Below are 144,179 nucleotides of genomic sequence, written 5' to 3'. Positions count from 1 at the left end.
ATTTGGCACTGATATTCAGCTGATGTCCTGAGAGAGCCAGGATACTGAAACAAGAGTTGTGTGTATGCATATATGTGATGGGGGCAGGGACAGTGAATTAGGACAGAGAGAAAACATCTGACTTTTCCTGCTGGGTGGTAAGAAGCAGCCTTGAGAAGCCACAAGGCTTCAAGCTGTTATTATGAGGAAACAGTTGTTGCTTTAAAGCAGGGGTCCTCAAACTTTTAAAACAGGGGGCCGGTTCACTGCCCTCAGACACTGTCGGGGGCCGGACTATAGTTTGGAAAAAAATGAACGAATTCCTATGCACACTGCACATATTTTATTTGTAGTAGTGCACAAAAAACAGGAAAGAGAATGCAGTATTTAAAATGAAGAACAATTGTAATCAACAAAAACAAATAATATTTCAATGTGAACTATGGGCCTGCTTTTGGCTAATGAGATGGTTGATGTTAGGTTCCATATTTGTCACTGCTAGTCGTAGCAAGTGATGCAAGTGTTCATCAGTTAGTCTGGATCTGACTGGAGATTTCAGATGTTTCATTCGGGAAAAAGTCTGCTCACAGACATAGGTGCTGCCAAAGATGATTGCAATTTTGAGTGCATGGTTCCTGAGATTATGATATGTCTCTGAGGGGAGAGATGCATAGAAATTAGTAAGGCTGCTTGATTTGAATGCATCTTTCAGCGAGTCACAAGTCTGTAGTTCGGCCAATTCCATTTGGTAAATCGGATCAACAGTTTCAAGGTCAACAGAAAATGGGTTCCGGAAAAGATGTATGTCCTGTTCATGGAGACGAAGCTCTTTAAATCTTCCCACTGGTGCTGGCTTGCTTGTCCTGCCTGGGAGCTGGAGGGAGGGAGGGAGAGACGGGGGAGCCGCCCACTTCGCTGATGCCACCGCCCCCCTCCTCAGCCCGGCCGCGCAGTCCGGAAAGGGTGGCCAGAAGGGACTGAAGGAACTTTGCCACACCGGGGCTCTGGCGATTTGCCCGAGTTGGCTGGACCTCCAGAGGCTGCCGACTGAGCTTGCCCGGCAGAAGAGATGCCCGCGCCTCTCGCCCGCCGCGCATCGCAGAGGAGGAGGAGGAGGACGGGGCGGCGGGGCAGTTTGTAGCCGAGAGGCGCCCCCTGGGGGGGGCAGGTCGAGGACGAGGCGCTGGTTCGAGCCCAGTCCCGGCGGGTGCTTGGGGGCTGCGGAGGCCGGCGCGCGGATTAAGTGGCAGGAAGTCAACTGCGGCTGCTTGGTTTCCCCCCCAACCCCCCGGCGGGGGGGAGGCGGGGGAGTTCTGTAAATACCGGCGGGCCGGATTGAGGACCCTGGGGGGCCATATCCGGCCTGCGGGCCGTAGTTTGAGGACCCCTGCTTGAAAGTCTTGTGCTCTCTGTTTGGGTCTACTTGATCCCCTGCCCCCCGCTTATCTTATTTATATTATTAATTCTCCTGGGTGTGCCTTGGAATGTGCGTCCCAGCACCCAGCTGATTGGCTGGGCAGTGAATGCACCTGATTGGCTGAGGTGCACCCAGGAGGATTGGTCTCTGCGGCGACAGGCCTGGTCATGGAGGCCAGAGGCGGTGGCAGGCCTGGCCCGCCCATGGAGGCAAGGCCCAGGAGGGGGGAAAGAAAGGGGGGCAGAAGTGGTGGTAGGGAGGAGAGGTGGCTGGGCCCAGAAGCGAAGACTGGGGCAGAAGGGCGGGGGAGAGGTAACCACTGGCCCCAAAGAGTGCACAGATGCTCTGTGCGGGGTCGGCTAGTATGTTATAATACAAACTCAGCAAGATTCTCACCACTCCACCCTGTTAAATCTGCCCCTGGAATGTCCTTTTTCTTGGGCGAGTGGGGCACACAAAATACAGCTTTGTTTCATAGTAGTGAATGTCACTGTGGGGTTGTTGCAACAAGATTGATAGAGGATTTTGTTACAACACTGAATTTGGCACTTGTTACTATCCACCCATAATTGTAGTTTGACTTAACCTTTCTGGATCTGCTTCCTTTTTGTGAAGATGCGTCATATCTCATGGGAAGTATTACTGATTTCTTTATGATAATTAATAATTAAAGGTATGTATTATTAGGATGCAAAAGCAACTGAAATTGTACAACATACATGCATTCATTGTGTATGCACTAGAAAATAAAAATGTATGTCTAAATATTTAGCTGCACAATTCCTTTGAATTCATAAGTTGTCGTCTCTTTTCATGTGAACAGATGTCAGTTGCTCAAGGCAACTTATTTTTTAAATTCACATGGGATGTCTAACAAATCCCACATTAACAGGAAGGAACTAATGTGTTTATTGTGCTGTAATGAAACAGTATATTATCCTGTTTATATATATATATATTATAGCCTCCCTGTGGCTGGGATACAAATGACCAAACAGTGTTCTACATATGCACTAGGGCTTTTCAGGCACCCCATTCCCATCACAGACTCTCAGATCCACTGAAAAGCAGCTGTTGAAAATCAGAGTATCTTAAGAAAAGACATTCAATGGAACTGAAGCCAGAAGGGAAACTTGGGGACTCCTCTGTGCATGTAGGAAAGGCCTGGTTGTATTTTCTAAGCTAATATGAAGGAAAACCACTACTTAATAAAAGTGGAATTTGCCTTTCAATGAAATAATCAGAACTAGATGGGCCAGGCACAGAGCGATTGGGCCTCTAGTTTTCCCCGCCCGCTGCCGCTACTGCTGCTGCCGCCAATTTCTTTCCCAGTGCACCCACCCGCCGCCACCACTTTCTTGACTGCCTGCCACTGCCGTTTTCTCCTCCCTCCTGCCACCACCATTGCCATTTAGATGGGATGTAAACATGAATGCATATCAAAAATCCCAAGCCTGGATCCTGCAGAACTGCTGTTTATATATATTGTGGGAATTTAAGAGAGATGGGAACCTGAAAACTTTGTACATCTGCTTTGGAAGGAATAAAAATAGCCTTTCCACTGCTACAACACCCAAACGTATTGGATTTAACTGCAGAACTATACAGCACTGATGAATAATGGGGCATTATTACCACTGAACCATCCAAGAGCCATGTCTCTTGTAAACAAATACAGTGGTCCCTCGACTTACGAACTACTCGACATAAGTATTTTTTGAGTTACAAACGGCAGTTTTAGATCCGGTTTTAGATGCGTTTTTTTCGACTTACAAATTTTTAGATGGGGTTTCCTCGACTTACGAATTTTACATGCGGTTTCCTTGACTTGCCTGCCTGTTTACTGCCTGTTTATTCTTGAAAAGAAATGTTCCTGTGCAGTTTGCAAGCCTTACTGGGGGTCTGGGTCTTTTTTCTAGGCTCCGGAACGCATTAATCCGTTCCCAATGCATTCCTATGGGAAACCGCTTTTCGACTTACGAACTTTTCGACTTACAAATGTGCATTCGGAACGGATTAATTTCGTAAGTAGAGGGACCACTGTAATATCAAATCCAAGAAGGAGCTCAAAGAAATCAGAATCTGACCATTTATTATTCCAGTCCACGAAGTTCCAGTACATATACTTAATTGCATCCTGAGAATTTACATTATGTGTTAATGAAGAAACCTTTGGTAGTTGTAACAAGGTTGGCTAGATGTAAAAGCCTCTTGTTGCTGAGGGGTCAAAGAACCCTCAGAAGAAGGATCTTTAGGATCTTAGGATATTAATCTAATCCTTTGAGATAGGAGAACAAGAATCAGTCCCCAGTGCTTTAGGTCCAATTCCTTTAATATTTCTAAGGGGCTTATACAAAGGATATCCCTTCCTTGATCTAACAGTCCTAACCTTTGTAAAGGATAGCTCATACCTGAGACTTTTCGATTTAGATTTGTTTCTCAGCTGAAGATGGACCAGAAAAACAAACTAAGAGGCTTACAAGAAAAACTCCCTGCTTCCACCAATAAATCATATTTCATTCCAACCAATATCTAGGCTGCCAAATCTTTAAATATTCTAGCTCAATGCTCCCCCTACTACACATGAATTTTGGTAACATATACAGCAAAAGAATGGTACAGATTGTTCAACATATCAACAAGCTCTCTTTTAAATTTAGAATTGTTTTTAACATCCCCCCCCATAGTCTTGTACAATCCAGTTATGGGTGGTTAGGGTATAAGGGGTATAAGATATACAGGAGAGATTAGGAACCTGTTTAACTTCCTTTCCTCCCAAGGAATTTCCATTTTTAGAAAAATTGGTTCTGTTTGTCAGATTAATAATGTCCTTATCTAAGTGACTAGGAATTGGTAGTCTGCTATTTCATTAATAATTCAGATTACTTTTTGCCCCAGTCTTAATCCCTTGGTCACCCACATCATAAGTGAAAAAAGTTTCCCCTTTGGTATCCACATCTCCAGGATGTTCCATTTGTGTGTGTGTGTGTGTGTGTGTGTGTATGTACACACAAACACACACACACACACACACACACACACACACACACACACATATACCCGTCGCTAAACCCATGCGTGGCGGCTTCCTGCATGCGAGGCAGGAAACAAAATGGAGGCAGGAGGACAAAACAGCAGTGGCAGTGGCAGGGGTGTGGGCAGAGGGGCGGGCAGGAGAAAACTGCAGTGGTGGTGGCAAGTGGTCAGGAGGAGAAAACAGCAAAGGCGGTGGCAGGCAGAGGAAGAAAACCATGGCTATCCGTTTCCAGGGCAGCCCTGTTGCTAGCAATGCTTTCCTGCTGGCTCTTAGGAGCCCCCACCTTTGTGTTTGTGTCTTGCTTGGAGATCTCATTCTGACATGCTCAGAACCCTCACAGCATTGTGAGCTCTCCATTTAGGGCACATGGGGACATGTCACTTAGCGACAGTGGGCCAGTCACCCCTAGATTTGGCTCCTAACAAGCAAATTGGAAAGGGGAGCAGATGCACACCCTCCCTATGCTGGGATACCCTAAGTAGACTCCAGAAGTTAACCAAAAGCTGGTTAACTCTCTGCCAAGGCCAATTAACTCAGCAGGAAGCACATACATAAGGCTTGCAGAGGTAAATCTCCCCCCACCCTACACAAAAGAGGTTGAGTCAGCGATAAAGACCTAAGAGATGTACCCATTAAAAGTACTGATTGGATTATGGGACTTTCCATCCATGCAGATTTCTTCTCCTCACGTCTATGCACTGCATTCTGTTTTCATGACAAAAGCCTTGGCATACCTTGGCAATTCCCACGTTGTTACATGCAGGAAGAGTGATCAGCAACAATGGAGCCCTTGCCGGTTCCACCCAACACACCAATCCAACAAAAAACATCAATTGGAATGTGCCCCCAGGATATGTTTTTTGGTATAAGAAATCCCAATTTCATGATCCAATGTGCTCTTTGCGTAAACACAACCCTGGAGTCACCAGCTGCTGTCTGGGTGATTTACTGTCCACAGGCCACACCAGACTGTGTTCAGTACTTCATGCTACCCCCACGATTGGCTTTCTTGCCCAGCCTGGTCTTTCCAGTCTTCCTCACTAACCTAGGAAACTGGTTCCACAGAGGAAGCACCCTCATGGATTCATCTCTATCAACTAACCTCTCCAACCTTCTTGCGCCCACCTTTGCCCAAGCTGTCCTGGAAGAACAAGATCCCTTGGTGGTTCCAGGAGCCTTGAGATCCTTTCATCCAGGAAATGATGATATGAGCATTTGCCCCTCACTGGGCCAAATTCTATCGCTATTCCCGTTTCTTAAATCCAACTGCCTCCCTCTCTTAAAAAAAAACCTCTTTCTCTTGCCCGCCTGGGAATGTATACAATTAGAACTTTGAGCTAAAATGCCTCATTGCAGTTAAACATATTTTTAATAGTAATATTGCTTTAACCACACATTTCTTTCTGCTGTATCCCTCCCTGAAATAAATACTTTCTTTTGATTTTGAAACTTAAATCTTGTCTCAGTCCAGTCATTTCCTGAGTCCAAAATTTTGCACAAATTAAATCTGACATGAAACTGTCCTTTCTGAGCTAATTTCCCCCCATAAGCCCAAACACAGATTTAAGGGTGTTCGCCAATCACCCTGGGGCAGTTTCATTAACATCCCAGTTTGGGTTCAGCTACAAGTGTGCAGTGCAGGGATCCACATAGATCCCAGCACTGGCCACCTGCCAAACCACACTTTGAAGCGTGGCTGTTAGCTAAGGTTAAGAGCGCATGTATGCCCTTAACCCCAGTGCCAGGATCATGTGTTTGCTCAGGCTACTTGCAGCCCAAGCGGACACAGAGACAGGTGCCTAGAGTGCCCATCTCATGGGGGTATCCCCCAATGCACTGTGCTCGTTGTGTGGTATATTGTGGGATATCCAGAGGCTGAGATGCATCATCCCAGCTTCCGGAGATCTGCACTGCTTACAGCAGCGTAGATCGTGTGGGCTCATGGCTTGCGTGCCAAAGACAAGCTGAGCTATCCTCTGGTGGAGGGGGAGGTAGATTGAACCCTGCCTTCCCCCCTACCCATCCTCCCTGACTTGGTATTGTTCATGAGAACGACCTTTATATCTTGTATGATAAGAGACGTCAGACACAGTAGATCTAAGTTAGCCTTGGATAATTTAAGGGCACATTGAAAACTGTATAAAAATCTTTTGAAACAGAAGAGCCCATAGAATTACCCAGAGATGGAAAAAACTTGGTTCATGAATTTGTCAGAAGGATGAAAATAAATTTTCAGAAATTGTTAACAGGGGTGTGGGATTATATAGATTAGCCCTGAACAAACCTATTCCAGCTCAAGTGTGTCAGGACCATTTTTCTAGGATCTTTTTTGTAGCACCTGAGGGAGGAGTATCAGATTTTAATGTTGGTATTCTCCAGAGCCTCCCAGATTGGCTCCCTGTCAAGAATCAGAAATCAAAAGCTTAATTTCCAAGCTTAAATCAGATAAAGCCCTAGGGGCTATGTTATGAGGCCCGCAGGAGGTGTGTTAGCTACTACCCTCCATGACTAGGTTTTGTCTTGAGTGGGGGAAATTAACATCAAATGGTGCAGACACAGGAACAATAATTAAAATACCTCAAGAGCTGTGCAAAATAAGAAGCTGCAATGTGGACACACAGGAAAGGGGTATGAAAGGGGATGGAGACGTGACTTTGGAAACAAGAGTTGTTTTATTGAGGGGTAAGAAGGGTACAGGAAATGAAAAAAAATTGGTTAGGCACATAACCAAGTTACTGTACTCAGAAGAGGGATAGAAGCTTAAGGGTGGAAAAAAGAGAGAAAGGCAATACTTTATATCCCAGAAATAACAGCTCAAGCTACTAGACAGCTAACAAAATTTGAAATACTGGTTTTGGAAGCCCCAGGTGCTCTTAAGGGTGTGGTTTCAAAGTTATACAATTTGATTATAAACTACACATTCAATCCACTGCCTAGCCTTAAAGCGTCTTGGGAAAATAACTTCCAACAGGAAACCAAAGATCAGGAGTGGAATAATATATGGAAATGGAAGCCAGTTGTTTCCCTTTCAGCCCAAATCAAGGAGAACTTGCTTAAAGTTTTCCATAGATGGAATCTGACTCCAGCAGAAATAGCATATATCCAAAAAGACTGCTCTCAGTTTTTCTGGAGTGACTGCAGGAACAGGCAAGCCGCTCGCCGCTTGAATGTGTGGCATGGCTTGTTTGCCCCAGCCCCCTTCCCACAAGGAGCACAGAACACCAGGTGAGCGCTTCCCATTGGCTCACGGGGCAGGGCGAGGGCAAGAAGCGAGGGACCATGCAGGTGCCTGCTCAGTCTGGCTCTTTAAGGCACCATGAGCGGACATGCGTGAGGTGAGCTCCGAGGCCAGCCACGAACACGTGGCTGGGCTTCAGGACCTTGAGCTGCGCTGCGGGCTGTTTTGAGGTGGGAGTTGGGCTATTAAGCCCACCTGCCTGTGCGAGGGGCCGCCGCCAGGAGGGAAGGTTCCGGTGAGGTGGACAAGCTATTAAGCTGCCCGCTACCCCCAGTGTGGCTGCAGCGGCGGTGCAACACAGGCCCTCAACAGGCACAGCTCGGCACAATGCGGCCCCTCTCAGCGGGCCATGGGGGGGGGGCTTTCCTGGACGGGCAGCCAAGGAGTGGCAAGAGGTGGCACGGGACGTCTGGAGCAGCCAGCCGGGTGTTAACTGGGCCCAGGTTTGGTTTGAAGGGGGGTTTGCGTCCCCATTCAGCCATGGACTCGCTAGGTGGCTCTGGGCTGGTCAGTTTGCAGGCGTCAAGAAGTCATCCGCCGCCCTGTCGCCCCCCACTTTTCTTGCCATTTGCACTCTTTGCTTGAGCTGGCGAACAGCATGCAGCGCGGGGCTGCTCTGAGCTGGACGAGGTGCGTTTCTCTCTCCCCTCCCTGCTTGAAGGTTCGCTTGTGCGGAGTGATTTTCACCTCCTCAAGGGAGGCGCTCGCCCTCCTTGCTGGGGATTGGGCTTCTGTCCATTGTTCCCCTACCAACAACGAGCCCATAGGGGCTTCTGCGATGGGGACACACTCCAGGAGTGACCAAGCGAGAGGGGTAGAGGAGGTGGTGGAGAATTGAGGAGGCCTTAAGAGGGAAAAGGAAAAAATTGGAGGAACTCTCTCCTTTTGCCGCCGCTTCTGAGGGGCTGGTCACTTCCCTCTCAGCCTGGTCTACTTCACAGGGCACCTGGTCTTTCTCTCTGCACCATGTGTGCAGAGGTGCAGGCAGCATCTCCCTGCATCCAGCTAGCTGGATAGATTAGAGATCCTATCTCTCCACTTTCCTATCTAGTGAGGAGTTCTCCAATAAGGACTCCTTATATTGATTTGAAACTATGAACTGGCTCCAAGTTTGTTTCGTTCTTGGCAGAGCACGCATGCCTGGGCAGAATCCACTGTGTTGTGCCTCAGTGCACTCTGCGGTAATAGAAGGGTATCTCTTACTAGAGAGACTTCCCAACAGGAGCGGGAAATACAAGTGAAGGTAAAAAATATTGAGCTACATGAACTACAAAGAGCCAGTGTGGTGCAGGGGTTAGAGTGCTGGACTAGGTCTGGGGAGACCCGAGTTCAAATCTCCTTCAGCCATGATACTTGCTGGGTGACTCTGGGCCAGTCACTTCTCTCTCAACCTTCACAGGGTTGTTGTGAAGGGAAACTTAAGCATGCAGTACACCGCTCTGGGCTCCTTGGAGGAAGAGCAGCATATAAAATGTAGATAATAATAGTAATAATAATAATGAATTTGTTAATTGGGGCAGGTAATTCATTAGCAGGCATTTATTACTGCAGCGGTGAGCATTCATGAATGCAGTGGGTGGCATAGTTTGATTTGGGAAGCATTTATGGATTCTTTGATTGCAAAACTTTATTGAGCCCTTTGTTAACTCATAAGGATGGCTCTGGCGCATGCGTCATCTCGCAATATACAGGAAGGAAGTCCCTATTGAAATTATAACCAGGGGTGTTCATAGGTTTTTCTTAGTTTTGCCAAGTCCTATGGGCTGTCCCAGTATATGGCAGGTTCAAAATTGTAAGCTAGAAACCTTGGCCACTCTGGAGGCAACCAGAGCCAGTCTATGCAGACAATAGTTGGCTGGTGGGCCTGACACATCAGGGTGCAGATTCCATGCTCTGGACTCACAGTATAGGGCAGCTTTGAAATTGTAAGCTGGGAACCTGGGTCACTCTGGAAGGCAACCAGAGTCAGTCTACACAGACAATAATGGGCTGGAGGGCCTGACTCATCAGGGGGCAGGTTCCATGCTCTGGACTCACAACTGGGGTTAGTATTAATGAGGGAGGGCAGGGCCGTGACTGGCAGCCAACTCACTGGGGGTTTGTTAATGGTTAACCTGGTATTAATGGTATTAGTATTAATGAGATAGGGCAGCTAGCTCACTGGGGTATGTTAATGGTTAGCCCGGTATTAACACTGGGGCAACAAGGGAGAGCACACACTCTAGTGAAAAAGCAGTTGCAGCCATCTGTAATATGCAAGGGGGTTCCTGTATAGCTAAATTCTAAGCATTTATTGGTGAGATCCAACAGGGTTTGGAAAGGCCTAATCCTAGTCTAGAGAACTGCACAGTGGTAGCCAGCAGAGCTCTAAGGCTGAGCACACACTGCAATTGCAGAGCTGTTGGCAGAGTCTACTTGTTGCAGCCATTGGGGAATTTAGTGGTGAAGTACACCTGAAGTGGGAAAGGTCTAATCCTAATCCAGGGGCCCCCTACTCACAATCTCTTCACTTGATGCTCCTGCAGTGTGCTATGAACAACGTAGCAGGAACCTGAACTGGGACATTGGATCAGAGTAGGGGTGAAATGGATGAGCCCCAGCAGCGACTAGGAAGCTGTTCACCAGGAAAACTGAGGGGAGCGGTGTCATCTCTGTGGCGTATCCGGTGGGGCAAGTATCCTCTGGGTTTCTGTCGTTAGGTGCCCACACCTCTGTGGGCAGGTGTCCCCTTGGAGTTTGGTGCCAGGGTCTCGCACCTCCGCGGACTTCCCCCATGTCCCTGCGGTTGGGTATGGGGGCTTTGGGGTAGCTTACACCTAGTAGGTGGGTGAATGCAGTTCTCCGCTGGCCACATAGTGGTTTTGTTGGTATATAACCACGCCACCTGGTCAGAGACCCCCTAGGCTGGTTTGGCATGGCATAGGGCCTGGCCTCTCAAGAACCAAGTGGCACAAAGTACTTTTCTTTGGTGTCTGAGGTGAGATTTGGAAGGCCCAAATGGACTTTGGGGGTCAGCCCTCCCTTTCAAGAAGAGACCATTGCAGGCACTGGACAGGGAAGAGGGAAGGTTGCTAGAGGCCTCCCCTTACCTTTTCATCATGTGGGTAGGTAATAAGGGGGTCCGGTAAGTTCAATTGTTCTTGATTAGACAACTATACTCAGAAACATCTTTGAGAGTTAGGGTTGGAGTGAGGGGTACTTTGACTGAGGAAATCAAAACTAATAGGGATGTAAAAGAGGGTTTTCTGGCCCGCTTCCTTTTTAACTTTTATAAAAATATTCCATCGGATATACTTTCCCCATCTCTCCCCCACCATCCAACAATAGGTGAGAAGAAACTTGTGGCCTTATTGTAAACAAATAGGGTTATTATGTCAACAACACTTATTGGAATGAGGAGGGTCCTAAAAAGGTTGGGAAGAATCTGTAAGATAGAGAAACTATCTATAAATTATTAAAAAAACCCAAAGGTAATGATTTTTGCAAGAAAACTAACAAGACATGTATAGAGATTAGATGGACATATTCTAGAAGAAGTTAAGAGCTTTAAATATCTGGAGATCTTGTTTCATGAAACATCTGCCTGGAAATATCATATTGAGGCAGTAAAACTAAATGCTATTAGAACCTCCCAAACTATTTTAAAATTTCAGAGTACAGGAGGAGGACATTTGGTCCCCCCAGCTATAAAAGCTTTGGGGGCAAATAGAGGTATGCCTAGGTAATTTTGGAGCCTGGACGTAAAGGCCTTTGGAGGCCCCCCTTCCCCTGCAAATTAAGCATCATCATGCTTGGCCAGGTAACCATACCACCCGGGACAGACTAAAGAGGATTTGGGGGGCCCCAGGGGCTATGGAGGCCCTGGACTTCAGCCCGGATGTCCAGGGGTACGAGCGCCTCTGGGGGCAAAGACAATTTTGGGAAGAGGTTTTCACAAAGAACAGTGCTGTGGTACTTATCGCCAACTTATTTTATTGAGTATCTCACCTCCTGGAAGAACAAGAAAAACATAACTGTTGGCAAAAAAGACTCTGTCCTGCCATTTTGCTATTGCTCTTCCCCTTGGTTTGTGGTTTGTTCTGTCCCCAGACTGACTGTAGGAACTTCCACCTGGGTTTGTGTGATATGAGGGAGGAGCTTGCAGCCATTGTAGCTATAAAGCAAGGGGTGATGGTAGGCTGCTGTGCGGGCTGCTGGGGGTGAGGCAGGATTGGCTGTTGCTAACAATAACTTCTTCTGCCAAACATAGTTTAGACTGATATAGATATGTGCTTTGGTTTACTTGGAGATGGGAAGACAGGTGGTATTTATTGGTTCTGGGGCAGCTATTCCAGTGGTGGTGGGGAGCAGAAGAAGATGCAGAGTTGGCAAGGTAGCAAGCCAAGGTAGCAAACTGGGGAAGGGAAACCAGAAACCTAATAGCTGTTACCCCTTCGAGCTCTCCTGCCAGCTCTTTGACCTTGGGGAGCAGTACTACTTTGTTTCCAAAACCTTTTAGCATCTACACTAAACTGCTGGGAAAGATCATCAGAAGATTTGGTATAAGGCGTTATCAATATGCTGATGACACCCAAATCTTTTTCTCCATGTCAGCTTCATCAGGAAATTGTTTAACTTCCCTAAATACCTGTCTGGAGTTGGTAATGGCCTGGATGAGGGAGAACAAATGGAAGTTGAATCCAAACAAGATGGAAGTACATATTGTGAGAGGTCGGGACTTAGGAAATGGTTTAGATCTGTCTATTCTGGATGAGATTATGTTCCCCCAGATGGAGCAAGTCTAGGAGTACTTCTGGACCCAAACCTCTCCCTAGTATCTCAGATTGAGGCAGTGGCCAGGAGTCCAGCTATGTCCATTTCTGGACATAGAACCTTAAAACAGTGGCACATATGCTGGTTACATCCAGGCTTGACATCCAATGTACTTTATGTTGGGCTGACTTTGTACGTATTCTGAAAACTGCAATTGGTATAGAATGTGGCAGCCAGGTTGGTCTCTGGGGCTACTCAAAGAGATCATATTACTCCTATCCTAAAAGAACTACTGCCTGCCAATAAGTTCCCAGTCCAAATACAAAGTGCTGACTATTACCAACAAAGCCCTGAATGGATTGGTTCCAGGGTATTTAAAAAAGCACCTTCTTCATTAACCCTGCTGCCTATTAAGATCATCAGGGAGGTCTGGTTGTGGCTGCCACGAGCACATTTGATGGTGACTCAAAATAAAATATAATATAGAATAATAGTTACACAGATAACTTATGGAGCAGAATTCTGGGGAATTGGTAATGTAGACACATTGGAACTGGTTCAAAATAAATTCATCAGAACCTTACTAAAACATCCTCCAGGAACTGCTCCCACCATGCTGAGTAGATTTGATTTCCGTTACAGCAAGGATACAGAAAGCTTATTAAATTTTTGGTTCAAACTTTTGATTATGGGCAATAACCAAATCATGACCAGAGCTACTTGGGTTAACTCTCCTCTACCCAGGTAGCTCAGGTCATTTCTGGCAGCAGGAACCATCCCAAGCCAGAAGCTCCATCCCTGGGTAGCCCAGATTGGCTACCCAGGTTAAAAGAGAGGTACGTGGAGAATAAACACCTTCCTACCTCACTTTCTGGTCGTGTGCACTACCGCTTCCAGCACTGCTCCTGGGTGGGTGGGTGGCAGCCATATTTTTCAAATAGTCAGTGGGGAAGAGGGGCCAGGCAAAGCGAAGCTGCTGCAATGCTGAGAGCATGGGTTATTTGATATAGAAGATTCTCGGTGAGTGCCAGTTCCAGAGTGTGCAGTTCTAGGGTTTCTGGCTCATGCTTCAGCCTGGCATTAGGGCTTGAAGCGAGGCCTGGGGTCAGTTCTTCCAGCCTGACTGCTCCTCGCTCCTTCGGGTTGGACTCTGTACTACAATTCAGGATGGAGGTCATAACGCCAGAAGTGGACACCTGATATTACCCATGGCACTGTCACTGCTTTTTTTTTTTTTAAGCTGCAAAATAGTTCATTATTTAGGCTGCCTGCATAATCTCTGAAAGATCAGTATAAAGTGATTGTTTTCATTCAGAATGTAGGCGACAAAGTGGCAAATGCGGTTCAATGTTGGCAAGTGTAAAGGGAAGAACTTCAAGTATAAGCTGATGGGATCTGAGCTGTCGGTGACTGACCAGGAGAGGGATCTTGGGGTTGTGGTGAACAGCTTGTTGAAAGTATCGACTCAATGTGCGGCAGCTGTGAAAAAAGCCAATTCCATGCTAGGTGTCATTAGGAAGGGAACTGAGAATAAAACTGCTAATATTATAATGCCCTTATACAAAATGATGGTGCAGCCACACCTGGAGTACTGCGTACAATTCTGGTCACCACATCTAAAAAAGAACATTGTAGAACTGGAAAAGGTGTACAAGATGGCAACCAAGATGATTAGGGGCCTAGAGCACCTTTCTTATGAGGCAAGGCTACAACACCTGGGGCTTTTTAGCTTAGAAAAAAGACGACTGCGGGGAAACATGATAGAGGTCTACAAAATCATGCATGGTGTGGAGAAAGTGGATCGAGATAAATTCTTCTCCCTCTCACATAACACTAGAACCAAGGGTCACCCCATGAAAATGATTGCCAGGAAATCTAGGACCAACAAACGGAAATACTTTTTCACACAACGCATAATCAACTTGTGGAATTCTCTGCCTCAAGATGTGGTGACAGCCAACAACCATGATGGCTTTAAGAGGGGTTTGGATAACTTCATGGTCTATCATTGGCTACTAGTTGGGCTAGTAGACCACCTCCAGCCTCAGGGGCAGGATGCCTCTGAGTACCAGTTGCAGGGGAGTAACAGCAGGAGAGAGGGCATGCCCTCAACTCCTACCTGTGGCTTCCAGTGGCATCTGGTGGGCCACTGTGTGCAACAGGATGCTGGACTAGATGGGCTTTGGGCCTGATCCAGCAAGGCTGTTCTTATGTTCTTATGTAGGGCAACACCTGATAAATGACCAACTTAAGCATTAATTACAACACCTACCTTCTATAGGTAGTAGCTCTGTATTGCAAGTTTTAAGGGGAAACCTCACCTGAATCAGGCAGAAACTTAAATATTTATACTTCCACTCCATATGAGTCAGTCCATAACATTAAAAACACACATGCTCTTTTGAATGCCTGTATTCACATGTTTCAGTATAAGATCAAAAAAGGTGTTACACTGATTAAAAATACTGCATCAAAGCCACAGAGTTACTGAGCTCCTGCTTGTGACTGTGGTTAAATCTGCATCATGATTAAGAAGATTATTAAGATTGAGAAATTGGCTACTGCACAAGCCTGTTCAAATCGTTAATCTGTACCAGCATGAGTGATGCATGCTTACATAAATACAACATCGGAGTTCAAACCTGTAAATACCAAAATGTGCATACTTTGAGCAGCACCATTCTTTAAATAAGACTGTATTATTTATTTATTTTATTATAATATATCATTCCATCACAATTGCTGTTTAAGACAGCTTGCAAAAGTTAAAAAGCAATAATCCACAGTCCTTAAATCAATCTTCAGCTATATCTCTAATGCACTTCTAATATGTTTAAATTATGCCCTGATCCACCTGGTGATATATATATATATATAATAATCCCAGTTCAAGCACATCTTCTGTTTGAAATGTAAATCAGTAAAACGTAAATAAATACTACAATTAACTAGCCAGAGGAGAGAAGAGGAAAGACACCATCTAGCCTTGGCAGACCCCAGAGTGCGAGGCTGGGGTCCTTTCCTGGCTGCTTCCTCTTCTTACCCCTGCTAACTGGGCAAAGAGGCACCTTTTACCGTGGTGATTCTCTTTATTTAGCAGGGGGAGAGTAACTGGCCCTATCCCACCCCAGGCACAGTACTTCCAGTGACTGTTGCTGGTGTGTGTCTTATGTTTCGTTTTAGAATGTGAGCCCTTTGGGGACAGGGAGCCATCTTATTTGTTTGTTATTTCTCTTTGTAAACCACCCTGAGCCATTTTTGGAAGGGCGGTATAGAAATCGAATTATTATTATTATTATTAATTCTGCTCCCTACTTCATTTGCCATCTGCTTCCCCCCAAGACTGTCTGTGCTGGTGAGTCCTCGCAGGACTGGAGCAAAAGGCGACTGGGCAGTTTTTGTTCCTGAATTCCACCTGCGGTAGCTGCTGCCCAGGACTATATAGGCATGCTATGTAGGCACAAAGTCCCACTTTGGAGGACTATGAAGGCGAGGGCTGGATCTTCTCTTCAGTTATCAAATTAGAGAGGAGTTACTCAACAATGGGGCTTCTGCTTAGTTAGTTTAGCTGTTTTTAGAATTGGGTTGAAATTACTGTAATGTGTTTGGGTTCATCTGGAGATGGGGAGTGCCTTTGAATGTGGGGCAGCTATCCCAGTGATGGTGGGGGATAGAAGGAGTAACATTGTTAGGTCAGCAGGCCATTCCAGGGGAAGGGTGATCAGAAATTTAATTACTGTCCCCCCTTCTGGCTGTCCTGCCAGCTCTCTGATCTCAGGGAGCACTGCCAACAACCCACATAGCCTTATCCTGCTCCTCTGCAATGCCAGGTCGGTCCAAAATAAACCTGAACTCATCCATGATTTGATTATGGACGAATGGGCTGACCTGGTGTGTATCACTGAGATTTGGTTGGGAGGGGTTAGTGGCTCAATTTGGGCCCAGCTTCTCCCTCCAGGATATTCTGTAGAGGAGCAGGTGAGGGGACGTGGGCAGGGAGGTGGAGTGGCTGTAGTCTAAAAGGATAACATCTCCCTTACCAGGGTCCCTGTTAGGGTATCAGACCATATTGAATGTATGTACCTAAATTTGGGGACCAGGGATAGACTGGGATTTCTGTTGGTGTACCGATGGCCCTGCTGCCCCCCCCAAAATCCCTTATTGAGCTCACAGACTTGGTTGCGGAGCTCGCGTTGGAGTCTCACAGACTTCTGGTGCTGGGGGACTTCCATGTCCGTTCCAGGAGCAATTTGTCTGGGGCAGCTCAGGAATTCATAGTGGCCATGACAACTATAGGCCTATCCCAAGCAATCTCTGGATTGATGCATATTGCAGGTCACACACTTGATTTGGTCTTTTACTCTGATCAGGGTGGTCTTCCATGGGTGGGGACTCCTGTAACCTCCCCATTGTCATGGACAGACCACCACCGGGTTAAGGTTAGACTTACGACCGCTTCCCACCTGCGCAGGGGCAAGGGGCCTATTAGAATGGTCCACCTGAAGAGGTTATTGGATCCAGTAGGGTTCCAAGAAGCCTCAGAGGGATTTAATGTTGGCTCTGCCGGTGATCCTGTTGATGCCCTGGTTGAGAATTGGAACAACTTGCTCACCAGGGCAGTAGACACGATTGCTCCTAAGCGTCCCCTCCAACCCACTTCAAAATTGGTCCCTTGGTATAGAGAATAACATGGAGGCTGAAGCGGCAAGGTAGGTGAATGGAGCACAAATGGAGAAAGACTCGACTTGAATCTGACAGATTATGACATAGAGCGCATTTAAAGATCTATGCTCAGGCAATACATGCAGCAAAGAGGAGGTTCTTTTCTGCCCGTATTGCCTCTGCGAGTTCATATCTAGTGGAGTTGTTCAGGGTTATGAGGGGACTAGTATCTGCCCCTCCTCGCCTGAATCAGAATTTGGAGTCATCAGTGACCCGCTGTGAGGTGTTTAAAGAATTTTTCGCAGATCAAATCTCTCAAATTCGGGCCAACTTAGATCGAGACTCCATAATTAATTCAAATGTCTGAACTGAAGGTGTCCAACAGTTCCTCTTATGTGATTCAACTGGATCAAGGACATGGTTGTAGGAGATTTGGTGGAAATTATAAATGCCTCTCTGAGGGAGGACAGGATGCCTCCTTGTCTCAAGGAGGCAATTATTAGACCTCTTTTAAAGAAACTTGCATTAGATCCCTGAGTTGAGCAACTATAGGCTTGTCTCCAACCTCCCGTGGCTGGGCAAGGTAATTGAGAGGGTGGTGGCCTCTCAGCTTCAGACAGTCTTGGAGGAAACTGATTATCTAGACCCATTTCAAACTGGTTTTTGGGCAGGCTATAGGGTGGAGACTGCCTTGGTCGGCCTGATGGATGATCTCTAATTGGGAATTGACAGAGGAAGTGTGACTCTGTTGGTACTTTTGGATCTCTCAGCGGCTTTCAATACTATCATCCATAGTATCCTTCTGGGACATCTGAGGGTGGTGGGGGTGGGAGGCACTGTTTTACAGTGGTTCCACTCCTACCTCCCAGATAGATTCCAGATGGCGTCAATTGGAGATTGTTGCTCTTCAAAACCTGAGCTTAAATATGGTGTCCCTCAGGGCTCCATATTGTTTCCAATGTTGTTTAACATCTACATAAAACCGCTGGCAGAAATCATTAGGGGATTTGGAGCAGGGTGTTATCAGTATGCTGATGACACCCCAATCTACTTCTCCATGCCAATTTCTTCAGGAGATGGCATATTCTCCCTGAGTGCCTGCTTGGGAGGTGTAATGGGCTGGATGAGGGATAATAAGCTGAGGTTGAATCCAGATAAGACAGAGGTACTTATTGTGCAGGGTCAGAACTCCAGACATGATTTTGACCTGTTCTAGATGGGGTCACTCTTCCACAAAAGGAACTGCTTCGCACTTTGGGAATACTTCTGGATCCACACCTCTCACTGGTTTCTCAGGTTGAGGCAGTCGCCAGAGGTGCTTTCTATCACCTTTGGTTGATATGCCAACTGCGTCCATTTCTGGAGATCAATGACCTCAAAGCAGTGGTACATATGTTGGTAACCTCCAGACTTCTGTAATGTGTGCTATGTGGGGCTGCCTTTGTATGTAGTCCAGAAACTTCAGTTGGTTCAGAATGCAGCAGCCAGGCTGGTCTCTGGGTCATCTCGGAGAGACCACATTACACCCCTGCTGCTGGAGTTATACTGGCTGCCTATAGGTTTCCAGGCAAAATACAAAGTGCTAGTTATCACCCATAAAGCCCTAAATGGCTTGGACCATGGGTATTTGAGAGAACATTTCCTTCATTATGAGTCCCACTGTCAATTGTGGTCATCTGTGGAGGTCCATCTCCAGTTGCCACCAGTTCGTATGGAGGCCACACGGAGATGGGCACCTCCCCATCTCTGACAATTTTTTAAAAAATATCTTTAAACCCATCTTTTTACTCAGGCTTTTTCAGCCTCTGGATATTTTATAGGTTTTAATTTTGTGACTGATTTCTAAATTGTTAGTTCTTATTTGATTATGTGTTTTATATGTGTTTTTAACTGTTTTATATCATTGTGAACTGCCCAGAGATGTGAATTTGGGGCGGTATACAAGTGTGATGAATGAATGAATAAACTAACTAACTTTAGGTTATTTTATTAACTTGAAATAGGGATTTCCCCTAAATTTCAGAATTTAGTGTACTGTCAACTGGTACAGTATCTATAGAAAAAAGAATCAGTGCTCTAGCTCTCATAGTTTTCCTTTAAAAGTACTTTAAAGATAGCTGGGAAATGCAATCCTGGAAAGACTGAAAAAGAACCCCCACCATTGGTTTGATGTGATTATGATATCACTTACTGGTTCTTTTCTGGGGTAAATATACTGCAGTTTATTCTATGGCCCACAGGCACATTGATTTTACACACACACACACACACACACACACACACACACACACACACACACACACAGGCTAACATGATAGGAAAATTACTTGGAGTACTCCCATTGAAATTAAAAGGACAATTTAGGCATTGCAAATTCAGGTGATGTGATCATATCACTGGATCTGGTTCTGTCAGTGCTAATCATTGGTGTGGAGGCAGAGGAGAACAAACTGAGCTCTGTTTCTTCATGAAGATGTTAATAAGCTCTTTCAAAATCATTCTTTATGAATAGGTGGGTGCAGATAAAAGATGCACGCACAGCTGGATCAGGGCCATAATGGTTAAAAATCCTCCCTATTAAAATATGTTCTAATGTTTTCATGGTTCATTATTTAGATGGTGTGCCTTGTAGATATGTAAACGTTTAATTTCATATGCTCAAAATAAAATATCCAATGAACTAATTAAAACTGGCACATCTAAGCTCATAATTGGAGTTTGCATTGAATTGAATGCCTTCAAATAATTTTACTCAATCACCCAGACATACATTTCTGGACTGAACAACACATGAGTAAAGTCAATTTATATATCAGTTAAAACAATGTAATGGTGGCACTAGCATAATAGAACCATATGGTTGTTTGATTTTACTTTTTAAAATTTTAATTGAATAATTAACCCTCATCCAGAATCATATTTTTTTACACACAAGTAGAACTTCCTGCTCCCAAGTACTCCCAACGGTTATATTGGATGCCCCCCCACAACTTTTTCAGGCCACAGAACCCATAATAATTTAACATTCCACTCCAGGGAAGTTCAGCAGAGACCCCCACATCCCAACCATGGCGCCAATTCACTGAGAATGTGAGTCATTAGCAAAGAAAAAACTGAGCATTTCAAACCCCACACTAATGAGGATCCATACTTCAGCATCTCAGTTCTCAGCATTTCAGCTGAAAGAACACACTGTGACTGAGATAAAGGCAATCTGGGAACTGGTGAAGTGCATTCTACAGGCCAGACACCCACAATCATTACTTTCCTTTTCTCTCTCTCTTTTGCTTGGTTTCTTGTCAGCTGTCCTGGGCACACATTTCCTGGGTACACACAATACCATTGTCTTCTGCCCATCCAAGCCAAACACAGATGACAGCACTTCCCTTTGTGAATGCGGTTACATCTCTGGGGGTATGTCTGGTTTGTTGTGTCTCTTGGTGCTTACACAGGTCAACCCCTTGCTCAGGAGAGCTTCTGCCAGCTGAACACTGGAGGAAAAAGTTATCCACTACCACAATCCTCTGAGGGCAGTTTAGATTAACACTGCCCTGAACACACGAGAACATCAGGTCCGTGGCAAAAATGCACCTGCTCTGATGTCACTGGTGGATGTGCCGATGTGTATTTGGATTCCTCCCTCAGGGCTCACAATGGTGCTCTCCCCACCGCCCCGCACTCGCCTCTCAATCCCTCTCTCTCTCTCTCTCTCTCCGATTGCAGGGGAGGGAGTTGCTTCATTCACTGCCTCCTCCTACTGGATGAAACTTCTCTTGATCTGGCCTCTCACCGGAGGACACAGACCCCACCTCAGCACTGTGAATTGGGCAAGTAATGGACTGATTGTAAACCACCCTTTGTCATTTCTGCTTGTCATGTCATGTAATCCATTATCTCGGTACCTTCAGTGGTAGCTGAGTGAGGTTCAGGAGAATGCTCAATGCACACATTCCACCTCTACATCTTCCTGCTCTCTCCACTTGGAACAAAGCTCCAACACCCCCCATTCTGCGCTATATGGGAGAAATGGGGAAAGACCAGAGATGTACTGCCGCTGGTTGAACCACTGATACCAGGCTTACTGAAACTGACGTGTTGTGGTTGCTGCTGTTGTGATCCTTCTGGTTTTGTTCGGCTGGCTAAAATCCCTGCTTCAGGGTCAGGTGCTGCTGAATGCTTTACTTGTGCCAAACACTAGGTCTGACCTTGTGGGAGGGGCTGGTTTCATCTGCCCTAACTTGGGAGCACAGAACTACACAGTGCCTCAGATTAGTTCTGAGACACTATCATCATCTGGAGAAACAAAACTGAAATCTCAAAAGAGAAACAGAGTGTTCTCTCCCATCCCAAATGGCTTTACAGGGGCATGGAATAGAAACTACCCCACCATAGAATGCCCATTCATTTCTGGGATGTTATTTCTCTCAGTTGACTTATAATGGGAGTAGGATAGAAACCACTGTACCATAGGAAGACCCTTAATTTCTGGGATGGGTTTTCTGCCATTTGACTTAACATCGGAATGGGATAGAAACCACCCCACCATAGGAAGCCCATTCATTTTGGGGTAGTTTTTTTGCTCTGTGTCTTATTTTTTTTTATAAATTACACAAATATCATAATTGTTGAGGGGCCTACTTGTGGATATATCATGTGCCAGACTCCAGGTAAGAGTTTGACAACAAAAGCATAACTGAGAGTGCAGTGGTTGTTTTGTTTACACAGCTTTACACAGCTGGGGGTGTAAATCTAACCCAAAATTCAGGTGAAGGTTAAAGGGGCATGGGAGTGCCCTTTTAGAAAAGGTGAGTTGCAAAAAAAGCTTTTGCTATTATAAGCCTCAAAATTGTATTGCTTATAATTATGACATTTATTGAGTTGATACTTGAAACTTGGCAAGTGTGATCTGCTAGACAAGGTCCATAATTTGTCTAACTTCAAAGCAATCTGATAAAAATTCCCACAAGTACAGCAAGTTAAAAAATGCTGGAAATTGAAACAGTGCAATTTCTACTATATTGTTGTATATACTACAGTATATCACAATGATGATTGTAAAACTCTACTATAATGCAGAACTTCCTACAATGGTATATAAAATCCCATTCACTGTATTGTATTATATAGTGTCCATTAGACTCAACACTAAATGTGACATTGGAGAGGCTATTGGATTGCAGCTGCTGTAAAGATAAATTCCCTTTTCACAAACCACAGAAATTAGATAATTTTTAAAAACTGCCAGTTTAAGACCTGAATTAAGGCTATCTCGTTTTGGCTCAAGCTCCACAAAGCCCAGGAAACTGGAACCTAAGACTGATGCCAGGGGAGTAACTACTATTAGGCAAGGGGAGGTGGCTGCCTGGGGCCCCCCACGCCTCGAGGCCCCCCAGAGTCAAGTCACATGACTATATATTGTGAAGTGTGTGTGTTTGTATCAGCAAGGGGCCCATTTTAAAATTTTGTCTCTGGGCCCACTCCAGCCTGACTGATGCCTTAAAGAATGTGCCACATGATCCACTAATGATTTTGTGCCATGTTACAAATCATGCTCACTTACACTTTGCCTTTGATGCATGTGTAATGTGGGGTGTCTTCTTTGCCTCCTTTGTGCACAGTGCACAACTGCCCCCTTGTGTGCTCTGACATGAAGCCAGAGAGATATAGCCATGTGCTTTATCACCTACAGTATGTAATTATCTCTGTAACACTCGCATTACTAAGTATATGGTCAGGAGGAGAAGACAGTCTTTTTTTGACTTATGCCATCTCTTAAATCATAACATCCACTGACTCTGGGCTTAGTTCTGTAGGACTAAAAGAGTTATCAGTGGCTATGTCTGCACCTCTCTGTCACAGCCACATCGCTGCCAAATTTGCAGTCCTATGCCAATTGAATTATTCTAGTGTTGTGGATACATCGTTGTAGCATTCCATCAGTCTATCAGCAACATTGATATCCCTGAGATGCACCTGCAGAAGGGTCTAGTGGTGTGCGTGGAACCAGCGCCTGCTGGTTCAAAGGGGTGTGTGTGTGGGGGGGTGATCTCTTTGAAGATGGGGGAGGGTGCACTTACCCCTCCTGCAGCATCCCCCCCCCCCGGCACTGCCTTTTAAAACTGTCTGGTGTAGTGACAGTGTACCTCCTTGCCACCCTGGTGCCTCCTTGGACTGGAAGTGACCAGAAGATGTGCGCACGGTACATCAGCAATTTCTGGTCACATCCAGTCTGAGGAGGCACTGGGGCAGCAAGGAGGTATGTGCCACCCTACCAGCCCATTTTAAAAGGAAGCGTCAGCAAGGGAAATGCAGCGGGAAATGCACCCCATCCTTAAAGAGATCCCCCCCCACCTTTGAACCAGTCAAACCTCCGGTCTTTCAAACTGGTTCCGTGCACTTCCCTAGAAGAGACTTCTGTCAAATCCTATGTTACTCTGACCATGGGGCTTGTTTTTGTTTGGAGCACAGACAAACAAATCCAACAACTTAAAAGCATCACATCTTATCCCATCTGTTTGCAGCATTTCCTGAAGATCATAATATTATGCCTTTGATCAATCCTAGTTAGTGAAGTGTCCCCAAGATGTTCTGCCTACAGTTCAACAGAGATGAAATCCAGAATCCTGCGGAGGTCCAGTTGCAGATGCCACTGGCTCTGTTAGTGGCAACTCAAAACTGGACCTTTTCTAGAGTTGCCCCAGAAGTTTGGAATCTATCCCCCAAAGTTCCCTAAATAACCAGTATCCACATGACTGGCTCACATTGGACCCATAAAACAAAAAATCACCTGGTGTGAGCATGATCTAGCCACAATTAATTACTTGCCCAGAAAACACGAGATAATACTTACGATCAACTACTATTTAAAATACTGAAAGAAGAAATCCTTGGCTCTAAGAAGGGTGGAGTAGAGAGCAGTGCCGCCTACACAGGTAGCCAGAAGGAAGTCTGGCAGGTCCTGTCTTAGGGAGAGGTCCAAAGAAATAATATTTTGGTTTCAATAAACTATGAAACTATTTCATATAATAATAATTATTATTATTACGTTTATATCCCACTCTTCCTCCAAGGAGCCCAGAGTACTACATACTTGAGTTTCTCTTTCACAACAACCCTGTGAAGTAGGTTAGGCTGAGAGAGAAGTGACTGGCCCAGAGTCTCCCAGCTAGTTTCATGGCTGAATGGGGATTTGAACTCGGGTCTCCCCGGTCCTAGTCCAGCACTCTAACCACTACACCACGCTGGCTCTCCATAATGTACAGCACAAATGGTTTTTGTTCATTTGTTTGTTGTCTAAAATGTGCACACCTGAAAGTGGATGCAGATGTCAACTCCTGGGAGCATATATCTGGATGAATGTGGACAATGGTGTAGCTGTGAATGCCTTGTCAGATTTCAGTGTGGAAGAGAAGAGATTTGGAAGGATGAGGGGGACAAAGTTCAGTAAAGTCCAATGGCCCAGTTCTCGGAAACATTCAGAATTAAATGGCAAAAATTCAGTCCACTTTAAGGGCATTTGTTATTGCCGTGTCTATTATGGAGGTGTCCAGCTAATCCTCTTATATAGTTGGATCAGATCCATTTCAGTTTGTGACTCCTGAGGACGTGGACAAGCGGCTTGGAGCGACATAGACATGGACTTGACCCTTGCCCTACATGGCTTATACACTCTGGCAAGGAAGTTATTGGAGAAGATCTTATTGGTATTATGTGCCTTCTTCTTGATCAACCAGAGAGGCCTCCATCCAGGCCTCCCTGAAGCCTGAACCCAAGTGCCGGCAGGCAGGCGGCAAGGAAGGAAGGAGGGAGGCAGGGTGGCCAGTGCTGGCTGCCCTTGCCCACCACAGCTCTGCCCAGCTTTTGACTCCTCAGGCTTAGTCATGGAGGTAGGAGGTGATTTCCTTTTTGTGGTTATTTCCCCCCTACTTGGGTATTTAGGGATTGCTTACCATAGGGCTTTAATATAAGGTGGGGGGTGGGTGGGTAGGGCAGTGAAATGACTCTGAATATTTAATTCAGAGATTGAGGAATTTGCTGGTTTTAAATTTTGTTTTTTAGTTATAAATTATTTTTTTTAAAGTAGTTCCACCCTGATATGGAAGAATCTGCCCTTTGCCTTAATAAAAAAACAACAACCCCATTTCAGCCACATCCTTTAGATCCCAGCCTGGAATGACTGGCTTTGGTTTTGAGCAGACAGATGTGGGAGAAATGTGTATATTTAATTTGAAGTGGGTTAGACAAATTGTTGGTTTTTAATATTATTTTAAATTAAAACACAATCAAAAAAGTCCTATAAGTGGATTGTTTCATGACAAAAAATTACAAAGTCCTTTAGGTTTCAGTGAAATGTACTTCCAGTTAAATTCCAGCCTGAGGCTGCAATTCTCTACACATTTACCTAGAAGCAAACTGTACTGAATTTGTTAGGATTTATGATAAAACAGACATAGGATCACATTGCATGGTTGAAAGTCTCCTTTGTTAATCAGCAGTGAGGGGCCCATTTTAAAATCTCGTCTCCAGGACCACTCCAACCTTGCTACGCCCCTGTGCTAAGGCCATGCAAAATGGTCTGTTTCAGCTGGTGTCTCCTCCCCACACCCTGTAACTGGTGTCTTTCTGATATTAGGCCAATTTGGATGAGACAGCACCAGCACATGTGAGCAAGGTGTTTTGCCACGAATATACCCACCATGATGTTGGTGGAGAACATCCCAACATGCTCTTAGTGCATCCTTTATCATGAGAGGGCTGTTCATCTGAATTGCCCATCTACATAAGCTACAAGTACATATTTAAAAGGTTATCAGGAGCACATGTAGAGGGGTGATTCAGATTAACAGTCCCCTCACGTGATCAAGGGATGCACTGAAAGTGCATCAGAACATCCTTCACTGATTTCACACCAGGTACATTTTTGGCACAACCTCGAGTACAATATAGAAGCAGAAATGTTGGAGATGCACTGACTTTTAGCACCAGCAATACTATTGACCATTGGGGGTAGAGACAGTCAGGAAGGGCATTCCCTCTCAGTCCATGTTTTCTCTACTCTGATTTCCCTTTGTTAAACTGATAGTCTAAGGTTTCATTCTCTCACCTGGAGAGAGAGAGACTTCCTTCTTCTCCCTTCCCTCTTCCTGTATGTAGCTAGCAGCAAGGCATATAGGCCTTATCTGTCTCCCTGATGGATTTCCTAAATAAACTGTTTTATTTAGAACTTGAACTCCATGTCTCCAGACAATATTAACTAGCAGTGCTCTCCTTACCTGTGCACTTCTCTGCAGGTAGATAAACAAATCTCCCCTCCAACAGTATTTTGCTACTCTTTCAGTTATTAACCAGTCTTGATCAGAAAGAAGCAAAGAGACATAAAACTCATCAAATCTACCAGGAAATTTGGCAATAATAGGGGTAATAACATGACAATGTCACAATAATAAGAGTAATTTGAAAGTATTGGGGATACTAACTCAACAGCACTTGAATCACAAGGACAGTGTAGCACCTTGTCACTCACCATTCTCTGGCGGCTGCTGTCTCCCCAACATGGAGGTGAAGCAGACAAATGAGGTGCTGTTGGGGAGACACCAGCAGCCAGAGAGGACCAGCTGGGAGTTATTCACACATGGCTTTATGCCTCAGGGTATCCAAAGAGCGGATGTACTTTGCAGCTGATTTGAGGCTGTTTAATTCAGGGGATTAGATGGACAGTTCACATAGCCATGGGCTCCTCCCTGCACTCCCTGCAATCTTTCTCCTTTGTTTGTTCCTACTGCGGTTTTTTCCTCCAACCAATCACATACCAGAGGAGGTGGCAGGAGACCTTTCCCTTCTCCTTTTGGGGGGAGTCAGTTTGACAGTCGGTGTATGCTTAGAACAGCATACAGCATACAGCAGCAGCAATGCCTGCTGGGTTTTGCAGCTGGGGGAACTGAGGCTGCATTGCAAGGGGCGTGAGAAAAGGCCTGGACTCCAGGTTAGCAGAGGCACAGTTCCCTCCTCCCTCCGAAAGCATTTGAGGAGTCCCCCCTAACTCTCCCCATGCCAAACCTAACCACCGCATCTTCAATCCGCAAACCATCTTTCTCCCCGCTCCCCCCCACCCCGCAAGTGTATTTCAGTTTCAGTGAGGAGTTGCTCCTCAGGCTCTTCCCTATGAGCCACCACATCCGTGCAGAGGCTTCCCAGCTGACTCGTCAGTTTTTGAGGGTCATGAACCCACCGGGAAGGGAAGGGAAGGGCTGGCAACAGGAGGGTGGGGGCAGGAATGAGGAGAAAGCCAATGGCAGGCGCAGAGAAGGGGGCAGGAGGCGGCGAGACGAAGAGCAGCCAAGCAGCTCCCGATCGCTTACCAGTCTGAAACCCTGCAAGTCAGCTGGAAGGGGCCAACTGACAGGAGTGAGCTAGCGTGGTGTAGTGGTTAGAGTGCTGGACTAGGACCGGGGAGACCCAAGTTCAAATCCCCATTCAGCCATGATACTAGCTGGGTGACTCTGGGCCAGTCACTTCTCTCTCAGCCTAACCTACTTCACAGGGTTGTTGTGAGGAGAAACCCAAGTATGTAGTACACTGCTCTGGGCTCCTTGGAGGAAGAGCAGGATATAAATGTATAAATACATAAATTAATTAAATTAACTGTTTCCCTCAGTGGCTGTGTGTGGGGAGGCAGTAGTGGTGGTGTGGGACTGCTCCAAGGACTTAGGGAAGAGAAGGCTCTGGGCGAATGGCCTGAAGGCACTTCCAAGCGCCTCCCTGCCACATCAGGCACACCCATCCCGTGGAGGAAGCCTAGCCGGGAGCAGCTCCAGCCCACCCACCCCTGCCAGCAGCCCCCCACTGGAGTTGGCAGGAGTGTTTGCTGCACAGGGCAGGGGTCCGGGTTGGTCACTTTTTCTTCCACTTGTTCCATGCCCCGCTTTCCCCTTTGAAATGGCCCCTGAGCGCAAGCCAGCTGCTCTGAAAGACAGCCCGAGAGCCATCAACCTGTGAAGCCAGACTAGTTGGATTTCTAAGGGGCTGAGGCTGCAGTCCTGGGCACACTGAGGAAGCATGGGCAGGATTGCACTGCACACACAGCAGGGTGAAGGCGAACTAGAAGACCTAGCTGACAGGGGGTGGATCCCAAAGGTCAGGAGCCCACTTCGGGTCAGATGGCGGTGGGTTTGACAAACTCTGAATTACTGGCAATGGCCACTCCACAGATCAATGGAGAAGCCCCATGGCCTTCCAGAGAGCTAGGTTAAAAAGAAGAAGAAAAAGCTGCCACAAATAGAGGATTTTTTTTACCCCAGACATAATTTGGGCCAAGCTACAATGTGCAGTAATTCTTAACAGTAATTGGAGGGGAAAGCAGAGTTGGGTGTGTACCCAACTCTGTACCTTGATAGTCCGCAGGGACTTTGGGTTAAAACTTGCTGATATGTGGACTCACAGCCTCCATTCCAGAGGGGATGCAACCCCTGCTAACTGGGCAAAGAGGCACCTTTTAACGTGGTGATTCTCTTTATTTAGCAGGGGGAGAGTAACTGGCCCTATCCACCCTCAGCACAGTACCTCCAATGACTGTTGCTGGTGTATATCTTATGTTTCTTTTTAGATTGTGAGCCCTCTGGGGACAGGGATCCATCTTATTTATTTGTTATTTCTCTGTGTAAACCGCCCTGAGCCATTTTTGGAAGGGCAGTATAGAAATCGAATGAATAAAAATATAAATAAATAAACAAGCAAACAAACAAATAAATGCCATGTGTGTAAAAGCCCCTGGACAAGCAAGGCAAATGGCTGTTGCTGTATCTGTAATGCAGCAGTGGCAAGAGAACCAGGGGGCAAAGGTGAATGCAGCTGTTACAGCAGCAGCGAGCAACAGACTGGCCAGCAGGTGGGCTCTGGTAAAAGCGGGTGGGGCTACCAAGGCAAATCAGCCAGTCCAGGGCCCCCTTCCAGTTAATTCTACTGGGGTTAAAAGAATGGGGCCTGGGACAGTCACCCTGCTTGCCATGCCCTAAGGACAGCCCTGTGTGCCTTCACAGTCTGCACTGCTCTGGAGAATTCTGGAAAATGAAATCCAGCCTCCAAATATCCCTTAATATATTTGAGGAGCGCAATGCATTGAGGGATTTCCCCTCAAGCTGGGCGCTCTAGGCACCTGGCTCTGTGTCTGCTTGGCAGGGCTGTCCTTAGAGAGCCCTGGCAGGGTGCGGGGCCCGAGGCAAATCAGCCAGTGCGGGGGTGGGGGAGGAAAGCAGGGCCCGAGGCAGTCGCCTTGCTTGCCATGCCCTAAGGACAGCCCTGCTGCTCGGGTTGCAGCCCGAGCAGACACATGACCCTGGGACCCATTAAAAAAACAAAAACTTGGGCTACCTGGAGAAGACCCAATCCTGGTGCTTCACGTAAGCAGCCCTATCCAGGTAAGGCTGCCCAAGCCTGGTTAGGGCTGACGTGTGAATAGCCTCAATACATTACACAGCCCACACATACATCTGCTACGTTTCTGTCATCTGTAAGACTCCATAAGGCTATGCACATGACCGGAAGGTGGAGAGGGTGGGTGGGCCGTGGGAAGGCTGTGCAGAACTTACCTTGCCCCCAGACAATCCTTCCATATTGTTGGGAAGTGCAGGCTGCGCTCCCACACAATCGGATGTCTGGAGGCTGGGACAATGTGTCCCTCCCGACCTCCATGTATCCCACAGTGAACTGCGCAATGAGCAGTGGGGGGATACCCCTGTGTGACAGGAAGAGTTGCCAACTGTCCCGCCCTGTGTGGGATGTCCTGACTTATGGAAAACGCTCATCCCAATAAGGACTCATTTTCGCCTGCTTTTTGACTTCCTTTAACCTTGTTGTTGTTTTGACTTTTTCTTTCTTTTACTTTTAGAGCTGCCACTGTGCAGCAGCAGCTGAGCAGGACAGCAGTGAGATCTCTCCCGCCTCCTAATTAAACTATGTTAAGTCTGTCAGGGCAGGGGTTTGGAGCACATGCTAGTGACAGGCAAAACTAGAGAAGACGGCGCCGGCAAAGACTCCCTTACCCGACCCGCCTTCCTCCAAAATGAAGCCGATCTGGCTGCAGCCGGATAGGCTTCATTTGGGAGGAAGGCGGTTCGGGTAAGGGAGTCTTTCACCAGCGCCGCCTTCTAGCTAGTTTTGCCTGTCACCAGCACACATGCCCGGCCCCTGAGCCCCCGACAAACAGACTTAACATAGTTTAATTGGGAGGCGGGAGAGCAGGGGAGAGCAGCTACCCACCCACCCCCCGGTGGCGGCGGTAAGTAACCACCACCAGGTAAGCATGCCCAGCAGCAGCTGCCACCTAGGGCCAAGACAACCCCAAGGTGGCTCCGAGGTGGCCCTAGGTGCCCCCCAGTCCCCTCCGCAGCATTCCAATTTCAGCCAACACAATGTTGGCAACCCTAGCAACAGGCAATCTAGGCACCCATCTCTGTGCAAGCAGCCCAAGTGGTCACATGACCTCAGAACCAGGGTTAAGAGTGTGCACCACCTCTTAAAAGTGGTGATTGTCTTTATTTAACAGGGAGAGAGCAACTGGCCCTATCATCCCCAGCATAGCATCCTCCAGTGGCTGTAGCTGGAGGCTGTCTTTGGGTGTGTGTGGGGGGGTGGAGGTTGTGAGCACTTTGGGGACAGGGAGCCATCTTTATTTTATTCATTTATATTTATGTAAACCTTTTAGGATCGACTGTCAACGGTAACAGTAAACAGCAGTCAAGAAATACGCTGCAGACTAGCACTTGGTAGGATAGCAATGAAGGCCTTGGAAAGGATGTTTAGATGCTGTGACATGTCTACACCTACAAAGACTAGAATCGTTTGGACAATGATTTTTCCCATAACACTCTATGGGTGTGAAAGCTGGACTTTGAAGAAGCAAGATGGGAAAAGTATTGATGCTTTTGAACTTTGGTGCTGGAGAAGACTTTTGAGGATACCATGGACAGCCAGGAAAACAAATAAATGGATCATAGAACAAATCAATCCAGAATTTTCACTTGAGGCACAAATGACCAGGCTCAAACTATCATACTTTGGATACATTATGTGAAGATCCAGCTCCCTTGAGAAGTCCATAATGCTGGGGAAAGTGGAAGGCAAGAGAAGAAGAGGACGGCCAGCAGCAAGGTGGATGGACTCTATTACAACAGCAATGAATGCACCACTGAGAGACCTTAAAGGTCAAATTGAAGACAGATCATCCTGGAGAGAATCTATCTATGTGGTCGCTAAGAGTCCACACCGACTTGAGGGCACTTAATCAATCAAACTGCTTTGGGAACTTTTGTTGAAAAGCAATATATAAATATTCATCATCTTTGTCATCCATCCATCCATATCTTCTGTTTTCTCATTCTTCATATAAAAAATATAATTGACTTGCTGAATCAGAATGAGGTCCATTGATTGTTTTATTGTGGCTGCTTCCTTTTGTGCTTTTGTTCTGTTTTTGTTCTTTGTCTTTTTAAAATAAATGAAGTTAATTTTTTTCTGAGTTTTTGTTATTGATGAGAGAGAGACCTTGGGAACCTCGTTGGCAGCATACAAATTATAAGATTTAAAATTATGAGATTATGAGATTTTTAAAAAAATTAATGACATGAAATTTTTCCCATAATACATCTCTCGGGACTTATTTTCTGTTTGCTTACTTTCAGGGCTACAGTCTTAATTGTTACAGTAGAAATCTTTCCCAAGAGGTCTGTAACAGCCTGCTCCAAATCGTGTTACTTTGTTCCATGGGGCTGTGTGCACGTGCCAAGGAAGTGCACATAGGGCTGCAGCCTTTCCAGTCTGATCTAAAAACGTCGATTCCAAAATAAATCTCATTTTGTTCAGTAGCGCTTACTCCCAAGTAGGTTTGTCCTACTGTGGGCAGAGTGCAAAGGCGTGCGCTTCACGCCAAGTTTCGGGGAGTGCTGTGTGGCGGTGTGGGTGCATATTCACAGCCACATGACATCAGTCGCGAACTATGTTGATGTCTGTCTTGTCGTCGTGCGTATAGGGTTGCCAACTTCTGAACGGCCCCCTGCAGCTGTGCCTTTTAACAGCAGCCTGATCTGCAACAATGGGCAGGTGAGAAGACCTTCGCGCCACGGAGAGCTTCACGCACTGATTCCTGCAGATCAAGCCGGCGTGAAAGGCGCAAGATCGGAGGCGGGTTTTTTGTCCCAGGTCAGTTGACAACCGCCGGGTGGGCCTACCAGGCATTTGCTGGTCTCTGAGCCTGCAAGAATTTGCCCGTGATTTGTCCTCGCTGTAAGTGGCGTGGCGGTATGTGCTGCTTGTGCTGCTGTGGCCTGTGTACGTGTCGCTGCTTGGAGGTCCCTTCCCTCCCTCTCTCTCTCTCTCTCTGCCTCTGCAGAAACCGTCTGTTTCCCCGCAGGCTCCCCGCCCCGCTTTCCCTTCTTCGTTACCCAATAGCAACTGGCCATTGCGGGAGGTGTGTATGGGCGTGTGTTATGTACGTGTGTACAACGCAACCTCATTTCCGGTACCTGTCACCCAGCGACCTCCCCGGGTGAGTTGTGCGAGGCAACGAGACGGACTCCTCGCTTGTCGTCCCGTGTCCCCCGCCCAGCCCCCCGCTCTCCCGCTCGGGCAAGCCGTGGCCTGCCGTGCGCGCGCACGCGCGCGCCCAGCCCTACCTAACGAGGAGCACGCAGGGCTCTGGCCGTGCTAACCCCGGCACTCCACGGCACCCGCGCCGCGGATGGATTCCTGCTTGGCTGGGCTGACTTCGATGGTCGGTCCAGTGGATGGGGATCTGCTTCGCTCTGAAGGCATTGCAGAGCGAGCGCCAGGCGGAGATTCGAGCCTTACTCGGCAAGTGGGCCAATAGGAGCCTTCGTCCCTTCTGTGGCAACGGCCAGCGAGGCAGGCTTGCTAGCTAGCTTGCTTGCTTGCTTCAGGGCAGGGTGCGCGCGCGCTCACCTCCTCCGCGCGTCAAGACCAGGTGCGTGCGTGACCTTCCTTTCCCACTTTACGCAATAGGATGAAGGAATAGAAAAGGGGTAAGATCAGATGGTCTACACAGTTGCAGAAAGGGTGGGAGTGTTGCTATCTTAGTTTTTGCCTGAGTGGAGCTTCTGTGCTTTTAGCAACCTATGAAAGAGAAGTCTCAACAGGTATTGCTTTAAGGTTGCTTTAGGAGCTGCACCTGTTGAATGGCTAGCTAAATTAGTGCGAGTGCTTCTTTTGCTGGTCTCTCCGGGTCTGTGAGATCTTTTCCTACTTCATACATATTTTAAGGTTTGAGGGAACAGAAAAGAATGGGATGGCTGGTTTGTAGGAAGTGGGGGTTGCCACACACACCCCTCTTGACATGGCTGCTGTGCTTTTAACAGCCTGTTAAAGAGAAATTCGACACATGAAGCTTCCCCTTATTATTACATCTCTAGGAAGGAAAGCCGGGCACCAGCTGATTTTATTTATTTATTTATTTATTTTGCTTGTTGATCTGTGATAGAAGTATATGTTCCTTTGTTGCCCAAGAGTGTTGGTGAATGACCTTGCTTCCCACTACTAATCCTCTGGGGATGGGGGAGGGTTTAGTACTTATTTGTTGAACCAGAGAGATAAGAGCGGGGGTTGCTGTGTATGATGAGTGTTGTTTATGCTTTTCCCTAGCAGGGGTCCTGCCCCTTGTATCCAAGGAGCAATTCAACTGGTGAAGTTTCCCTTCATTGCTTTGTCTGCAGGATGGGGGGGGGGGCGGGGGGGGCACAGCATCTGTTGAATTCCTGCATGTCAAGAGTTTTAGAGAGCACCAGAAGCTTTGCCAGAAAGAAGTGGCACCCTGGTTTGTTCATGGGAGTTCTTGCTTGGTTTAGTCCTCCTTTCCAACTGAAATGAAACCTAAACATATACATAGTTGTGTATCTTTCCTTGTTGTTGTTGCCATTCTCTTTCTCCTTCCCCTTTTCTGTAGATTATAAACACTTTGGGGTCAGTAATCATCCTGTTTGTGATGCCATGTTCTCTGATGGGACCATACAAATAATAATAGTTTGAGGAAGAAAGGTCTTATAAAAACACTTTTGTTAAAGAATACATTCTCTTGGCACTGCTTAGTGTTCACATGTATTGTTTGTTTGATTTATAAACATGTGCTGAAAGTCGTCTTATTCAGAATTTGTTATCCCTTAGCTACTTTTAATTACATCCTTCGCCTAATCATCAGCATAATTTGGTAGTAAAGAGTAGATTACTCCCACAGCCTCTCTGGGTTCTCAGTCATGTTTATGGAAATTAAGAGCCTATGTAGTGTAGTGATTAGAGAGTTGGACTTTGGTTGCAGAAGTTGGCATTCAAATGCCCAGTCAGTCAATGAACTCACTGGGTGACTCGTCAGTCTGTCTTTGCCCATCTCACAGGGTGGTTATGAGGTCTGAGTGTGGTGGCACACATCTGTGTGCTCATTGTAGGAAGAATGGGATATATGTTAATAAAACAGACAGATCATATCTATCTATCTATCTAATCAACTGAGATTGGATGTAAGCATTTGAATTACTCATAAAGATGAGCTAATGCAAACCAGTTTGCCCCATTTCAAGTAGCGATGGTTATTAACTGCAGATTAAGATTATCACACCCTAGATGGCTGTCTCATATTTTATAGCCAAAGTCTGGGTGAGTCTTGCATGACAAAAGGAAAAGACAAAACAACCAACCCGCCCCCCCCATCAGTAAATTCTGGAGAAAAGGAACTTAAATTAACTAGAACAAGCTAATTCATGCCAATACGAAGAACAGAGGTAAAGGAAAATCTTTAACAGGCTGAAGGTGGGTTGTGTTATGGCAACTTCTTTCTATTTTATATGAGTGTTGTATTTCCTAGTTATAGATGTGAGTCATGTACACCTTGCAGAAGCTGGTATGGAGGCTTTTGTTGTCATTGACAAACTGAGTTGCGGTTTTCTTCTTAAGGTACTCCTTAGTGGCAGGAAAGTTGTGTCCCCTTGTGTTGGAACGTTCCCATATTCACAGAACAGGAGGCTTTGCTGCTAAAGTTGGGGTTTATTTCTGTGGTTTGACAAGAAAAACATGTTTTCTCTAACCTGTAGCTAGTTATCTAATTCTCTCCCCTTGCTCCCCGCCTCAACCATTCTTGGTATAGTCGGGGCCAGACTGGGGGCACTGAGAGGGCACCAGAATGTATGTGGGGAGGGTGCCAGGTTTAGAGCAGAATAAGTAATTAAGGGTGGGAGTTGGGGCACAGGGGCGCCATGCGGGTAGGGCGCACCGGGAATATGCCCTGTTGCCCAGTCCGAGCCTGGGTATAGTCCTAAAAGTATCTAGGGACATTGGAAGGACATGAAAGTAATAGTAAGTAATATCTTTCCTGCCAAATGGCAAGATTTAAGGATTATTTTTTGAGTTATCAGTATGCTGACTACTCCCTCCCCCCATACATTTTCAATTCACAGCTGCAATTAGGTCATCTTGATTGTAGTAGCTCTGCATTACAGGTATAAATGGATATGTTGTTGTGAAATTTTGTCTTACAAAATAACGCATTTAGTCCTTGTCAGATTGTATGCTCTTGTACGCAGCTTCCAGTTGCAACTTGATTTTCAGAGGTGGTTCTCTTCTGGGACTTGGTCTAAACTGGTAATCTGATGCACAGAAGTTTGTCCCTTCAAGTCTCTCAGCCAGCCTAATCTAGTACCTCACAGGATTGCTGTGATAGGGGGAAGAGTGTATTTTGCCCAGAGCTTCTTGTAGGAAGGGTGGGATATAAAAGTAACACAAATGTGCACAAATATTTGTATAGATGTCAGCACTGCTTCTAGTTAGTAACTTCACTCAGTCAGTGGCTTATTATAATATTATAATAGCAAAATATGTACTGTATTCTGAGTCTGATATTGACCTTGGTCTCTGTTTTCCATGATCCAAGTGCAGGGCATACCTACTTTCTTCTCCCCCTCCCCCGCCAATCTGCCCCACTTTCCATATTGGGAAAGAGTGGCATACTTACAGGGGATGTGGGAGAAGGTCCTTTGCCAAGCAACTGGTGCTGTGCCTTGAATCTCATTTGCTGTAGGGATATGGAATTGAGGATTTGCAGCAAGTTACAACTGAGTACCTTAAGCTCACTTGCTTTGCCTCTAAATATTAACTGTTCATCACCCTCTTACCCCTTTCCCTTCAAATAATTTGAGTTTCCAAGTTCTGTATTGGAAAGGTTATAGCTGTGAAGCAGTAACTGCATTCTGCTTTTGATTTCACAGTGTAATTATTAATAGTGTCACCACCAGCACTCTGAATAATCAGTAGCCCTAAGATGGTTGGAGGGGTCTGTGTGTGTCGGGATATTGATGTAATTCCAGATAGAAAACTTTCCCTCAAAGTTACAAGAGGAGAGCTGGTCTTGTGGTAGCAAGCATTACTTGTCCCCTTAACTAAGCAGGGTCCACCCTGTGTTACATATGAATGGGAGACTAGAAGTGTGAGCACTGTATGATATTCCCCTCATGGGATGGAGCTGCTCAAGGAAGAGCAGAAGGTTTCAAGTTCCCTCCCTGGCTTCTCCAAGATAGGGCTGCACCCTTGGAGAAGCCGCTGCCAGTTTGTGAAGACAATACTGAGCTAGATAAACCAATGGTCTGACTCAGTATATGTCAGCTTCCTATGTTCCTACTGCCTATTACTTAATAGCTTAATTAAAGTTACTTAGTTATTAATTAATGTATTTTTATTTACCTGCTGAGATTCAAATCCTGCATGGGGGGGGGATTAATTGCAGAGAGGCAAAACTCTCCAGTTTTGTTTAATTTCTAAAGTAAATGTTTCATATCTATTTACATTAAAATGAATTCCAAGTACATACCTATACTCTATTACTAATTAAAGGTCCTGCATCTTACAGTTTTTGTCCTTAAGCTCAAGCTTCCAATTGTTTTTCCCTTTTGGGATGGGTGTGTAAGGGAGTTGATTTAATCAGGTAAATATTTACTTTAACATAGTCTTTTGTGAGCAGGGTGTGTTTGCATCTTAAAATGAACACTTTAATGTACTGAAATAAAATGCCTCTCTTGGAGGTGTCACAGATACTAAAAAGACACATTACAACACCCGTTTGTTTGCAACTAGAAATATGGCACATAATTATTAATTATGACAGGCAGCGTGGTGTGGTGGTTAGTGCTGGACTAGGACTGGGGAGACCCGAGTTCAAATCCCCATTCTGCCATGCTACTTGCTGGGTGACTCTGGGCCAGTCACTTCTCTCTCAGCCTAACCTAGAAGGAAGAGCGGAATATAAATGTTAATTTTGTTAAAAAAAAAAAATCTTTTTGACCATGTTTACATGAGACTACTTTTGGACTTGTAGAATGTACAGGAATTTTCATAAAGAAGGTTTTGAGAAGTAAAAAAAGTACAATAGGCATTCCGCATTATCTATGTTAATGTCCTCTGTATTGAATTATTTAGGACAAATACCCAGAGCCGCTCTTACCCCTGGACTTCCGGGCCGAAGTCCAGGGCCTCCACACTCCCTGGGGGGCCTCCAAATCCTCCTTAGTCTGTCCTGGGTGGCACTGGCCTGCCACTGTGCGGGTTGGCTGAGCGTGACCTATGCTTTAGAGGCAGAGAGGGGAGTGGGGAAAGAAATATGTGGGATGGGAGTATGTTAAGTTGTGTGTTGAAATGTTTCTGCTAATGCATATTTGCATCAATATACATGCTTTATATTCTTATATTCTTGCTAGTTAAGTTGCTGTTTGGGCCCTCAAGATCCCACATGTTAAAAGTTCTGCCTCTGCCAGAGTGTGTGTGTGGCCTCCAAAGTGGGGGGGGGGGGCTGGGGGGGATCCAAAGGCCTTCAGGTCCAGGCTCCAAAATTACTAGGTGCACCTTTGCAAATAATTATAAACAAATAATAAATAATCCCCCGACACCCCGCCCCAGCTTCTGGAAGTATTGAACAAAAAAAGCATAGTTTTATTAAATGAAAATAATATGTGTTAACTTTGTGGGCATGACTTTGTTAAAAAAGCATATAACTGCTGTGGTTCTGTAGATGTCTGAAACTGATATGCTTTGCTGTAACTGGGAAGGATAGTACTGGGAAGGATAGTGGGAGAAGCAGAGCAACCCGAGTAATTCATGGAATAAGTGGCTAGGATTCTCAAAATTTGAGGTATTTCAGGTGATTAAAGCACCTATTTTGGGGAGACACCTGTAAAGATGATTTTGGGATGCATTTTGCAGGATTTCAGCTTTTAAAATGAAGTTCAGTTGTTGTTTTTAACCCACTCGTCGGGTTAACTGTTCCGCTCTTCCCCATGTTTGTTCCTATGAACACTTTTGTTAAGGTACCATTATATACCCACAGCTCTCAAACTGTTTGGAACCAAGCTGCTAGCTCAGCTCCTCTATGGTGCCCAACTGGGCCCCTTCCCCAACTTCAGTACTGGAACTTGTGCAATCTAAATTCCTGTGGCCACCTTGCGCTTGGAGACAGGCCTGATCAAGGTGGAGACTAGGGTGTGGGTGGCCATGCTTTGCTGCTGGCTTAGACTCTTTGTGCCCAGTTGGTCTTGCCCCTCTAACCCTACATGATGATTACCAATCTAGTTGGACTCAGTCAATTGAAACAAAAATAGCCACCCTGGGTGTCTCTCTCCTTTGACATTATTTAGCATGGGCCATGCCCAGGCAAAAGCCAACATCAAGCAGCGTATCATAGACATTGAGCACCAAACTGAACTCAGCAGGGTCCCGAACTTTCGTATCAGTGATGGGCTTAGATTCTCTGCCTCTCCAGTGGCATACTTACAATTGGAGGTTCCAAAACACTGGAGGGCGTTTACTTTGGCTCGCTGTCATGACCTCCCCTGAGCTGTGCTAGATGGCCATTACAGAAGGACTCCATTTGCAGAACGACCTTTCCCCCGTGGCTCAGGGCAGATTGAAACTACTGAGCATGTCCTCCTCCACTGTTTGTTTTACAGAGACATTCACACCTACCTCATCCTTCCATTGCTGTGCAAGTATCTGGGAGGCTCAAGCCAATTTTACATCTCTATCCTGTTTTCTAATTTTAAGCCTGCTGTCACACATAGTGTTGCCAGGTTCTGTGTGGCAGTGACCAGCATGTGCCGGCGGATGGTAGGCAGTGGGTCCTATCAGCCTTAATCTGACCACTAGTGACTCAGAGTGGGCTCTACAGTTCACTCATTCAGTATTGTTTGCCCTAGACTCTTCTCTTCCCATCCCCTATAGCTTTAAAGCCTGACTGTTATCTAGTTCTATTGCCTATGCTTTCATGCATCTGTCTCTTTGTCTTCTAACCTTTTTACATTTATTTCTATGCCCCACCATCTTTTAATGTCCTTTTATGCCTTTTGTGCTTTTATATGACTCCTTAGGCTTTTTATGCCCTTAGGCTTTTTATGACTTTTTAATGCACTTTAATTTCTATTATCCATATGCACCTTTACCATATGTAATCTCTCCTTATACTTTATGCTGGTCTATGACCGTCATAATAAAGATTGATTGATTGCTGCCATCTTCCCTCTGCCTCCCTGAGCCTGCATTTAGGTATTTGACAGCAGCCTAAGCAGAAATTCAGTAGGCGGAACTTACTTCATCACGTTATCTTCATGCCAAGAAAGGTTCTGTTTGCTTAATTTCTATGAGCTAGGCTGCTGTTAAGGCACAGGAGCTGGACCAGGGAAAAGGTGACACAAAACTTTTGCAGCAATCTTTCTCCCCAGAATCTCTTATATGAGAGCCCGTAGGAAGAAAAAACAGTGAGCAGTTGACTCCTATATTTAAATATTGAGGGCATTTAGCATGTTAAATGGGAAGAAAGAATTGCAGTATAAGTAAATGACGTCTTAATACACTACTTGATACTATCAACTTTGAAGGCTACTTAAAGGGGTAAATATCTAGTTTAAAACCTCTGTAATATCAATATGAATGTTCAGCACTTTGCACCAATATTTGGCACCAAGTTGATAAACTCATACAGCAACCTTGTACAAATGAATTAAAATGGACTTGACTGTAGGTATCTAGTATCTGCTTGCACTGATTTAATTAGGACAAGCAATTTACTTACTGATTAGATTTTAATCTACCTAGGTTGGGTGCTAATCAACATGGTTGATTAAAGACTGTAGTAGCATCAGCAGATTTGCAGAAGTTTTTATGAAACTAAAATTTGCTAGAATTTTGAGAGCCCTCTCTTCAAGCTTTCTCCTCTGACATTTCTTCTTCTTTTTTAAAGTGAAAATATCAGCAGTCCAGAACTCATGGTGAATCCAACAGTAACAACTGAATGTGCCTATACAATGGAAGGGAAATGTATTATGGATACATATCTCACTTTCATCTCACTTCCAAGAGTTGATCAGAAATGGTAAGTAAATATTTGTTTTGGATAATTATGCAATCCACTCTGGAATATGTCTTTTAAACACTACTAAAGGAAACTGCCAAGGACAAACTTGTTTGGAAACCTTGAATGAGGTGCATAAGCTGGGGAAAGTAAGTGTGTGTGTGTGTGTGTGTGTGTGTGTGTGTGTGTGTGTGTGTGTGATCCCTCCCATTAATCTGTTTTAGGACTGGAGCATATGAGCTCAAGAATTTAATTATTATTTTTAACCTATTATTAACACAGGTAACTGTATATGTAGAGTACAGTTATAATGATGATAAAGTCTGCCCCCTTGTTGGGCCCTAAATCTTGTTTGAGGAGTTAGTGTATCTTCCTGGAACTTAAAACCTGCATATTGTGTAAACCGTTTTTCACTGAAAAGCAAGTTTTTTGGACAAGGTCTCTAAACATGTACAGAGAGTCTCTTTCTATTGCTTACACATCAGTGTCTCAATGCTTCTTTAAAGAACTCTATGTCAAAAGGCTTATCTTTGCATATTTAACTAAATTTTAAATTTATCATGGGATGGAGGAGACAGAAAGATGTAGTCAGCTCTGCAATATCGTGCATATGGTGCCCCCCCCTTTTTGCACAGAGGAAACGTTTATAAACTTACGTAGTCAATTCATGGAGAGAGAATTTTATTCAGGTTAAAGAGAAACTGGCCCTATCCATCCGCAGGACAGCAACCTTCCAGTGGCTGTTTGTGATCGTGAGCCCTTTGAGCACAAGGAGGCGGCTTATTTATTTATATCTATGTAAACAGCTTTGTGAACTTTTGTTGGAAAGCGGTATATAAATATCTGTTAGATTAGCACTGGCCTCTGTGGGTTTTGTGTGTAGCTTGTCTCTTCTGAATTATCTCAATCCTTTTGTCTGATAAACACATTTTGTAGTGTTCCTACTCTTTGTCTGAGGCACTTTGTGGTCTAAATTAAGCCATACAGTCTATGGAGGTGGCTGGATAGGGAATTTACTAGATGGCCTTTTTGGTTCCTTCTCACCCTGGACACTGCAGGGTTTGAAAACTGGCATTGCCCAGCTCAGGAAATGACTGGACCCTGTGATATTTCACTAGTCTTGAATTCAGGGTGAACATAACTGCCTTTACAGGATTTTCTTCTCTATTGGGGTTGAAACTAATGTTCAGCCTTAATGAAAAATTGGCACATTTATTTCACCAAAGCCTTTGATTAGCTGTAAGTTTGGGTTTTATTGTTTGTTTCAAAAACTTTATAACTATTTTAATTTGGTTTTAATTGTGGCTGTATTGTTTGCATTGTAATATGCCACGAGACATTGGTATGTGGGGGTACAGAAATGTAATAAATTAAAAAGTATGTATGCTTCTAAATTTTCTTTAGATCCTTTATCTATGAACAGCAGCCTATTCAGTGAATAGTGTATCACAAAATAGTTTTACAGTATCTATGTTACATTGATGTGGCTAACATAGATGTCGTCTTTATGCAATTTATCATCCTGTGGAGTAAAGTGTTCCTATGTCTTATAATAGACAAAGAAGTCTGACTGTTACTGTTCTGAGGCCTGAAAACTGGAGCTGTGATTGACCCAAAGATACCTATTGAAATAATCTCTCTATATATTTCTCCTGGGTGTGCCAGGGAAAATGCGTTCCAGCAGCCCAGCTGATTGGCTGGGCTGCGGAGGCGCCAGATTGGCTGGCACACCCAGGAGGAGGAGAATTGGCTGCTGCGAGCCATGGCCGCTGGTGGGCCCGGCCCGGCGACGGGTGGCGGTCGCGGGCCTGGCCCGGCCGCAGCAAAGTGGTGGCGGGCCCGGCCGAGGTGGTGAGGCAGCAGGTGGCCAGCCCTGATACTAGGACAGAAGGTGGGGGGAGAGGGGGCTGGCCTGCTGCTGGCCGCAAAGACTGGCAAGCGGTGGCAGTGGGCACGGCAGGCTGTGGAGGCGGCACTTGGTGTGGCGGGCCTGCTGGCGGGACAGGCCATGGAGGCGGCTCTTGGCCAGGCGCGCCGGCCAGGCCAGGAGGAGCCCGTGGGAGACTGGGGTAGGAGGGAACCAGGCGGTGGGATTTTCCTGTCCACCGCCCAGGAGGAGGAGCGGTGGTGGCGGCCGGGTAAGTAGAACTTTTTAAAATGTGGGGGGAGGGGGCATGGGGAGGGCAAGAGGGGCAGGGGGAGGGCAAGAGCGAGGGGGGGAGGGGGCAGGGGAGGGGGAAGGGTGAGGGAGGGGGGGCAGGGGGAGGGAGGGGCAGGGGGAGGGGATGGGGAGGGAGGGGGCAGGGAGAGGGGAGGTGAGGGAGTGGGACAGGGGGAGAGCAAGAGGCAGTGGGGCAGGGGGAGTGGGAGTGGGAGGGCAAGAGGGAGGGGGCAGGGGGAGGGCAGGAGAGACTGGGGCAGGAGGGTGCGAGTGAGGGGAGGGTGAGAGAGAGGGGTGGGAGGGAGGGGAAGAGAGGCAAGAGTGTGGGGCAGGAGGGAGGGAGAAGTGGGGCAGGAGAGAGGAGAGAACAGCCAGCCCCAAAGAACGCACAGATGCTCTGTGCGGGTTGGCTAGTATTTATTTATTTAGCATATTTGTATACTGTCCACTACTGAAGTCCCTAGGCTATGTACAACATTAAAACAACAACAAAAATTAAAACCTATAAAAGTGTCTTCAAATTGAGGAAGAACCAATACTTGCAAGCAGCAGCCAGGACTCCCCCAGATACCTGAAGTGGAAAATTAAAATGGTTCTCTACCCCAATTTGTGAAGTATCTTGTGTTCCAAGAAACATCCTCTTTAAAACAAAAAACCCTTCCAACTGAGACCCTTGGCCCCACTAAATATGCTGAAATTGTGCTTAAAACAACATTGGATATGAGCAGGGGCACACCTAAGTGATTTTGGAGCCTGGACTTAAAGGCCTTTGGAGGTCTCGCTACAAGTTAAGCACCATCACCTAAAAGCCCCTGGAGTGCCCCCCCCCGGTGGTTCATCATCACCTCACACTCACAAACACACACACCTGTGATACATGCATTATTTTTAAGCATGTGAATTCTTGATGGCACAAATAGCAACTGAACTCACAAGAATGTAAGAATCCTGCCATCCCAACCTGTGAGCATCTCCCAAACTATTTCTATTTGTGGTGGGGTGAGAGGGAAGGGAAAATGAAAGTGGATAAAGAATTTAAGAGAAAGAGATAAAGAAGGAAGGATAAGAGAGAAAGAGCCTTGCAAAAAATGGATCAGATTATTTTCTTTCTCAAACCACTGTTGAGGACTGAGACATATTTCTCTATTCCTATTTATTTGATGGAGAAGGGGTTTGGCTTGAACAGAAGCAGGGAATGAGTACAAGCTGCTGCCACCCCCCACACAAACACACCCAGAAAACAGTTGAAGCAAGAAACAGATCCCTCTTTGAGACCCATCAGACTCTCTCACACCTGACTCCCCCAGCCATTCCAAGACCCCAATCTCCAGTATAACAGGAGAACTCAGTACTGCACAGCATCACCTATTCCCATAGTCCTTCCCTCTAGTCTCTTGATGTCAGGGGCATAACTACCATTAGGCAAGGGAAGGCGGCTGCCTGGGGGCCCCCACGCCTCGAGGGGCCCCCCAGAGGCAAGTCACATATGAAGTGAGTGTGTGTGTATCAGCAAGGGGCCCATTTTAAAATTTTGTCTCTGGGCCCCCTCCAGCCTCGTTACGCCCCTGCTTGATGTGCAGGGTGTATTGTCTGCAGTAATATTCTGCACATGCTCAAGAGCACTTCTATGGATACTTGCTTCATAAATTTCAAGGCTGGGCTCTGGCGCTGCAACCACATTCTCAGGGACACTTCATGGATCCCGTGGCTGAACCAGTTCTGCTGCCCAAACTGGTGAACTGGTTTTGCACTTGCACAGAGGGTGCAATTGGATGTAACCCAAATGCCAGTTAACATTAGCTCCCACCACGCAGGGAAGCTCAATTTGCAGGCTGTTTAAGCTGATGCAATGTTAGGGAAGCCACGGAATTTGAAGCAACAAAATAAAATACACTACAATTGGGAGGACAGGGTGCAGGACTAAGGCTCTCTGAATGTTTCCTTAAGCTGGGCAGGTGTGCACTCAGTCAGTCCCTTGGATGGGAGACCAGTGGGTGGGGGAAAGGCCCCTCTCGCCAAAATAAAGAAGCCATAGTCAAAAGGGTAACCCAACAATAATAGACCACAGGAGGAGTAGGAGCAAATGTGTACATTTTTATATAGAGCACGCGCACGCGCACACGCACACACTAGCACTGTCACTGCAAAAAGATGATGTTGAAACCTAGCCCTCAAACAGCACAATACAAAGGCTCCTAAGACTGGACCAAGGTGGGAAATGGATCACAATCAAATCACTTCCCCCACCCTGCCAAACCAGCCTTCCCCCCCCCCCACAAGACCCCAACCCACAGGCAGTCACACAGGCAGCCAAACCAGCACTCTCTCACCACCCACCCAAAATGCCAAACCAGCCCCCTCTCCCCCCACCCATCCAAGACCTCAACCCACTGGCAGCTACACAGCATAATAGAAAATGAGACAGCAGTAGACAGTTATTGGTTTAATGACTGTCTCAGCTGGTGGTTGGGCTCAGGGCTGTTGTGGTTGCTCACTGGTGGCTGCTGCTGCCGCCCAGTGTCTAGTGGGCAGCTGCTGTGGTGGAGAGCAGAGTGTCTGCCTGCTCCTGATACCCCTTCCTGAGCTCTCTACACTCTCACTCATCACCTCGTCAGCATCGCTGCTGCTGCTCCCTCCCTCTTCCTAGTGTGTGCAGCAGTGTTCCTTGGCTGCACGGGGCATGTAGACGGAGGGAGGGGCTGAGGCGTGCCCCTAAGCAGCAGCCAGGATCTCCGCCACACTGAGGCGGCCCCTGCCCCTCACTCTGGTTTCGGCATGGCGGAGTGGAGGACAGACACACAGGCCGCTAGCAGCAGCGTGGCCCCTTCCCATTCCCCACTGAGGCCCCTGCCCGGCCACACACTACTGCGGTGGCGCCCTGCACAGATGGCCACCGCCGGCACGCACAGTTGCTGGGGACTGGGTTGACTGCCACCATCATGGAGGGGAGTGTTCAGAGGCCCCCACAAGCAGCAGAGGACTGGGCCAGATCCCCGTGGCCTGGTCCTAAGAGCACCTCTGGCTATGATTTTGTTAATATGGGGATAGACAAGATCACTGAACTTTTAAACAACATTGTATCTGAGTGAAAATGGAATAAAAGCATTCCCGTTCAAATGTAGCATAAGAAAAAAGAAACCATCCAGTATCCCTTCTTGAGAGTGAGTACTGGGGCCTATAGCTGCCTGAGCACTCTACTTTTGTTTCTTGGGTAGGAAAGCATAGTGCCTTACTACAGCATCTGTGCTGCATTTCCCACTGGGGACAACCACTATTTTCCCCATGTGAACAGAAATGCAGTAGATCCTGGTGTGGGTTGTTCCTACCCTCTCCCTGCTGACTGAGCAAAGAGGCACCTTTTTAATGTGGTGATTCTCTTTATTGAGCAGGGGGAGAGAAACTGGCCCTATCTATCCCCAGCACAGCATCCCTCCAGTGGCTGATACTAGTGACTATCTTTTGTTTCTTTTTTAGTTTGTGAGCCTTTTGGGGACAGGGAGCTTATATACAAGTGGTATATAAATATTCGTAGTAGTAGCTGTTGATTATGAAGAATCAACTTTTGGCAGCATCCAGACTAAATTAGTCAAACTCCATCCTATAGAACTTAAAGGGACTTGAGTACTAAGTTGCCTCACTAATTTCAGTGGTGCTTAGTCATGACTAACTGTTCTGGATGCTGTTTTTACTGCAAATTTTCAACATGATTTCATGGTGTCCAAAACATATACATAAATATTAATAAGGAAGAGTCACTCATTTTACTCATTAAAATTAAAATCATTAAGTGATTTTACTTAATGTGATTTCTTACTTAATGTTATGCTAACCATCTAGGAATGTAAATGCACTGACAGAAAAACTAATAAAGCACACGCCAGTAAAAAGACACAGCACCATTTTTCTCCCCCAACCAAGAAGAGTTTGTTCTTATTCAGTCTCTTCCATAAACAGATGTTGATTCGACTGTAGCTTTTTAACTTGTACATAATTGTGGTCTGTTTGTATTTTGTAATGAATCATGCAAGAGACTGCAGATGGTATGAAGGCTGCAGCTGTGCAGATGCAGGAAGAGCTGGGAAAAGGTTGGAGTACCAGGGAGAACGGGAGTGCATTGGCATTCCTATGCAGGATAAGGAGCTCAGAGAAAGGGGAAGAATGAAGTGCTGCTGTGTACAGCCTAATAGACACTCTGCTGGATCTTTTAGATAGTAGGGCAGTTTCTAGAATGGAAAGATTTGCAATGCAAATTAACTGGTCAAACAAAATAAGAATCTTCATAGTGCACCAAGAATTCATTATGTGTTATGCTGACCAATTAGGGGATTATTCTCCCAGCATAAATGAACATCTGAATATAGAAAGATAACATGAGCATGTCATGCAGGTCTCTGGTATATCTAGAAACTATGGCCACAGTCCAAAGAAGTGAGATGCTCATGTAAGGAAGAACCTCCTGTGTAGCTGGAACTTCATCTGCTGTTCCTGCTGCAACAGTTCCTCTTGCCAAAGAGACAAGCTGCTTTAAAAACAGTGGCTTCTCTGTTCAGCAGTGAGAACTTCTGTGGTAGAGGCCACAAGCAGAGCTCTGGCTGTGCATCAACTCTTCTTACCCTTGCTTGTATTTTGCTTTGAGTTACAACTTGTATGTGCAACCGGCTGTCAGAAATTAACAGTTTTTGTTGGGGAAACAAGTTTGCACAATCTACCCTTAATAATAATAAACTTTACTGTAATTTTGGGTAGGAATGCTGCAGCGGATACATTTTTAAAAGTTGTTTAAAGGAGCCTGTAGTGTTTGCCCTAGATGCAGCATTTATTCGCAGATGGAGGTGAAGGAGGCTGCCCAGGAAGGGGAGGCGATGGCCATGATTCGGCAAGGCTGGGCTCAGCAGTCCATTTTTAAGGTGGACTCAGCAGTCTGTTTTAAGGTGGCGCCACAGGCCATGGAGGAGGAGTGGTGGAAGAGCAGCAAGCTGTGGGAAGAGGAAGAGGTGGCGGCGGCAGCAGCAGCAGCAGCAAACGAGCCAGCTTGGCTTTCCTCACTGAGAAGGAGGTGTGGCGGCAGCACAGCAGGGCCCTCCAACCAATGAGAGGCTCCATGTTGCGGAGAGGGCCTCGAAGCAACAGAGTTCTTCCCCTCCCCTTTTCTTGGCTGTATTTAATTGGTTTGGCTGCAGCATTTATGGCAATGCAGCATTTCCGATGGGTTTTTGAAAAAATTCAGTCTTTCCCCCTCAGTGTGTCGTTTACACCGATGCGGCACTTCTGCGCAAAATTACGGTGTTTGTTAGCCACCCCATAAATTGTTCTCTGGGTGGCTTACAATGCAACATTTAAACATGAGAGAAAACACACAATGTGTTTCCAACTCAGGTTTGAGAACAACATTTCCTAAAGCTTTATAGTAAGGCTGATCATATGGTTTATAATGCTGAGCAACTGAGCATACTCTTAGGTGGAACCCAGTCTCCTGTTCAGAGATTGAAAAACTTATTCAGAAATTTAGTAATGGCAAAGCCCCTGGTAGTGATAACATTTCTATTGAGGCTATCAGAGTGAATCTTGATTGGTGGGTCCCCGTTTTAGCCTTGCTCTTTACCTATATAGATACTACTGCTAACATACCCAGCGATTGGGGCCTTGCTATAATAATTCCTCTTTATAAAAAAGGTAGGCGTGAGGACCCAGCCAACTATTGTCCCATCAGCTTACTTAATGTTATTAGTAAAATTTATGTGTGGCATCTTTTGATAAAACTTCTAGACTGGATCGAGGCAAATAACATTTTAGCTATCAAGCAGGCAGGCTTTCGGGAGGGTCGTTCCACCACAGAACATGCTTTTACCCTTCAATTTCTGGCAGAGAAGTATTCTAGGTTCCCAGGTTCAGCAATATGTAGTATTCATTGATCTTAAAGCTGCATTTGATTTGGTTTCTAGAGAGAGACTGTGGTCTAAACTGGAAGCTCTTGGAATAGATAAAAGATTACTCAAACTTATTGTTAGTCTGCATAAGCATACTTATTTGAAAGTTCGTTATGGCCCAACTGGACAGTTAACATTGGAAATTCCAACTTTTAGAGGAGTACGTCAGGGCTGTATACTTTCTCCTACTTTGGTCAACATCTATGTTAATTCTGTGGTTACTTGTTTGTCCACCCTTTCTATTCATCCACCAAAATTAGCTGATAGGCACGTCTCCATATTATCATATGCGGATGTCATGGCTATGTCGCAAACATCTGTAGGCTTTAAGCGTGCCCTAAGACTGTTCTCATTTTGTAGCCAAGAGTGTATTGAAATAAATTATAGTAAAACTAAAGTCTTAGTGTTTGCTAAGCGAGCTAGGCGTTATAATTGGTCCATACAAGGACACAAGATTGAGCAGGTTAATTCCTTTAAATATCTAGGCATTACATTTCACTCTGTTGGCTCTAGAAAAGCCCATTTTAACTCCATCAGGCAGTCTGCTCAATTGGTTGTAAATAAGATCAAATCTTATCATTTTACACATGGTGCTGCTTTTATATCTGCGACAGTGAGACTTTATACAGCCAGAGTACTGCCTTTGCTCTTATATGGAGCCCAACTGGGACATGCAAGTAATTTTGCCCTACTGGAGGCTATCCAGACTAAGTTTATTAGATGCATTTTGCAGGTACTGTGTTGTGCTCCGAATGCTGTCATCAGAAGAGAAGTTGGGCTTATTAGGCTGAAATCCTTATACCGGTGCTGTATTTTTCGATTTTGGTTAAAATTGAGTTTTGGACAGGCAGGTTTAGCCTCTTTGGCTATGAATGATGGTTTTAATTCGAGCTGGAAATGAGCTGTGTTGAGTAAATTTTCCTTTTTTGGTCTCTCTGTAGAGGATTTGCATATTGTAGGAGTTGAGCAAGCCAGCAAGTTAGTTAAGCAACATGTCCTGGATATAGAAGTCCAACAAGAAGGTGCATGGATCAAGCAGGGTTTATACTTAGGGAGTCAAGCTATTAATCTTAAACCAGCTAAGTACTTTGATGTGGTGCTTGTCCCTAAATTTAGATGAGCCCTCACTTTAGCATGCTTAAATGTTCTTCCTACAGCGGTATTGGATGGCAGGTTTAAGGGAGTTCCGCTATTTTTACGACATTGCCCATGTGGCAAAGGGGTTATAGAATCCACCTCGCATGTTATTCTTTACTGTGATTTGTATAGTGAACCCCGTTTAAGACCTATATCTCCTATGTTAGATAATTTGCCTGGCTGGTCTGATGAATTTTATTTAAATTATCTTTTAACTAATGTGGACACTGATATTATCTCTGTTGTGGCCAGGTTTTGTTATATTATTTGTAAAATACATACTGGTTTATTGAAAATGTTTTCTGGTCAACGACCGAATAAACTTATATCTATCTATCCCTGTCTATCCCACACAATGCATTAAATCATACCCAACCAAAAAGAGAGAGAGTGGGGGGAAATACAAAATACAATACAAAACAATTTAAGATAATTTAATATCAGATTTTTTAAAAAAATTAAATTTAAAAGGCCTGAATGAACAAAAAGGTCTGGCGACTAAAAGAAAGTGATGAAACCAGGCAAACCGCACTGGGGAGGCTTTTCTATAAACCACTGAAAAGGACCTCTCCAGTGGTGCAGTCCCTAGTAGCCACTCGCCCAGGGGTGTAGCTATAATTGAGTGGATGGGTTCAAAGAACCTGGGCCTCTGAGCTCCTGAGGGCCCTGCAGCCTCACACCTCCCTATCTTCTTCATTATCTCCCTCACTCCAAGGGGCCTCACCTCATTTGGCAGGGGCACTTGGAGGAGGGCCTCTGAAGAAGATTTTAAGGTTCGGGTTGGGACATATGGGGCAAAGCCTGAGAGAACATTTCTCATTTTGTGTGTGCTTTTCACAAACAAGAATGGCTAACAATCCACTCAAATGAAAGTTATGCTAATATTAGTCCTTGGTAGTGGTGATCACTAAATTAGAAGTGGTACAATCTAATTTCCTGAAGAATATATTTCAGGTCCCGGGCTGCATTCCTAGGGTGGTTCTACGGCTGGAAGCCGTGATCTTCAAAATAGAGGCTAGGGCTTGGATTATTATTTTTGAATTCTGGCTTAAGCTGGTTTTCCATCCAATTGGTTTAACTCCATTGGTGCTAAAGGATATATACCACTCAAGGTGGGGGGAAAGGGGGTGGAGGAAAGGCTATATTATTATGGGTTTCCCCCACCGCATTGCTAACCCTGGGCTATGAAAATGCCAGACTCAAAATAAGGGAAAGAATTTATGACATGGAGTGCCAAACTGATCAGGGTTCCATTCCGGTTGGTGTCTTTTGGGGCAATCAAATTCTGCGTTTTACCCCGGCCAACTATTTGAACCAGCTAACAGCCCCGAAGTATCATAGAGCCCTGACATTGGCCCGATGCAATGCCTTGTGCACAGCTGTGTTGGAAGGGAGATACCAAAGGATTCCATATGGAGAGTGTTTTTGCCCCTGTAGCTCTGGTGAGATTGAAACGACAGCTCACATACTCTTGTACTGTCACTATTATTGTGATATCCAACATAAGCTCATCTCCTTAGATATTAGCTCATATCCAGGCTGTACTGATTCCTTTTACCTGAAATTCCTTTTAGCAGATCAGAATGACTCTAGGTCTTATAATGTGGCTAAGTTCTGCCTCAGAGCTAGCAAAATTCATTCAGAGTTCATTAAGAACTAATATTCTAGGAGATTTAACACGGCTCTGTATTAATTATATAATTTTGCTGTCTCGCTACCTTTATAATCAGTGTCATTCTGTCATTAGTCTTGATTAATCTCTATATATAGTTTTATCTTCATAAAATTTTAGTACCTTCTACTTATTATACTAAGTAATTTTATAGATACTTTTATTTTGTAGGTGTAGATTGTTTGAACCGTTTTTGTCTGTTTTGCAGTTATGCTGGTTAAAGACCGAAATAAAAACTATGACTACAGTAGTGGTGACAGTGGGGCCAAAGTATTTATTGGAGGCAAAGAATAATTGCATGATTGAGTTCTCTTCTGTGAGTGAGGAGAGATAAGATCTAGAATTGCACAAAACTGGCAGCAGGAAAAGGACAGTTTTGTAAATGCTCAGGAAAAAAGCATGAAGTAAAACTAGGGAAGACATGAGGAAGCTTGAAGATATTATCTCTAAATAGAGAATCTAGGGGAACTTGAGACTCAACATTGTTTAGAGGCCTGAAGCATAGATGTTAACACTACCTATTAGGTGATTAAAGTAAAGTGTGCCATTGAGTCGGTGTTGACTCCTGGCGACCACAGAGTCCTGTGGTTGTTTTTGGTAGAATACAGGAGGGGTTTACCATTGCCTCCTCCTCTCGCGCAGTCTGAGATGATGCCTTTCAGCATCTTCCTATATCACTGCTGCCCGATGCAGGTGTTCCCCGAAGTCTGGGAAACATACCAGCAGGGATTCGAACCAGCAACCTCTGGCTTGCTAGTCAAGTCATTTCCCACTGTGCCATTAGGTGGCTAATTCAGTTCTTAAAATATAGCAAAAATGAGGAGAAAAACCTTTATCTCCTCATGTGACTTCATACAGAATGCTGCACTTGAATCTTTGTTGAAGCTAGTATTATTGTCTTAAGGTCAAAAGTCCTAAATGAGAAGTAAATATTTAACTACTCTTCCAAGGACAGCCAACAATCTTTCTTTATTGGAACATGAGATTAGAGGAGTAAAATCAGCTATTCTAGAAAACTATTTCAGGCTGCTAGTGAACAGAATACAAACCCTGAAAAGCCAGTGAGAAAATTTGGCACAGCTTTTTAGGGTTAAACTACACATGCTATTAAATGCATTATCATCATCATCACTACTACTACTATTATTTATTTATTTATTTTTATTTATTTTATTTCTATACCACCCTTCCAAAAATGGATCAGGGCGGTTTACACAGAAAAATAATAAATAAATAAGATGGTTCCCTGTCCCCAGAGGGCTCACAATCTAAAAGAAACATAAGATAGACACCAGCAACAGTCACTGAAATTGATTTTTCAGTCTGGATTTTTTTTTTTTAAGCATGCGGGCCCCAATTAAGACTGGGACAGCAGTATGGGAAGGATTTTTGACTTCTACCCTGCACTGTTTTCTTAATGAAAATCATTCATGTCATCTTTCCAAAGCCTCAGTCTAAAGCTGCATGTACTTCTACAGATATTTATATACCACTCTTCAACCAAAGCTCTCCAGTGTAACTGTGCCTTCTGAAATGGTAGCACCTGGATTAGTGTGTGTTCTGAGGGACAAACTAGACATGATGATAATAGTGTCATTTGGCTCTGTGTGTTTGAGCCAACACAGCTACATGAGCACCTGATCTGGATCAGAACTGAGGCATGAGGGGAAGAGGGCTTTAATTCTTTGTCTCTGCTGTGGTCCTGATCAGGATCTACCATAGCTGCTATTTTATTTATTTTATCTATCATGTTTTTATACCACCTGGTATGGTCATCTATTTTGATATTTGTCCCAGGAGGGACTCTTGTGGCTCTTAGCTGCCTTGAAACCACAGTGGAGACAAAGTATTAAAATCCTCCTCCTTCCATAAAACATTCCGATCTGGACCACTTCATATGTACACTTTAGGTGCCCATCTAAGAAGTTTACCACAGTGTGTGACGTGTGTGCAACCAGCATGAGCACCATATACATGTACAATTGTCAGGGATCCGGGAATGGCTGAAGTTCTCTCCAGAGTGTACATTGTGGCAAATAACTTGTGATCCAATGCATTAGAATAACCAATGCTGTTCAAGAAATTGCTAGTAATGGGGCACTATCTGTAAAGGTGAGTACCATATTAGAGATCCAGTTACAAGACTTAGCCGGTCCTGGGATGTCGAGGTTAAAAATGTGTAGCAACTTATTGGCCTTTAAAAAGTCACTGTTTGCATCAACTTTAATATCCCCTTATGAAAATTAGCAAGCTACCACTAACAATTGTGGTGGTTCAGTTAAAGGGGTGAGGCGTTGGTTTACAGGGATAGTTATGGGTGTTGCAGGAAATTTGATGGCCCATGATGTTCATGCCATGAGCACATGAGATCTGATGTCCAGTCTGAGATATTATATTGACAAAATAAATATGTAAACACAATTTGGTAGGTCTTCCATGCTCCAGTGCACTAACTGTGTAAGGTGGTGGCAACAGCCACTGAGCCATTAACCGCCCTGAGCCATTTTGGAAGGGCGGTATATAAATCAAATAAATAAATAAACAGCAAAAACTGGGGATTCGTGTTACAACAGTGTTTAATAATAATTGGTGGAGTGCCTCTGAGCAGACCGTTAGTGCTTTGACCTCTTTTACGAATTGTAGTTGTCTGCAGAGGTTTTTTTAAAAAAATCAGGACTTCATACATGCATTTTTCAGTAATGTGATATTTGATCCTTGATGTATCAACCATTCTGGGATGAAATGAAGATATTTTTTGCCATTTGAAAAAAAGTTGTTGTCCTCATAATTGTCCTTGCTGTTGGACAGTCTGTGTAGACAGTTTACTCACAAAACTTGGACTTTGTGTTGTGTACCCAAGGAACTGAGTGGGATTAATCTTTAACCAGAGCTGGTATATTTTTCATATTATAGAAGGCCATAATAAAAGGGATTTGTTTGTGTCTTTTGTAACAGCAAAATTTCTTAATTGTGTGAATCAGTTGTTTCCATTCTAATTGATAAATAAACAGTGTTAAATGGTTTTGGATATAAGAAGCTGCAAATGCAACATAAATAATTCTTCTGTGTTTTTAGCCTACTTTCCAGTAGGCTTATGAGATCACTGGCTGTGTGTGTGTGTGTGTGTGTGTCCCTGTCCCACAGCCCCACCAACTTCACAACACCTGGTCCAATAATGAACCAAATTGGGTGCAGTTGTAGGTACACCTCAATGGCATAGTTTGTGATTATGTCATCCACCTCAATTCAAAATGGATGCAGAAACCCTTGAGGCACAAGTGGGCTAACTTGTGAACCATCTAACAGGTTTGAACCAAATTTGGTACAGTTGTGGGTATAGTGAAAGGAAAGTTGGCAGTTTAGTTCTTACTAGAACAACTTGTGATTATATGTTTAAATGTCTGTATTGAAGTGATTGATACACTTGTGAATGGCTACATAATATTAACTGGCATACTAAATAACTTAAAATTAACCCTGTAGTTATTTGTGAAATAGACCTGAGGAATCAAAGTAGCTCTCAAAACATCCTTTAATGAGAATTTTTAATATTTTGTATATAAATTTTAACTTTCAGAATAGACACATACAACCTTTTCATGAGAGAAAAGCTTTTGTTCATCTTTGTTTATAGTTCTTTCATTTTAATCAATGTCACTAACTTCACATATGAAGGCATGCTGCATCTAAGTAGGCTGTTAGGCAGTGCTGGGGAGGAGTCAGGTATCATGCTGCATGTTGGCACCAACGATGTTGGGAGATGCAGTCAGGAGGTCCTGGATGCCAAATTTAGGCTGCTAGGTAGCATACTGAAGTCCAGGACCCACAGGAGGTTTTACAGACAGGGCTTTCCCCCCAAATCCACTCCTGATTGGAGTGTGCCAGTCCACATATTCGCTGGATTTAACCTGACCTCCCTGCAGGCTATCAAACACCAGGACAGACAGGGTTTTGTCCCCCGTCCCCCCCACCCCCACGAAGGGAAGCTGTGAATTCTGGCTTAACCCAAGGTATGTCCGACTTAAAATAATACTCTATTTCCAGCGCCTTTAAAAACAACAAAAACCTTGTGGTTTCTTCTAAGCCCTGATGCTTGTCTTTGATGTGCATAGGGGAGCACCCGAGGGCTATATGAATGCGCCACCTAACCCACAGATTAAACTTTCTCGAATCTGCTGTGAAGTAGATTCATTCCTCAGATACCCCACAGCATAAAGCCCTGTCTGTAAAACTTCCTGGGTAGTGTTCTCTGAAGTGCTACCTGTTCCATGTGCAGGAACAGTGAGACATGCAGTGCTGAGGGTCTCATTGTGTGGATGAGACGGTGGTGCTGGGGATTAAATTTGTTAGGCACTGGGATAAATTTTGGGGCACATGAAGCCTGTACAAAAGGGACAGGCTCCACTTGAACCAAGATGGAATCAGATTGCTGGCACTTAAAATCAAAAATGTCACAGAGCAGCTTTTAAATTGATACCTGGGAGTTTGACAGGAACTGGGAGGTATCTGGTTTGACTAGCAAAATCCCCTGAGGTGCAGGGTTACATGTGTTTCAGATAACCAGAAGGGCACAGAGTAGAGCCAGAAGTTGAGCAGAAGGGAACACATGACAGCTTGCCAAAAAGGTCAAAGGACTGTAAGGCAGATAGCACACACAAAGGTGCTCTAACCCCTCGCAGTGGGGTCAGTCCAAGCCCCATTATTACCTAGGTGCATCCCTGATCACATGCCAACACCAGGTGAGGGACTTGGAGTATAGGTGTCTATATACTAATGCCAGAAGCCTCCGAGCAAAGATGGGTGATCTGGAGTGCTTGGTTATTAATGAAAACATAGATATAGTGGGTGTAACGGACACCTGGTGGAACGGTGAGAACCAGTGGGACACAGTTATTCCTGGATATAAACTCTACAGAAGGGACAGGGAGGGGAAGATTGGGGTAGGAGAAGCACTATATATCAAAGAAGGGCTAGATTCCAACAAGCTAGAAAACCTAGGTGGACCAGAATCCTCCACAGAATCATTATGGGTAACATGACGAGGTTTGAAAAGAAATAAATCTGGAGGGCAATAGTATGTCCCTAGTAACACAATGCTGAGAGTGACCTGGAGTTGGAGAAGCAAATAAGAGAGGCATCAAAGAGAGATGGGGCAGTAATAATGGGTGACCAACTACCCATACATAGACTGGGTAAATTCACATTCAGGTAATGACAGAGAGGCCAAATTTCTAGACGTGCTAAACGACTGTGCCTTAGAACAGTTAGTCGCGGAACCAATCAGAGAGATTGAGACCTTGGACTTAATCCTGAGTGGTGCCCAGGACCTGGTGTGAGATATCAGAGTTGCAGAACCATTGGGTAGCAGTGACCATAGTGTGATCCTATTCAGCACATATGCAAGTGGAGAATTGCCAAGGAAGTCCAACACAGATGTGTTGAACTTCAGAAGAGGAAACTTCTCAAAAATGAAGGGACTGGTAAGAAGGAAGTTGAAAGGGAAATTCAGGAGGGTCAAATCACTCCAGAAAGCATGGAACTTATTTAAAGCCACAATACTAGAAAAGCTCGGTTGGAATGTATGCCAAGAAGGAGGAAAGGTACCACCAAGTGCAGGAGGATGCCAGCGTGGCTAACAAGCAGAGTCAAGGAAGCTATAAAAGGGAAGACGATTTGCTTCAGAAAATGGAAGTCCTGGCCAAATGAAGAGGACAGAAAGGAACATAAACTCTGGCAAAGGAAATGCAAGGAGACAATAAGGGATGCAAAGACTGAGTTTGAGGAGCATATAGCTAGAACTGTCAAGGCAAACAATAAAAGCTTCTTTATTATTACTACTACTACTACTACTACTACATTTATATCCTGCTCTTCCTCCAAGGAGCCCAGAGCGGTGTACTACATACTTGACTTTCTCTTTCACAACTCCTCAGGTCTTCCTGGTCCTTGTCCAGCACTCTAACCACTACACCACGCTGGCTCACGCTGATATATCTTTAGATAGATCAGAAGTAGAAAACCTTCCAGGGAGGCAGTTGGCCCCTTAGATGATAAGGGCATGAAAGGGATTATTAAGGAGGATAAAGGAGACTGCAGAGAAGCTGAATGAGTTCTTTGCATCTGTCTTCACAGCGGAGGATACTGACCTTATACCCTCTGTGGAATTGAGCTTTTCAGGTATAGTGGCTGAAGAACTGGGCCAATTTGAGGTGATAAGGGAAGATGTTCAAACAGTCTTGAAAAACTAAAAATTAACAAATCGCCAGGGCCAGATGGCATCTACCCAAGAGTGCTGAAGGAACTCAAATGTGAAATGTTGATCATTTAGCAAAAATATGTAACTTGTCCCTACAATCAGGCTCTCTATCAGAGGACTGGAAAGTAGCCAATGTAACTCCTGATTTTCAAAAAGGGATCTGGGGGAATCTGGGAAATTACAGGCTGGTCAGCTTAACTTCGGTGCCGGGTAAATTGATGTAAAGCATACTTAAGGACAAAATTGTTAAACATATAGAAGAAAAGGCCTTGCTGAAGGAGAACCAGCATGGCTTCTGCAAGGGCAAGTCTTGCCTCACTAACCTTTTGGAATTCTTTGTGAGTGTCAACAGGCATGTGGAGAAAGGTGATCCGTTTGACAATATGATACTTGGACTTCCAAAAAGCTCTTGACAAAGTTCTCCACCAAAGGCTCTTGAGTAAACTTAGCAGTCATGGATAAGGGGACAGCTTCATGTGTGGATTGGTAACTGGTTGAACGACAGGAAACAGAGGGTAGGAATAAATGGACAGTTTTCACAATGGAGGGAAGTAGAAAGTGGAGTCCCCTGGGGATTGGTACTGGAACCAGTGCCAATATAAGCAAGTGTAAAGTGATTCATATATGGGCAAAAAACAAACAAACCCAAACTTCACATGTACACTGATGGGATCTGAGCTGTTGGTGACTGACCAGAAGAGAGATCTCGGGCTTGTGATGGACAGCTTATTGAAAGTGTCGACTCAGTGTGCAGCAGCTGTGAAAAAGGCCAATTCCATGCTAGGAGTCCGTTAGGAAGGGGATTGAAAATAAAAATGCTAATATTATAATGCCCTTTAACAAATCAATGGTGCGGCCACATGTGGAGTACTGCATACAGCTTTGGGCACCGTATCTTAAGGATATTGTAGAACTGGCAAAGGTGTAGATGCGGGTAACCAAGATGATCATGGGCCTGGAGCACCTTACTTATGAAGCTAGGCTGAAGCATCTGGGGCTCTTTACCATGGAAATGAGGCAACTATGAGGAGACATGATCAAGGTGTATAAAACTATGCACGGAGTGGAGAGAGTGGACAGAGAAATTTTTCTCCTTCTCTCACAACACTAGAACCAGGGGTCATCGCATGAAACTGAAGGCTGGGAGATTTAGGACTGACAAGAAGTACTTTTTCACACAGTACATAATTAATTATGGATAAATTTGCCATGGGATGTGGTGATGGTCACCAGCTTGGATGGCTTTAAAAGGGGCTTAGACAAAATTCATGGAGGACAGGTCTATCAATGGCTACTAGTCTGGTGGCTGTGGGCCATCTCCAGCCTCAGAGGCATGATGCGCCTCAGTAGCAGTTGCAGGAGAGAGGGCATACACATACCTCTTGCCTGTGTGAGGATACTGGACTAGATAGGCCTTGGGCATGATCCATTACAGCTGTTCTTATGAGTGTATTCAGCATTCATTCAGAACCCTTTCTGAAATGTATTCCGTAAGGAGAAATATGAGGTTTTAAATTATCCTTTACAATGTAAGGTTTGAATAGCATATTTCATATACTGCTTTTCTACACAAGCTGCCCAAAGCTTTTAGGATGAGAGTAGGTATACTGATACAGTTTGTAAACTAATTATGCAGGATAATTGAGTTACTTTTATATGATGGTAATACTAGGATTCTGAGGAAAGAGTGTTAATATTAAAATATTCAGTATTTGTATATGTGACCAAAATATTATGTATCCTTCCCCTGTTTACCCTGCCATCATTTCTCTCCCCTTCTTGTGTCACTTTCCCTCACAGGAGGAACCTTTCCTTTCATTTTTTGTCAAGTCCCATGTACATGAATGGCATGATACTAATAATCTTAATGTTGATAGTCTGTAGATATTTAGGTATTTTCAAAAGTTTGAAATTACATGGAATTGAATCACACTTGAATTATTCTGCAGAATGAGAGGTTTTTACCATTCATAGTAGAATTTCTTAGCTGTGCATTTGTGCAGTTTTGGTTCATTTTGTGTGCATTATATTTTGCTTGTTGGCTGTCCGATTTTCTGCTCCCATATCCAAACTACACTTTTTCATTCCCCATTTTCCTGTTAATTGGGTTATGTCAGGATCTCAGCAGTACTCTGGAATGAATTGTCAAGTTTTGCTTATCTGCAACCTTACTAGATCAGTCTCCCCACCCTACCACTTAAATTCTGCAGAAGCTGTGCAATTCTAGAGACCATCAAAGACTATTTTAGCATCTTAAGCTATCCTTTTACATTAGTGCATGATTACTCAGTTCCATTTTTTAGTTAGGTTATTGGTCTGGTTCATACATAACAAACTGTGGTTTGTTCTTATTTAATGTATATACCACCTGACTCTGAGGCTCTAGGTGGTTTGTCATTATAGGTATGAACCACAGTGAGTCTTGAGCTCCCACTCTTCCCCGCCACTTCACATGTGAGGGGAAGCAACTGAATACTTTTTCCTGTTTTGAATAACTGCAGTTTTCCACTTAATACGAACTTGGGGAACTGGCTTGTTCTGTCGCTATTTCAAACAAACTAGGATCAAACCGTGGTCTCATATTCTGGTTTGATGGTTCCCCAAGTTAGTATCTGATAGAAAACTGCAGTTTGACACCAAAAGCAGAAGCTTTCAATCTCTTCTCCCCCTTGCACACTGAAGGAGGGGAAATTATATGAGCCTAAGGCTTGCTGTGGCCTGTTCACAACAATCCAAACCATAGTTGACTATATCCACAATAAAAAGTACACATTTCTTTTCTAGTTATAATAGAGGTCAGTGGCTTTTGGATTTTGTTCCTGGGCACTGTGGAGCTCCTTTGAAGCTTATCAGAGTGTTTAACATTGGATAAGCTTCCCTGAAAGTCAGCTCACCTGCTACTATTGACTTCCCTACAACAATCAGCTGCAGGGGAGTACTACGTGTGTTGGTATACTACCTTTATGCAGAGTAAGGTAAGACCCAGTCAGAATTGTGCAGGGGTTGAATGTGCACCCAAAGAATCCTCTTCAGTTCACAGGATACTGTGGCAGATGTGCATAGCGTCTTCCTTCCAGACTGCAAAGAACTGAAGAGCTTGCCTACAAGTTGGAAGCGTGGGTTCACAGAGCCTCCAGAGTCCAGACCCTTCCACAGACTCACTTTCCCCTTTCCTGTGGTATTTCACAGATGGCAAGCAGGGAGCTTGTGCAATTTTGAAGTGTCATCTCCTGACCATTTTAGGCAATCCATAATGAAAATTGAGTATTTTAAGACTACTTTTAAAAGTACTTTAATTTTTATCATGGATTGCCTATGAATGGTTAGTGGATGGCTCTGTGAAATTACATAAGCTCCCTGCTTCCTGTCTGACCAGCCTGTGAAATTCTACAGGAACAGCAGACTTGAGCCTGTAGGAGAGTCTAAAGCAGGGGTTCTCAACATTGGGTCCCCAGATGTTATTGGACTTCAGCTCCCATAATCCCTAGCCCCAGTGGCCTTTGGTTGGGGATTATGGGAGTTGAAGTCCAATAACATCTGGGGACCCAGTGTTGAGAATCCCTGGTCTAGAGGGTCCGTGAGACAAGCTCTTCAGCTAGTGCAGTTCTTTGCAATCTGAAAGGTCCCTCAATTTTAAGGGTTGCTTGATAGTTGAAAGCGCCTGAGATCCTTGGCTCAGTCGGAGGATGAAACTTCTTTCAGAGGATGACTTTCTATCTCCTTCAGGGTGTCTACTTTTATCTGAAATATATAAGCCAAAGTCTAAGAATTAGACTAGTATCTTAGATATCTTTCATTTATTGATTGCACAATTTTTTTTAATCTCTCCATCTGTAAAGTTCTGAGAGGGCTCAGTGATTACCACTCCCGCCCCCCAGTCTAGATGAGACAGGAGTAATGCTGTTAATTGGCTGGTGGAGCTGAGGTACTGGGTCGCATCTGAAGTATCCTGCTTGATCCTCAGAAGTTCTTGGTTGCTTGTAAAATGAGAGCACTAAACTGCATCTCAACTTGGCAGGAAGAAACATGATTGGATTGAGGCACACATTTTACCATTTGCAGGTTTTAAGACGAGATTATTTTGCTCTGGTTTCATTTTGTTTTGGAACTTTCTAAAATTATAAAGCTGGGTGTGAAGAGCTCTTGAATATAGTTCAGAAGTTGTTATTGGTTGGCAAGCTACAAAATGTCTGAATGATTGTCCAGCTGTCTGGGTTTCTACTAATGGCAGCAGCAGTTAAACTCTGCTGTTGAACAGATGTTCCAGTAATTGAGCAGCACTAGATTTGTTTCAGCTTTTTGAATGTCTTTTAAAAAACCTGTCAGCTACCCTGTCAATGGAAAGGTGGAGTATAAAAACTGCTAATAAATTGTTGCCAACTTCTCCTGTGCATGCAAAATGCATGTTTGAGACGCCTTATTTTTCCTGAGAGTAGGTCTCTTGTATACATTTGGAGCAGTGTCCTCAATCTAGCTTCCTCTTTCTTCTAAAGTATCTTTGCTAGCTCTATATAGGTAAATAACTATCCTATAGGATGGAAGAAATTCAACTGTTGCTTAAATGTCAAGGCAGAGAGCAGGGGCGTACCAAGGTTGGAGTGGACCTGGAGACAAGATTTTAAAAGGGCCCCTCACTAGTGCCTTCCTCTCCTTGTCCTGGCCCCATGTCTCTGCCAACTACAGTTACAAGGTGTAAATAACTTCAGAACCAACTAATACAACAGTAATCAATGGAAAACTTCTATAATTGCACATATTCCCCCAGGCTCAGAGGAGTCCCCCCCCCCCACTCCCACCCCATGTAAGCATGCAGAGGATTGCAGCCCAGAGGTGCTTTTCCCTGCATCCATTGACATCACTCAATTGCTTCCAATCTCCTAGAGTTTTCTAGAAGTAGCTCTGGAAGATGCTGCACTCCATTTTTAATGGTGAGAACAGCAGTGCACTTGTGTTTATCATGTGAACACCACTGGGTCCCTGGGAGAATGAAATCATTGTTGACACCACATCCTAAGTGACATGACAGTTTTGCAGCACACAGAGGAAAGGTTCACCTGCAGGTCTATCAGACAATACCTAACTGAAAGTAAAGAAGAAGATGCAAGCAATTGTTGGCAGAAAGCATCATCCCCTTTAACACAAGAGTGCCAAACTGAAGTCAGAGATGAGGCAAACGTTTATGCCCAAGATGTTGAACAAACACCCAAAGCTTACAGCTAGGACTTTAGTATTGCTTAATCTGTGTATTAAAAGACACAGAGAAGACCGTTTTAAAGGACTGCTGATCACCAAGACCCACCAGGGTGGGTGGGGTGGGGATAATTCAGACAAGAACACATTGACACCAATATTTCAATAAAGAACCATTCATGTATCAAACTGCTGAAGTAGCCAACAGTTCTGCAGTTCAAGAGGGAGCAATTGCAAAGGAGGGACAGAGAGCCCAAGCAGAAACTCAAGAACCCCCACCCCAATTTAGAACACATGCCACTTGAGGTTATTCATTCCACAGAAACTTGTAGGGGCTGGAGCAAAATTTATGTGTGAGCAAGTTACTCTGCTCCAACTTCATTGGACTTAATTCTGAGTAAACATTCTTAGCTTTGCATTGTCTGCGTCCATTGGAATGCGCACACGCCACCCCCCCCCCCACACCCATTGCTGAAGCCCCAGAGCAAAGGATGTGAGAGCCAGCGTGGTGTAGTGGTTAGAGTGCTGGACTAGGACCAGGGGGACCCGAGTTCAAATCCCCATTCAGCCATGAGACTCGCTGGGTGACTCTGGGCCAGTCACTTCTCTCTCAGCCTAACCTACTTCACAGGGTTGTTGTGAGGAGAAACTCAAGTATGTAGTACACCACTCTGGGCTCCTTGGAGAAAGAGCGGGATATAAATGTAGTAATAATAATAAAAGTTGTAGAAAATGAAGATGTAAAAATATTATGGGACTTCTGACTACAAACAGACAAACATCTGCCACACAGTACACCAGATATAACTGTAGTCGAGAAGAAAGAAAAACAAGTCAAAATAATCGGCATAGCAATACCAGGGGATAGCAGAATAGAAGAAAAAGAAATAGAAAAAAATCACCAAATACAAAGATCTACAAATTGAAATTGAAAGGCTGTGGCAGAAAAAGACCCAAATAATCCCAGTGGTAATTGGCGCCCTGGGTGCAGTTCCAAAAGACCTTGAAGAGCACCTCAACGCCATAAGGGCCACAGAAATCGCCATCAGCCAATTACAAAAAGCAGCTTTACTGGGAACAGCCTATATTCTGCGACGATATCTATAATAACAGCAACAACATTGACAATAAAATTCAGCCATCCACGGTCCTTGGGAAGGACTCTATGTCTGGATAAAACAAACCAGTCAATAACACCTGTCTGACTGTGTAAACAAGAAATGATAATAATAAATTAATTAATTACTCTCCACTGGCTGAGCATATTGGCCGCAAAGATACAGATCCATCCCTCCAAGCGCACTTCAAGTCTGTATTGGATTGCGGCCCTTCTGTAGAAGTGAGTGGGTTAATTGAATGGGAACTGACTTGCCTCGTAACCTGGATGGGCCTGTGATGTTACAGATAATATGGGGAGCGGGATTATTTTAGCAAAGCGACAATAAAATAGTAGTGATATGGAGAGCTATTTTTATCATCAACCAATGCAGCGGTTGTCCTCCCTCTCCCATCTGTTTGTGGCTTGAATTACTGTTTCTAACTGTGGTTAAAGGGCCACAGCACTTGCTCTCTTACACTCACACAGAGTCCCAGATTACATTGCTGGGGTGGGGGAGCCTTGTGTTTTCAATGGAATATATACCTTCGCACATATATTCAGCTGTCAGGGGTGTAGATGCCCCTGCAAGCATTTGAGGAGTTCCCTCTCCGCATTTTACTTAACTCCCCCGTGTCTTAACCACCTCCCAAAATGTTTTCCCTCCCCAGCTGTTAGTGTTTGTTATCCCCCATGTTAAAAGGTGCTTTTCTGTCTCCGAAAATCTATTTTTATTCCCCCAAAAGTGTTTTTCTCTCTGCCCTCCCCTACTTGAACATAGGAACGTAAGAACAGCCCTGCTGGATCAGGCCCATGACCCATCTAGTCCAGCATCCTGTTCCACACAGTGGCCCGCCTGATGCCTCTGGGAACCTACAGGCAGGAGTTGAGGGCATGCCCTCTCTCCTGCTGTTAATCCCCTGCAACTGGTACTCAGAGGCATCCTGCCTTTGAGGCTGGAGGTGGCCTATAGCCCTCCGACTAGTAGCCATTGATAGACCTCTCCTCCATGAAATTATCCAAACCCACTTAAAGCCATCATGGTTGTTGGATGTCACCACATCTTGTTGATTCCACAAGTTAATTATGCATTATATGAAAAAGTACTTCCGTTTCTTGGTCCTAAATTACGTGGCAATCAGTTTCATGGGATGACTCCTGTTTCTAGTGTTATGTGAGAGGGAGAAAAAATTCTCTCTATCCACTTTCTCCATACCATGCATGATTTTATGGACCTCTATCATGTCTCCTTGCAGTTGTCTTTTTTTCTAAACTAAAAAGTCCCATTTGTTGTAGCCTTGCCTCATAAGAAAGGTGCTCTAGGCCCCTGATCATCTTGGTTGCCCTCTTCTGCACCTTTTCCAGTTTCACAATGTCCTTTTTTAGATGTGGTGACCAGAATTGTCACCACATCACACCACAAGGGCATTATAACAGTTTTATTTTCAATTCCCTTCCTAATGATCCCTAGCATGGAATTGGGCTTTTTCACAGCTGAGTTGACTCTTTCAATGAGCTGTCCATCACGACCCCAAGATTCCTTTCCTGGTTGGTCACTGACAGCTCAGATCCCATCAGCGTATACTTGAAGTTGGGGTTTTTCGTCGCAATGTGCATCCCTTTACACTTGCCAACATTGAACCGCATTTGCCATTTTGTTGCCCACTTGAACCCACAGCAGGCCACTTGGCCACTATGTCTCCTCTGGTGAAAAACTGGGGAGGGAGAGTAGAGTGGACCCAAAACTTCATGCCCTGTTGTTTCCAAAGAGATCTCTCTCACATGCACAAAAAGAGAAGGGAATGGAAAGGAACGCAGCAACAATAGGAGGAGGGGAAGAGCGGCTGCAAAGCGGTGGACGAGATGACATAATGGTCGATAGGCTCCAGCAGGCTGCTGCTACTCTCTGGAGTGGAGCTTCTTCTCAATCCTACTTCTTGTCTCCTTCTTTGTTCAAGTAACAGCTCTTTTTTCCCCCACCGCTGCCCAGCTTCCCACCCGCTGTGCTGCCTGTACTCTTGACCTGCCTCACGGTGCATGAGGTAGGCAGGCAGCTGCTGACCCACCTGCCCCGCCTCCGCCTGGATGGAAGAGATGGGGTGCGCAGGTGCAGCTGGCCATCCTGCCTTTTGAAGGCAAGGGAAAGCCCCTCCCACCGCCATCCACACCGTGCTGAGGCCACTGGCCATTGTGCAGCCCATCCAGGGGGGCTGCAAAATCATCAGGGTGGACAGGCGCTACAGGGTGAGTGCGTGCCCTGCCCTGGGCCATGGGAGATTGGCCTTGGGGGGGCCCTTTGAGGCAGCCGGGCTAGGAGATAAATGTCTTCCCTTGTCTGACATACCATACGCCCCGGCAGAGAGCCCTGACCTTCCAAACAGAGCAAGTAAACTACTGTAATGATCTGCTTGGGTTGGGGTATGACAATAATTGGGTGTTGCAGTAACTGTTTCTTGCAGAACTTGAGGATGATACAGTATTTGCATGGACTATTTAAGAATCAAAGGAATATATTTGCACAGAACATAAAGTAGAACATAAAGCAGTGGAACAAGTGAAGCTTTATGAAGTGAGGAAAAAGTAGTCCTATGAATGTATAACGATTCGAGTGCTGCTAACTAATTCTTTTAACTGGAGAATGAGCTTATTGAAAGAATCAATATACTCTGAATGAGACACCATGAGATGCCCCGAGCCATTTTTGGAAGGGCGGTATGTAAGTCAAATACATACATACATACATACATACATACATACATACATACATACAAATAAAATAAAAATAAAATAAAATAAAATAAAATAAAATAAAAATAATTCCCCTCCCATATGGGTGCCATCAAAACACTAGAAAGTTTATACTATGCCACAGTCCTGGAAAGCATAGAGCTTGATGAGACTTCCCATGAAAGGGTTTAGAAAGATCATTGGTGGGCCAAAGACTGTCTGGGAGCCCCAGCAACAAAGAGAGAAGCCATGACTTAATACTTTTCATATTGCTGAGCAGGAGAAGCTGCAGAGAAAGATATTTGCATTCAGGGGTGCCCTCCCCCCACCCCCCGGACATCCAGGCAGAAGTCTGGTCCTCCACAGGTCTTCCCCCCCACCCCCAATTTTGCTGTGTGTCAGGATGCTGTTGGCCCATGCATGGCACCCTGCCAGGTGGCCAAACACAAGAACCAGCAGTGACTGAGAGTGGAGTGCTCCTGCCGCCACCGCCGCCACCACTACTACCTGGCCTGATCTCCCGCTGCATGCGTGTGGCTGGGCCAGACGAGAAGGCTGCTGAGCAGCAGACAGCTGCTTCCACTGAGCCATCCAGCCTGCACTGTGTGCCATGTGCCACATTGGTGTTGAGAGCAAGGAGAGCGAGCAAGGCAGAACAGAAGCAGCAGTGGTTGCTGAGCTACCGTGAGGCCTGGCCAGGGCCCCAAGCAGGCAGCGAGACTCTGAGGCAGGCAGGTGGCAGGCACTGACTCTTGAACTGAGAGACTCTGGAGCTCCTGATGAACTTGCGGCATCTGAAAAGGAGAGGCGGCGGCAGCGCTGGCAGCTGGGTAGACTGAGGCACACCTGTAGCGAGCCAGGCAGAGCATGTGCATGGCTGGCTGGGCCCCCCCCCCCCACCGCACACACACACACGGAAAAAACTGGAGTCGAGAACAACAAACAGGTAAAGTGCTGTTATCCATTTGTGGTATAGGCATAGACATCTTTTCTGTCTCACTCCTGGGTCTTGAAACCAGCCCTTCACATGGCTTTGCTTGTGGAAGAGCAGTCAACTATTTCTGGTGGTAAAAGCATGTTTCCCACAGGACTGCAGATCCTGCCCTAAGCATCTGAGGAGTCTCCCAGTCCTTCCTTATTTTACTGAGCTCCCCTCATCACCTAATAAGCCATATCTCCCCCTTCAAAGTGTCTTTCTAACCCTGCTCCCTCCAAAAAAAATTAAATGAGGAGTTACTTCACAAGCTTTCCCTCTGTCTGCCATCCCCAGTTTTTCTTTATCACTGAGAATCTAAAGCACACAAAGTCATCCTGTACAGCCAGAAGATTTTAAAGCATTTCTCCAGACCTCTGAGGCAGGATAAGGTTACCCTTCCTAAACTACAGTTAATTTGCATCTGTTGACAGTTGCTCTCTGCTGCCCCATTCAGCTTCCTGCTGAGGCAGCGCACATCCCAATAACTCTCCAAGTGGCGTCAGCACACGCATGGCATCCACGCATGCATGGGCACCATTTCCATGGTCAGCATGGTGTTGCTGACCATGCAAATGGCACCTGCGTCTCCATGGGCACCGTATGTGTGCTAATGCTCCACAGAGGGTTATTAGGGCTTACAGGGGGAGTTATGCCCGACCTTCCTTTACCCCAAGGCACCCCCCAAGGGGGCAGATGAGTCAGCCTCAAATCCCCATTATTCCCTATGGGGAGAAATGCAAATAATTGAAAAATCTTCAAAAATTCATTAAAAATCACAGGAATGTCTGATTGCTTTGGGGTTTGGGTGGTAGTTGGCACCCATGGGTGCATACCACCCACCCAGGTTTTGTGCCCTTATCCTGCCACTCCAACAGGCAGTGACACAACAAACTGCAAACAAACAAACAAACAAAAAAACCCACCACAGAGACAGGCCTGCCTGTCTGCACACAAAAACCAAGGAAACCAGACCACCAGAAATCAGACTACTACTACAGCCACAAACAAGCACCTAGTAAGCCACATTATGGCGCAAGGCAGTAAAACCAATCCAGCACCCAAACGGCAAAGAAAGAGAGCAAGGCAAAAACACACCACATTGAATGAGAAATTTAAAAACACACCTTGGGATTTTTTCCCTGCTCCTCACTTTGTGCATGAGAAGGAAAATACACCTCAGACTGGCAAGTCTACACATCTTTGCTGGAGGCCATACAGGCCCCAGACACGTGATGATACCAGACCACTGATTCATTTGTGTGTGTGTGTGTGTGTGTGTGTGTGTGTGTGTGTGTGTGTGTACACTAAACTGAAGATGGAAAAGAAAAAGGGGAGCCTATATACATATTGCACAAATACATATGTGTGTGTGTGTGTACACACACCCCTATACAGAACAGCTACACACACCCCAACTCTCTACACAAACCAAAGCTTCCAAAACACTATCTACACAAAAGAAAGAAACCTCTAATCCCATACACACAGCCCCATACACACAACAAAAATCTCCATGCACGTGCGCGCACTAACATCTACACAAGATCATCTAGTTCTACATATTCAAATACTTACACTTTTACACATTTACAGATCTACATTTTCACAAATCATCTCCATTATGAGGCACAGTGTTTCCTCTAATTTTTATCACCAGTGAGAGGAAAGAATTTTGTTCTGGGCAGCACTATCAAGGCAGTGTGCACACCTCCACCCCCCTCTCTTTTAAAATTTCCCTGCTCCCCAGAAATTATTTTCCCCAACACACACAGAAATTAATGCTTTTTTATCCCACCTCCACTCTCTTTGGGTTACCAGGCTAGGGGTGGGGGAGTCGCCACCCATCCTTCTCCCTCTGGCTTCTTCCTCCCCCTGCAACCTTTTTAAAAAAAAACTCCCCCCAGTCTCTCTGGGCTGCTGCGGGGAGCCGCCATCGTCCATTCTACTCTGGCTGGAGGAGAAGGGTGAGTCCTGGCTGGGGGGGGGGAGGGCGGAGACAGCGTGGTGGCCTGGCCAGTGAAAGGGGGAAATGGGGCAATGCTTCTCTTCCTGGCTGGAGAAATGGGGTGCTGGGCAGTTGGGTGATGGTGGCAGGTGCAGCAGAGACTGTGCGTGTGTGGGTTGGTGTTCGCACACATGTACCTCAGAGGGAAGCCTGATGAGGCCGGTGAGAAGACGTGGGTCCATATGACCAAGATGCTTCCTGCCTGGTGACTGTCCACCGCTTGACCGGCAGCATGCCCTGCTTCAAGGAAACCTTCGCACGGCCCTTGTCAGTGCTAGTTGCAGGAACACTAGGTGCGCTAGCGCTGCCAGCAGAGGCAAGGAGATCCGGGGGATGCCGCATGTGTCGCCACATGGAGATAATCTCCAGGTGCTTAGCATCCTTCCCCCGACTGACCTGTGCCATGCAGCAAGCTGTGGCTGGGGCATTTTGAGGGATTTCAAAATGTCACCAAACACTGCGGTTCTGGGTGGCCTCTTGGATGCCATTTTGGGCCTCTTTGGTGACGGCAGACCTAGGGGAGCTGTTGGCTGTGCACCCCCTTCACCCACCCCCCTTCCACCCTGCATGCCAGAAGGACCCGGCTGAGGCTGAGACTTCCTTGGAGTCAGACTTGGCCCCGGACGACCCAGAACTGGATTTCACCACAAGTTGTTGGGAATCATCAGGGGGGCCCCACTGAGCATCAAAAGGAGCTTTGAGGGGGGCCCACGAGAGGGACAGTCTGGCTGCACTCTCAGCCATTGAGCCCCTGTCCCCCACCCCCACCACGGAAGCAGCTTCACTGGCAGGAGAGCCCCCTGCACTGCCAGGCTCTACATGGGGCAGCAGCACTGGTGGTGCACCTGGACCTGGCTCAGGAGCAGCAGGCTCTTCCAGATAAGAGAGCCTTCACACCACCACCTCGCCTGGGGCAAAGAATTCACCAATGGGGACCTGTTGGACCTTGTAACAGCGTCTTCCCTGCCACCCTGTGAGCTTTGCTCACCACATGATGCTCAGACATCTTCCCATCCCTGGAGGCTTTTTTTTAAAAATAGAAACTTTTTAAAAAAAGATTGGGGGATCTAAAAATCTTAAAACCCTATCCAAAAAAACCTTAGCACCAGCTACCAAGTACACAATACAAGGGGAGGCAACTAAAGGGGACCTGTAAAAGCAAGAGACAACCTCTGTGTGTGTGTGTGTGTGTGTGTGTGTGTGTGTTTAAAGCACAAAGAATACCTCCCCACAAACTCAAAGGAGGCCCTATTTAATAAAAACTAAGGGCAAAGTGGGCACCAAAAAACAATCACTTACCCCTCCTTGTCATCCTGAAGAGGTTTCTGCACCACACACTGGTCAGGAAAAAAATACCCCTGACTAGTGGCAGGCTGGCAGCACACTCAGCAGGAGTGGCAGTGGGAGGGCAGCTGAGTGTTTAGTTTTCAACTAAATGAGAAACACTGAATAAAATAAAATGCTGGTGGAAGAACAGTCGGCAAAAGGGGGTGTTGGGGGGAGGGGATTAAAAAATTTAGCCAGAGGGGCCTCAGGCCAAAGGCCTGTCCCACCACGGCCCACTGGCAATGGCACTGGCTGGCTGGGCTAAAGCAGGAGACACTCACCTCAGACTGCGGGGGGTGGGGGGCGGTGGAATCCAAAAGGGATAGAAGCACAGCAGCCAGCCAGCAGAGTCAGGAAAAATAACTTTGAAAAGGAGGCGAGTTGGAGGGGGGAGCCAAAGCGGGCAGGGCAGAGCAGAGACCTCATCAGCAAAGACCAGAGACAGAGGCAGCACCACAAACCACCACTGCCAGAAAAGCATCAGCAGCAAAAAGCATGCTCTCTCTCGCTCTCTCTCTCTCTGAGCAAAGAGTGGTTTTGCAAGCCCCAAGGGCTCCCCTTAATTAGAACTTGAATCTCTCTCCTTTGGGAGCCCCCACCCTTGCCCTCCCCCATGGACAATAGGGTGCTAATTCTCCAGGACTAGCAGCACTGCAGAGCCTACCAAAGAGTCAGACACATCTGGCCAATCAGGAAAGCAGCAGCAGCTCAGCAAATCACAGCAAGTGACAGAACAGTCATAAAATGAGCCCCTGGCGGCACAGTGGTAAAACTGCCGCCCTGTAACCAGAAGGTTGCACGTGCAATCCTGACCAGGGGCTCAAGGTTGACTCAGCCTTCCATCCTTCCGAGGTCGGTAAAATGAGTACCCAGAATGTTGGGGGCAATATGCTAAATCATTGTAAACCGCTTAGAGAGCTTCGGCTATAGAGCGGTATATAAATGTAAGTGCTATTGCTATTGCTATTGCTAAAATGGCCACCAGCACCTAAAATGGAGGTTCTAGTCTTCATGCCTCTTTGAACAGGTTCGATAGAACTAGGTTCTTTTTGGTTCGAACTTGGACTGGTATTGCCATAGGAATGCCGTTTGCTCTGAGTTCGAACCTTCGAACCAAACCGGTTCGAATTTGAACCTGTTTGCAGATCCCTACTGCCAGGCAGAGATCATTGTTGGCCTGATCGCTGCTGTGCTTCAGCAACTCCCAAATATGTGTGTGGGATGAGAATATGTTAAATTACATGTTGAACTGTTTCTGTTAATACTTATCTGAGTTCAGTTGCTGTTTGGGTCCTCAAGAACCCATTCATCATATACTGCGTGTGTCACAATGTGTGTGCATATAGGGGGATGATGCTGATCTTGCTGAGCAGGGAGAGGAAAGGCCATTAGATCCAGGCTCCAAAATTACCTAGGTGCACCTCTGTTTGCTTTAGATGTTGGTTCTAAAAATTTCCACCAAAGATGTTGAGCAGCAAGATGGCATTAATGCATTGGGATGGTAACTTTTAATTGTGTGTCTTCACTTTAAGTTTCCAGGAACCAAATCTAAACTTTCTAGGAGTCTGGACTGCTTACTTGTGGCCCCTCTGAGATTATAGACTGCAGTAGGTTCAAGTGGAGATGCTGGCTCATATATAGTTGCTGTTTGTTGATGGTGGTAGCAGAAAGAAGCTACTGCCTTGCAGGGACTGGGCAGCTAGCATACATACACACACACACACACACCCATTTAGAGATTATGGCTCCCACAGATGGTGCCTCTACACAATCCAGGCCTGGCTGGCATTCCTGGTAGCAGTCTCGTATATTCCCAAGCCAGTCACATGGTGCCTGCTTCCTATGGTATACTCTCTCAAAATGTCTTATAAACAATAATATGAATACTTCTGTTGCATAATATGAATGAAATTAGATTCATGCCATTGATTCCAAGCTCTGTATACTGTGAAATAGTGGCTATAGTGTGAAACCTGAAACGGCATACAACCGTGGCTATAGTGTGAAACTATGAAACCTACCTATGTGACCTTTGGAAAATCATGGTCTTATATCAAGGTTATTTTGAGGATAAAATAGTACTATGCATACCACTTTGAGCTCTCTAGAGGAAGGGAGTCATACAAAACAAATGGCTGTAAGATACTTTGTTTTTTTGCTTTCAGACATCTAAGGAATCGTAACTGACATACCCTGTCAAGCTGAAATGGCGGACACAGAAAGTCAGCTTTATCCCCTCATTCCCTTGGAGGAAGAGGGTCTTGATAGTCCTTTGTCTGGAGAATTTTTTCAAGATATGGAGAACATAAAGGAACTCTCGCAATCCATAAGTGGGGACAGTTCAGGAGCATTAAGTGTAACAGACTTCCAGTCCCTGGGAAATGGACCTGGATCTGATGGGTCATTCATTACAGGTAGGAGGTCTTACTATCTGGAGTGGATTTAATCAGACTTCTTTATGGGTATGTTGTAAGAATCTTTTATTTTGTCTTGTAGCAGATAACATAGTTTTATAGACCTGGTTTGACAGCAGTTGGGGAATAAGATCATATTAAAAGTATACAAAGAAAAATAACAGCATAGAGGTGAGGAGGAGGTATTCTCTGGGGAGGATACGTTACCTCAGAATAGCTTTGTGTGTTAGAGGAAGGAGAAATAACCATAATGTATCTCTGTTATGTAAGCCTTCTTCAGGATTGAAAGGTAGGATAGAAATAAACCAATAAATATTGCTGAAATACAATTTTGAATATGACTGTATGTGTAAAGCAAAATGAATGACAGCATACAACCGTAAAGTGACACAAGAAATACAGCTGTTAAAGATTATATTGGTTTAAAAATGAAATGCTTCTGTTTGTATCTGAGATCTTGTTTAGATGAAAGAACATATATATCTAGGACTCCTTAGAACATAATTGATTTTGCTCTTAATTCAAAATTGCTGCACAACTTGTACAAAATAGTGGGCTTTTAAAGAATTTGTATATGTAGTCGGCCACTACAGCTGTAATGTTAGATTGCTTGGAAGTATTTTGAACAAATGTCCATGGTGGAAACTTGTATGTAGCACCTTTTGAATTGCTGCCCCCATTTGGGGACTGTATGCACAGTTGCTGTGGCTTGTGTGATTATTGGCCTTTATTTGAATCACTGCTATCATGCAGCTGCACTTAAAGTCCACACATGGATAGTACTGGTTTATATAAATGACACCACCTGTGTGGGAGATAGCAGCTAGTGCAAATCAGTGCTATGTTGATGCCTTTGTTGTAGTTAGTGCTTTTTGACTACTAAGTTGACTGCTTTATTTTATTTTGCTTTATTTTATTTTAAGATTTAATATACCACCCAATCTATAGACTCAGGGCAGTGTACAAAACAAGAACAGCATCCGAGATATTTTTTAAAAAGTGGGGGGGAGATTTAAAGGGCAAATGCCTGGCAGAAAAGAAATGTCTTCAATAAGGTTATAAAGGCTGAAAGGGAGGAGGCAGACCAAATCTGAGGAAGGAAGAGAATTCTAAAGTGAAGGGGCAGCAACAGAGAAAGCCTTTCTACGGGTCCTAGTACTATGGACCTCTCTGAGACCAGGGACCAAAAGAAAGGCAACCTGAGAAGATCTCACAGGTCTGGCCAGGAGAGGCGGTCCTGAAGGTAAACAGGCACTAAGCCCTGAAGAGTTTTAAAGGTGAGAACCAGCACTTTGAACTGGACCTGGAAGCAAATAGGTAACTAGTGCAGCAACCACAAGAGAGATGTCACACTATCATATCTCCTAGCGCCCATAAGCAGGTGGGCTGCCACACTCTGGACCAGCCGAAGCTTCCAGGTCATCTTCAAAGGCAACCCCAGGTAGAGCGCATTGCAGTAATCCAAACGAGAGATGACAAGGGCATGAGTTACCGTTGCCAGGGCCTGCCACAACTGGCAGACCAGCCAAAGCTGGGCAAAGGCACCTCTGGCCATGGCCTCCACCTGCTGTTCAAATTATAAACTACAGCAGATTATTCAGGTCTACTGTTCGTAGGTGAAAAAGGCTTGATGTTATTTCTAGTCCACAGTAATAGATTTAGGCTAAATATATGTGGTGTTTGTCTAGAACCCTAACAGAGTGGGCTTTTAAAAAAAAATTAAGACTACCAATGCATTTTAAATTCACAGCAAAAGAAAGAAAGCATACTCAAGATCTCCTAACTAGGAAGCTGAACCTTCAAAAACTTGGGTTCAGGTTCATCAGTGTACATTTAACCCTCTGGTTAAAATACTAAAGTTTTAAAGGTGGTTTGTAACCAGTTCAGACACTTTGTGCTGGTAGAGGTACCTTTAATGCAGAATAATTTAGATTTTTTTATTTTTTTGCCTGCAGTACAACACTGTAAAATGAATAAATGTCAACTGTTCCACATGAAAAAGAATATTTTTGGCTATTCAATTTTGAATGGTTTTTAAAGGCTTTTACAAGTAAAATATATATAACTGGAAAATGCCCTTATTAGGTTAGCAAGAAGGAGCTGCAGTATTAAGGAAACACAAGAACTAGGCGCAGAACTGGGAAAAGCGGTAAACAAGCAGGGCAGCCATCTATGGCACAGCATGCATAGGGGCTCAAGTGACAATTTTAACTATTAAGTGCTGTATTTTAAAAAATTATTAAAATTTTATATAAGGGAGAGAAAAGTCCTCCCTCTGTAGGATATATTTTGCGATGTGTCAAGTTGCAGGCATTAAAATGAAGACCAAAAGCCTTTCAGTACTGCACAGATATTTGGCGATTTGCTGTGTCGGGAGGGAGGACATGGAGGACATTAGAAACCATTACGAAAGGTTGACAAACACAGCTACATCATGAAAAAGAATCCTGCCCTCCCTTCAACAGTAATTCACTAATCCTACAGCCTGAAATGTATGCATGATCTGCCATGGCTCTGGCCGTGGCTCATCATCAGCTGGATAATTAAAATAATCCTATCAGCTGTCACAAGTCTTGAGGGAACCTGAGATTCCATCTTGGGAGATCATCATCTCCCATGAGGGCGCCCCAGGTCCCCCACTTTCTCAGTCTTCTCCCTCCCAGCTCCACCCAAAAAAAACCTGCAGATCCAAAGCTTGCACAGCCACTGCATTGCTTCCTTCAGCCAATCTCCATCATTTTCTTCACTTGAGACATGCAGGTGCAGCTTGTGACATGCAGGTGCAGCTGGGCACAACTACCCCTCAACTGAGATGCCGCAGGCATCCCACGGTTTTATGTTAATGGCAGGAAGGGGGCAGGTTCCTGTTTACACAGACCCTCAGATTTGCCACTTGTACTGACTACAGCTTGAAACATGTTGCTATCTGGCACACAACAAACCTTCAGACAATGAAAACAAATCTTATGGTAGAATCTGAATTGGTACTTTTGTTGCACATGATAAAAACTTGCATCAAATGCCATGATCATGGTGTATTATTATTATATTATTTTTACATTTATATCCCGCTCTTCCTCCAAGGAGCCCAGAGCGGTGTACTACATACTTGAGTTTCTCTTTCACAACAACCCTGTGAAGTAGATTAGGCTGAGAGAGAAGTGACTGGCCCAGAGTCACCCAGCTAGTTTCATGGCTGAAATGGGGATTTGAACTCGGGTCTCCCCGGTCCTAGTCCAGCACTCTAACCACTACACCATGCTAGTAGAGCTGTGCATTGGACACCACAGCCATCTCTGTGCAGTTTCTACAGGAGCCAGAGCACATGAGGCTGGCTGGGAAGAGTGTGTGGGGACATCTTCTAAATGTAGATCCTTGTTGTGATCCTCTGTGTATTCACACACACTATTGCCTGTGTAGTCAATCCATCAAAAAAACTTCCATAGCTCCACATGATGCTTCAGTGTCACCCACATGCAGGTAATGTCCATTGAAAACAGTTGAAACATCACCTCACTGTTTCCTTTTTGACTGCTGCACAAGCAGGTTTGAGGGAAACGTGCTGTGTGGAGAGCTGTGTATCTACATGGGGGAAAGAGAGAGATACTTTGTTCTGTTCTAACTCACAAGAGCATTATTTTATTGGTTCAACGTTTCAAGAACTGTATTCGCTGTGGAGCTAAGCTCCTTTTTTCTGACAGACACAAAAAGCACATGGTGTTGGCTAGGAAGTGGGTATGGGGACATCTGGGAAATGTAGTTCCTCCCAGAACTTCTGTCATGTTGTGGGGTAGAAAGTTAGCCATCCATCCTAACTTCATGGCATCTGCAAATTTGATCATTCCCTCTTCATTCATGTCACATAGAAATGTTGAATACATGACCCAAAACAGTCCTGTGGCATTCCACTTCCCCTTGGGGGAAGCACTGTGAAGAACTACATTTCCCAGATGCCTCTGTTTGTGTCTTCCCAGTATTCCCACATACTCCCACCCAACACTGGAGATGTGTATAACTGCTGTGTCTGCACGATAGTGGGATGGACTTTCAAATTCAACAGCATCAGAGTGTCTTGATGCACAGCACTAGTATATTAATTTTAGTAAAGCATTTGACAGTCTCCTGTGGGTATCCTTGTAGGCAAGTTACTAAAATGTGGTCTAGATCAGGGATTCACAATGCTGGGTCACCAGATGTTATTGGACTTCATCTCTCATAATCCCCAGCCCCAGTGGCCTTTGGTTGGGGATTATGGAATTTGAAGTCCAATAACAGCTGGGGACCCGAAGTTGAGAATCCTTGGTCTAGATGATTCTACTCTTATGTGTATTCACAGCTGTTTGAAGAACCATATCCAACTGGTACTTACTAATGGCTCCACATCAACCTGGAGGGGAGGTGTCAAGTGGAGTGCCACAGGGTTATGTTTTGGGCCCTATGCTGTTCAATATTTTTATAAATGACTGGGGTGAAGAGGGGATAATTACCAAATTTGCAGGGGCTACAAAGCTAGTGGGGTGGCTTTAGAAGATTGAATCAATATTAAATATGAATTGGACAGGTTTGAACATTGGGTCAAAATCAGCAAGATGAAGTTTAACAGAGTATTTGTGACATCTCCTCCTCTTCTTTTTGTTGTTTCCCAGATTCTCTCTCACCAGCATCAAGTCCTTCATCTGTGAATCTTACCACAGTTCCAGGTAGCAAAGATGAACCACCCAGTGCAACATTAAACATTGAATGTAGAATATGTGGGGATAAAGCTTCAGGCTACCATTATGGAGTGCATGCTTGTGAAGGTTGTAAGGTACTGTTAATAATATCCCAGTGTCTAAACCTAAAATGGCTATTAGTTGTTTTGTAATGAGTTTCTGTAAAAGTAAGCAAAAACAATTTCTTTAAAAAGCCAGGTAGTTATACCTCTTCAAGAGAAGCAGATTTGTGAAGGCTAGGGTCCCAAGCTTGCTTGCTTGCTTGCTTGAAGATCAGCATGCCTTACTTTCAAGTGTGTGTGTGCTTAGATTTGCAGTGAGAAAATATATGTAGCTTTTTGGTAGTACTTAATGTAGAGGTTTAGATGAAGAATAACTTGGTTCCTGCTATATGATACACTCCCTCCCCCTTTTTAAACTTCAATTTTATATTATTATGTCAATGGAACACTGGAACAACAGAGGAAGCTGCCTAATAGAGACTCTGACCATTGGTCCATCTAGCTCAGTATTGTCTTCACTGACTGGCAGCAGCTCTCTGAGCTTTCAGGCAGGAGTCTCTCTCAGCCAGTAGTCTCTCCCAGCCAGGAGATGCTAGAGAGTGAACCTAGGACCTTCTGCATGCAAGCAGATGCTCTACCACTGAGATAGGACCCCATCGCCTAAGGGGAATATCTTACAGCAGACAGCTCTTGCATGTAGTTGCCCATCCAAATACAAACCAGTGTGTACCTTGCTTAGCAAAGGGGACAATTCATGTTTGCTTACTGCAAGACCAACTCTCCTCCTTACTGCAAACAGCCAGTTTGCAGCCTTACTGCAAATATTAAGTCTGGAATAGATTAAAAACTAGTTGGCTTGAAAGTGGTTTTGTTTGACAGTTCCATAAATTATACAGTGATTTCAGTTAGTTTTATTCTTGTTATTCACACTTGGGCTATTATTCACACTTTGGCTTGGGCACAACAAAAGCCTTAGTGTGAGTTATAACATGATCTTTGATGCAGGGGAACTGGCTTCAGCAGGCAAGTTAAATTAGACTTAAACACATTTGCTTGAACCTGTATATTTCACACACTTACTTTTACACACACACACCCCTACCTAATTTGTGTGGCATGGGAGGCCACTCCTGCTGACACCTCTACCAATTCTAAGGAAATTACTCTGATGCTAGCGAAACCTGTTCCCATCTGTGGCTGCTGAGCTCTAACCAGACTGTGAGACAGGCGACTGTCCATCTGATTCAGATTGCTAGCTCAACAAAAACATGTCCATGTTAGGACTACTGGTCTGAATCACAAAGCATCAGAGTAGATCCTTTCAACACTGTTTCTCATGTGCCTAAAGCACTTTTACAAGCAAAGGGAAGTTTTTGCCATTTTCACCTACAAAATACAGTCCTCCACACTCTTGTTAGTTGCTGCTCTGAATGGAATGTGTTGAGGAGGAAGCTATGGTGAGAAGAGAAGCCCCTGTTTGCTAATGAAAGTGTGTGTGTGTGTGTGTTTTCACTTATGACCTTTTCTAGCTGATTCTGGGGAAGCTGCATTTTAAGCTTCATTATCAAATGAGATGTAAATTACCTGTCATATCATAGTATTGAAAAATATCGTTTTGGGGAAAGTACCCCAAAAATGTGGATCCATGTAAACATCTATGGCTATATTCATCAGAGCATCAGTGTCTATTAGTTGTACTGTTGGATAATTATCCTTGTTTTGTTCTTACTGCAACTTCTGCAGGTAGGTTAAAAGTCAATAGAAGAATAAAAACTCAAAATGTAACTTTTTGTAACTCTCTTTAGTACCAGGTGGTGTACACTAATGTCTTATTTCTTCAAACCTTTTGCAGGGCTTTTTTAGGCGAACAATCAGACTAAAACTTGCCTATGACAGATGTGATCGCAACTGCAAAATTCAGAAAAAGAATCGTAATAAGTGCCAATACTGTCGTTTTCAAAAGTGCCTTTCAGTTGGAATGTCTCATAATGGTAGGTAAGAGTGGCCATAATTCTTCTTACCTTAACCATGGTCTAATTGGCCAAATAACTGGGTTCAGCATGGATAGTTCTTGAGTTTAAGACAAGTGTGAAGGCTCCCTTAACTGTAGTGCTAAATTAAAATGTATTCAATCTAAAGGTGCTCACCAGAATAGTTTAGGAAACTAAATCCAAAGATCATGAACTTCTTGCACAATAGCCTCTGTGGCCTCTTGCACAAGTAGGAGTATGGAAAAAACGCAGCAGAGCCTCTTATGCCACTAGATGCAGGTTTGGCATCTGTAGCTGACCCCTGAGGCCCCAGAGCCCACATGGGGGTGCCAAGAGAGGCAGAGGTTCAATAAATCTTTCAGTGACACAGGGGCCTCTAGAAGTAAGTTCCATTCACTGATCAGGGTGAGAACTAGCAGCACTGACAAACTGTGGCAGCTTCTCCACCACCCGCTTGCTGAATAGGGGGAACATGGTGATGGCAGCTCCTCTGCCGTCTCCTACCCTCTCATAGCTTGCTGGAGGATGAGCTTCTGCCAGTGCCACTGCGTTCTATTTCCCCTTATTCGCCAAGGAGGCAGGTAGGAGGAATCACCCAGATACCACCTGCCTACTACTGCCACAGTTCCTCTCCATTCAGGTAAGCTGCAGTGGAATTCATCTGGGTATATGTAAAACTTTACAAAGGATTACAGTAGTATTTCCCAGTTGATGTGCTCTGGAACCACTGGCTTGTGTGTCCTACTTGCCTGCTATGAATTAGCTCCAAATGTGGACAGTTTAAACTCCCCGATTTTAGAGCCTATTCGCCACATAATGTACTGAGAAGGACACGTCTTTCCCAATGTATTATGGGGCGAATTGGCTCCAAAAGCAACAGGTTTTTGGTACTTACTCTAAATAAATCAAGAACTTAAAAATAATGTGGCAGCTTTGCTGCTGCAACTTTTAAAAACTTTTTTTTAGCCCAGAGATGAAAGTTTTGAGTGGAATATAAATATGTTAAATAAATAAAACTTATTCCTCCCCCTACTTCCTTTTTTATTTTAAGTGTGCCTCAAAATAAAAAAATGGTTTGGGAAACAATGGATTTAGATGACTGGCCTCTGCCCCAAGAGGCTTGTAATCTAGAAAACAGAGACAAGGGAAATGATGGGGTGGGTAAGCGATTGTTTCAGTTATATGTGTTTAGACTTAATCACAGTCGATATAGAAGTGCTAATATAACACTACAATGAAAATGAATCTCTTTCCTATCTCTAACTACTAAATGATTTCCCAAACGGAGGAGTATTGTAGTCCTTCTGCAAAATATTGAAGCTTCGGGTTTGTTAGAATCTTGGAGAAAGGGGATTCCTAAACTGGAGAATGCCTTCCCTCTATACGTTTTAGTGTATTTTTAGGAATCACTTTCAGCAGACTTCAGAAACTGCAAGCCATTTTTATAGGTTAAACCCAACAAATCTAAATTTTTGTGTCCAGAACATCAGCAGAAGCCCATGCAGACGCTGAAGTACTGCTTATCATATTGTTTTGGTGACTCCTGAAAGGAAGCACCAGCTGGAGTTTCACATAGAGACAGTTTCACTTATCAAGTCTCAAGACTACAGCAGGAAATAGGATGGTTGCCAGTTCAGATTGAGAAAAGGAAAGGTGTGCCGTTCATACTAGATAGAACTGTAGAAAGGTGCTTTGTCACCATGGAATGTCCAAGCTGCAAGGCTCAGAAACCAAAAGAGGCTGGGAAGGATCCATGGCATGCTAGCAATTGTTACTCATCTTCAGTTGATTCACTCATAGCCTTTCTACTTCAACTGTTTGAAACTACTCTTCTGTTAATAAGGGACAAGAAAGGAGATTGCAGGTACAAAAGCAAAGCACTTAAACTTGCTCTTATGTGCTAGGGATACAGACAAGGATTAAGTTTAGGGAGGCTGCTGTATATGGCCTAGTAAGTTCAAGAGCAGACATCCTGAACTATACTGAAGGCCACTTTTATGTATTCACTAATTCAAGAATGGCACATAATTATGCTCCAAATGGATAATTTGTTACAATTTTAACTGGGTGTCTTTTAACCTCATCTGTTACTCCTTTTCTCTGCCACCTCCTTCTCAATTCACTACTACAGATCCACCTGAACCTTTCTCACTCCATTGTGTGCATTCTTTTTCTTGCTTCTCCGCTAGCTCAATGTTATCTCTGATAGGGATGTGCACAAAACGGATTTTGCATTTCGTTTCGAGCTCGAAACGAAATGCAAAATGGTTGAAACATTTCTCAAAACAGCAGTTGAGCCGGCTGTTTTGACAAAACAAATGAAAAATATTGCAAGTGTTCCAGCTATAGGGAACAATGAGGAACTCGAAACACCCCATTGGTCCCTATGGATAGCTCCTAGATGCACCGAAGAGGGTTGTGTGGTAGGGCATGATGGGTGCTACCTTCGACCCAATCCACAAAATAAATGGGCAAGTGGGCGATCTTAAAACAAATTTTTAACCTTTCCCCCAACCGCCCGTGGCAACAAATAATGGCTCAAATGCCAAGACAATCTCGAAAATGAGTGCCCAGTCCTGGGTAGATAAGTTGCACACTTCCAAGCCACGCCTCTTTGCCAGGCCGTACATGGCCGGCTCTTGCTCATGCATGTGCCAGAGCAAGAGAAAGTTAGAGTTCCACTAGGTCAGAACATCTTGAGGCATCAGGTGTTCAGGTAGGCCCAGCTCAAGCTGACTCTCCTTGAGCATCCACCTACCCTTTTTGTCCAGGTGGAAGCAAGCTGCTGTCCTGAGGCACCTCTTTACGAGAGCAGCCATATTAGCAACAGACTGGCACTCAGCACCTTCAGCAGAGATGTCTCGCCTGGCTGCAACCCCAAAAAGTCCAAGCTCATTTCACATAGCCAGGTTCAGAATGTGCAGCACACAATGGATGGACACAAACTGAAGCTGCCCTCGCTGTGTTTAGACCATTGTTGGTCACCATGAACCCTTGGTGAAGGTTTGGCTGCCCGGACAGCCATCCCTCTGCCTGGTGACCCATGACCAATGGCAGCTCATCTGCCATGTGGTTAGTGTACAGCACCTCCACATGTAGCAGAGCCTACCTGTGCTTGGCTGCATGGGAAGGGCTAGCCACACCACCACCAGCAGATGTCCCCTCACTCTCCCACCCCCACTAATGCACAGGACAGGAAAGAAGTGTGCAGTCCACTGCCACTGGTCCACAGATCAGCAGTGAAGTGCACACTTGTGTCAGGTGCTGGTGCTGCTATGCACAGCAGCCCAGACACTGCCTTCCTGCATGTCCGGCACAGGGAGTGCACCACCCACCTGCTGAAGGTGGTGCATGAAGGGATTTTATAGTCAGGGGACAAGCAGTAGGAACAACCAGCAGAAGCTGGCATTCTCCACCACATAGAATGACTGGTCGTCCAAAGTGAACATCTCGGCAATGGCCTTGGTGATGCGATGAGGCTCTGGGCGACCAGATCACTTATCCAGCAACTGCATCCACCGTGCAGGCAACTTTCCCTACTTGGGAGCAGGAGCAGGTGCCTTGCCACTACTTGAGAGCACATCAGTTCTATTGCTACCAGCAGGAGCAGAGACCCCCAGGGTTATGCTGTTGCCTATGCTGCAGCATCCCCAACATCAAAAGATGTTTAGGATCCTTCCCCCTGCTGACCTGTGCCTTGCAGTAGATGCAGATGGCATGGGTTGAATCACCATGGCAGAGTTCAAAGTGGTCCCACACCATTCTGGTCCAGCCCCATTTTGGTGGGGGTAGTACTGGGGCTGCTGGTTTCTTCTGGGGACGGCCACCACCGCTGCCTTGGTCCAGGGCTGAGAAGGTCCGGGAATTGGAATGTTTTCCTACTCCTCAGTCTCAGACCGGGGGGACCAACAAGGGGGATTGGGAAGGATGGTGACAGTGATCTGGCTGGACTAGTTCCTCTGGCTGGGATCCTCTGCTGCCACAGGAAGAGCTTCTTCCCTGATAGGAGAAGACCTCCCCCATATTTCTACCTCAGCTACCACAAATGGCTATGCTGTGGCTGGAGATAGGGTAGATGGGCGAAGGCACCCGCCAACTCCCCAAAAGGGAAACAGAGAGAGCTTGACAGGCTGGGCACCAGACAGAAGTCTCAACACAACAGCCTACCAAAAAATAAAATAAAATGGTGCAATCCAGGCACACAGCAGCAGCAAAGGTGCAGCATGGGGCTGCAAAAGGAAAAGAAAAAACAGCACAGCTCCCCAGTTATTAAAGCCACTGAGGGCTGGCTACAAGCTAGAAGAAAAATAATTCATAGCAACACTGAGTTAAAGCCACTGGGGCTACTGGTGCAATTAAAAACAAATGGGGGGGAGCAGTTGTTGTTGGTACTGCAAATTAAAAGTGGGGGGGAAGATTGAGATGCCAGCAGGCTGTCGGTCTGTCTGTCTGTCTCTTTTCCTCCCTCCCTCTACTGGCAGATCCCCAGGACACTCTTTTCAATTATTTGTTTATTTATTTATTTGACATATTTATATCGTACGACTCTAGACAACTCACAATAAAATACAACAAAATAAAAAAAATCACAATAATTTAAAATCTAAACAATGTTAAAAACTATCAAAACAGCATCTAATTAAAAGCTTGGGTGAACAAATGTGTCTTAACTGATTTTTTAAAAAAAGTTGTCACACTACCACCAGTCTGCACTCTGCTGCTGCAGTCTCTGATCCAGTCCTCTGATGTATTATCCTCTTCAAGAGGCAGACACCATAAGGGCTCTCTCTTTCCCAGAGTCCCCTTAAATACATTTTGGAACTCCTTCCTTTGGCCTCCCATTCCATCCTCCCTCCCCACAGCCAATGGGGGCACAGTTACCCATGACACTTGGTTTGGATGATAAGAAACTAACTAAGGAGATCGCAAGGCAATCGGAAGCCAGTGCCAGAAAACCAATCATCAAGGGGAAAACAGCTTCCAAAATGGCACGCAAAACACTTGATACATTTTGAAATGAGGTTGTTTCGTTTCAAGCTCAAAAGAGGCCCTTTATTTTCAGGGTGTTCTGTTTGAAGCTTGAAATAATCACAATGGCCCATTTTGAGCTCAAAACATTTTGAACATCCCTACTCTCTAGACCACCACGGAACTAGGGGTGTGCACGGACCAGTCCAGGGCCATGCAAGAGGCCTCTGGACTGGTCCGGAATTCAGCCGGTCCGGCAGGGGGCAGGGAGTGTGGCTTTAAGGGCGGGGGGAGTAGTACTTACCCCCTCCCCCGCCGCTCTTCCCCCTCTAGTGCTGGACTTTGCTAAAACGTTTTTGGGGCAGCAGAGTTCCTCCCTGCCGCCCCTGCCCCCGTCATTGTCTCCCAAGAATACAAGCAGTAGAAGCTGGCGCCACGCATGCGCCCGTTGCCACCGCACGCACGCCACATACGTCATTGTGATGTATGCGCCGCGACGGGAGCATGCATGGCGCCAGCTTCTACTGCTTGTATTCTCAGGAGACAATGATGGGGGCAGGGGCGGCAGGGAGGAACTCTGCCACCCCAAAAACATTTTAGCAAAGTCCAGTGCCGGAGGAGGAAGAGCGGGTGGGGGTAAGTACTACACACAGCCCCGCCCTTAAAGCCACACTCCCCTCAGTGCCAGACCACACCTCTGTGGTTCCGTGCACATCCCTACACGGAACTGCATCCCCATTGTTCCCCATCTTCTACTGGTGTTTTTTAATCAATTTAGTCTCTCTTCAGCCTCACCACTTCCCCCTCTCTCTGTGCAGTCCACAGCATCATCCTCTTGCAGCACCACCACAGATCTTTCAGCCATTCCCTTCCCCCCTCTGCACTCCCTTTTTCCTTACTCCACAGGTCTCTCTGCACCCTCATCTCTGTCCAGTCTCTGTTTTCCACCCTCTCCACACACAACTTTCCCTTCCTGAGCATGACAGCAATTCAGACCAGTGAAGAAGTCTGAGATACAAGTGGGGCATGCAGCATGGCTGGCTGGCTACAGAGCCTGAAAAAGCTAGTGCCCCTTCTATCATGTACCTCTGAAACCAAAGAGATGAGGTGCAACATAAGTACAGCAGTTCAAGCATTTTCCATCTCCACTCCCGTTGGGCTTGAGCAGGGGTGGAGTCATTGTGCTAACGAGTTCAAAGAACCCGGGCCACCAATGAAAAAAGTTGCCGAAGCCCCCAGTGGGGCATGGCTTGGGCTCCAGAAGAGCTCCAAACGAACTCCCTACTCCCAGGCTCTGGAGAGCCCCGAGCAAGCTCTCCCCCTGTCTCTTCAGGCAGCACTCGCTGGAGGGAGAGAAGGGGAAATAAAGGCTGTCAGGCAGCAAAATGCTGCCTGAAATGGACGGGGGGAGAGCTCACTTGGTCTCTCTGGAGCCCGAGCCACGTGCATGGGACGTCGCTAGAACCAGGCCCCAGGCCGCCGTTTGGTTGGCTTAGCACCTGGGCTTGACTAGACCTTAATGTTATCACAAAGATGTGGGGAAGGGACACTAAGAATGAGTATTTTGAATTACCCAGAGATACAAATAGACTCAGAGGAAGGTCTAAGCAAAGTCTGCAGGCCTTATGTTGTGCCAGTCTGGTCTAGTCTTGAGTGTTGCTTGTCCTGAGATCCTGCTATGCAAGCAAAGTGGCAAATAAGATCACATCCTCAGTTGGAGAGCAAAAGTATATCTGTTGCTGAATTTGCATGTTTTCCCCTCAGCAATTCGATTTGGACGGATGCCGAGATCAGAGAAGGCAAAATTGAAAGCTGAAATTCTAACAAATGAACATTGTGTAGAAAATTCCGAAATTGCAGACCTTAAATCACTTGCCAAGAGAATTTATGATGCCTATTTGAAAAACTTTAATATGAACAAGGTCAAAGCCAGGCTCATCCTTGCGGGGAAAACCAGTAACAATCCAGTAAGTGTTTTACCATTCTGGAATTCTAAAAAGCAGATTAGTTAATGTACATATCAGACAAGAAGTAAAATGCATTTATTAAAACTACAGTGGCAGCTGTCATCTTATAGGAGAGTGCCTACTGCAACAAATCTATGCATGATCGAGAAACAAAATGAGGGTTTGGGTGTGTGTCTGTGTGTGTGTGTGTGTGTGTGTGTGTGTGTGTGTGTGTGTTCACAACTATTAGTTCATTCATATGCAAAGTTAATGAAGTTGCTTAATCTATTAACACACATTATTCAGATTCCATTAATTCAGACAGCCCGACTTAAAACTAGTGTGCTCTGGGTGCTTTCTAAAATGGTGAGTCCACATATGTCAATGATTCTGATCACTTGTGATAAAAACTTTCCTAAGCACTGATTGTGTAACATACTTTATATCTGACTTCTTGACTTGATGGTCAGCTGACTACCATATATTTGGACATTTGCATAGTTTTGATCCTGGTTGTTTTAATTTGTTAAAAGTTATAATAAATCACAGCTTTTAGGGTTTGTATATTTATATACTTGGAGGGAAAGGAAGAACACATGCCTGAGGTTCACTGTGATTCATTTGTGATTCACAACCATGAGTGAATCTGGTCTTTGTTTTACATGCTTAAAAGAGAAAAATAAATCCTTAGGGCATGATCCAGCCAAAAGTGGACATCTTTGGCCTTGTTAGTGCTTAAGATTGGCTAGATTCTGCCCTTAGCATTTTCTCAGTGAATGCAATTTTGAGTTGGATATGCTTAAATCTTGGTCATCCATTCAAGAGTGTCTGAGTTACATTAGAGAATATCCAAAGCAAGTTAGTACTGTGTGAACATCCTGCCTGCCTACCCTGAAAGTGCTCAAAGATTTGCACAATGAACATGTGCAAACCCTTGGGGATTTGTATACAACCACTTATAAATTGCTCATCTACCATTTGCCTCTCCTTCACCCTGTCCCAAGTCTAGTTTCTGTAGGCTCCTGCAGAGTGTCCTTTTTGTGCCAAGACTGGAAGTACTACAAGTCTCAGCAGCTTTGGTGATGAAATGACATTTTGTGCATCATTCACAGCAAGGGGAAGTACCCACAGGGATCTTCTTGTGCAAAATGCACACACAGCATAATTTTCCCTACTGGGCTGCTGGGACTTCTATTCCCAGCCCTGGCAGGAAAAAGACACTCTTCTGGAGAATGGAAGACCCACCGCTTGGTGAAGGGAAGGCAGACAGCCTACAGGACTGGGTCAGTTGGGTCAAATTCAGCCCTTCTCAAGGAAGCACTCCAATCCTGATGTCAAGCATTCGGGGAGGGGTCCTTAATAAAATGCTTAATTATGAGGGGCAGATTATTTTAGCCTAAAAGGCTGGAAAGCTAGCATAAACACACATTTTACGTATCTGTAATCAGGTAATGGACACCTGACCTCAATATATGCAAGAAAAAACAGCAGAAAAAGCGTTAAACCCACATATACATGGGTCAGGATTTTGTCTTTGGGAGCCATTTTATGGCTCATTTTTTTAAAAAAAATGGGAACAAAAAAGCAAATTTTCAGTCAATTTGGGCCAATTGATTTTACTCTTGGGAGGCATCTTTGGACTTCTTGAGGGTAGTATAGCATGGTAGGGCACTTAATTTGTCCAGGGTTTGTTTGTTTGTTGTTGTTGTTCATTTTTGTGGTGGTGTGGGAACCTAACCCCCAATTTGCATTCACTTTAATGCCCCATTATTTGTGGATTTGCTATCCACTGCCACACCCCGTGGAACTGAACCCCGTGAATAAAGGTGTTCTCTTGTAACACTAACTTTCATTACAGTTTAAATCATGTGTGTGTAAAGAGTTGTAGTGTATGCTGATGATATATTGAGTAGCATCCAGACTAAGTCCCATGAAAATTCATGGGGGCGTTGAGCTGGTCATCTGGCTTGTCTGGTTTATTTCATTGGTGCTTAGTCATGACTTGACCAGTTTGGATGCTGCCCATTGTATTTGCTATGTCATTACCACAGTAATTGTTTGAAGTGCTTGTGCAGATCCTGGCTATATTTGGTACTATATCAAGTGAAGAATGAAGAATATGAATGGATTGGATTCAGTATTCATAAAATGGTTGAGGAGGACTTGGTCAGTTTTATGATGATAACTTGGGGAAATGTCCCAGTGAGATAGATGAGAATATGGTTTAATAAAATGTTGAATGATTTAGTCCAATATAAACATTTTAAATTACTGAAGAAAGTCAAGCAAGACATGCATATCTGGTCTGTATAACCCAGACATTCTCAAACAGCTTAAAAGGGAGTCCCAAACAACTCAGAAGGGAGTTGTCAGGAGGGCAGGGGCCTTACCTGACATGTCTAAGATGTGGAGACAGTCAGAAACAATGGGAGGCAGATGGAGCCAGAAGCCAACAACTACTTTCCACTGCTCACAAAGCCATGGGCAGGCACAGCCAATACACCTTTTTGCCTGATAGGCCAGGGTAGAATTCCCCCTCGGGAGACACTAGCTAGCGCTTATCTGGCAAGTGATCAAAGAGGTGCCATTGTTGTGCCTATCCATGCTGGAGGATGCCAGCATAGCTAACAGGTAAAGTCAAGGAAGCATAAAGGGGAAGAAGACTTCTTTCTGAAACTGGAAGGCCTGCCCAAATGAAGAGAACAGAAAGGAACACAAATACTGGCAAAAGAAATGCAAGGTGACAATAAGGGAGGCAAAAAGAGAGTTTGAGGAACATTTAGCTAAAAACATCAAGGAGAATAACAAAAACTTCTTTAAATACATCAGAAGCAGGAAATCTGCCAGGGAGGTGGTTGGACTGTAAGACAATAAGGGAGTGAAAGGGATTATTAAGGAGGATATAGATTTGCAGAGAAGCTAAATAAGTTCTTTGCATCTGTCTTCATGGCAGAGGATACTGAGCATATACCCGTTGCTGAACCAGGCTTTTCAGGGATGGAGGCTAAAGAACTGAGTCAAACAGAAGTGACGAGATGATGTTCTAAACTGTCTGAAAAAATTAAAAACTAGCAAATCGCCAGGGAAAGATGGCATCCATCCAAGAGTCTTTAAAGAATTCAAATGTGAAATTCCCGACCTCCTTGCAAAATATATAACTTGTCTCTACAATCCAGCTCTGTGCCTGGAGGACTGGAAAGTAGCAAATGTAACACCGATCTTCAAAAAGAGATCCAGGGGCGATCTGGGAAATTACAGACCAGATAGCTTAATGTCTGTTCCAGGCAAATTGATGGAAAGTATTTTCAAGGATAAAATTGTAAAGCACATAGAACAGGCCCTGCTGGGGGAAAACCAGCATGGCTTCTGCAAAGGTAAGTCTTGCTTCATGGACCTTTTGGAGTTCTTTGAGAGTGTTGTCAGATGTGTGGATAAAGTAGGGTTGCCATGTCCCTTGGAATTTAGGGTAGCCCCCAGATTTTGGCTCCTCTACTCGGCTGCTAAATTCCACCCGGATTTACATGGATTTCAAATGCACTGCCAGATTACCCAGATTTTACTTTGGATCCGATCACATGGGAGGGCAGCGAAAGAGGGGAAAGTATACAAATCTGTCAAATAAATAAATACAATGCAAATTAGTTGCCAGATAATTTGCATAATATGCAAATTAGGTCACCCGGTTTGGGGAAGCTTGAATATGACAACCCTAGGATAAAGGTGCTGGTTGACATAGTATAACTAGACTTCCAAAAAGCTTTGAACAGAGTTCCTCATCAAAGACTCTTGAGGAAACTTAGCAGTCATGGGATAAGGGGACAAGTACATGTGTGGATTGGTAACTGGTTGAAGGACAGGAAACAGAAGGTAGGTATAAATGGAGAGTTTTCACAATAAAGGGAAGAAAGAAGTGACGTCCCCCAAGGATCTGTACTCAGGCTGATGCTTTTTAACTTATTCATAAATAGTCTAAAAGTAGGTGTAAGCAGCGAGATGGCCAAATTTGCAGATGATACTAAACTATTTAAGATAGTGAAATCCAAAAGAGATTGTGAAAAGCTCCAAAAGGATCTCTCCAAACTGGGTGAGTGGGTGACAAAATGGCAAATGTGGTTCAGTGTTACAAGTGTAAAGTGATGCACATGGGGACGAAAAAACCCCAATTCAAGTATACGCTGATGGGATTTGAGCTGTCGGTGACTGACCAGGAGAGGGATCTTGGGGTTGTGGTGGATAGCTCGCTGAAAGTGTCAACTCAATGTGCAGCAGCTGTGAAAAAGGCCAGTTCTCTGCTAGGGATCATTAGGAAGGGGGTTGAAAATAAAACTGCTAATATTATAATGCCCTTATACAAAACTATGGTGCAACCACACTTGGAGTGCTGCGTACCATTCTGGTCACCACATCTAAAGAAGGACATTGTAGAACTGGAAAAGATGCAGAAGAGGGCAACCAAGATGATCAGGGGCATAGAGCGCTTTCCTTATGAGGCAAGGCTACACCTGGGGCTTTTTATTTTAGAAAAAAGACTACAGCAGGGAGACATGATAAAAGTCTGTAAAATCATTCATGGTGTCGAGAAAGTGGAGAGAGAGAAATTTTTCTCCCTCTCATATAGCCCTAGAACCAGGGGTCATCCCATGAAATTGATTGCCAGGAAATCTAGGACCAACAAACGGAAGTACTTTTCCACACTGCATATTCCACTTGTGGAATTCTCTGCCACGAGATGTGGTGACAGCTAACAACCTGGATGGCTTTAAGAGGGATTTGGATAATAGAGGAGAGGTCTATCAATGGCTACTAGTCTGAGGGCTATAGGACACCTCCAGCCTCAAAGGCAGGATTCCTCTGAGTACCCATTGCAGGGGAGTAACAGCAGGAGAGAGGGCATGCCCTCAACTCCTGCCTGTGGCTTCCAGCGGCATCTGGTGGGCCACTGTGCGAAACAGGATGCTGGACTAGATGGGCCTTGGGCCTGATCCAACAGGGCTGTTCTTACATTCTTATGTTATGTTCTTGGCTTTGTGAGCAGAGAAGGAGTCAGGTGGTTTTCAATTCCTGTCCACCTCCCCATGCCTCAGGGAAGGCAGAGCAGCTCCACTTTACGTCCTTGACAGTGTGTCTTCTTGAATCTTTGAATTGGTGTGCAAGCAGAGTACAAAGAATTAAGTGAGAAAGCCATGGAAATACTGGTTCCTTCTGCTCAATTCCTATTCTTGTGAATTAAGAGTTTTCAGTAGTTGCTGCTACAACAAGCAAATATCTAATGAAAATAACTTGGAGACTAAAATTAGATTGGCAGTCTCAAACATAAAGCCCAGGTTTGAAAAGCTAAGTAGGAGTAAACAAGCTCATCTTCACTTAAAAGTTAAATGTGCCTTATTTACCACTACCTAATCAAATTGGTGGCTGGCATGCTGACTAACAATGTATGTGTACTCCTAACATCAATGAAGCACTCGCACCTGGTGTGCTAGCACCTTCCAAACCATGAGCACTCTTCCTCTCTTGTACAAGAGCACAAATACTCTTCAGAGTTTGTCTGCACTCTGAGAGCTTCCTGCTAGACTTGAAACACATTACTTGACCATCAACAACATGTTTTTGGTCTAAACATCATTGGTCAGGATGTCAGCTAGTAGTTTTAATCTGAGGGAAACTGTTCCTGTTTACTCAACATTGGAACTATGGTATAAAACCATTATTGAGTCCAGGTTTGTCACCCTGCACATCATTTTTTTAAAAAAAATAATGAACTACTAACATGTTGCAGGAGAAGTAGGAAATATATCAATGTGGAAAGAATATGAGCTTGATTTACTTGATAAATTTATGAAGGAACAATCCATTGTCGTATGAAGAAGTGGCACAAGTAGTGAGAGACTAGAGGACATTGAAGTTTCAGTATCTTCAGGGAAAGCACACTGCTCCAACAGTATACAGAAAATATGTTCCAAGACAGAATTCCTACTTAATTCTGGAAACTCTGGAGATCTGATATGTTAAATTTGACTAAGCTACTTTTGTTAAATTTGACCTAGTGGTCTTGGATCTGGAAGAATATACTGACCGGATTGTTGTTAGCTGACCTAAAAGAGAGGGTTAAAGAGAGAATTCCAGTGGTATCTGATTCTGTATAAATTAAGCTGAATTGGGGAGATATACTGGTGGTGTTGAGTGAGTCATGTATGGTGGTTGGTGTCCCCCCTCCCATACATTTGGGGTATGTTCCGAGATACTGTGTGTTTGCCATGCCTCTAATCAAATTCATACCTCTGTCCCAAGTACTTGTTACACAATTCAGCAATGCAACTTTAAGATCATCTTAAAAGTTTGATTTACAAACAATTGTATGGCTACAAATTGAGAAGGAAAAAGAATGGCTTAATCTGTTTCAAAATGGTAGATGAAAATCTGGGACATGGATAGTGTTGCTTAATTATATTTGTACAGAACAACTCATGCTGAATGACATACAATTTCATTGAGAAATAAGGAGAAAGTGTCTTGCCATAAATGGGGAAGATACTGAAGACTTTCTAGACATTTTGGGGTGGATTTTTGAAGTCATTTGGAAATTGACTGGTTTGTGTCCTGTTTAATCCTGGTAGCTGAACAAAAAACATTCCCACCCTGCAAAAGCCCCTCACTCTGTCCAATTCATTCTCTCTCTCTCTTTTTAATCTAATAGATATTGGTGGGGCAGATGGGGCACTGGCATCTTGGACTAAATGGATAGCGGCAGGTGAATTCAGTGGGAGTTAACTGGAGAAAAGCATTAGGAGATATGTTTGAGAATCTGGCTGAAGTAAAAATTTGACACCAATTAATGTTGTATATCTTTTTGTGTATAATTGTCAAATGAAAAATAATTTTAACATTTGGTTGATTAATAAGTGTCTAGAATTGTAATCTCCCCCAGTAACTGATTTGTTCTTTTTTCATGTTGCATTAAGAAATGATATTTTTAGAATCACATTATCTGTTAATGATTTAACTTCCAGTATATCTGACTTCTATGTATCTCTGAAACCATTCAGACAATGTATACATATAAATCAACCTAACTATTACATTTTGCTATATCACAAGCACTTTAATTAGTAAATTCATTGTTGTCTAATAATTATTGCTGCTTCTCATACGCACTGGTGTGTTTACAAATGCAGAATTGCTACAGGATTTCAACGAGGATGCAAAGAAACATGCAACTCTTTCTGTGAACTTAAAGAAGATTTAGACCTTTTTAAAAAATCAACCCCATAATGCTACATGACAAACTATTTTTGAAAGAAAACAGCCATAGTTTATAATTTTATGATAGAAATCAACTATTCAAAGAAAAAGGTTAAAAAAAATCAAATCCACATGGCTAGGATATGTTCCTTGAGTGAGCTGATCTCGCCCACTATCTCCACTGACTTTTGTCAAGAAGTCTTGACCAATAAAGAGTGCATCAGCATTTACATTCAGTGAATTGGGTCCCCCTGGGGTTGATAATTAGTATTCTGCTAACATGTGGGGACATTTTGGGGCTCTGGGATAAATTTGGCAAAGCATTTCTGCTTTTCTCAAATAATGTTGCAGAAAGGATAAAAACAATACATCCTGTTAAGATTTTAGAAACTGATTTTTGCCCTTCTCTATTCACCCTTTCTAAATTTGCACAGAGGATTCAGAAGAATAGAAGTGCTTCAGTTTCTCACGACTGAAGCTATAGGATCACATACTGACAAAATTGTTCATGACCCCTCAATAAGAGTTGAGTTATTCCTGACTGACTCATCTCAATGATTTCAGTGGTGCTTAGTGATGACTAACTAGTCCGTATGTGGCCAATAGTATATAGTTACTCAAAACTATTATTATTATTTACTAGTATTTTTAAGCCCGTTATAATAACGGGTGCTAGCCTTTTTTCCTCCCTTTATGTGTTCTTCATCTCTTTTCTTTTTTTTGTGTGTGTTTGTGTGTGTTCCTTGGTGTGTGTTTTTTACCTGTCTGTCTCTCTGTGTCTCTCTGTTGCTTTCTCAGTTTCTCTTTGTCTTTGTTTTCCTCCGTCCTTCCCCCCTCCCCCCTTCCTTCTCCCTTGTCCCTGTGTCTAGGGCCGGGAAGATTGGAGTTAGATTCCTCATTCAACCACAAAACTCACTGGGTGACTTTGGGCTGGTCATGTATCTCTCAGCCTAACCTACCTCACAGGGTTGTTGTGAGGATAAACATAACCATGTATGTTTATCTGAGCTCTGAGCTCCTAGGAGGAAAAAGCGGGATATAAATGTAAAAATAAAATAAAAATGTTTTTATATGTTTTAACAACACAGTTTGAAAAGAGATTTCTAATCAGAGCATATAACCCCAAACAGTTTTTTAAAAGTCAACCTCACGTAAAACAGCAGCAGATTAAAAGATTACTCAGAGACAGGGACATCTTCGCTGCCCATCATGTAAAGGGAGGCAATGATGGGGGCAGACACTTCTTTGGGAGGAGGTCATCCCACAACATGTTGTGGCAGCCACAACACTATGGAATAGCAAAGGTTCTGGACTGTCTTCTAGGCCACCCTACCAACAGTAATCCCGTCCAGAGGAGCCGGTGCCTGTAGAGTGGCGCTCCAGATACAGCGGGCGTCATCGGGATGTCCTTCCTTCCCTCGTGAAGAGGGAGGCGGCGTGATGAGCCAAGGCAGGCAAACCGTGCAGCACGGGGAGGGGGCGTACACCACCACTCCCGCGTCATTTTTAGGCGAGAGCGTGGCGAGGGGTGGGTGGGTGAAAAAGGAGCTCTTCCTTCTAGCCTGGCCCGCCCCGCCTCCTACCCTGTGCTCGGCAGCCCGCTGCTCTTCCTCCTCCTCCTGCAGGACGAAAGCGGTGGGCCCCAGTTCCCGCACGATGCGCATGGTAGTGCCCAACGCTTGGTCCTGTCGCCAGCTCAGCGCCCAGCTGCCAGCGCCTCCACCCCGACATGGAGGCTGTTGCTGGCTCCGACCAACTGTCAACCGCCTCTCCTTCCACGAACCCCGGGCTGGAGCAGCCGGAGCGCCTTCGGAGGACTCAGCTCAGTTTCCATGGAGAAGAAAGGAAGAGCCTATGGGAGAAACCTCGGAGGAAGGAGGCGGGATCCAAAAACAGCTGGGAGGGTGGGCGGGCGGCACCGCCAGGCCTCGGTGGCAGCTCCGCCACCACCTCGGCCGGCTTCCCCCGCCGCCTCTTGCCCCCTCTTTCCACCTCTTGCCCCGCAGGGCTCGCCGCTTCTCTGGCTTTTTCGCGGCGGCCGCTTCTGGCCACCCAACATGGCCACCTGCTCCCGGCGGCTGTGTCTCCCTCGGCGTGTTCTGGGCATGCGCTCCGCACATGCCCAGAACAGGCCAGGGAGGCACGAACACACGCCTTGGTGTCCGTCCACAGACGGACACCAAGGCTTTTATTAGAGAGGATTACCGTATTTTATGGACTATAAGACTCACTTTTTTCCTCGAAAAATATCCGCCAAAATTCAGGAGCGTCTTATATGTTTTAACAGTTTAATATGTTAAAACTCTGAAAAACTGGATTAAAATTAAGGTGCGTCTTATAGTCCGTAGCGTCTTATAGTCCGTAAAATACGGTATATAAATCTATTCTGCCCTTCTGCAATATATGTGCTCTAGGTGACTGACAGTAATAAAACAAACCAATAAAACTAAATGTTATCAAGTTAAATAACTTTAGTTCTGGTAATTGTGCAAAACTTAGAATGCATTCCTGCTTTCATTTACGGTCAGGTAAGTCCATTTGTCCTTAATAAGATTTGTGTGTGAGTAACTGTGTAAACAAACCTATATGGAACAAGAGTTGCTGAAGGTGGCAGTTCATTACCACTGTCAATGTACTAAATAAATCTTGATGCATTTATTAAATTAATGACTGTCCATCTTAAATATTATGTTCTGAAGAGAATGTGAAGTATGATTTTGATGTACTGTTATCTTAAGCATTTACAAATATACTGATAGATATCTCTCTTTGTAGCCATTTGTTATACATGATATGGATACATTGTGTATGGCAGAGAAGACACTGGTAGCAAAACTGGTAGCCAACGGAATACAGAACAAGGAGGCAGAAGTTCGAATCTTCCACTGCTGCCAGTGTACCTCAGTTGAGGCTGTAACAGAACTTACAGAATTTGCCAAATCTATCCCTGGCTTTTCTAATCTAGACTTGAATGACCAGGTGACCCTATTAAAATATGGAGTTTATGAAGCCATTTTTGCTATGTTGGCTTCTGTAATGAACAAAGATGGAATGCTAGTAGCCTATGGAAATGGTTTTATAACTCGAGAATTCCTCAAAAGCTTAAGGAAGCCATTTTGTGATATCATGGAGCCAAAGTTTGATTTTGCAATGAAATTCAATGCATTGGAGCTAGACGATAGTGATATCTCTCTCTTTGTGGCTGCTATAATTTGTTGTGGAGGTAAGATTTAGACTACCATTCTCTCAAAGATAATATCCTTTATGACCTATGTTTCTTCAGATAAGGGATTATGATGGGGACTACTTCCATGTTTAATGTGTTTGATGTTAAATTGTTGAAAACAATTGGGTTCTCCCTCCCACCATCCACCCCAGTCCATTATCTTGGTAGATAGAGATACTGTTTCTCTCTAAAGTAATTTTTAATGGTTTCTATTTGAACAGCTTGGGAGTTTTAAAAAATGTACAAAACTATAGCAATAAATAACAGGGAAAGCAATTGACAGACTGAAAAAAAATTATATTTCTTTTAAAAGCTGATTTGCATTTGTACTAATATTCTGCTTTATGACTAAGTGGGAATTTGAAAATGGATATACCTGCTTCAAATCCAATGCTGTAACTACTCCACACACTGATTCTCTTTCATTATCAGGGAGAATAGGCTGTTCTGTGAGTACCTACTGGTCATGCAGTGCAATTCAGCATTTTCATAGCAAAATGTACCGATGATATGCTTGATATAATTATCTTCTTTGAGGAGTTTTTGCAGGTGAGATCATCCATAGTATCCTTCTGGGACATATGAGGGTGTTGGGGGTGGGAGGCACTGTTTTACAGTGGTTCCGCTCCTACCTCCCGGATAGATTCCAGATGGCGTCGATTGGAGATTGTTGCTCTTCAAATTCTGAGCTTAAATATGGTGTCCCTCAGGGCTCCATATTGTCTCCAATGCTTTTTAACATCTACATGAAACCTTTGGGAGAGATCATCAGGGGATTTCGAGCTGGGTGTTACCAGTACGCTGATGACACCCAGATCTACTTCTCCATGTCAGCTTCTTCAGAAGCTGGCATATCCTCCCTAAATGCCTGCCTGGAAGCAGTAATGGGCTGGATGAGGGAGAATGAAGCTGAATCCAGATAAGATGGAGGTACTTATTGTGCGGGGTCAGAACTCTAGAGACGATTTTGATCTACCTGTTCTAGATGGGGTCACACTTCCCCAAAAGGAACAGGTTCGCAGTCTGGGAGTACTTCTGGGTCCACACCTCTCCCTGGTTTCTCAGGTTGAGGCCAAGGGTGCTCTCTATCCGCTCCGGCTGATACGCCAGCTGCTCCCGTTTCTCGAGATCAGTGACCTCAAAACAGTGGTACATCTGTTGGTAACCTCCAGACTTGACTCTATGTGGGGCTGCCTTTGTACGTAGTCCGGAAACTTCAGTTGGTTCAGAATGCGGCAGCCAGGTTGGTCTCTGGGTCATCTCTGAGAGACCACGTTACTTGTTTACTGATGGAGCTACACTGGCTGCCAGTAGGTTTCCGGACAAAATACAAAGTGCTAGTTATAATTTATAGAGCCCTGAACGGCTTAGGCCTTAGGTATTTAAGAGAGTGTCTTCTTCACTATGAGCCCCACCGCCCATTGAGGCCATCTGAGGAGGTCCATCTCCAATTGCCACCTACTCATTTGGTGGCTACACAGAAACGGGCCTTTTTGGTTGCTGCCCCAAGATTGTGGAATGCACTCCCTGCTGAGATACGATCCTCCCCATCTCTGGCAGTTTTCAAAAAAACACCTGAAAACCCATCTTTTCACCCAAACTTTCTCAGCAGCTTCCTAATTTTTTTTTTAGGTTTTAATCTCTGGGTGTTTTTTTTAATTGTTAAACTGTTTTAAGTTTTTTGTATATGTTTTTAACTTGTTTTATGCTATTATTAACCACCCAGAGACGAAAGTTTGGGGCGGTGTACAAATTTGATAGATAGATAGATAGATAGATAAAATTTGAAGTTGGCGAAAGTCAGGAACCGGAGGTTGACAAGTTCAGACAACGCATACCAGGAGCATGAGCTCTCTGGAAACCTCTGGTTCCCATCTGTCTATATTTCAGGCAGCCATGTGAACCAGCCCGATGTATAACAGGGTCCTGCTACACCTTCATGCCATAAATAACATATTTATATAGCTTTCTTGAGAAGCAGTCAGATCATGCATACTTTTCAGCCTGTAGGATTAGTGAGTTGAAAGCAGGATGGGATTCTCAATCCATCTATAAAAATATGGTCATAAAGTATTGGCTTTATACTTTACACACTCTTTGAGCATACCATTTTATTAGTGTCTTAACAGATAATGTAGTCACCTTAAGTGGTACAGCGGGGAAATGCTTGACTAACAAGCAGAAGGTTGCCGGTTCGAATTCCCAGACTATGGGAAATGCCTATATTGGGCAGCAGCGATATAGGAAGATGCTGAAAGGCATCATTTCATACTGCAGAGGAGGCGGCAATGGTAAAACCCTCCTGTATTCTTAAAAAAAAAACAAAACCCACAGGGTTCTATGGGCGCCAGGAGTCAAAATCGACTTGATGGCACACTTTACCTTTAACAGATAATGTATTTGTTTCAGATTAATAGTTGTACAATAATATGTGACATACCTTCTTCTTTTTTAAATCTTTGAGAACAGATCGCCCTGGCCTTGTAAACATAGGACACATTGAAAAGATGCAAGAGGGCATTGTACATGTACTAAAACGTCACTTGCAAAACAACCATCCTGATGACATCTTCCTTTTCCCAAAACTTCTTCAGAAAATGGCAGACCTCCGACAACTTGTCACAGAGCATGCTCAACTTGTTCAGATAATCAAAAAGACTGAATCTGATGCACACTTACATCCTTTGCTACAAGAAATCTATAAGGATATGTATTAACACTTTAGTTTTTGTATGATATGTAAGGACAGCAGGAATATTAATAGATGGGAACAAACTAATTTGCACAATTATTTCTCTTGTACTTTAATCTCAGAGCATTTATGAAGATAAAAATTAGGTAACTGGAATATTGCATATTCTCTGCCAGGGTGTATTTCTAAGTACTTAAGAGAAATTGTATTGTGCATATAACTGGTGATCTGTTGTGATTGACTTGAGACTTGGGCAGCAGTGGAATTTTTAAGTTCTGTCACATCTGAAGCCTACTAACATATTTATTAGTTTCTGCACTTTTAAGTCTTCATCCTCTCCTCTTCACTACAGCAAGAAAGTTAGCTATTTTGGACCAGGATTCAAGAATCTTTTTTGGATGCCCAAGAGGACTTCATTTCTCCAACAGCTATTCCCCATTTTGCATTGGGAATTACTTCTGAAACTCAGGGGGGTTTCAAAAGCAGATTAGTATATGGCATAGTGTGAGCAGAGGAATTGGTCATTTGAAAAGAAACAAGTCCAGTATTCCATACTTAATGCCTTAGATATGTCTAAATTAGCTCTTTGGATCCTAGCCCCTATCTTTGTCAGGAATCAATGCATTTGATACTAGTTTGGTGTCCATAGATTAGTGGGTTTTCTTTCTTTCTTCAGTGCTCTTCTTTTCTTTCTTTAGCTGCAATCCTGTGCATATTTCCTAGGAAGTGTATTCCGTAGAATTCAACAGTTGTCATGTTAGATCAACCAAGAACTTAAGAAGCATTTCAGATACACCTACAGTGGTGGGCATGCCAGTGGGATTTTTTAAAAAAATTAAGAAAAGAAAAAGCACACCTCACCCTATGCCATATTGCAAACTACTTTTGAAAATCTTCATGTTCAAAATCAAATTCATGCAGGTTAGGGTATACTTGTTCTGAGAGATACTTGCAAACCCAAAGTTCTATTGGTCATGCAGAGCCACTTGCATAGATCTTGATATCTTAGTCCCTCAGGTTGGATAAATTTTGAATTTCTAAAATAGTTCTGTAAAAGGCTGTAGCCACAACTGATTTTTATTCTTTGATTGAATGATGTATGTCAAATCAGCAATGTTATACAGAAGTAGAAGAAGACTGCTTCCATATAGTTTGCATTGAAATGAGGAACAGGAGTTGGTTTTTTCCTCTTGAAAAAATCTGGATAGCAGCCCTAGTCTTCTGGTACCATTTAATTAGGCAGTGACATTTGTTAAAGATTTATCCAAGCCCAGTGTTCAGCACTACTTTATACTGTCTTATTACGACCTGTCTACACTCAGCTGAAACTGGTTTAATAGTCATTACCTCCCCTGGAATCCTGGGAGCTGTAATTCTGTGGGGTGGGGGTAGCTATAGAACTGCCTTGGAGACTTTGGAAGAAAGGTGGTATGTTAGTGATCTTCACTATTTTTCAAGCAGGATCCACTTTGACAAAAAACAAAACAAAACAAAACTTCAATGTGAGAGACATTTCCCACTGCACAGTATTGTACTTTTCAAGTCCTGAGAGGGCACTTTGAGAGAGACAGAGCTCTGAACTCTGTGAGGAAAGTGCTGGGAAGGGCTACACTTCCCAATACTCTGTGCATGCCTTCCAAGAAGGTTCAGAGACTTAAGAGGAGTACATTTCCTTTAAAGGAACCCCACTACTCTGGGCAAAGTATAGTACTGCATGGAGGGAATTTTTCATTTATAACTGTGAAGTTAGAACCTGAGAACTTATAGAAACTTCAGTGATTAGATTAGTAGATTTCTGTTGAACTGTGCACTAGAAAACTGCTTGGACTATCATTCGGAGTACTCAGGATTGGGGCAATAATTTAGGCATTGATATTGGCTACCTCAGCAAATTATGAAAATAGGAAGCTACTAATTAGATGATTCAAAATATATAACATATGTAAAGGTAAGTTTAGCAACTCTAAGTGAATGAGATCTGTTCTCATTCTGACTTCCATCATGCAGAAAGAGTTCAGAGATAACACATATTATGGAAATTCTGCATCACTAAAATATGAAGATGTAATTAATATTGGATGCAAGTGTTATTAAAAATTACTCAGCAAAATTTATCTTTTTTTAAAAAAAATCTAATATGCACCTGAATGCATTAAGTGTCCATTTGTACAACTGGTAATATACCAAAATCCTATTCAGAGGAGTACTGGTAAGCTAGAGATGCAAGAAGTAGAACTTCACCCCAGATTTAAATGTCCTGGGATGCATTTCACTGTGCTTTTTAATGCAGTGTGTCTACATGTTTCAGCTACCTAACTCATGTACCCAGAGGACTTGCACTGAGTGATTTTTTGACAACATGTTTATCCCACCACCCACGGGTGATGTGCAAAGCAGGGGATTTTATGGATAACCAGAATGTTTCCCTCTACCAAATTAATGTTTTTCAGTTAAAAAAAAATACCTTTCTGATAACACCATTTTCAATCAGTCTTTCTTATTGTAGTAGATGAGCACATATAACACCATTTTACTTTCATGGGCCCTTTAGGCCTCTCATTGCAGTCTGATATTTAGTAACATCCAGAAAGAAAGAGGAAGGGAAAGGGGTAGTTAAAGTAGCAGCAATTGTTTCAGTCCATCCTGTTGTGACTTTTATCACATCTTTACAGGTTTATAAGGTTAGGAGAAGCATCTGAACAAATAATTGAAATAACTGGTCATATGGAAAGTGGTATTATATCTGAAATTGGGTTCAGCTCTAATGGTGACATTATTGTTGCCTCCATTTTTATTGGATCGTATTAGTGGAAATTCCCTTAACAAAAAACAGCTGCCAGTTGGGCCTCTGACATATAAATTCTACATCTCTCATGACTTTGAACTGCTAATTATTACTTCCGTACTTGTGGGGGCATGTGCAGAAGGAGGCTCCTATAATTGCAGTGACAAGTGGGAGGCACAGTGCATGCCTGTTCACTCTGTTGGGTCAAGCCACTACTGAAACCTTGCTTATAGGACACACAATGACTGAAGTACATTGGGAGCACAGTTGAAGGGGGCGGGGGACTTGGCAAAATCCTTTACAGGCCATTCTTCCCCATCCTCATGTCAGTCCATAAGAGAAACATTTTCGCACGACACTGAGACTCTCTGTAGCAAAAGTGGTGAATGCCCCTCTTCTGTACAATACCCTAGGTTGGCCACACAGCTTTCAAGACCAAAGATGTCTTAGCAGCACCTGCTGCCAACATTGGCAGTGTAGCCACAGATTACTTAAGCCATAGGAGATTCCTCTGAAGATGAGGTCATGTCTGTTGTGGAGGTCTTTCTCCCTTGATCAGAATCAGGTAAATGTGGCATGTGAGCCATGTCGTAAGGGCACTTCTTAAAACAGAGCACTACAGTTGATTTTCCAGCAAGAGAACATAAGGTTGGGACAATACTTCAAGTGACCTGTGTAACACCAATCTCATGTTGAATTGCCACCTGCTTCAAGCATGCTTGCTTGCTTGCTTCTAGTGCAATCATAAAGAGGTAGGAGTTGTAGCTCACTAACGAATGGGATTGCTTGGTTTGGGTTCTGAGGACTAAACTATGCATTGCATTACATTAAGCATATGCCTGACTGTGCTTGTTCTTTATAGCAGTCATTGTGGGAGAGATCCAGATGGGGACTGTGGCAGGAATAAAGGGTTAAAAACCTCACATGCTGCCGTCTTGATTCAGATCTCCAACTGCTATTTTTAAAAAAATCAAAAAGTGCCAGAGCCAAGTACATGCTTAACATTTCTGAGGTTGGGTTTTTATTAACCTGTGCTTGATTGAATTCCTTTACTTCATCACGCAACACTCTACCCCATAGAAGCCAATGAGAGCAATTGAGAACTAAGCCCACATGAATCCATATAGCCCTGTACCATCACCTACATAGCTCCACTCTGGGTTTTGTTTCTTGGTATTCCCTGGTGACATAGAACTGGTTTACATATGCTATGATGTTGCATTTATTATTATTACGAAAAGTAACTTAAGATACCTGATGTCCTGCTCTTACTGTTTACATAATAAGGGTTTTCATTCACAAGTTGAGAACAGTTAGTTAACCTGGAGTGTTTGCAGCTGTGAAACAAGATAATTAAATATTTTCAGTCACATGGATACCTTTAAAACATCAGGGGAAAATCAGAGTTGTGCATTGTATCCGTTGTGGGTTTGTTCAAAGTTATGTTATAATCACGCTTGCCATTAATGTGCACTGCAGGTACTCCAGTTAGAGTACTCCCATAAAACTGTTTACAATTGTTATAAACCTGAATTTCACAGTATCAAGAGAATTGGATCTGAGGTTTAATAGGAATAAGTTTACCTATCCAATGACTTCTGTCACTATAAATTTAGGTATATTATGCACTGAATTTGCACTGTATTTGTAATATAACTTTTAAAAAATCTGTGGGGAGCAATTTATAAATCAACATTACTATGCAGCCCCAATAAGATAGGGCTTGTGTAGGATTCCAGCCAGCACCATTCAGGTGGATGGGAAGGTTGTACAGCATCATTGTTTGGTGGATTGTGCTATTAATGATGATAAAGGTCATCATGACTGCACAAGACAGACGCTCTACATGGACACCTTTTGCCCCCAAGTACAAATGTAGCAAGAGACAAAGCCATATATACATCCTGATGCTTGTATCTAATCATGTTGACTTTGGCGCTATGGAATCAGACCTCATGTAGAAACATGTTGGTGGACAGTAATTTAAATATTTGTGCCTTGAGTTTAATTGGAAGCATTCTAATGTGATATGCAGGGCAACGTAAGCAATATCTATTCTAATCAGAACTACCTTTGTCAATATTTGCAATGTATAGTTACACCACATGCTTATAATGAGAGCAATTTTTAGACTGCAGATTTGAGCAGAGTACTAAGGCAGCAATAAAACTAAATCTGTGAAAAATGGTCACATGTATTCTGTTGTGATGTAATGTACTGTAACTATTATAAGCTTGATTTCTGTTGCTTTGCTTCTGAAACTGTTGTGGTCTTGGGCCATTTTGCAGTTAAGATATTATTTGAATCACACTTGGAAAGAGAACACAGCACAGCAAGAGTTGGGTTGAAGAAAGCATCAAAGCTGAAAACTCATGTACACATTTTAGAAGTGTTCACAACTGGAGAACTGTTATGTATCACTCTGGTTCTAAGACACTACACATTTTGTAAGTATTGTAGAATTTGGCCCAAGGATTTAATGAATATTTTAGTTTGTGTACATAAATCCATAGAAATTTTGAAACTAGGGTTTTTTAGGGGGAAAGGGAGGTTTTGGAAAAATGGAAACAATGTCATATTTATTTTTGTATCAAACTTTACTGTTTTAAAGATACAAAATGAATTATGTACAGCTTAGTACATACTATTTTTTCCTTTTTAAAAAATAAAACTAAAGCATTCATACACTTAAAATGTCAAAAGCATATTTAAACAAAATTACAAACACATGTAGGAATAGTTCAATGTGTTCCTCTAGTAAAGATGACAGTGCATCCTGTGAGGGGCAAAGACTGAAATGCATCTGGGATTTGAGAGCTATATATTCCTCTATGATACAGGATCAGCATTGTAATTATCTAGTATCTTCCATTGTCTTACATAGGGAGGCTATTCACATGAGCATGCAAAACCGGGCTAAGGGAGCCCAGCCCGGTTTTGCACACCTGTGTGAACCATGCGGATTGGGCTGATCCTGGCAGCACTACAGCAGCAAACCCAGCTAACTAGCCACCTTTTAAAACGAGGTTAAGGGAGCACTCACTCCCTTAACCTCACTTCTCTGGGTGTGTGTCAGGCTGGCAGACTCAGGGTGGGGGAGGGGGATCCCAATCATCCACCGTGCACTCATGCAGTGCATTATCAAAGCTCTGAGGGGCTGTGGGGGCACATCCCTGCACCCCGGCCGTCAGAGCTACCAGAAGAGCTACCGGCAGAGCTATCTGCCCATCCAAGGAGGAAGAACTGCTCATCTTTGGGGAAGTTATGTTTAAGCGGCCTTCCCCACAGCCTCTCCTCTAGCCCTTCTTGCTGCTCATGAGAAGAGGCTCAGTATCTTTTCATATTGCATAGTTGTTGGGCACCATTTTTAAAAAGTAATGGGCAGTAAATATTTTAGAACCATGCCTTGTCAAGTATTTAATGAATCATTCTGAGAGAAAATGTTTCAAAAGAGTATTTCAAATATTCTAAAAATTTTAAGCCTCTGCCTTGGTGTGGGGTATATGTGGTTAGAGGCAGGGGCTAGAAAAGAAACCTGAATGTTGCTGCGCTTTCACATCTCCATGTATACATAACTTCCATTGCTGGCATGCAAAGGCAGACTTGGTTCACTCATGGCGAAGTGTGTGTTCTCTGAGACTCTTCTAGCTCAGGTATGTCCTTTGGCTGTTGTACAATTTTTTTAATCTGAATGCCATCAAGATCTTCATGCTCGAGAGAGAACAATGCTAGCCTGAAACACCATGGGCACTTTGATGGCATGATAATTCATTGAGCTGTTTCCAGACACTGATTGCATTACTTCTCTCAGGTGGATTGCTTAATGAAATCTAGAATAGGAAATGGGTTAATGAAATGGAGTTCAGCTCCAACTGCATCTCCTGCAGAGTTATGTCTGTCTCTCTTCCCTCTTCCTTTACAGAGGGCTGCTATCCCTCTGCACTTCAGTAACGTCATGGCAAGACAGCTTTTGAGGAGCTTCATGGTTTGTTCCCCCAGTATTGCTCTTCAGTATGGGGAAAGAGAAACAGCTCATGTTTCATATTGCTGACTCGTGCAGCCCCCTTCTGCCTCTTGGGAGAATGGAATGTGATTTTGCTGAGTTCACACAGATGGGTGTGTTTTTCTGTGAACTGGTGTCTTCACATAGTTGGCATAATCCCGACCTGCTTTCTAGGATGATAGGGATACATTTAGAGCTGCCACCACCATGAGAATTGGCAGCTGTTGATACACTACCCCATTAGAGGAATGATTCACACCAACAGTGCTTCTGGGTAATGCTGGCCAGGTCATGAGCTTGAAGCAACTAGTGTGAAGGCAGCCACACTTTGAATATGCTATCCATCTCTGTCGATCTAGGGCAGGCCTGCTCAACTTTGGCCCTCCTGCACATGTTGGCCTACAACTCCCATAATCCCTGGCTATTGGCTGCTATGGCTAGGGGTTATGGGTTGTAGTCCAAAAATAGCTGGGGGCCCAAATTTGAGCAGGCCTGATCTAGGGGCTTGAGCCAAGGAGGATATGACTTCTCACAGGTAGTGCAAATGAGTCTCTTAGGTGTAGGTTTCCCTTCAATATCTTCCATTTACCAGTTTCTTCTGCTTTCCAAGCACCAAGAGATGGGGGTAGACAGTCTAAGAGAGATATGTGATTCCTACAGTTAATGTGAAGAGGCAACACAGTTGTTGTTTTTTAAAAGGAAATGCCAGTGCTGTCTGCATTTCTAATGAAGAACACTTGTGAAATATGCAGTCCATGGTGGTGCAGGAAAGCATTCAGGCCTTAATTGACCTCCATAACAGGAGTAGTGGCCTGTACGGGCAGAGTAAATTACCCACCCCAACCCGGGTGAAAGAGCAGCCAATGTGCTTAGGGTGCTTAACACAGTGGTTGGGGAGGCAAGGCAGCTGGGAAGAGAGAGTGGGAATGAGCGGCACCTGCAGCTCATTTACAGCACCTGCTCCACCCCCATAGACTGCTACTAAACAAAGCAATAGTTAACTTTTTCATAATGTAACTACTGTAATGAGGGGGGTGTTTTGTCCAGCATGTACACTGGAAGTTGTTGAGCATCTGAATTCAAATCCTAGTCTTGGGCCAGTCTAGTCTTAATTCTCCGACAGACAGCTAAATGGGATCTCAAGCTTTGAACAAAAGCTGCCAGGGATTAAGGGGCATGGAAAATTCCAGGCATGTATATGAGCTTTTATTTAGCGTTTCATTGACAACCAATACATTGCCATTTTTGTTGCTGATTAATATGAACAAAATTACAAGTTTAAAAAACTGTGAAACTGAACTTGATTTTTAAAAGTGTTCCTTAATTCTTCTGTCACATCTTGTGCCTTTTGGAGTGATTCCCAAGTTTACAAAATGTAAGGATGTATTTGATAAACAATGCCGTTAAAGTTATAATTATTGTTTCTCACTAAGTGATTCTTTGGTATGGCAATATAAAGATGAAATACAGTTTATATGCATTTTCAGATGCCACTTTTAATCTTGGTTTACTTTTCTGGTGTTGCTCATAGGTGATGGTTTATGGGGAAAGTATCAGGTGGGTGTTTAATAAATACTGTTGAATGAGTGTATCGGATTAGTTGAAATTGTTCTCAGCATTCACACTTAAGGGAGGGAAGATGAAATGATCTGCTGTTTTCACAAAGCTTACACACTTCCCACATATAGGGATAGATGGGGCTACCTGGTAGCAGGGTGGTTAAATTCAGTCACAAGTTGAAATTTAACTCCCATTAAATTCAGGAACAGCCTGCACTGGTGTGATCAGATGTGAGGGTGAAATGGCTCAGGTAAAACACAGAACGTATAGAAAGGCAAAAACTGAGCTCTCGCTTCCTCTTTGCTTACAGACACAAAATGTGAGAATTTTAACTAAAGGACAGTCACCAGCCATCAGGATCAGCAGTGGCATGCCCCTGAACACCAGGGTGCTAGGGAACACCAGCGGGGAGGGGCAGTTTCCCTCTTTCCCCCACTTGTGGGCTTCCCAAATGCACCTGATTGACCCCTGTGTGAAGCAGGATGCTGGACTAGATGGGCCTTTGGCCTGATCCAGCAGGGCTTTTCTTATGTATTTTTTCAATGTATTTTTCTAACTATAAATTTGACTGTTTGGAGAAAATATGGGATTAAATAATAAAACACATATTTGATAACTCTGCTAGGATCTTGTCGGAACCTCTGTGTGCTTCAAACTCTTTTGTAAGACTGTTGAATGTATGTATAAAGGGGGTAATTTCAATGTTAGTGTTTTGCTTAAAATAAATGTTTTTAAACATATTTGTGAGTCTTAATGAAGAGTGCAGCATCCTCATACATTTATTTATGTCTCTTCAAAAACAGCAGGAATAAAATCATTCATTCTGATTTTAAATTATAGTTTTTAAAATGTGTGTCCTCTTTGTAATCTCATGGCAATGTTTTAGCACTACAGCAAGATTATTTAGATTCAATAGATTTTCCGACCATCCCGCCTGAATTTGTTATAGGTGTCCAACACACAGTGAATTATGCTTCAAGTGTAATTTTAATACTTGAGCTCTGGATTCCACCTAGCAAGTATATGTTTGAAGTATGCATACATTTACAGCTCACCTTCCCTAGATATAAAATGTGATGCATATTCCTTAACTAGTCAGTAATTATTGCAGAATTATGTGCAATGTACTATACAGGAATTGTGCACGAATGATTTACAAAAAGCAGGTCAACCCAGAGAGATTAAAAGACATACTTCACCACAAATATCATGGCTATTTAAGTTGTACAGTTCACATATGAGTTTTGTGTGTGACTTTTGTCACACATATATGTTCAGTTCAGTTCAATTTTATTACAGTCATTGACCAGAAAAGAGAACATAAAAAAATACAAATATCAATATAACAAATATAAAATAAAATAAAGAAATAAGATTATAATTAATGTTGGTAAAATAACCAACTAAGGAGTATTCATAACCTCCAGACGTAGCCTACCCACAATGTAACAAAATTTGGCAACCTTCCAGTCTGGCTACGTTCTGTTCAGCTAAGAGACAAGATAAACATAAGTTATCATCTGAATCTGGGTATAAGGCAAGTTCAGGGCAGATAAGCTCAAATCTAGCATCATTATAAAACTGGCAGTGTAAAATAACATGGGCCATACTTTTAATCTCTCCCAAACCACATGGGCACACCCGATCTTCCTGGGGGATACCATGAAACCTCCCTCCCAGCACCGCTGTATGCAAAGCATTACAGCGGGCAAGAGTCAGGGCCTGATGAAATTTAGAGATAGATTAGTCACACATATATTTGACATACACACATATAACTTTTGCATGTGTGACTAGAGTTTGTGGTCCTGTGGCATATTCTGTGTATTTGACTAATTTTGCATGAAAGAAGCAGGACGCAATCTGTCTGGAATCTTTCTTGTACAGCCCACTGAAGAGCATGAACACTGCAGTGTGCCTTCACAGGAAGTTGTTTTCTCTGGAAACTGTAATATGACTTTATTTGTTCTATGCTTTTATTTGCCTTCTGCAGTTAAAAATCACGGGGTTACTTGCTTCTACATTTATCTAGTAGCAGTGTGGTTATAGTGATGTGCTGGATCACAGGGCACATCCCTTTAAAACTCACAAAGCCCCTGTCCTCCGCTTGCCATCATTGTTGTCGTCCTGGCTATGCCCAGGTGCCACCAGCTTGTCTCCCAGCTACCCCTGTGGCCATGCAAATGGCTGCTGCTGTGCATGCATGGAGGCCATGTGTGTCCTGGCACTGCACAGGTGCAGCAGAGAGATGCCCCACCAGTGCACGGAAATAGCGGGGGGGGGATGCTGGGATGAACGCAATAGCGGCGAATGGAGGAGGAGCAGGTGTGGACTTGTTCTGCTCCACTTTAAAGGGCCTGTGTAAGCCCTCAGTTTTAAAGGGATGTGCCCTGCGATTCAACAGCTGAATTGCAATTTGGCACATCCCTACATGATTCAGGGTGTTTGATCACCTGGTAATAACAATCTTGATGACCCAGGCATGGGATGGGAGTGCCCATGTATTATGGGTGGAGAGATAAAACTACATTCTGTCATCTTTCGCCTGTCCTCCATACACACCACACTACCTGTGTAGTCTGCATAGGTAACAGCACTCGCCATATGCTCTGAAGCACACATTACAGCACTGTTTAAAGATTTGGTAACACTAATCCCCAGCTTTTGCTGTTGCCACCAGTGTATGCAAGTAGTGGATTCAAGCATGGAGGACCTCGCCGAATTGTGTTTCCATGGTTATGATTTCGTAGGCCAGTACAATATCTCAGACTAGACATCAGATCATGGGCCATCGGATCTCCTCACTTTTTTGCTACTTTCCAGTAGGCTTATGAGATCACCTGGCATTCTGTGTGTCTTCACAACACCTGGACCAATATTAACCAAATTTGGTACAGTTGTAGGGATACATAGGGGCACCTCAGTGGCGTAGTTTGTGATGATGTTATTCACCCTGATTCAAGATGGCAGACACATAAACTTTTGAGGTGCAATTGGGCTAACTTGTGAACTGCCTAACCAATTTGAACCAAATATGCTCCAGCTGTAGGGGTATATAGGGATGCCCAAATGGTGTGGTGTGTGATTATGACACCCACTCCAATTCAAGATGGCAGCCATGTTAACATCTGAGGTGCAAGCAGGCTAATTTGTGGACTGTCTAACCAATCTGAACCAAATTAGGTACAGTTGCAATGAATGACACACAGGACACCTCAGTGACATAGCCTGTGATTATGTCATCCACCCTGATTCAAAATGCTGGACGTGTAAACGTTTGAGGCACAAGTGGACTATCTTGTGAACTGTCCAACTGATTTGAACCAAATTTGCTACAGCTGTAGGGGCACATGGGGAAACCTCAATGGCATAGTCTGTGATGATGTCATCTACCCCCAACCCAAGATGGTGGACATGTGAATTTTTGAGGCACAAATGCACTAACTTGAGGACTGTCTAATCAATTTGGACCAAATTTGGTACAGTTGTAGTGACACACAAGGACATCTCGATGGTGTAGTTTGTAATGATGTCATCCACCCTGATCCAAGATGGCAGACACGTGAACATTTGAGGTGCAAGAGATCTAGCTTGTGGACCTCAATTTGAACCAAATGTAATCCAGTTGTGGAGACAGAGAAAGGAAAGTAGGCTGATTAGTTCTTACTAGAACAACTTTGAACTCAGTTGGAGTTGCCACACCCATAATTATCCTGTAAAGCAAAGGTCTTTTGCTTTAATTGAATTATCCTTCCCCTTCTGTCAAACACTTAAGAGTGTTTGTAGGAACTGGGACACATCCTGAAAGCTGACATTATTAGCTTCCCTGAAATATTCCAAGAGTGGTTTGTTAACCAAAGATTTAAATCAATTCTGTCAGTTATTAGCTTGCATTTTCCAACAATCTTGCAAGCCTTATTTAAATTCAGAGGATGGTGTGTTGTTTGCTACCCTCTGGTGACAATATTTAGCTCATTAACAAAGTGATGTGAAACACAATATTATGCCTGTCTTCTCAGCAGCCTCCTGTATTCAGTGACACTTGCTCCCTAGTGAGTTGAACCAAATTGCAGCTTTAGAGTCATTAGATGCGCCACCATCTTGTTTGAATTTCTAACTATAAACATTCAGTGAATTGCCCTTAAAGTGTGGTTTAATCCCTGAGCCCTGGATTTCACCTAGCTGCAGAGTTGCATGATGTATGTAGATAGGATATAATTGTTGTTTGTTGAAACATTTTGATATGGACATGTACTGTGCTTTTAAGATTAAAATGATCTTCAAATAGAGTATAAATTCAGCTCCAGTTGTGCAGGTTGTACGCATATTAAGATATGTGCCATAAAATCACTTCCATGCGATACTCACTTTTCATCTTACATTGCTAGACAATGTGGTAGAAGTGAGGCCTCTTTGCTTCCTAATCTTGCAGAAATTGGGGTCAAATAAGGAAAGACCTTATTTAAGAGTAGGAAATTGGAATATCCCTTACCTTCAATGTTTTCCGAAGATCTTCTGTTCTCTCCTTTCTCAAGTATGCTACGAGGCCTCTATTTCCCTGCTGGTAATGCACTATAGCTGCTAGGGATGTGTGAATCTATTCAAATTTGAATTGGTTTAACTTGAATCAGGCTGATTTGAACGATTTGAATCAAATCACCCCTAAAGGGCTGATCTGATTTGAATTAGAATCAATTCAAAGATGGTTTAGGGACATTTTGGCATCTCCCCCCACCCCCAACCATTTGGGCACCCTGATTGGTCAAGAAAGGCACCAAAATAGGCAAAATAGATTCAGACTTGAATCTGCCTGTTTGGGGCCAATTCAATTTGAATCAAATCTGAAAATCCAATTTGTGCACATCCCTAATAACAGCACACATTTCTCAGACACACTGCCTGACCTCTAGACTACTGCTGCACTAACACTGGTGAAGAGGTGATTTTCCCCAATCTCCCCCTCCCACTGTGCCTCTCAAATGTGTCCCTCCCTGCACGTTTCATGTAGAGCTGCCATTTGAGCAGCCCATTAGATAAAGGGGCACACCATGAGGGCATCAACACATCTGTGGGAAAGAGCCCTCTTGGTATGTCCTCTTTCTAATCACTTAGGCAGTCCAAGAAATCCCAGGTGCAGTTGATTCATAATTGCAGGCTTCTTATCAAAATGAATAATAGAGCACTGATGTATAAAGTTCTTGTGGAATATAAAAAGTATGTACAATTTCATACACAGAATTCCCCATTTTAAAAAAAGTAGCATCTAGTTCCAGTATTAGACTGAGTAATAATTTAATAATCTAAAACATTATTAGAAAGCAGGGTTTAAGACCTAATTTTGCTGTTTTGTTTCCTGGTGATACTCCAGAGTTAACTGGTTTGCGATAGCTGCAACAGTTGTGGATAGGGGAAGTTGTCATATGAAACTGACCATTGGTCCATCTATTAAGTAATAACTGTCCACAGCTTCAGGCAATAATTCACAACCTTGCAATCCTTTTGCTAATTGAAGATGTCATGGGTTCTCTCTCCACCCTGAGCATGCTTTCTGTTCAAGGCACACGTCATAGCATGCTTTCAGCCAAGGACTATGCCAGTGTTTCTCAAACTTTTTGGAGTCAAGGACCGCTAAATTCTTCGTGCAGAGTTTCAAGGACCGCTACATTCTTCATGCGCAGTTTCCCGGACCAGCAGTTAGTAAAGGGGTTTCAAGTCTATCTATCTATCTATCTATCTATCAGACTTCTATACTGCCCCAAACATGCATCTCTGGGCAGTTTAGAATGAAAATAATATAAGCATTAAAATAATTAAATTTGGAATCTTTTGCAAACATGGAATATTAGGGGTTCTTAACCTTGGGTCCCTCAGTTAAACTCCCATAACCCCAAACAACAATGGCATTTGGCCATTATGGCTGGGGATTATGGGAGTAGAAGTCCACCAGCGTCTGGGTACCCAAGGTTGAGAACCCCTGAATCTAAAAGCCTGGGTGAACAAATTTGTCTCCAGTATGTCTTCAGTATGTGCGGGGTGGGGGTGGAGGTGCTTCTGATTACTCAGTGGAGAGGGTATGTTGGGCCATTAGAAAAATTCAAAAGCTACATGGGGCCAATGAAAACAACATACAAGCAAGCCCCACTGATGCAAGAGGGAAACAGCATTCCCTCTCAAGGCACCTCGACCACAACAGGCAGCTGGGTTTCAATCAACCAACCTTTGGCTGCAAATAATGAGCATGCAAGAACCAGCAGCCCTTCAAGTGGTGCCCACTGCCATACTTTTTCCTCCATGCCCCCGCACCGCATACAGTTTGAAGCTGTAAAGATAGGGAATAAGATAGATGTAGGAAGATCTCAGCAGCACATGGAGGCAAGGCACAAGAAGGGTCCCATGCCTCCGTGATACTCTTCCTCTTCCGTGCCATGTGCAAAATTGAGGAAGTGAATGCCTTGATTTCAGTTTGGGGGGGAGTTGACTCCCAGTCAGGGACCGGCACTCAAGCCTTCGGGGACCGGCAGCGGTCCAGGGACCGGTGGTTGAGAAACACTGGACTATGCATCACTTTGCTTTCAGCTAAATATGCTGATGTTGAAAGCTACCATTTGCTTTCTCCTTTATAGATTGCAATACACACAGGTAGGCAGCAATAACAGAATTTCTCCAAGTATGGAGTTTAATCACAGCTTTGTATTCTCTGGATTGGGGTGGGGTGGAAAAATCCTTGCCAAAGTATGCAGACTACTATGCACATTTGGACAGAATCCCTAATGTTGCACAGTTGTATTCTGCTTCTGGTATGCACTGAGAGGGGTAAGGCCAGCTAGTGAAGCCCTGCTCCTGGCCCACTTTAAGGTCCATGGAGCCCTGCCCTAGCTTCATAAATTTCCCCGTATTGTGGTCATCTGGGGATTTTAGTCCAAAACCAACACTTTCTCCACTACACTGCACTTAGTCTTTCAGACATGGGTTTAATGGCACATTTTATCCAAGATGAATGAGAACAAACATGTAATTATTTCTATGCTGTGTTACCAAAAAGATGCCCAGTGTTAGAAGGGAGAGAATATTTTGCAGGAGGGTCCCAAGCTAGAGCCACAGTGTGTGAAGCAAACCTAAAAATAGCTCTGTGGGATCAGACCAAAAGGACCATCATGGCCAGCATCCTACTTTCTACAGTAGCTAATGTGATGCCTCCAGGACATGCACAAGCAAGATGTGAAAGCAAGCTGCTCCCCAGTAGCTGCTATTCAGTAGCACATTGCCTTTGAACTACAAGGTACCTGTAGCAATTATGAATAGAGACTTCTCAATCCACTTTTCAAGCCATCTAAATTAATGGCTGGATAGCAGTACATTCCATCAATTAAGTATGTGTTGTGTGAAAAAGCAAGTGTGATGAAGTTAGAGGGACACCAAGCAAATAGGCTGCCGTGGTATAAGGTGCCTGGTCACATACCCTACCCGACCCCACCTCATCCCATTTAACAACTGCCAAAGGCTGGGGAGAGCATTAGCTCCAAGGAGTGATGCTGGTAACAAAGAAGTAGCCACAGTTTTTGCCTCCAAAGCTTCTTTCAGACTTGTTCTCAAAATTCTCCACAAGCAACAGGAACCCTGGGTCCTTTTAGAAAGTCTGAACAGTAGAAAGAGGCTCAATTGATTTGCTTTCACGTTTATTTACCATTGCAATTAAACACGATGTTACAGAAATTTTCTAGAAAAGTTTGACAAGGAAAAATGTCAGATTTCTATTATTAAACAAAAACATACTTCGGAAATCCAGAGCCACCTAGTTTTTCTTTGAGTCTTTCATGTCTTTCTTTGACTGGGTTTTGGAATGTGCTTTCCTTTCCAAATCTTGCTGTATTTCCAAAGGAAATTCCTTTAAGTGTAAGTTAACACAGGGGAGGCAGAATCTTTTTGAGTAGAAAAGACTACAGTCCTGAAAGAACAGAAAGGCATTGAATAAATGTTGAGAACACAAAAACTTTACATCCACTCTTCAACATAAAATATAAAAACATATAGCCCCAGTTCAGCTAAAGGGCTAAGTCTGACTGCTTTCAATGAAACCTGAAGTTACTTAAAATAGGGACTTTAAAAAATAACTTTGCATGACTAACATGCGGGATTGTAGCCAAGATGTATAATTATGCAGGCTGGTAAGTACTACACATGCCTCTAACTCCTTAAAAACAGCAAGGCATCTTCCACTCCCCGCTCCTGCAACAGGAGATGGGGGAGGAGAGGGAGGGAAAGGCAAAATGCTTATACTCTCCCCTGCATCTGGGTAGAAAGTGCCAGGAATGCTCCCCTCGCCCCACTTGCTACCACCCGTGGAACAAATAGCCTTGTGGACCAAATGGAATACTGAGTGCACATCTCCTTCCTGCATGCTGCAGTTTCTTGGGGTTGCAGGTGGGGTGATCTATGCACAGAGCTTCCATCTTCTCGCCATCCCCACCAACACCGAAATTGAAGACAGAAACTCTGCTGACTGCTCATCTCTTTCTCTAGCACTCTAAATCTGTCCATCAGTTAGACTACACCTAAGGATGGAAAATCCACGCACCCTTACTTTGCCCAAGTGATGACCACTCCAGCTGCCTGGGCTTGTTTGGATTCCAGGCTATTTTCTGTTGATTTCTTTTTTCTTTTTTACATTTTATATCCCGCTCTTCCTCCAAGGAGCCCAGAGCAGTGTACTACATACTTAGGTTTCTCCTCACAACAACCCTGTGAAGTAGGTTAGGCTGAGAGAAGTGACTGGCCCAGAGTCACCCAGCTAGTATCATGCCTGAATGGGGATTTGAACTCGGGTCTCCGTGGTCCTAGTCCAGCACTCTAACCACTACACCAAGGTTCCTCAGTCCCAGTTTATTATATTTGTTTTTCAACCAAAACATAAGCCCCACTGAGGCATTACGTTGCCTGTGCATACAGGCCCTTGTACGTGTTTGTGTGAATGAGGGTACACACATGCATTTCTGAAGTGAACTTGGATTCAACCAGAAGGAAATGCACTGCCATATTATGTTGAACATGATGGGCAAATAACTGTACATGCATACAGATCCGTGCTTCCCTCTGTGCACACAGTCTGCACATGTGTTGAACCCTATGGTGCCAAGGAGTTAAAGTGCAATACAAAACGTGGTCGAGGAAGGAGGTTCCCAGCTGGACGTAGGCACAACGGAGTGCTGCGGGGCAGCTGCTTCTCCTCCCTCGGATGCTCTCAGCCGTCAGAGCAGCTGGGGGCAAGGGGCACAGCTGTTTCAGCTGAAGTTGGATTGAGGCCCAAGGGAGTGGTACCCGGCTAATTGTCATGGGATTAACCCAATACCTCAAGGGAATCTGCAAGAATGCCCTTACGTTCAGGTCCTGCTTCTTTGGCCACTGTTGGAAACGGGATACTGTGAAGGGTGTGGTCAACCACAGGGGATTTCAAAGTTCTATAGGACATTCATAGTTTTGTAATAGTGTAGAGCAGACTCTGCTGAGTAGAGAGATCCAGCAGGGCACTACATATGCACACTCTCTCTACCCCCCACTATTACAAAACTATTAATGTCCTATATAACTTTGAAATCCCCTGTTGTGACCACACCCTTCACAGGGAAAATTCAGTGTGTGGGAGTTATGATGAAAGAGCATATCTGTTACACAACTTGGGAAAGTCAGTCATTTTCCATGTTCTTAGGAACATAGGAAACTGCCATATACTGAGTCAGACCATTGGTCTATCTAGCTCAGTATTGTCTTCACAGACTGGCAGCAACTCCTGCAAGGTTGCAGGCAGGAATCTCTCTCAGCCCTATCTTGGAGATGCTGCCAGGGAGGGAACTTGGAATCTTCTGCTCTTCCCAGAGCGGCTTTATCCTGAGGAGATTATCTTGCAGTGCTCACACATCAAGTCTCCATTCATATGCAACCAGGGCAGACCCTGCTTAGCTATGGGGACAAGTCGTGCTTGCTATCACAAGACCAGCTCTTCATAATGCATTTCTTACAGCAGCCTTAACACAGTTTCTTATAAGGGAAAATTTGATAGGACACCAACTGCAGAGTCTTTTGCCCGTATGAGATCACTTGCAGAGAAACTTTGGGATCTGTAACATCAAAGCAACCCAGAGGACTGTATCACAAGAGAAGCAGAATAAGAAAATGTCTGGCACATACTCAGTGCTAAGAATCAGTGCCTTACAGACTGTGCAACATTCCATAGGTATTTTGTACATTACAGGAGCTGTTGTGTCCTCCAAATGCAAGTTTGGAGTGCACTTGTGCAAATGCCAACATTGTGTAATGGTGTTACACGATCATTGGCCATTGGGAAGAATGTCCATACAATCATATAAGTCCCTCATACAATTTCAGTATTTGTGTGACTAAGGCAATAGGTTGTAGTCCATCTTCAGTATAGAGTGGAATTTCAATGGTCTTTTTCAAAACACTTTTGGCATACCCAAAATGCCAGGAAGGGGGAGAATTTTCCTAGGAAGTTATCAGGGTGTGTGTGTGTGTGTGTGTGTGTGTGTGTGTGTGTGTGTGTGAGAGAGAGAGAGAGAGAGAGAGAGAGAGAGATCATCTTTAAACTGACTAGATATTGCTCTACTTGGGGAAAGTTTCTTATTTTTCTAATATAAAGCAATGTGAATCATGGCATTAATCATGGCTGCCATGATTAATAAAGTTACCAGATTTCACATGATGGAGATAAATTTGTTTTTTATTAGAACACTTCAGCAAGACTGTTGTTTGTTCCAGAGGGATATGAGGTCTTGTTTTGTTTTAGGATAGGTCCACCAATTGCAGCAGTAAGATCCCACGCTCCATATCTCTTCCAGCACTGTTCAGGTGTACATTTTTTAACAGTCATTTCCATCCCCAAGAGAACTCTAGGAACATCAGTGCTGTCAGGGAGGGCAGTGGAATGTGAAGATTACTAAGTCAGACAGAACCAAGGCCACAGCAAACTGCAACTCTCAGGATTCTTTGGAGGAAGCTGTGTACTGTATACAACCAATATAAAATCTGTAATGTAGGTATACAACAGTGGCTGTTGTTGGTGGTGGCTATTTCCTGTTTCTTATTTAGATTGTGAGCCCTTTGGGGACAGGGAGCTATTTTATTTATATCTATGCAGACCACTTTGGGAACTTTTGTTGAAAAGCGGTATATAAATATTTGTTATATTTGTATACTCCCATATGCCCAGAAGCACTACCCTATGTCTCCAGAGCCAGATGGATGCCTTCTTTGCTCAGAGATTGACTGGAACTGGGAACTGTATTGAGCTGCACAGAGTTCTGGATTATTCAGGAACTGGATTGTGTTTTGCTTTGATTAGTCATTTTAATTCAAAACTATATAATAGGCTGGTACTAGTGAATGCCTCATGCCTACTCACTCCACCAATGGTTAAGTTCTGCTGATGTCATCACATATTAACAGCTGAGGAAGAAAGAAATTATGCAACAACCAGGAGTGCATCTGCTGTCCAAAATCAGATTCTCTGTTGAGACAGAGGGAAGACCTCACATACGGTCTTGTGCTGCTGTCAGGAGGATGGTCCAGTGAAGCAGGGTAGCCAAGGGCTTCATTTTACAGATGTTATAAATAGCTAGCCTTGGAGAAGGTCGGAAAAGGTAAGAGTAGTCTGCCACGAGGGGGAAGATACTCCCTTACCCTGCTTGATTTTATGTCACTAAATCATGCCTATGAAACCAGCAGCAGGGGTAGAAATGCATCAGGCATCACATGCTACTTACTGTGCCAACACACACGCACTTGCAACACAAACTACATCGAGAGCCAAGAATAAGGAATTTGCCCTTGTCAGAGGTGAATGGATCCTTCATGACATAGCTGTCTTCTAAGAGGCTGGGAAGGAATAATTCCACATTTTAAAGATACAACACAGAGAAACCACAACTAAGCAATTCATCCCCACATCAAATGAGCAACTAATATTTAAGAAAGACTACATTGTCTATTAAGCAAATGATGGAAGGGGGTAGATGGCCATGCCCTTGGAGGTCAGACTGAAGTCCCCAGGACACCAGTCGCCTTTCCCTACCCTCTAACTTTACTATTCTTTGAGTATCCTCCCCGCCCAAAGTTTTCATGTATGTCTTTCCATTATCAAAAGCCTCATATGTAAGAACTATAGTAAACACAGAAATTGGGGGGGGGGGTAGGGGTTTAAGAGCCACAAATCCCTTCCTCCAGGGGAACATGCATTTGAATTTCCTTAGGCCCAGGAAAAACTCAGAAAGTTCGAGTGTCCTCTGGAGTGCTTGGCCTGCAACTTGTCAGTGGTATCTCTTCATTCTGAATAATGTGGCAAGAACTGGTGAGTTGGAGTGGCCTAGCAGACAAGGAATTGGACTTTGCTCTGAGACCATATATTACACCATACCCCACTCCCTCCTATTGCTGGCCCATTTCTCACTTATTCACAAACACCTCTGCTAAACTCTCTCTCTTAAGGCCCTGAGAGTCACAGTTGCAAAACAGTGTTCTAACAGCGCATACTAATATGCCCTGAAAAACAAACATTAACATTAAAATGCTCCCCAACCAGGCTTGCTGACCATTATGCTTTTGCTTGAGTCACTGCTCTGGCCTTGCCTTCTGCCAATTAGAAGGGCAATTTTGCCACATCTCAGCTTTACCTGCAATTGAGTGTATTAATCAGTCCTAATGCAGACACAAACACACACACAAATTACTCCCAGAGGCGAAGGACTTCCACACTAGACAAGGGAACTCCTTCTTCTACAATAATGAGAACATTGTCCTAGATGGCTATGGACCCAAGTCCAGAACTGGATGTAGGCAAGAGGGTGTAACCTCATCTGCCATCTAAACCATGAGCTGGTCTTGTGGTAGCAAGCATGCTAAGCAGGGTCCACCCTGGTCTGCATTTGAATGGGAGACTATGTGTGCGCACTGTAAGATATTCTCCTTAGGGGATGGGGCGCTCTGGGAAGAGCATCTAGATTCCAAGTCCTTTCCTGGCAGCATCTCCAAGATAGGGCTGAGAGAGACTCTTGACTGCAACCTTGGAGAAGCCGCTGCCAGTCCATGTACCGTATTTTACGGACTATAAGACGCACTTTTTCCCTAGAAAAATATCCGCCCAAATTCACGTGCGTCTTTTACTTGTAACTGCGTCTTAAACTTAATCTTAAACTCGTAAGCCTGGTTCGAGGGTGGTGGGCTATCCCCCGGCAAAGCCTGTACCTATGCTAAAGTGAAATGCAACAATAAATAAAGGAGGGGGCGACCCTCTATTAACCCCCCCCCCGTGCCGCTCCAGCTCACCCGCCGCAGCTTGGGCCATGGACTCCTCCTCCTCCCCCGACGAGCCGGTGGCCTCCAAGGATTGAGGAGCATGCTAGCTGCAAAAGCCCTTCTTCAAGGCGCCTGAAGGCCAATTCAAAGTGGCGGCCGTCGCTCTGCGCGCCCGCACGCACACAGCAGCCCTTCTTCAAGGCGCCTGAAGGCCATTGCAAAGTGGTGGCCATCACTCTGTGCCCGCACACACACAGCAGCCCTTCTTCGGGGCACCCGCTGAAGCAAGGCTGAGAGTCCTTTCCTGGAGCTAGCAGGACTTTTGGGTACACACCCTTGTGTTACCAATCATGGAGAAAACGAAAAGGCATTCATACAATGCAGGATTTAAACTCAATGTGATTAAATACGCTGAAGAACATGGGAACAGGGCAGCAGAGCGACACTTCGGCCCTCCACCGACAGAAAAAACCATTCGCGATTGGCGGGCTGCTAAGGATGAACTAGAAAAAATGAAGAAGACAAAATGTGCAAACAGAGGACAAACTGCAAAATGGCCTAAACTAGAAGATGACGTTCTGAAATGGATTCAAGGACACCGTGAAAATGGCATTGGAATTACAACGAAGATGATTCAAATACACGCACGTAAGTTTGCGCAAAAGTGTAACCTAACAGATTTCCGAGGTGGAGTAGGTTGGTGTTATAGGTTTATGAAGCGCCATGGGCTTAGCATGAGAAGCAAAACCAAAATATCGCAGAAAATGCCACAAGAGTATGAAGAGAAAATGTTGTCTTTCCATCGCTTTATCATTCTTCATCGAAAGAAAACCAGTGTAGAACTAGGACAAATGGCAAATATGGATGAAACTCCTTTGACATTTGATGTACCGAGTAACAGAACCGTTGCCACAAAAGGTGATAAAACTGTAACAATTAAAACGAGTGGGCATGAAAAAATGCACTACACTGTTGTCCTTTCATGTTGTGCAGATGGCACTAAACTTATTCCAATGACAATTTTCAAGGGCAAAACAATGCCGAAACCATCTGAGATACCGCCAGGCGTAGTTGTTCACGTACATCAAAAGGGTTGGATGGATGAGACTGGTATGAAATTATGGATTACCAAAGTGTGGGAAAGAAGAAAAGGCGCTTTATTGAAGAAGAGTTCGCTGCTTGTACTAGATCAGTTTAGTAGCCATTTGAAAGATTCAGTGAAAGAGAAATTAAGGGAAGGAAATACAGAGCTGGCTGTTATTCCTGGAGGACTTACATCACAACTGCAACCTCTTGATGTCTCAATAAATAAACCCTTTAAAGTGTATATGAGAGAAGAATGGAATAAATGGATGATGGATAAAAATCAACATCAATTTACTCCAAAGGGTGCTTTAAAACGACCTTCAATCAAACAAGTATGTGAGTGGGTTAAACAGTCGTGGTCAAGAGTGAGTGAAGCCATTATTGTTAAATCTTTCAAGAAGTGTGGTATAAGTAATAGTCTCGATGGCAGTGAAGATCATTTTCTATATGAAGAGGAGGAGGAGGAGGACGATGACGAAGAAGAAGAAGAAGTGGGAGGGGGGAGGAGGAAAGTTCAGATGAAAGTTTTCTGGGATTTTAAAGGTCTGATTGGTTTTATAAATAATGGCAAATGGTGTTTTTTTTAGTTTGGCTTTGTAAACTATTGATAACAGTTTAATATGTTAAAACTCTGAAAAACTGGATTAAAATTAAGGTGCGTCTTATAGTCTGTAGCGTCTTATAGTCCGTAAAATACGGTAGACAATACAGAGCTAGATGGGCTAATGGTATGACTCAATATGAGGCAGCTTCCTGTGTTCCTAAAGCACGGCCAGAATAACAGCTCATCACAGGGGCTAGGTTCCTGCATGTAGGCTCCTACACGCAGTTCTTACCCAGGGACAAAATCCTACTGAATTCCATGGGATGTCGTTCCATATAAACCCGCCAGCGTGGTGTAGTGGTTAGAGTGCTGGACTAAGACCGGGGAGACCCGAGTTCAAATCCCCATTCAGCCATGATACTAGCTGGGTGACTCTGGGCCAGTCACTTCTCTCTCAGCCTAACCTACTTCACAGGGTTGTTGTGACAAGAAACTTAAGTATGTAGTACACCACTCTGGGCTCCTTGGAGGAAGAGCAGGATATAAAATGTAAAAAAATAATAATAATTAAAAAAATAAAATAAAATAAACATACTTAGGGCTGCAAAAGCAAATCTTTCCAGCTCTAAGGTTAATGTGTGCCTCCCATTTCACTTCAGGAAAAAAGTCTGCCTCTACTTCTAGAAGCCTGGGAAACACTCGCTTTGCTTAACTCTACCACCTCAACATCTTCCAAGACATTTTGTTCCTCTGCTGCTGTTTTATGAGCTCATCCAAATGAGCTTGATTTTTCCAAAGGACAATTCTCCTATTCCAAATCCGCTCAGAACCACCTGCTCGCTACACCTGCTTCACTGTAGCAGACACCAGATGCTGAATGATCCCAGTCACCAAAATAGATACTCTCACTCTTAAACCAGTGACTCTAGGTCACAGCTGAGAAGCCATTACAGGTCACTGGTGGAGAGAGGTGGGAGAAAAGAGTTTTTGTTCAGCCATTGGCAGAGATAATTTCTGTTTTATTTGCCCTTTCTAGAGATGTAAAGGTGGACCCCATTAAATATCAGGCTCCCCAGAAACATGCATCAAAGATATGCTAGCAGTAAAGTGTGCCAAATTTACAAGTCATTCCTGCATCTGTAAATGTATAGGATCAACTTCAGAACTAGTTTAACAGTAATTCTCCAGGAAACTGTAGGGGCTAGGAATCTCCAACGGAGAATTCTCAGGGGACCGTCCCCAAAGGAGAGTTCTAGCATTCTTTGGCGGGGGTGGGGGAGTGATAACAATTTAACTGGTCTAAAACAGTTAAGTGTATAGCGCAGGGCGGCTCAACTTCTGCCCTCCTGCTAATGTTGGCCTGCAACTCCCATAATCCCTGGCTGCTGGCCACTCTGGCTGGGGATTATGGGAGCTGTAGTCCAAAAACAGCTGGGGGGCCTAAGTTGAGCAGGCCTGGTATAGCGTAAGTTCAATGGCCAAAAAAACTGCCGGTTTAAGATCAAAGTTAAGGCTATCTTAATCTGGCTCAGGCACCAAAAAGCCAGGAAACTAGAAGCAAAGACTGATGCCTTTACAGACATGCCGCACGATCAGTAACAATGTTGTGCAATGTCACAAATTGTGCTCACTTACAACTTGCCCTCCATACACCTACACTTTTTCTTGGTCTGTGAGGCCCAAATTAAGATGGGGAGAATGGAGTGTCTGGCACCATCTAACAGAATATTATAAGCAGATGTGCTTATCGACAGAAAGCTTTTAACACCAAAAATGTTCTCTGCTTCAGGGAAATGTGCAGCAAGCACACCTAACATGGAGACAGCTTGCCTCTGCATTCACGTAATTTCACTCAATATAACCATCCCACACCTCCACCTCATCTGTTCAACTAATATCCTTCAGTGACCACTTAATGTTCTTGCCTTGCCCAGTAGCAGCTGTTTCACACACTGCACAGTAACAAACCCAGATTGACCAACAAGTGTATGCTCAAAAGGAAGACAGCGCCAATCCCAGTTCTCTGATAAATGTACCTGTATGATAATTTCCAAAAAACTATAAAAGCACATATAGACACACCTCTAAAAATCTGTCTTTAGATGTATTGTATACTAAGATTATTTTAAGTGCACGTAAAATAATCTTAGGTATACTGTACATCTAAAAATAAATTTGATAGTTTTTAATGCTCCATAAGACAATTTGTAGGGGTAATTCTTTCAGAGAAGTACAAGTATTTGGGGCCTAGTTACATGGTTGACAAGAACACATAAGGAGCCCATTCTCACAACTGAGAGGACTATTGGACAGGCGGCGGGGAAGGCCACTTAAATTTACCTTCCTTGCAGACGACCGCTCCTCTGCTACTGGGCACGCTCACCTTTCACCCAGACGATCCTCCACTGCCCCAGGCAGCACAGAAGGCCGGGATGCGTCGTCCCGGCCCCCAGAAATCCCATAATGCACCGCAAAAGTGCACGGTGCATTTGGGGGGATTCCTGCAGTGACGAGTGGGCACCCATCACTGCTACAGAGCCAGTGCTGCACATGACCAAAAAAAACCAAGGCTAAGGGAGCGCTCATTCCCTCAACCTCACTTAGGAGGCAGGTTTCACAATGGAGTTAGGCAGCGCAGGCCCACCGGGATCGGATACTGGCAGTTCTCACGCACAGTCCAACCCAGGCTGGGCGTCCCTGGCCCAGTTTAGGCTGCACGTGAGAACAGCCTCATGAGCTACAAAGCCTGACCTCTGCTTCTCTGCTACAAAGCAGCATAAGTGGGGGCACGGATGCTTAACTTCTCCCCCAGCTGCTTTTCCCCATTTAATCCAGCTGAGTGAAAGTCAGTTGGGGACGGATGCTGCAGGCAGGGGAACAGTCAAGTACACACACATCTGGCCTCTGGTTCTGCTCAGCAAATCATACTCCTTTGCAGCAGCGAAGCAGTGCCCACCCCCATACTAGACACCAAACAGTCCTTTGCCACATTGCATTAATCACAGTGCTCCTCCCATGATGAAGATACTAATATTACTGCAAGACAGAGCACAGCAAATGCTATGCAGGTAAGAGACCCATAGAATGTAAAATATACTTACACAACAGAGTAGATATTGGGTGGTCTCTGCCCAAAGTAGCTGTATGGGGCACTTAATCCACACAGCTCACATTCAAAAGTGCCTTGAAGCTGGGGTTCTTTGCTGGGCTCCATATGGGAAATCTGTAGATATGAATACAAATTGATATGGAATACTGTGAAAACTTGTGAACAGAGGCACTAACTGATCTTCTACAGCACTGGTGTATAGAGCGGTCTACTTGAGCTGTGGCTTACATGCCTACTGAACTGTAATGCTACATTCATAATAATTTGATGGTCAAAAAACTTACCAGAGTTATCTCATTGTGGCTCAAACTCCACAGGAAACTGGGAAATTGGAACCTAAGGCTGATGCCTTGACATACCACATGGTCAGTAATGATGTTGTGCAATGTCACAAATTGTGCTCGCTTACAACTTGTGCTCCATGCACCCACACTTTTTCTTGGACCTTGAGGCCCAAATCAAGAATGGGAGGATGGAGTGCCTGGCATCAGCAAAGATACCTATGTGGATCCTCCATGTGGGTGCACGGAGGGCCGGTTATAAGCAAGTACAATTTATTACATTGCACAACATCATTACTGATCACATGGCATCAGCCTTAGGTTCCAAGCTTTGTGGAGCTTGAGCTACAATGAAATAGCCTATAGTTTTAAAACAGCAAGCTTTTGACTGTAGAATTTATGTGGTTTGTGAAAAGAAAATTCATTGTTAAAGTGTTTGCAATCCAATGCTTTCCAACGTTTATTGTTGATTCTAAAGAGGCAGTGAACTGCGTTATATTTTATGTATTTCCAAAAGAATTGTAGTATATTCTGCGTTCTAGTAGAGACTTACAGTTATCACTGTGATATATCACAGTATGTGTGTATATATAAGTCACTTTGAAAGTGTGCACGGAATGCTAGGAAGCATAGCCCTTCCCAGCACTTTCTCCATAGAACTCTGTGGGGGAAGGTGCTAGGAATGACTACACTTCCCAGTGTTCTGTGTGTGCCTTCCAAAATGAATGCCATTCCTGGGTTGAAGAGGTTCTTGCACAGGTTCAGTGCCGAATCAGTTCGGATGAGGTCCGAACTGGTTTGGCACCGCAAGCAGGGGAGCAGAAATGAAGAAGAAACAGAAGAACAGGCCGTTACCTGCTCTCTGCCGCATGCAAGTTCCTGCTACAGTGGCACTTGTCCCAAGAACCTGCGCATGGCACCGGGATGCACATGGATCTTTAAATATTACTTTGAATTTTTAAACAGGTTTTTTTAAAAAAACACTAAAGATCACTGACCTATGAAGTTTTCGCACTGTAAAAACAAAGAGTCAGTTTGGATGAGCATCCAGAGGCTCATGTGTTGAGGGCAGAGACTCAGCAAGAAGACGCCCACCCTGATGTCCTACATGGGTCCTTTAAAGGGCTTTGTAGTGCACATAGAATCCATATTGCTGACGGGTTGAAGCTGAGACAAAAACGCAACGGCTTGCACAAAGCTATCTGGGAGTTCGTCACACAGAGCCAGAGACTAAATGCTCCTTTAAAAAACTTTCTGCACTTAGAAAGTTAAGGTACTTCAGCCTTATTCTCATATTATGTTCAATATTCATACAAATGCACAGTATAGACAGCTACAGATTCACATGTTACATTGTACACAGCTACAGCAGCCCACTTCTTATCTGTATCATGCACCTGCGGGGCCTGTACCCAGGGTCACTTTTAAAATGAATGCAGACACAGACATTCACACAAAAGCATGAACGAGTGTTATTTATTATTATTACTATTGTTTACACAGTCAGACAGGTGTTATTGACTGGTTTGTTTTATCCAGACATCGAGTCCTTCCCAAGGACCGTGGATGGCTGAATTTTATTATCAGTGTTGTTGCTGTTATAGATATCGTCGCAGAATATAGGCTGTTCCCAGTAAAGCTGCTTTTTGTAATTGGCTGATGGTGATTTCTGTGGCCCCTATGGTGTTGAGGTGCTCTTCAAGGTCTTTTGGAATTGCACCTAGGGCGTCAATTACCACTGGGATTATTTTGGTCTTCTTCTGCCACAGCCTTTCAATTTCAGTTTGTAGATCTTTGTATGTATGTTGTTGTTGTTGTTATTCAGCCCCTCAATTTATCAAAGGACAGAAGACCTCTCTAATCTGACAACCTTTGAATTGACGGTTTACCAGCATATGCTGACTCTGGTAATGCTTAAAATAAATAAAACACTTTAAAATTCATATTTAAAATAAACATACTTTGGATGCTTTCAATTTGCCAACAGCCATTTTTAGAACAAAGAGATTAAGCAGTGCCCTATTTCACACTAAAATCCATTTTGATAAAATACTGCTTACCTATCGCAGTTTTCTTGTCAGATCAAGACTGGCAGACAGAACACCAAACCTAATCGTATTATTTAAGCCAACCCTAACTGTTGCATATTAAGAAATATGTATTAAGCAGGCAGATAGATTCATAATACTGGGGCAGCGATGCATGCATATTTGCTTGGAAGAAAGCTCTGTGAAAACCAACAGTACTTTCCTCCGAGTAAACTTGTACAAACTGCAATACAGGTACTTAAAAAGAGGAAGTGCTACACTCGGTTGGAGAACGTACCTGCATTACTAAAATGCTGCAAATAAAATCCGCTTATTAACATGCCACATTCTGCGTTGATTGTTGTTTTAAACGATCAACATTGAGCCGACAACTTCCGTTTTCATAGGCACCCACGTGGGCTGACGTATACAAATTCGTCTAAATCCCGCCCACCCCGCTTTTAAAGGAGCGGGGGAGAAATGTCTGCCCTTTGTGGCTAGAAAACTTGTCATCACGTAAGTGTAGCTGCTTTTTATTGATGATATACCTGAGTTTCGAGACACTGCAAAACACGATCCCGTACACACACCCTTCGGAGTATTTTATCTTATCATCTTAATCTTCTTAATCTTATATATATACTTGTTATTTCTCTAAGAAGGGCCATGCCTGGATCTATATACTTATTTCTCGAAGACTATTTATCTATCTGTCTCTTTATTTCTCTAAGACGGGTCATGCCTGGATGAATGGGGATGCCTCATGGAAATCTCACGAGAGCCAAGGAACTCTTGCAAGGAACTCTTGTGGAGAGGCAGGGGGAGAAGCAAACCGGCCCAGAAGGTTGCAGGGCGGGTGGCGAGGGGGCAGCCGCGACTGAGACAGAAACGGGGAGAAGCAAGCGAAAGGTGGAGGGAGACCCGAGGGAGAGCAAACTGGCCCGGAAGGTTGCCGGGTGGATGGCGGGGGCTGGCGCAGAGCCACGCCCAGCAGGGAAGGAAAGTGCTTCTGGGCTTGCGGGGGGGCGGGGAGAAGGAAGGTGAGAGCAGGCGGGCAGCAGAGCCCCGCCGCCGAGAGGAGCCTGGCTGGGCAGGCGGCAGAGCCACATTGCACCCGGCAGGGAAGGAAAGCGCTGCTGGCAGGTGGGGAGGGATAGGTGAGAGGAGGCGGGCGGCAGCAGGGGAAGGAAAGCCCGCTAGTCGGCGCAGATGCTATGCACCGGGTCTGCTGGTGTACTTTTCAAATCAGTGGGCTTCCAGATAAATGTATATAGGATTGGGCTGTTCGGACTGAAATCAAGCTACTAATCCTAAACATACTTACTAAGTAAATTCCAATTAGATTAATGGATTTTGCTTCCAAGTAAACTCGGTTAGGATCAGGCTGCAAGATGATACAAACTGCCACAGTTCTAGTTTGTCCACGGGAGTAAAGGGGTGAAGTCCAGCTTCCCCAAATGTTGAATCATTTTTGCACACTAGGATATTTTCAGTGTCGCTGAATATTGAAAGAGTGCTGCAACACTCTTAATATAATTTTTAAAAATGAAAGTCTGTACTGAGGAATTTTCAGTGGTGACCCTGAATATGAATCTGCAAGAAGATTCTTGTCAGCCAGAGGTGCGCCTAGGTAATTTGGGAGCCTGGACCTAAAGGACTTTTGCGGGGCCCCTACTGCTCCTGCTACTGCCAATAGATAAGCTGCAAGGCATTATTTTTTTCACCAGAACATGCTCAGGGAAAGCTGGAAACTCTTTTAATTTTTTGTTTTAGAAGATATTCTGAATAAGATACTTCCCTCTGACTTGCAGAGAGATACCACATTTTGCATAGACAATCCTACCACTTAAATTAGTGGACAGCTCAGCATTTGGAGGCCCCCCAGGCCTGCAGGGGACTGGACCTCCACCTGGAAGTCCAGTCCAAAGAGTACCACTGTTGTCAGCTCCCCCTCCCTCCTCATGCTGAACCTAAGTGTCTTTGACATAGTAATAAGTAGTATTTATGTAGCACTAGCAAGTATTCAGAGTTCCTCACATGTATTATTTTATTAGAATCCTAACAAGAACCCTGCAAGGTAGGTCAGTATTACTGTCCCCATATTTGATGGGAAGCTGGGAGAGAGTAGCTTCCTTAAGGTCCCTAATGAGTTCATGGTGGAAGTTCATGGTGAATCTTCCTGATTCACAGCTCAGCCTTTTATCATTACATGACATCAGCTCCATAAATATAGCTGGTGATTCCCCCTCTCCCCGCTCCCCTCCAAATAATCTCTACCAGGAAAAGCTTCATCTACTCAATGGAGGGTAAGGAGTGCAGTCATCCCTTGCCAACCACAGTTTTACCAACCACAGTTTTGAGTATATGCTGATGGGAAACTGTGATAGGTCTTGCCTGCTGCAACCCAAGAATCCGCGGTTGGTGAGGTTTTTTAGTGATGGGGGATCCAGCGATGTTGCGGGGTTCAGAGGTTTGATCAGGTCTTTTTGCAGTCATGGTTCCCCTAACCCCATTTCCCATAGATTTTAATGCCTTGCCAATCACGAATTTGTCAACGGCAAGGTTTTGAATGGAAGATAAGCTAATCCAGTAAAATGTTCTTGTAGATAATCCGTAAAAGGGCCTCCGAACTGGTTCATGTACATTCGGGGGGGGGCTCAATCAAAGGGGGGCTCCATTGGTCTCTAGGTCCAGGCTCCAAAATTATCTAGGTGACCTCTGATGGCGTCTCGTTGTCTATGAGTTAAAAATAAGGTTGGAGGTGCTGGCAGTTATTGAGGCTCTACACATGATCAATGCGTAGAGTCTCATAGGGTTATGCAGGGAGAGCGGGCTTAGCCTACTCTCCCTGCATACGAGCAGTCGCTTGTTGCTGGGCAGCTGGCTCGGCTGCCCAGACAAGTGGCTGCTTTGGGCGGGCAATCCTGTGCCCAGCCATGGTTCCCTCAGGAGCTCCAGGGGTCAGGGGAGCAGGAGCGCCGCAGCCCATGGAGCCCCAGGAAGGCACCACACAAGTGTGCGATGCCTTCCTGGGGCCCTCTCTCATCTCTCCCCCACCCGAATGTGGCAGTTGTGGCTGCAAGGTGCCGTGGCTGACACGATCAAAATAATGAGGTTAACGGAGCGCTCCACTAACCTCGTTTAAGGGGAGGGATTTTTAGGAGGGCTAGCCTCCCGCACCGGGCAAGCCCGGTGGCTCTCACGATGCGGGGGAAGCTGGGCTGGGCTCCCTTAGCCAGTTTCCCCCCATCGTGAGAATAGTTTCATTGTGTGTTAAGCAGCAGCTGGGTTGGAGGGCTTTCCCTCCTACCACATTAAAGAACTGTGTAGCTGCTGGGAAGGAGGGAGCCCTCTGATCCAGCTGTTACTTAGCACACAATCACTGCTGGCACTTCCAAACTGTTTTTAACTCACGGACAACAAGAGCGCATGCAGCTCCTGAGCTAGAGTAGGAGGCTTCTTTTAATCTCGTAATAATCATGTGAATGAGCCTCTTATGACAGCCTCTTCTGCTTTCTCTCTCCTCCAGCCAATATGTTTCCTCAGTCGCCCTGAAGTAGCATCTGGAGGAGGGAGGAGTCAGCACCTCAACCAGGCTCTTCTGTTTTCTCTGTTCTCTCCTCAGGGCAAGGTTGTTCCTCAGTCATTTTCAGTATTGGCCCCAACCTGTAGAGGAATGGGACTGGCTGAAAGACTAAAGAAAAGTGTGAGCGTATGGCGTCTAAACTCGGTTACACTACTTTTCATGTAGTTCAGCGGTTCCTAACCTGTGGTACTCCAGATGTTGCTGAACTACAACTCCCATCATCCCCAACTGCAATTTATTGTAGGAACCCCTGGTGTAGCTGAACATAACTACAGGCACTTCTTCAAAAGTAGTTCAAACTACTTAAACTACCTTTGTTGGTAGTTAACTATTGTAATTTTACTACTGTGATTTACTCTCATTACTCTAGGAATGAACTTTGTCTATTTTTTCCTGATTCTTTGAGTAAAGTAAATACCTAAAGTGCCTAAACTCCAGTAAACTATCTTGTTTGATCTGTTTAACAAGTTTACCAAAAAAGGTTTGCATTTCAAACCTTGTTAAAAAGCAAATGGATGTGCTTAACTTCTAGAGTGTAGATCTTTAAGCTTTCCCTCTGGTCTCATCTGCCTTTCCCTTGATGAGACCTTAGCACTTGGAGGGAACAAGGAGATTAAACCACCCCAGTCCCTGTCTTGCCCCTAGAAGCCTCACTCTCCTCCCCTCCCCTCAAATCCATTCCCACATAGTAAGGAGGAAAAGAGAGAGGGAGGAAGGCACTCACATCAACAGGTGTCCAAGCCCTCAGCATTTCCCTCTCACCATCATCTTTGACTGAGGACTACCAGCTGCTATCACAGATCCTCTAGGAGGTGGGACCCTGTCTTGCATAAGCCCCATCTTTTGCGAGACCACCCAGGGCCAGGAGGTTCCTACAAGAATCTCTGTTGCCCCAGGGATGGAGACCTTGCTCCAACAGTTCACCCACTGTCGGACCAGTTGATGACACGCTCAGCCATCCAATCCCACTCCCATCCATGCATTGAACACCACATGGGCAGAGCTGAGCTGAAAAAGCTATGCTACCTTGCACAGTTGGCCCCTCAGAGTAATTACTGGTTATTTTTACTAAAATGTGGTTAATTAATAGTTCAAACTACTTCTTAGGTAGGCTGTGTTCTCATGACCAATTTAAGAATTGTAGTTAAAGAGTTAACCACAGTTGGAAGGTGGGCACCTATGCTTTAGCACCGATCATAGCTCACTGCCATGGTTAACTAAGATTAAAATACGATCGGTAACTACAGTCTGATAATAGTTTCTGATCTTCATGAAATCCTAATTGACCATGGCGGCAAGAGGACTACAATTGGTGCTAGAGGGCAAGCTTTCACATCATGCTCTATGGGGCGCACAGGGCTCACTGATTGTAGTTCACTCTTTAACTATGACTCTTTAACTTTTTATTCTGTGAAATTGTTTCAACTGTTTTTACTCTGTTTTATATGGGTTGTGTTTTAAATTGTGTACATTGCTTAGAGTTTCACATATCAGGCAGTATATCAGTAAAATAAATAAATAAATGATTGCACATATCTTGAGAACACAGCCCTTGTACTTAATTGTAGTTAAACCACCATTAAAAATGTTAGTGCCCATCAGTAACAATTTTAGTTACTACTACAATTGACTATTTCTGGGCTAAGTATCAGCTTTTTAGCTGGTATGGAAATACGCTAAATATTTTGAGGTGTACTTCATATCCTGTTCCATGTTCAAACCATTACAGAAATCAGGATTTCTTAGACTGAAGCATTCCACATTTCGTGTTTTTAAGTAACAGTTTTAATAACCCACTGGTATATGTGCTTCATTTATCAGTAGACATACTATTTGGGGACGTACTGCTTGGGGATTCAGACCATAGTTATTTGTACATACAGCCATATTTCCACAGATGTAAGGCATTCATGCACTGAAATCCAAACTATTTGGAATATAGCATTCCAGGGGGATAGGGGCCGAATTATGTGTCATAATGCTTTATGAGGCAACTTATGATGTATCCCCTTTGGTACTGAAATAGGTAGTCTTGATAATCTTCATAGACCAACTATCTATTTATATAACCTGACCATCCCCAAAGTAAGGAGAATGTTTACTTTAGTATACTTTAATGCATTGCCCTTGGCTCTTTTGGAAGGTTGCACACGACATAGCATTTACATCTATGCCCTTGTCAATCAGGGATGGTTGAGTCGGTTGATTATGTTTTTCTCCACTGCCCATTGTATAGAGATACATGTTTATTTTTTATATTGCCTATTTTAACAAATTATCCAGGCAGGTCACTAGATTTTTATACCCTTCTCTGCTTATCAGATTCTCACAGTAATATCACTCTTAAGGTGGCAAAGTTCTGTAAGAAGAACATAAGAAGTACATAAGAAAAACCCTGCTGGATCAGGCTCAAGGCCCATCTAGTCCAGCATCCTTTCACACAGTGGCCCACCAGATGCCACTGTAATCCTACAGGTAGGAGTTGAGGGCATGCCCTCTCCTGCTATTACTCCCCTGCAACAGGTACTCAGAAGTACCCTAAGTAACTGGTAGTTGCAACTGGTACCCTGCAACTAATATCACAAGCTGTGTTAGGAAGCAGTTGATAAAAGCTTTACTGTTTTTATCTGTGTTGTAGAATAATGGGTTTTGGTGTTATTGTATAGTGAGTTGGTGTTATTGTATAAGATAATAAGGCTATTCACACGTGCAGCCTAATACAGGCTGGGCTGTCCCAGCCTGGGTTAGGCTGCTCGTGTGCAGCACCAGGATCCATGCATATCCCAGCACTGCTCACCCACCTAACCCTACTTTGAACCCCAGCCTTTAGCTAGGGTTCAGGGCGCGAGCACACCCTTAACTTCGGCACCGGGCTTGTGTGTGTGAGCCCGAGCATGCACAGAGCTGGGCGCCTAGAGTGCCTGACTCCTGGGGGATTCCCCCAGTGCACTGCACAGTGCATTGTGGGAAATCCAGAAGCTGGGAAAATGAGTCCTGGCCTCCACTGATCTGCATTGCCTGGAGCAGTGCAGATTGTCTGGGCCCGCAGTGGCTTATCAAATATTTCTCCAAGAATCATCTGGTTGGAAGCTAGGTGAGATCGTCTGGGAGAAGGTAGATGATCGCCCTGGTGGGGATAGTTAGAATAGGCTCAATATATTTTATGGTTGTTGTAAGATTTTGTCTGGTCGTTGACTCTTCTGCTGCTGCAGCAACATTGAAATTGAGTTCACAGGACATAGGAGCATAGGAAGCTGTCATATACTGAGTCAGACCATAGGTCCATCTAGCTCAGAATGCGGCTTCTCCAAGATTGCAGGCAGGAATCTCTCTCAGCCCTATCTTAGAGATGCCAGGGAGGGAACTTGGAACCTAGTTGCTTTTCCCAGAGCGGCTGCATCCCCTAAGGGGAATATCTTACAGTCACTTCTAGTCTCCCATTCATATGCACCAGGGCAGACCCTGCTTAGCTAAGGGGACAAGTCATGCTTGCTACCACAAGACCAGCTCTCCTCCCTTGACACAGTTGCCTAGCAGATATATTGGGGTAAAAAAGCATGGCATCAGTAAATGGTAAACATTGGTTTTATTCTGGAATGATACTACTCCTTGACAGTGGCATGTTCTAACAAAGTTTTGTGTTGGACTTACATTGAACATATACAATGATGCCATATGCACACACACCAAACTTAAACATTAAGATTTTTACTTTACTTTTTTTACTTTAAAGTTTTCATCTTCCTCTCTGACATCCAAGGCATTCAAGACAGCTTATGACTCCTCCCATCTAAAATGTTAAATATTGCTGTATCTATTTTGGGAGAAAAAGAGATATAAAAGGCCTGTTTCCTAATGCCTTGTAGCAGTTTTATAACAGTCATTTTTCTTTATTCTTTCCATGGTTCACATGACAAGAGGTTAAAAGTGAGCAAAATTGGATGTGAAAGAAGCTGTTGTTGATACTAATTCGTCCATATAAACAGTTGCTGTGAATTCAGTGTAATTATTCAACAACAGCACACTGCAAAATAACACTTGTAAGTGGAGGCCATGAAAAACCACATTCTTAAAAATGAGTATGATTCCTATTTAAGGCAATTCCTTTTTTCTTACTTATTTTTCTTCTATTTTCTTTCTTTTAATTTCCTAGCTGATACAGTTGCATATAAGCCAGCTAAGGATCAAATGACAAGATAAACCATTTTGCGGCCATTTATTTTTCTGGCTTTGAGTCCTAGGTGGTTTGGGTTTCTCCTTCTGGGATGCCCAAACAGAACTCGGTTGAAAAGTTCTGTATCATTTGCAGATGGTGTTCTGCAGGTTACAAAAAACCATATGCTGTGAAGCTTATGAACCAGAAAATTCACTACCTCTGCCTCGTCGGAAGGCTCTTCATAGACAGGTTGTTTCATGTCCTCATAGGCAGACATAATCACAGCTTGAAACAAATTGATTAGGACACAAATCATCACCATCATAAATGATGCTAGAAAGAGACCCCCTAGAAGCCTATTGGATGAAAAGGCTGTATCTTTAAAAGCAGAAACACAATAAGAAAAGACTGTTTGAGCAGAATGAATCATTGTATTGTAGTTCCATTCAAATTGGCCAAATACTAGGTAGCCAAATGCCATGTATACAAAAAAGTACACAGCTACTACCAGAGCCATGGAACAGATGCCAGGAAGGGCTGCCAAAATAGATCGTTGAGCCAGACGAACATCATAAAAGAATCGAGAATACCGAAGTGTTTTCAAAACGATAAGAAACGCCAGAAATCCGAGAGTTATTCGCAGTTTTTGATCAACATGAGAAATTTTATGGAATGGAATGAATTCCTTGGAATGAAGTAAATACCACTCTGTTAGGCTAGAAGCCAGTTCAAGTTTGAAGACAAGCTGCCCAAAATACACCAAACATGTTGCCTTTATTCCAAAATTAATTAAGTTAGCAACGGTGTTTATGTATTTTAGCTTTTGTTGTTTCAGCACAAAAAATTCATCAATGATGTAAAAGATCAGAATACAAACAACAGCTAAATAGACAAAAATTTCCATCTTGCTTAGCTGTTTAAAAATTGGGACTTTGTATGAATAGACTGATAAAATTGTGTTAATAGGGCCCAAATGAGAAATCTCAAATACAACAGAGATGCTGCAAAAGAAATCTACATCTGGATTAAAAGTCGTCAGCTCCACTATAAGTGCCCACGTATTTTCATCAAGCCAGTTGCTCCTTTCTAAAATATTAATTCTTGTTGTCGAATTAGGCAGTTGTTCTTGTGGATAAAAATTAAAAGTGTACCCTCCTGTTCCATATGAATTTAGTTCTCCATATGAATTATATTTCCATTGATCACTGTTTGCCTCATAAGTGAAGCCTGAAAAATCATTGAAATGATTATAAACTGATTTATTGGCCTGGTTTGTCCAAGATCCAAGATAGTCTCTTTGATCTTCTGGGTCATGACCATACTTATGAAGGCAATGGCTTTTACTAATAACAAATTTATTTACAAAACTGTGTGGATAGAAACATTCTTTTTTAACATTCTTTGCTCTTATTTGCCGCATTCTAGGCAGCCCAAGGATTTTGGACCATGACTCTGAAAGATAGGTTGGATGATAGTCATTGTGAATGGAGGGCAGAAAGATGTCATTCAGCCACATGTAAATATGCTCTATTTTGCCAACATCTGAGAGTCCTGGAGAGAATTTGTTAAGAATATCTTGGTTGTAGTAAAAACTAGTTGTGTTTTCCATTGAGTAAGCAATGTTTAAAATAAGGATTAAAAAGACAAAATGACATATGACATCCTTTATGAAAATGAAAGCTTGGTGTTGAATCTTCTGTCTTTTCTTGAAAATTGTGAGTTCATCCTCTTCCAAGGGCTGATACTGTTTAGAGCCTCTCATTCTGACTAGATCATAATGTAACTCCCGCATCTCATCAGCGTCCATTGTTATGTCATCCAGTTTAATCTCTAAATAGGTTTGTCTGCTTGACCATGGGATGCTATCACAGTATTTTGGATAAAGTGTCTTCAGTACGGAAAAAAACCCTATGTCCAGGGTTTGAAGCAAAAATACACTCCCGCATAATGAGATAAGGGATGCTGTAAGCCATTCCAATGACGTTTCATAGTCATAGGACAGACCATGTAATATGATAAAACATGATGACAATGAAGAAATGATTATGACCAATATCCATGAAACATATACATACCAAGAAGAAAATTTTGTTTGTGGCCTTTTACAAAATAGCATGATGGGAATATGTAATGGTTTTATCTGAACACAGGTATCCTTCTCTGCATTATTATTATTAAAATTGCTGCCAATACTGTCATAGTGTTTCACATCCTCTTCTGTTGCAATTACATTTGCATCACCCTCAGAAATTGTGCAGTTGGTCAATGTTTTTGCTGTCTGTCTCCGTCTTTTCTTATTAAGTTGTTCCAGTTTGCATGAATTTGAAGCACTGGAAGGACTCTCTGAGAAATGATGGCTCGGGCCTTTGGAAGCAGTTTCTGTAAGGTACCATTTCTGCAGACGCTCCTTCCAGTTCCTAAGATTTCCAGACATGAAGGCAGAACTTGCTTTAGGCCTAGTCTGAGTTGTATTTTGTGGTGAAGGCTCCTTCTGAGAATATTTGAACAAAGCTGTTACAATCATTTGCAGGGGAATGGAAATGAAAGCACTTAGAATTCCTATTATGATGGGTCTTAAATATGGTAGATCTTCAGAAGCCACTTGTTGAGCTTTGTCAGCACTGAAGAACATAATGTTGAAAAGCAGGATGCACAGCAGTATTGCTAAGCAACAGGATAGTCTCTGGAGCCTGTTCAAATAACCAGTGCAGACATGAGCAAATACTGAGAGCCATAAATTACTATCAACCAAGTCATTGCTAAAGTTTATCAAGAAGAAATCCATTTTGCTTAAAGGTACATTTGGGTGAGTAGCAACAAATGACCTCTCTATTAAGCCATCATCTTTATCAAGAGCAAGCCATTTTTGGCATATGAACTTCCAAGACTGTTTGGTGTATATGTTTTCCACTTTGATTCTACTCAAGAACCAGCTAGGGGAAGAACCTCCATTATTGTGCCAGACTCGGAAGGAATAAACATCTCCAAGGTCATTCTTGCTAGTCAGGAGAAAGGTATCGATGGCCCCTCGAACAAGAGTTTGGTATTTGGGGTGGCTTAAGCAATGTACATCACTGATGCTTCTTTGGCCTATCAGCTGAATAAAAACATCGGCTGTGGTTCCTGCTCCCAAACGACTCCCTGTATATACTGTAACCAGGTAGCACACTTTGTCAAAGGGGTCATTGTCTGGCAAGACTACAGTATGATCTCTGCTTTTCATATCAGCCCTATCTTTTCTCATTGCCCAAATAGCCAAGCAGATGTATACTGCAAAAATGAAAAGGACTGTCAACATGGTCATTGGATTTTTGTGGATTTGGATTAACTGGGGCCTTTCCATATTGATTGGGCTGGGGTACATGATGACTTTCCCAGCCAAAAACTGGATGTTATCTTTGGATGTTCTTTTTGATCGAGGATTTGCTGTTCTTGAAGTGTGCTTCTTGCTGATACACACACAATGTAACTTTTGCCAGCTCGTCTGAGGGCCAAGGCTGCAGAAGCCTTCTTTCCAATTACTTTGGACTCCGTCTAGGTATAAACAGTCAGCAGTAAAAATCACAATACTAATTGGCTGAGGGCTATGGTCCTTGACAAAAAGATCTGTTTGTAACAAGACAGAGATGTTCCATTTTTCTGCCCTGTTGTCTTGGAATATAGATCTGAGTAATGTCTGGGACAGACAAAATATATAAGGAGTCTGAGGTGCACAGTCATTGTCCCTGGAATTATTCTCCCTTGCCAGCTTGTTATGGAAAACACTAAAATAAGCTATGGGAGGGTGGCTGACCTTGAGACCTAGGTATATAAATACCTGGAAAGTGAGCTTTAGTTTTGTCACAATCTGGATGAAAACATCTTTGGAGTTCCTATGTACTTCAAAACTAAAACCTCCACTAGTTTTGGAGAGTTTCCTGTCATGGCCCATCATCAACTCAAAGATGGCAGTGTTTGCCTTTTTTCTCGTCAGAATCATTTCAGTTACATCAGGCATGATCCCAATCATGTTGCCATTAGATGTGGTTCCTGTCATCTTGAATCCAGTCACCATTGTGCTAATATCATCTGAATATGGCAACCAAGGGAAAGGGTTCCTGTCAAACTCATAAAGAACAGTGGAAACCACAGCATCTACTGGTAATTCAATATTATTCTCCTGATCCATTCTGGGATAAAAGTAATTCTTGTGGCCTTTTCTCTTCGAGAAAGCATCAAAAACATCCCACTTTTCATCTTTTCTTAATGTTATTGTCCAATCTTTGGCTTCCATCATGGTTTCATTTTCTCCTGGTACTTTATCATGTAAGACTAGGTCTGCTAAGATCTCACTGACAGAAATTGCACCTTTAACTCCATTTATGTGTACATTTCTATGGTCTAACAGAGAAGCTTTCAAGACATTTGACAGCCCAGCAAGAATTCCAGTGCCAAGGACCTGTCTTTCCTTAGTCCCTAGGTCTTCATTGCTGTACTTTTTCAGTTTTTCACCTACCTCTTTGAGTTTTCTAACTGCAAGGAGTTGTGATTTCCTGCTTACTTCAGTGACTTCCTGTGTTATTTGAGAAATACTTAAGATCATTTGGTTTGCTTCTATTATATTTGTTGTAGGTATTCCTGCAGACCTGTTTAGGAGGATTTCCCGCAGTTTAGTCTTAGAACAATGAAATCTTTGAAAAGCTTCCATATCATTTAAAGTAGAGGCTACCATGTAGCCAAAATAACCTGCATTAAAATAATCCCCACTTTCAAGAAAAGATGTTATTGGGGATTTAGGCCCAGTGATTAAACTATATAATTTATTTAGGATAAAGTCTGTTTGCTTTCCTTTTAATGGACCAAGCACTGTTGCCTGTAAAGTTACTTGAGTATATGCTCCAAGTGCATCATATACTTGGACATATATTGTCAAGGCATACTGCTTAGAGGGTACACCAATGGGTAAAAAGGACGGTGGAATTTTCGACTGGTAGCCAAAATACACAATTGTCCCCAAAGTATGACTATCCATAGAATACATTCTAGTCATTTTCAATGTATCTGGTGCTGCTTTGACTTTATATGTAAGAGGCAAGTTTTTATCTTTAAACCCACTACAGTGAATAATAAATTTTGTTAGGAATGTCACTCCAGTGGTAGGGTTAAGAACACACTCTCCAACCACTGGTGGAGAATTTACAAAAAATAAATAAGTATAGACTGATGACATATCTTCCCATGCACTCACTTTTAGAACAAGCATAAATGATTGTTCTGTCATATTTATAAAACTCAAAGCATTTATACAAATGTATGAATTAGATCTTCCAGTTGTAGTCTTGGACTCCCAATCAAAACTTATTTCAGTGGAGCTTGCTGAGAAAAGTGACCAATGATAGATGGGTCTGCTAGATTTTCTGCAGTTCAGGCATTTGCCAGAAAGACAAAATCTTTCTGTTGGTATGACTGACCTACCACAGTTTTCAATACACGTGACATTCAGCACTGGTGCAGAGTCAGACAGCACATGTACCATTTGTTCAGCCTGCCCTGTTCTGTTATCCTTTTGAACCACTAGGAGAAAATAATAAACAGCATTTCCCTGAAGAGTTTTGGGCTGCATAGTTTGAACTGGATCAGAGGATGTTGTCCATTTCAAATCCACCTGAGGTGGACGGCATTTCCCCTTTTCACTTAGTGTCATGGATACATAATCTGTTTTTTGCCTGGTGCAGTACCAAGTATATGTAAGTCCTTTGGAGGTTAGGGCTGCATCAGGATCAAAGGAAGCAGATCCATCCAGAGTCCATTGATCAGAAAAACCAACAGTCTGGAAACTGCCTCCAGCAATGACAGCCACAAGATGGCATGTCCCAATCTGAACAATCACAGAATCAGAACCTTCTACACTCTTCAATGTATCCATTGTAATTAATTTCATTGTAAAATTAATGAGATACAAGCCATCATCTAAGCTAGAACCAGGAATTTCTAATGTGATGAGATTTCGTCTTTCAATGCCGGGTAGATTTAAAGGTTTTGACCAGTCTGGGGTAGTTTTAACATCTGGTACTTTATAGATAGCCCAGATTATGTATCTTTGTTTAGGTCTTGGACAATTGATCTGTGTATCTGCAAACAAAATAAATGGTGTCCTTTTGCTATAATTGAAGATAGAAGAATCAGGTTTCTGGATTTTAACTCGCTTAATAAAACAAATTCTTTGAAGGCAAGTCACTGTGGACTCCATGACCTTTGAAGAATAATTGTTGACTGTGGCATTTAAAACAGCATGTATAAGTCCATTTCTTGTGCACTTTACTGGTGCTACAAAGCCTGTATACAGGGCAGAACTGAAAGGTAAAGCAGAGAGAGGAATAAATTGGGCAGCATTTCTGACATGATCCTGGTAAGTGTAAGTTTTGTTCCAAAGAAGATATTCTTTCCTTGAATCAAAGAGTTGCAAGTTGAAGGTCCATTCACACTGCAGCAGTGGATGTTGCATGGGAATAAACCACACAATATAGACCATGCTTTGTAAAAAAGAAGGACCACTGTTGAAGATGTGGATTTCTATACCTTTCTCTGAAAAAGACCGTAGAAGGGCTCCTTTTCTGTTAAGATACAGATGTACATTGAATTTGTACCAATGCAATCGGACAAACTCAATGGTGATCAAGTAAGTGAAGCCCTGCTGCTGGTAGAAGATATTGTGAATGCTGGAGAGGTTGCCAGAGACACTGGTAGCATTTCCTCCTTGGGTAAAATAGTAGAGTCCTTGTGTGCGGCTAAAAAAGTAAGTGCCCGTCTTGACTTTCTGGGTGTTGAGAGTGAGGAAAGTTGGGGGTTCACCCTTTGATGTTAGACTTAAGGTGGCATTAGAATAACCTAATATCCCACTCAGCTTCTCAGACCATTCTTCTTCAATACAAAAGTGGATGCTGGCCACTACCTTCTTCCTGGAATGTTGGGGGACATGGGCAATAGAGTAATTGTGCTGCAGAGCATATGGATTGTAGAAGGTAGACCAGACCCCTCCACCCTCCACATCCAACAATCTATAGGCCATTTTGTGGCGGCCGACAGGTAGGAGGCTCCATGAGAGGTTGATGGTGTTATGAGGGACACTGAGCAATTTGGAGTGAATACTCAAAATGTGTAGCAGAACGGGCTCCACTTGCAAGTTCAGACTAAGACTGACTTGAGGCCCTTGATTCATGTGGAGGGAAGCAATATATAACCCATGGTGGGTGTAATGCACTGTCAGACGATAGTTGAAGTACCAGGTACACATGTGGTGAAGTTCACTGCTATGATAGTGACCAGATGGAGGAGAATCTGAATCATAGCTTGTGGGAAAGAGCAGGGCCATGGGGCTACCCCTTCGGCTGCTATAGTGGTAGTGCCAGGTTGAAGTGTTTAGGTATGCACACCAGCCCAGCTGCACTAGCTGCCACTTGTGGATGGGATGTATGAAAGGCCAAAGCAGAAACAGATAGACCTCCTGGCCAAACACTTCGATGCTCAGATTGCGATGAAGGCATATGGGCTCTCTGCAGGAAGGTGATACACACTGTACGGTGATACTACTGGAGTCCCAAAGAGGATTTATGGCCCCTCTTACTAGGTTAGG

General features: G+C 44.0%; 3 protein-coding genes across 9 annotated transcripts in view; 1 reads left to right on the top strand and 2 right to left on the bottom strand.

Moving 5' to 3' along the window:
- Window positions 1–32,607: 32,607 nt before the first annotated feature.
- PPARA (peroxisome proliferator activated receptor alpha) lies at window positions 32,608–109,216 on the top strand. 6 transcript variants are annotated; one of them, XM_053255139.1, is made up of 9 exons: window positions 32,608–33,058; window positions 40,355–40,486; window positions 73,104–73,352; window positions 77,999–78,159; window positions 79,919–80,057; window positions 86,790–86,992; window positions 96,986–97,433; window positions 97,869–97,985; window positions 99,906–100,038. In XM_053255139.1, the coding sequence occupies exons 3-8, from the start codon at window positions 73,145–73,147 to the stop codon at window positions 97,943–97,945; spliced, it is 1,236 nt and encodes a 411-aa protein (XP_053111114.1). In that variant the 5' UTR covers window positions 32,608–33,058; window positions 40,355–40,486; window positions 73,104–73,144; the 3' UTR covers window positions 97,946–97,985; window positions 99,906–100,038. The 6 variants fall into 6 exon arrangements, with proteins under 6 accessions (XP_053111114.1, XP_053111109.1, XP_053111111.1 ...); XM_053255134.1 differs by lacking the exon at window positions 97,869–97,985 and having other exon boundaries at window positions 99,906–109,216; XM_053255136.1 differs by lacking the exon at window positions 97,869–97,985 and having other exon boundaries at window positions 32,608–33,116; window positions 99,906–109,216.
- A 6,919-nt stretch (window positions 109,217–116,135) lies between these two features.
- Window positions 116,136–129,275, bottom strand: CDPF1 (cysteine rich DPF motif domain containing 1). 2 transcript variants are annotated; one of them, XM_053253666.1, is made up of 4 exons: window positions 129,124–129,275; window positions 126,510–126,631; window positions 120,251–120,362; window positions 116,136–116,421 (listed from the first exon to the last, which is right to left on the bottom strand). In XM_053253666.1, the coding sequence occupies exons 1-4, from the start codon at window positions 129,127–129,129 to the stop codon at window positions 116,269–116,271; spliced, it is 393 nt and encodes a 130-aa protein (XP_053109641.1). In that variant the 5' UTR covers window positions 129,130–129,275; the 3' UTR covers window positions 116,136–116,268. The 2 variants fall into 2 exon arrangements, with proteins under 2 accessions (XP_053109641.1, XP_053109642.1); XM_053253667.1 differs by lacking the exon at window positions 129,124–129,275 and adding an exon at window positions 128,859–129,107.
- A 6,703-nt stretch (window positions 129,276–135,978) lies between these two features.
- Window positions 135,979–144,179, bottom strand: part of LOC128326575 (polycystin family receptor for egg jelly-like) — an 8,555-nt gene continuing 354 nt past the window's right edge. Inside the window, exon 1 of the mRNA XM_053253656.1 lies at window positions 135,979–144,179. This exon is cut by the window's right edge and continues 354 nt beyond it. Coding sequence (XP_053109631.1) covers window positions 136,596–144,179 — 7,584 coding nt within the window. The 3' untranslated portion in view covers window positions 135,979–136,595.

The sequence above is a fragment of the Hemicordylus capensis genome, chromosome 5 (assembly GCF_027244095.1).
Source record: "Hemicordylus capensis ecotype Gifberg chromosome 5, rHemCap1.1.pri, whole genome shotgun sequence".
Lineage (NCBI taxonomy): Eukaryota > Metazoa > Chordata > Lepidosauria > Squamata > Cordylidae > Hemicordylus > Hemicordylus capensis.
This window is presented reverse-complemented; position numbering and strand designations above follow the sequence as displayed.

What these genes read in the sequence shown, in the direction of transcription:
- PPARA (XM_053255134.1), top strand. Translation starts at nt 73,145, where the DNA reads ATGGCGGACACAGAAAGTCAGCTTTATCCCCTCATTCCCTTGGAGGAA. An exon ending in TGATGGGTCATTCATTACAG is followed by an intron (nt 73,353 to 77,998) that starts GTAGGAGGTCTT and finishes GTTGTTTCCCAG; the next exon opens with ATTCTCTCTCACCAGCATCA. An exon ending in GGAAAACCAGTAACAATCCA is followed by an intron (nt 86,993 to 96,985) that starts GTAAGTGTTTTA and finishes CTCTCTTTGTAG; the next exon opens with CCATTTGTTATACATGATAT.
- CDPF1 (XM_053253666.1), bottom strand. An exon ending in CCCAATATCTACTCTGTTGT is followed by an intron (nt 120,363 to 126,509) that starts GTAAGTATATTT and finishes ATTCCTTCCCAG; the next exon opens with CCTCTTAGAAGACAGCTATG. An exon ending in AGTGCGTGTGTGTTGGCACA is followed by an intron (nt 116,422 to 120,250) that starts GTAAGTAGCATG and finishes CTGTTCTTTCAG; the next exon opens with GACTGTAGTCTTTTCTACTC.